The sequence below is a fragment of the Ziziphus jujuba genome, chromosome 3 (genome assembly GCF_031755915.1).
Source record: "Ziziphus jujuba cultivar Dongzao chromosome 3, ASM3175591v1".
Taxonomy (NCBI): Eukaryota; Viridiplantae; Streptophyta; class Magnoliopsida; order Rosales; family Rhamnaceae; genus Ziziphus; species Ziziphus jujuba.
In genome coordinates this window covers 32,342,386-32,474,007 of record NC_083381.1, presented here as the reverse complement: position 1 = coordinate 32,474,007, position 131,622 = coordinate 32,342,386, and the positions used below count along the sequence as shown (strand labels likewise).

General features: G+C 32.0%; 11 protein-coding genes, 1 long non-coding RNA gene and 1 pseudogene across 16 annotated transcripts; 7 read left to right on the top strand and 6 right to left on the bottom strand.

The window, feature by feature from the left end:
- The first annotated feature begins 11,857 nt into the window (after nt 1-11,857).
- On the top strand, nt 11,858-16,529 carry LOC107433411 (cytochrome P450 87A3-like). Its single transcript, XM_060815914.1, has 9 exons — nt 11,858-12,097; nt 12,817-13,144; nt 13,371-13,520; nt 13,641-13,889; nt 14,888-14,977; nt 15,094-15,172; nt 15,428-15,534; nt 15,662-15,789; nt 16,183-16,529. The coding sequence occupies exons 1-9, from the start codon at nt 11,889-11,891 to the stop codon at nt 16,277-16,279; spliced, it is 1,437 nt and encodes a 478-aa protein (XP_060671897.1). The 5' UTR covers nt 11,858-11,888; the 3' UTR covers nt 16,280-16,529.
- Nucleotides 16,530-17,423: 894 nt separating this feature from the next.
- Nucleotides 17,424-21,779, top strand: LOC107433442 (COP9 signalosome complex subunit 1). Its single transcript, XM_048477660.2, has 6 exons — nt 17,424-17,921; nt 18,538-18,858; nt 19,904-20,020; nt 20,155-20,240; nt 20,504-20,738; nt 21,333-21,779. The coding sequence occupies exons 1-6, from the start codon at nt 17,523-17,525 to the stop codon at nt 21,507-21,509; spliced, it is 1,335 nt and encodes a 444-aa protein (XP_048333617.1). The 5' UTR covers nt 17,424-17,522; the 3' UTR covers nt 21,510-21,779.
- Nucleotides 21,780-23,538: 1,759 nt separating this feature from the next.
- On the top strand, nt 23,539-28,604 carry LOC107433443 (probable pectin methyltransferase QUA3). The gene is made up of 7 exons (XM_016044731.4): nt 23,539-24,288; nt 25,310-25,522; nt 25,603-25,813; nt 25,904-26,165; nt 26,347-26,718; nt 27,482-27,577; nt 28,085-28,604. Exons 1-7 carry the CDS (start codon nt 23,863-23,865, stop codon nt 28,305-28,307), a joined length of 1,803 nt encoding a protein of 600 aa, XP_015900217.1. The 5' UTR covers nt 23,539-23,862; the 3' UTR covers nt 28,308-28,604.
- Nucleotides 28,605-29,252: 648 nt separating this feature from the next.
- LOC107433425 (uncharacterized) lies at nt 29,253-30,837 on the bottom strand. Its single transcript, XM_016044712.4, has one exon. The coding sequence runs from the start codon at nt 30,508-30,510 to the stop codon at nt 29,437-29,439; it is 1,074 nt and encodes a 357-aa protein (XP_015900198.2). The 5' UTR covers nt 30,511-30,837; the 3' UTR covers nt 29,253-29,436.
- Nucleotides 30,838-39,690: 8,853 nt separating this feature from the next.
- Nucleotides 39,691-45,890, bottom strand: LOC112489069 (uncharacterized). Of its 2 annotated transcripts, XR_009638255.1 has the most exons (7): nt 45,103-45,890; nt 44,929-44,989; nt 42,864-42,943; nt 42,227-42,335; nt 41,411-41,486; nt 40,216-40,344; nt 39,691-39,871 (listed from the first exon to the last, which is right to left on the bottom strand). It is a non-coding gene; the product is annotated as an uncharacterized LOC112489069 (long non-coding RNA). The 2 variants fall into 2 exon arrangements; XR_009638254.1 differs by lacking the exon at nt 41,411-41,486 and having other exon boundaries at nt 45,103-45,889.
- Nucleotides 45,891-51,456: 5,566 nt separating this feature from the next.
- Nucleotides 51,457-57,202, bottom strand: LOC107433441 (serine/threonine-protein kinase BSK3). The gene is made up of 11 exons (XM_048477880.2): nt 56,723-57,202; nt 56,064-56,368; nt 55,750-55,970; nt 54,807-54,942; nt 54,366-54,499; nt 54,171-54,276; nt 53,519-53,604; nt 53,159-53,347; nt 52,381-52,533; nt 52,014-52,127; nt 51,457-51,780 (listed from the first exon to the last, which is right to left on the bottom strand). The coding sequence occupies exons 2-11, from the start codon at nt 56,143-56,145 to the stop codon at nt 51,526-51,528; spliced, it is 1,476 nt and encodes a 491-aa protein (XP_048333837.2). The 5' UTR covers nt 56,146-56,368; nt 56,723-57,202; the 3' UTR covers nt 51,457-51,525.
- Nucleotides 57,203-58,960: 1,758 nt separating this feature from the next.
- LOC125423144 (uncharacterized) lies at nt 58,961-61,161 on the top strand. The gene is made up of 3 exons (XM_048476720.2): nt 58,961-59,118; nt 59,248-59,309; nt 60,748-61,161. Exons 1-3 carry the CDS (start codon nt 59,061-59,063, stop codon nt 60,874-60,876), a joined length of 249 nt encoding a protein of 82 aa, XP_048332677.2. The 5' UTR covers nt 58,961-59,060; the 3' UTR covers nt 60,877-61,161.
- Nucleotides 61,162-70,635: 9,474 nt separating this feature from the next.
- Nucleotides 70,636-76,037, top strand: LOC107433418 (AT-hook motif nuclear-localized protein 9). 4 transcript variants are annotated; one of them, XM_048477910.2, is made up of 7 exons: nt 70,636-71,251; nt 71,601-71,668; nt 72,368-72,807; nt 73,956-74,023; nt 74,803-74,934; nt 75,152-75,313; nt 75,548-76,037. In XM_048477910.2, the coding sequence occupies exons 3-7, from the start codon at nt 72,378-72,380 to the stop codon at nt 75,776-75,778; spliced, it is 1,023 nt and encodes a 340-aa protein (XP_048333867.1). In that variant the 5' UTR covers nt 70,636-71,251; nt 71,601-71,668; nt 72,368-72,377; the 3' UTR covers nt 75,779-76,037. The 4 variants fall into 4 exon arrangements, with proteins under 4 accessions (XP_048333867.1, XP_060671827.1, XP_048333865.1 ...); XM_048477908.2 differs by having other exon boundaries at nt 70,637-71,251; nt 72,275-72,807; XM_060815844.1 differs by lacking the exon at nt 71,601-71,668.
- Nucleotides 76,038-79,041: 3,004 nt separating this feature from the next.
- LOC107433432 (FT-interacting protein 3) lies at nt 79,042-84,005 on the bottom strand. The gene is made up of 2 exons (XM_048477905.2): nt 83,691-84,005; nt 79,042-82,340 (listed from the first exon to the last, which is right to left on the bottom strand). Exon 2 carries the CDS (start codon nt 82,278-82,280, stop codon nt 79,257-79,259), a length of 3,024 nt encoding a protein of 1,007 aa, XP_048333862.1. The 5' UTR covers nt 82,281-82,340; nt 83,691-84,005; the 3' UTR covers nt 79,042-79,256.
- Nucleotides 84,006-93,342: 9,337 nt separating this feature from the next.
- On the bottom strand, nt 93,343-96,758 carry LOC107423555 (uncharacterized; annotated as a pseudogene).
- Nucleotides 96,759-101,346: 4,588 nt separating this feature from the next.
- LOC107423554 (protein pleiotropic regulatory locus 1) lies at nt 101,347-106,584 on the top strand. Its single transcript, XM_048478214.2, has 17 exons — nt 101,347-101,479; nt 102,151-102,400; nt 102,622-102,758; nt 102,839-102,917; nt 103,060-103,119; nt 103,274-103,358; nt 103,857-103,949; nt 104,164-104,227; nt 104,334-104,419; nt 104,506-104,607; nt 104,745-104,828; nt 105,367-105,427; nt 105,512-105,578; nt 105,702-105,779; nt 105,911-105,975; nt 106,091-106,168; nt 106,307-106,584. The coding sequence occupies exons 2-17, from the start codon at nt 102,267-102,269 to the stop codon at nt 106,477-106,479; spliced, it is 1,446 nt and encodes a 481-aa protein (XP_048334171.2). The 5' UTR covers nt 101,347-101,479; nt 102,151-102,266; the 3' UTR covers nt 106,480-106,584.
- A 5,448-nt stretch (nt 106,585-112,032) lies between these two features.
- Nucleotides 112,033-115,245, top strand: LOC107423577 ((+)-neomenthol dehydrogenase-like). The gene is made up of 5 exons (XM_016033158.4): nt 112,033-112,189; nt 112,352-112,598; nt 113,276-113,350; nt 113,834-114,001; nt 114,600-115,245. The coding sequence occupies exons 1-5, from the start codon at nt 112,167-112,169 to the stop codon at nt 114,975-114,977; spliced, it is 891 nt and encodes a 296-aa protein (XP_015888644.1). The 5' UTR covers nt 112,033-112,166; the 3' UTR covers nt 114,978-115,245.
- An 8,550-nt stretch (nt 115,246-123,795) lies between these two features.
- LOC107423570 (uncharacterized) lies at nt 123,796-129,933 on the bottom strand. The gene is made up of 6 exons (XM_048478033.2): nt 129,587-129,933; nt 128,875-129,434; nt 128,331-128,523; nt 128,155-128,219; nt 127,826-128,036; nt 123,796-127,306 (listed from the first exon to the last, which is right to left on the bottom strand). Exons 1-6 carry the CDS (start codon nt 129,755-129,757, stop codon nt 126,941-126,943), a joined length of 1,566 nt encoding a protein of 521 aa, XP_048333990.2. The 5' UTR covers nt 129,758-129,933; the 3' UTR covers nt 123,796-126,940.
- Between the last annotated feature and the right edge of the window lie 1,689 nt (nt 129,934-131,622).

Below are 131,622 nucleotides of genomic sequence, written 5' to 3'. Positions count from 1 at the left end.
AAATCAAGTACATACCAATGGAAGATCAAGTAGCTAATATCTTTACCAAACCTTTTTTTACTAATAGATTTCTTGCCCTTCATAGTAAGCTCAATATTTCAGATACTACAGCGTAACTCTTTAGCAGGATAATAATTTCATGGAAATTGAAGTAGTTTTCTAGAAGAGGTTTGCTTTTGTAGGGGTGTATCGGTTTGGTCTATGAGTGAGTAATTGAAGAAAAGGTTAAGGTAGTTTTCTGGAAGAACTTTGCATGGGCGTATTGGCTTGGTCTTTACTATTACATGCATTTGTTTAAATGACATGGCCTTTTTACTATTATCTTATAGTCTTCTAACATTCTGTTAGTTAGAGATTAGTTTAATATTGTACAGGTGTTTATCTTGGATTTATAACTTCTATTGGTTATTATTTTATTTGTACTAAGGATCAGACTACAGCACCATTATCGCACATACATTGATTATAGTGAAGCAACAAGTCTTTAGATCTTGTATGGTTCAAAATTGTTTAGTTGCAGTTTACAAATATAGTATAAGGAATTTTATGGTATGGAGGTTGGTTTTCACTGTAGTCAGCTAAAATCTTGACTGGATAATGTAAGAAATTAAGGGGAAACGTTGGTTTCTATACAGTGTTCCATATCAAGATGAAGTTGCAAAGGCCTTTTGTAACACCCCGTCCCAAATCACATCGAAAATCGTGCATGTTGACCGAGGTTGACCGTTGACTGAGCGGGTCAAAAATTAACTTTTTGTTCCAGTTGAAATTTCGAGTTGACCAGGGTACCGTGGTGAAGTGCATGATGCCCCGAGTTCGTAGACTAGTAGCACGTCAAAAATGGAGCTACGGTTTGAAAGTTATGGGCAAAACAAGTTGAGGTGCAAACCGTCCAAAAGGTGCCGGGAGTTGACTTTTTCTCGTTGTATAATTTTGTTTTGACTCTTGTATGGTTGTAAAGTACTCGTCAATACGAGTTCATAGACTAGCGGCACGCTTAAATCGGACATTTGGTTGAAAAGTTATGGACGTTTGAAGTTCGCCGGATACCGCAATATTTTATTATATCTGGCTTAAGTGCACAGTGATGCCACGTGTCATCACCTGATTGGTCCACGTGGAATGAATAGTGTCACACGGTGGTTTTTATTTGACAAAAATCTCGGGGAAGAGAGAGAAAGAGAGAGAGGAGAGAGACCGACCGGCCGCCTGAATTTTTAAATTTTCCAGCCGATTCACCTTACACGCGCCGGCCAGACAGATGCCTCTCCCCATTTCCGGCAAGACCAGAAAATTTCACGCCCGTTGGCCCCCGAACGCGCCCGGATCGAGGCGGCGAATATCGGCGACGATTTTTCCCTCCATCGCCGTTTGACCCCTTTCCGGCCATTTTCAGGCCACACGCGCCAGCCACCCCTCACCACCTCCTCAAGTTCGGCCTACCCACCAAATTTCACGGCCACGGGACCTCCGACGCGCCGGGATCGGAGCTTTTTCCGGCGAGGGGCCGAAATTCTTCAAACCCCGATTTCTCCTCCGTCCGGCCTCCGTTTGCCTCACCGCCGGTCCCGTTGGATTCCTCTCCCCTTGATCTACAAATCTGCAAAAAATATCAGCCAACGGCCACCGCACGCGCCGCCGTCGGCGACGGTTGCCGGTGATCGCGGCGGCTCGCCGGAAGTTACTGTTCCGGCAAGTACCCAGTTGCACCGCCGATCCCTCCCGACTGTGTTCGACCTCCTGAACCCGAATCCGGCATCCGTTTCCACCAATTCGCGACGGTTTGGGAGAATTGCGAAGTCGAAACCCGAAAGCTTTCCGGCGAGATTCCGACCAACTCACGTCCGATCACCGGAAAGTAAGATCGAATCCGTGATCCTCATCACTCGAGCTTCGATTCGGTATATAACTCGTAAATTTTAGATATCGTTTGGTGTTCGCTCCCCGGGTACCCATTTGGGAGTTACCCGATTAAAATATTAATATTGTGGTTTGGTGTATTGTGGATGTTTTAGGTGCACGTGCGAGTAGCGGAGTCGATCCTACGGAGGATCTTGATTGAGATACGTGCTTAAGGTGAGTGACCCACCTTCAAATTAATTTCGAGAATTAAATTGGTGAATATTATGTGTGATTTGAATATTCGGAATTTAAATTCTATATGCCAAATATTTAATTGATTTATTGTGGAATTATTGGTGAATTTATTTTGATTAAAGAAAATATGCATTATATAAATTTATGCAAATGTGAAAATTATTTTATGGTATTGAGGATTGCAAAATTCTTGTGGTTTTAACATTAATTTGGGCATGATTTGATTTTCAAATATTTCAAGGAAAATATTTGTTTATGTTGGTGACTTCAATTTTTATAAAGTATGCCCATGGAATATTATGTGATTTAATTATTATATTTCAAGAATTATTTATGCTATTGGGAAAATGTGAATATTTAAATTGGTGGATTTGGGAGTTGGTGGATTTGAAAATCATGGAATTTATTGTCAGGACCCGTCCAAAATTCCTACTCGGAACCCTAGACAAGCCCTGATCCCAGGGAAATATCACCGAACCTTCCAACGGAAAATCCGGCAACACCTCCCCTAAGGGTAGGACTAACCAAAAATTACCTGCACTGAAAACACACTTCTATAAATATCCCCTTATTCTTCCCACAATATTACAAATGGTTCCACAAATTACAGCACTTCAAGATATAACAGCAACTCAGTGCATAAATAATCACAACACGTCCAATACAGTATACAGAGCATTAAGCATCTACATGTGGAATTTATACAATAACAGATAAGAAGTAATATAAGTTCGAGAGGAAAAAGGGAAGAAAAACTTCTTAAACCTTCGGCAACGAACTGAGATGTTGGGCTCGCCCCGGACAATCAACGTTTCCAACCTGGACCTAGGGGAACAGAATTTAAGAGTGTGAGATGCTAATCATCTCAGTGAGTGACCCTATCTACTGAACACCTTTAATATTAATAATATAAAAATAAAGAAATTTAATTAAGCAATACCGAACAATTAAATAAATAAATAAATAAATATTTGAAGTAATAATTTCTCTCAAAACCCTCACTATTCACTCCGTTGGAAATGTTCCCCTTTTAAAACATTTTTCACAAAACCCGATATTCGTACTTCCCGAAAACCAAGGGACCAAATAATTTAATAAACAACAAATAAATAAATAAATACCCCAAATATTAATAAACTGCAATAAATTATAATAAATAATTTTGTACTCTTTGGGGTTTGAAATTTTATCTGAAATTTATACTTGACAATTACACTTGACGCACCACACCATAGACCGGTGATGCCCTCCGATGCCCAGTGTCCCGAGCACCGACTGGCGGAGAGATTAAAGAGAGAAACTTGCAAACGGCACTTCGGCGTCCCGACAGTACCGCTGCTGAAACCATCATCCTGGCCAAGGGAGGGACGGCTGTGGCCAATATCAAACTTGCCTGCCCAGTCCAATGGCAACCACGGGAGAAATAATACCTGTGCGCTAAACCACATAATACTTGCGCGCTACCACATGTCCATACACCAGAACACCAATACTGTATGAGTGCATCTAAAATAATTATTATTAACCAACCATACCGTTTTCCAAAATTACCGTGGGAAATATATTAAAATTTCACACTTACCATCCCCCATATTTTTATTTAACACATCGGTACGAACCATCGATAACAAACAAACCACAATTTTCTCGAAGTACGAGATGCAACCATAAAATACCGCTGCATAATTTATAAAATTAAACCACCAACTTAAACAAATATTTTCATAAAATATTTAACCCAATTATGCCCGAAAATAATGCTTAAAATCACGTACGATTATTACCGAAATATACTTTGCTCATGCATAATAAATAAATTAAACCACAATAAAATCATTACCAAATTGTACCACATGAACATAATTTAAATACCAATTAAACATAATTAATTGCCCAAAAATGATATAAAATCCAGACACAATCAATTACTGAAAATACTTGCTCATGTGTAATAAATACCATTTAATCACAATAAAATAATAATCGGGAATTTCTTAATGACCCCAAAATTTCCGTTTAGCACCAATGGGTAAATATATATATAAAATAATATTTTTCCCGATTATATTTAAAATACGCCACATGAGCACCAATTACAGATATCAATTTAATACCACATAAATACAATTAATTACCCCAAAAACGTTTTCAAAGGTGGGTCACTCACCTGGAGCACGCAATTAAACCATGATCCACTATGGGATCAATTTCACGACTCACCGATGCTCCTAGAACAAAATTCACAGACAGTCAATTAAATTAATATTTTATTCGGGTAAATAATATCCGGTACCCGGGGGGTCAAACACAAACGTTATCCAAAATAGGCGAATAATATACCGAATCGAAGCTTGAGCGACGAGGATTACAAATCCGGTCTCCATCGACCCCAATTCCGCCGGAGGTGGCCGGAATTTGGCCGGAAAGATTCGGCCGGTTTTCAATTCCTCGTATCTCGCAAACCGCTTCGACTTTTTGAGATTGGAGGCCATATTTGGACTCAGAGGGGTCGAAAATGGTGGGATAGAGGTATAGGTCGGGCTGGGTTGGTCGGAAACGGCGAGAATCGCCGGAAAAACGTAACCGGCCGCTGCCGGCTTCACCGGCCCGATCTGGGTGCGTCCGACGGCGACTGGCAGGGAAATTTGGTGGCTGAGGTCGCGAGGAGACGGGCTACACCGGTGGCCAGCGCGTGTGGCTTTCCGGCGACTGGAATCCAGCCAAACGGTCGGTCAAACAGAGAGAGGGAGAGAGTCAAAGGAGAGAGAGAGAGAGAAAAATTTCTGCGTGATTTTCTTTGTATCTGTTGGGCTCGGGGAAGAAGAAGGGAAGGAAAGGAAAAGAAAAGAGGTGTTTTCCCACGTGGGGAAAAGAAAAGAAAAAGAAAAAGGAAAAGAAAATAAAATAAAATAAAAATAAAAATAATTAAATAATATTATTACACAAAATAATAATAAATAGTATGAAATTATACATGGTCGACATGTGGCACCTCACTATGGTGACACATGGTCACACTTATTTGGTCACACATGGCACATCGTTACGCGTTTTAAAAAAAATAATATTAAAATAATACGGTGTTTGAAAAACTCTACAGGTCCATAACTTCCAAACCACATGTCCAAATCGGACGTGCCGCTAGTCTACTGACTCGTATCGACGAACACTTTACAACCATGTATGAGTCAAAGCTCAACCTTGCATGAATAAAAAGTCAACTCCGGCACCCCTTGGACAATTTGGACCTTAACTTGTTTTGTTCATAACTTTCAAACCGTAGCTCCGTTTTCAACGTGCTACTAGTCTACGAACTCGTGCCAACGTGTACTTCGTAACGGTACCTCAGTCAACCTAGAATTCCAATTGGATCAAAAAGTCAACTTTTGACCCCTTGGTCAACGGTCAACAGTCAACCTCGGTCAACGTGCAAAAATTCCGACATGGTTCGGGACGGGGTGTTACATTTATGATGTTGATTATAAAGAAATTGTGGAGAATTTTTGAGTTCAATTGGATGGAATAAACCAGTTATGTTTATGGAAAATTTGAGATTTTGATATATAAATTAAATATGTAGATTTTATGATTTTTAGATGCACCGTACACGTACTGGTGTTCTGTTTATATGTGATATGATTAGTGTGCACACGGATGTGATTAGCGCGCAGGTGGGTGTGAGTAGCGCGCAGGTGATTTTATGAGGTTGTCCTGTGGTTGCCATCGGATGAGGGTAGGCCACCCCTCCATGGTTGGGACACCAGTTAGCAGCGGTGCAGTGGGACGCCACGCGACCGTATGCCGGTTTCTTTCTATAACCTCCTGTCTGGCGGTACCTTAGGACGCTGGGTACTGTTGGCGCCACTGATATATAATGGGTGCATCAAGTGATTTTCAGAACTAGGATTTTAAAATAAATATTTTGAAACTGTATTGGAATTAAAAATATAATTATTACTGTTTCTGGTATTTATTTGATGTCTTGGTTTTCGGGGAATACGAACAAAGGGTTTTGTGAAAAGGTTTTAAAAATGGGAACTTTTCCAACCGAGAGAATTGTAAGGGTTTTGAGAGAAATTATTATTTCCAATTTATTATTATTTATCTACTTTATTACCGTGGTATTATATTGTATAGTAGATAGAGTCACTCACTGAGATGATTAGCATCTCATATTTTTCAAATTCCGTTCCTCTAGGTACCAGGTTGTCGGTGTTCATCCGGAGCGGACTTGATCTTCATCGCTGTCTTAGTTCATGAAGTACCTTGATCTTCTTTTATTGCAGTTGTAATACTTCTTTCACTCTTGTTGTATTCTATACTTAGTAGTACTTCATGAAGCTCTGTATACTGTATGGGACACTTATGTATTTGTTATGCATTGAATTACTGTATTTATTTTGGAGTGCTGAAATTTGTGGAGTCAACTTGTAGTATCGTGGGAGGAATAAGGGGATGTTTATAGAAGTGTGTTTTCAGTGCAGGAATTTGTGATAAGTCCATCCCTTAGGGGAGGTTCTGCCGGATTTTCCATAGGAGGGTCCGATAGGGTTTCCCTGGGATCAGGGCTTGTCTAGGGTTCCGATGAGGAATTTTGGACGGGTCCTGACACTTTTGCTGTCATCGGCTAAAATCTTGATTGGTTAAGGTAAGAAATTGAGGGGAAAGATTGGTTTCTATACAGGGTTCCATACCATTATGAAGTAGCAACTAAGAAATTTTTTGATGTTTGGTTTTTGATACTGTAGGGGATTGAACACAGAGTAGAATGGGAGTTTTGTGTGTTTGAAAATGGGGTGTTTAAAAAAGGGGAAAAAAAAGTTATAAAATGTATACGGAAAAAAAAAAAAAGCTTTTAGTAATTTTACATGAAAATGGAAGTGTAAGCAGTGAGGAAAATATCGATGTCGATGAAAATATCGAAGGTATGAATTTACAGAAATATCGATGGAAATGTCGATATCGATGGAAATATCGATAAATTTACGGAAACTGTAAATTTTTAATTTAGAATACAAATTTTGAGATATAAAATAATTAATATAATAAAATAATATAAAAATTCAATAATTAGAATACAATAATAATAAAATACTCATCCAATTAAGCATATATATTAAAATTTTATATAATATATAACAAAAAAACTAACAATGTTATTTATTTATTTTTAAATAGATAAAATCAAATTTATTAAAAAAATAAATAAAATTAAATTAAACACTAAGATAAAAAAATAAAAAGATGCATATTAAAATACTACATATAAAAAAAATCATGTATTATCCCTTATATAATATAATATTATTATTTTATTATTTTATATTATTTTATTATAAAATATTATCATATTTTATTTATTTATTTATTTTTTTCTTTCTCTTTCCTCCCCCCCTACGTGGAAAAGAAATCCTTTCTTCTGCTTCCTCTCTTCCCTTCGTCTTCTTCCTCCCTCTCTTCTCTGCCAGTTCACAGCCAGCCACCGATATCTTCCCAAAAAATCCACCGAAATCCGGCGATTTCTTGCTGACTTCTCCACCGGAATTTCCACCATATCCACCCAAAAAACGAAATCCCAACCGACTCCTGCATTTCCAGGCGAAATCCATCGAATCCGGCGATATTCCGGCGACACCCATGACAGAAACTTCCCCCCCCCCCCTTTCGGTGTCGGAGGTGGTCGACAACCGACAGAATCGGCGATTTTTCGCCGGTATCGTCGACATTTGCTTCACTGAGTGTAAGTAAACATTTTTGTCCGGTAAAAAATAAGACCCTTAGTTTTTATTCTTTATTTATCTTCGTTTGTAATAATAAACTTGAAGCCTTTAAATGGTGTACTCACCTCGGTCTAAAAATGTCATCGGTGGCAAGAAAACTTGTCGCAATACTTTGTCAAAGTCCACATTGATGTATCTCTCAAACAGTGAGGAATCTTGGCAAATGAATCATGGAAATAAGTTCAGAGGATCCAAAAATAGGGAGACGAGTGTATGGGTTGGCCTAAAACGACCGAAAAACAGCCAAATGGCCGGAATATGCAAAACCTCTGCAGCCGGCTTCAAACGGCAGATCCCGACGCATCGGCCAGTGGTTTGGCTTGAAATTTGGCCGGCAAGGTTATCTCGAGGTGGTTAACAAGGGTGGTTAGCGCATGCATCAAGGTGGTGGTTAGATTTGGACAAAACAGCAATGACTCGATTGAGCGTAAAATGGGTTCGAAACGACCCAGTTCGGATCCTTGGGTCTGGAGAGAAATTTCTCGGGTTTGGGGGACAAAATGAGTATTTTAGAACTTGTTTCCCACTAGGTATGCTTTCCATTATTTATATAGAGCATTGGGTTATTAACAGGCAAAAATTTGGGACTGCTTTGGATACTGATATAAAACTAATATTTGAAACTTTACAGAACCATAATTTTTTAACTGTAACTTAGAATCTGGCGTGCTGCCAGTCTATAAACTTGTATCGACGAACTCTACACAATGGTACATCAGTCAAATCAAAATCCTAACAAAAGAGAAAGTCAACCTGGAACCCACATACAGTCCACTTCGTCAAACCTGATCAAACTTGTTCAATAAAGATATTTTATTACGGGTTGTTACAGTTAACTTATTAAATTCAAAATTGACACAAATTGATACAAGTAACTGAAATTTATAAATAAAAAAAAAATAACGATAACAAATTCATGTTACAATAATATAAAATAATAATATTTTATTAAAATAGGCCAAATATGTCGTCATGTTTGATATAAATATTAAATAGGTACAGGGTTTAGGTTGAGAAATCTCAACATAATTAATAGCATTAAAAAATGTGTTGACATCAAATATGGACCAAAAATACACAAATTGTCACCCGTAAGTTTCAAGCTTTTCTTATCTCCTCTAACACACTAATGGGATCCATATTCCTACTTAAAAAACAGCAATGAACAATTCATAAAGATCATCACATAAAAAGTAAATAGATAAAATAATAATAATAATAATAATATAAAATAATGATAATAATAATATATAATTTATTAAATATAAATTAATCAAATAACGCCATATATACTCTTAATAGATATATTGATAGATTAGATGTTGCTTGTAATATTATTTTTATTGATGAACCCAATACTAATTTGAGTGTTTTCATTAAGCAAAACATGGGTTTCGTTAGGGTGGCAATTGGGTTTAAAACGAAAATTCAATTCAAAAACACAACTTGCTAATTAACCTATTAATTTCAATATGATTACTATAATCATATTAAAGTCAAAATTGACACAAATTGATACAAGTAAGATAAATTTATAAATAAAAATAAAAAATAACGATAACAAATTCGTAATACAATAATATAAAATAATAATATTTTATTAAAATAGGCCAAATATGTCAACATGTTTGATATAAATATTAAATATGTGTAGACAAAGGTTGAGAAATCTCAACACAATTAATAGCATTAAAAAAATGAGTTGACATCAAATATGGACCAGAAACACAATTGTCACCCTTAAGTTTCAAGCTTTTCTTATCATAGAAAAAATCTACCTAACTTCCAAGAATAGTACTACTCTCTCCTCTAACACACTAATGGGATCCATAATCCTACTTAAAAAACAGCAATGAACAATTCATAAAGATCATCACATCAAAAGTAAATAGATAAAATAATAATAATAATAATAATAATAATAATTTTTTGGGATAAATAATGTGCTTTATTAGTTGCATGAAATTGAAAATTATTAATTATCTTCTATTGGACTATCTCCCAAAAGACAGTGTGCATCAAAGCGATTATTTTTATTTTTATTTTTTGCATAGTTATTATTATTATTATTATGATTATTATTAGTATTATTGGAGAGGAGGATTTCATCACCAAATCTTAAATACAAGATTTGAAAGTTGTCATTATTACTGGTTATTGTCAACTATATTATCTTAAAAGGATTAAGTTTTTTTTGCCTAAAGAGAGAAAGAGAGAACGTTTTCTTATATGACATGTGCAAACCATAATTTCCACAATAGACAACAAACTAAACTTTCTAAGCTAAGTACTCATGCAATAGAGCAGGAAGAGCCGTTATCCTATAGTTTAAAATTAGCTTTGAATCAAAGAACCTAGCATATGGTAGTGTAGTATAGCATAGCCATGGCATACTAAATGTTAGAGAAAATATATAAAAGAAATAATAATACACCTAGTATTAACTTAAATTTTTAGGAGAAGTAATAATTTAATTTGGTATTAGAGCACATCATACAAGATTTCTAGCTTCAAAACTCAACACATCCATTCAAAAATTAAAAAAATACATGTAAAGACCTAAATAAATCTAAAATATGTGGACCGACATATGAGTGGAAATATTAGAGAAAATATGTAAAAGAAATAATAATACACTTTGCATTAACTTAAATTTTTAGGAGAAATAATAATTTAATTTGGTATTAGAGCAAGCGATACAAGAGTTTTTGGCTTCAAAACTCAATACCTCCATTCAAAAATTAAAAAATACATATAAAAACTAAATAAATCTAAAATATGTGAACCGACATATGAGTGGAAATATCAAAGAAAATATATAAAATAAATAGTAGTCCATTTCCCATTAACTTGAGTTTTTGGAAAAGATGATAATTCAATGATGAATATAATTTTTCCCTCTTTTTTTTATATATATCCCACCAACATTGACAATACGAATAATCAATTCATCACCTATCATATGGCTAATTAATTTCCAATGCATAACTTTATAGGGGCCAAGAGTTGGAATTGTCTCTCTTGATAGGACGTATATCTAAAAGTATTATATAGGGCACATTTCATACGCTAAGATATTTGACAAATATCATCTTATTTATTAAATTTATAGATCCAAAGATAAGAATTTTATGTGAATAGAAATTATAATGTTTAATTAATTATTTGGTTGCCAATTTAATTGATTTTTTTATTTAAAGTGGGAAATATTATTTTTGTGAAAAAAGACGAGCTTAGGATGGAACAGGTTCTTCATGTTTATAACACATAAAGCGTTGTACTTCTTCACCAATAAGAGCAAACTTTATCTATGCATATGATTTGCTAATTAAAAAATAATAGAAAAAATAATTAGTTTCATTCACATTCATTCATATGCATAAAGAGAGAGCGTAGAAAAGTTGTTCGCTTTTTATGGGGATTTAAAGTGCCAATGTTCTCATAAAAAATTGTTGCTATTTTTAGATTTCTAGAACCATTTGGCATCCGTATGGGCGAAAATTATTGTAAGGCTAAAAAATTAAATTTTTACCTCAAATTATACTGGGGTTTTTTTTTCCCCTATAATCTCTACTTTATAGTTATGATTATTATTTTTATAATGTTGCTTTATGTGTTTCTAATGTTTATATGATTTTACTGAAATAAGAATAAGAATTATGCTTTATGTGTTTCTAATGTTTATATGATTTTACTGAAATAAGAATAAGAATTAATATACAGTAAAAACCTTATTTTTCTAGCACTAAAGGTGTACGAAATGATGGAGATAAATAGTCAAAAATTTCAAATGTTTGTCCACCATTGAATGTACCAAATCAAAGGCTAAGATAATTTGTTAAAAGGTCTTTGTCAAATATCTTTTTTTTTTTTTGCTTAAACTTTGTCAAATATCTTAGTACATTGAAACACTCCCCCTTTATATATATATATATATATATATATAGTGCTGCCATGTACTGTGATGGTCCACTCAAAATCTGAAGGTTGCAGAGAGCTAGCAAGGCAAAGATGATTATCTGGGAGGTATTACTGTGCCTAGTTGCTTTACTGGCTTTTTGGGTGAGCCATTGTGTTTATAGTTGGAAGAATCCACATTGTCATGGCAAACTACCTCCTGGTTCAATGGGTTTTCCCTTAATCGGGGAAACCGTCCAATTCTTCACCCCTAATCATTCACTCTATGATATTCCTCCTTTTATTAGAAGTAGAATGGTTAGGTATGTATATGTATATATTTATATATATATATATATATGTTTGTATATTTATATATGTAGAATCGCTATATTAAAAATTGTTACTTATAATATGGCATTTAACGGTGTTTGATTATATATAATTTATGAGATATACTGTCTCAATTATATACAATTCACAGGATGTATATCTGAAATATTGTAGGCAACTACGCATCCACATTATAGTATAGTTTATATATATATATATATAATATTCAAGAATTTTTTAGTGCGGACATTCATATTTTATTGAATGCATAGGTTATTTTAAACCGTAATTTTTATTACTTTAAATAATAATTTTTAAAGAAACAACCATTTAAAATATTATAATTAATTAAGATTTTTGCAAAAACTATTCTCTAAAACAATGTCTCTGCATTGGAAATGGACCCTATAGATATATATATATATATATATTTATATATATATTTATTTATTTTACATATAAAATTTACATGTTTAGGCAAAAACTCTCTTGGTCGGCGTCCTCGTCCTCTTGGATATAGAAGAGAGAATATCTGGATGTTCCTTTTTTTTTTTTTTTTTAATATATTTTGAATCTTTGTATGTTTAGATATAGCTAAAATTATGCATATATCTATGAGTTAAAGATCTCATCAAACGGACTACTAATTTTTTTGAATCTTAGAAACTCTTTATATATTTTTTTAGACAATTTTTATGTTTGTTTTCAGATATGGATCGTTGTTTCGAACGAGTTTGGTTGGGAGGAAAGTGGTAGTCTCAGTGGATCCCGAAATCAATCACCAGATCTTCCAACAAGAAGGAAAGTCTTTTCTAATTTGTTACACGGAGAGTTTTAGTGAAATTATTGGACGAAAAAGCTTGCTTGTTTACCATGAAATGGCTCATAAATACCTAAAAAACCTCATTCTACACCTTGTTGGTCCTGCAAACTTGAAGGCAAAATTGATTCATGAAATGGATGAATCAACACGTACACGTTTACATTCATGGGCTTCTCATGGCAATATTGTAGATATCAAAGAAGCTACCTCAAATGTAAAATTACTCAACTCTCTTGAATTTGAAACAAACAAAATATTTCATATTTTTCTCTTAAAAATGACCAAACATGGCATTATGGTTTATAAGAAGTTACTAATATATATATATATATATATATAATATTGTTAATGATGCTTTTTTTGCAATTTGTTTATTGACAATGAAAAGTGTTATATATATATATATATATATATATATATAATTGGTCTTAATTTGGCAGATGGTTTTTGAATATTTTGCTAAGAAGCTCATTAGCTATGATGAATGCAAGACCTCCAAGAAACTGAAGGATAATTATAACGCATTTATATCTGGCCTTATCTCGTTTCCTATAAACATCCCAGGAACTGCTTACCATGCATGCTTAGAGGTACGTAATTATAATTTTATATTTAATTAATGGCAGCATAAATTTTAAATTTTTTTTCATATGTTATTAAAACTTACATATGTTTAATGAATTAATAGAAGTACGTAAAAATTTTGACAGGGTCGAAAAAATGCACTGAAAGTGATTAAGGATACCATGGAAGGGAGGAAAAATTGCAATATTAACCATGGAGATTTCTTGGATTATTTAGTGGAGGAAGTGAGGAAAGAAGATACAATTTTGAGTGAAGAAATTGCAGTGAACATGATATTTCTACTTCTTTTTGCTGCTTATGAGACGACTTCTACAGCCATTACTTTAGCCATCAAGTTTATTTCTGATCATCCTCAAGTTCTAATACAATTAACGGTTTGTACTCTTATATAATTTTTATAAAGGGCAAGCGTCAATTAAATCCTTTCAATTTTGCTATAACGACATTTAAACTCCATATTTTTAGAAAATTATTATTAACTTTCTTTTAATTTTCTATATTTATCGAAAAAAATATTGTCAGTTCTTTTATTTGTTGTAGGCCCAAAAAAAAAATTATGATTGAATAATATTTTAAAAATATAATTAATACGTTTAATTGTTAAAAATTAACTACTAAAAAACAATAAATAAGTTTAAGCAATGATTTGTAAAAAACGTGAGGTTTACGTGTAATTAGAACAGTCGAAATTTTCTCCTTTTTATAAATTCATTTAATAGTAATACTTATATAATTATATACAGTTTAGATATGAAAATTAAAGACTGCTATGAGAACTTATGAAGATGAACTTCAATCAAACTTATGGAAATGTAGATATATAGGGAAAAAAAATTATACTTTTAATCAACCACTAATAAATATTATTAGTGGATCACAAAGAAATTTTATGGGTTGTTTTTTTTTTTTCATTTAAATTATATATTAAGAAATTAAAACATATTTAAATGATATGTTATTATTTCGGCGACGTGGATGCAGTCACAGTCTGTTATCTTTCTTCATTAGTAATTGTTCATGGAGTTGTTACCTTCTTCATCAGTACTTGTTCATGGAGTTGTTACCTTATCGAAAACCGTTTATGTGTGCACATTATTAAATCTACAAGGGCAAAAATGTCAAAAATTGTAGAAAACCAATCAGGAAAATTTTACACAAAATGAGGGAATTTGTATGTTTTCATGGTAGGCAGTAGATTCAAACAATTAATTAATTATATTTATTGCTTGTTTTAATTTTTTTTCTTGTTTATATATTGTATGTTTCACCATGAAAAGAAAAAAAAAATATATATATATAATGAAATAAAACGAAAAGGGCAAAAAAAAAAAAAAAAAAAGTGAAAAGACTAAGTTACTAATTCATTTTGCAGAGAGAGCACGAGGGAATTCTTAAAAGCCGTGAGAACAAGAACTCAGAGATTACATGGCAGGAATACAAATCCATGACTTTTACCCATATGGTGAGTTAGGTTTGCTTTAAAAACTTTAGGGTTTTTGTAAATATTTGAAATTTTAATTTCTTATTTTTTTTTTTTGACTAATTAATTTGTTCCTTTTACTTATTTCAATCGTGCAGGTAATCAATGAAACACTCAGGCTTGCAAATATCGTGCCCGGAATTTTCAGAAAAGCTGTGAAAGATGTTGAGATGAATGGCAAGTTCATAATTGTAGAGATAAAGGCTGAAAAACTTTTTATATAATATGCACATTTTTTTATAGAAAAAATTTCATAATTGTTAAAAACCTAAAGATTTTAGATAGCAAAATTAAAATCAGTTGTTGTCCTTAAGATGAGTTGCTTGCTTTGACATTTAATTATTATTTAATTTTTTAAAGCTCCAAATTATATGATCGAATTAAATTTCATAATGGTAAGGTTCATTAAAAAATAACTTGCGGATTTTGCAGGATTTACAATTCCAGCAGGTTGGCTGGTTATGGTAGTTCCTGCAATTACTCATTTGGATCCTGATAAATATGATGATCCTCTTTCGTTTAATCCATGGCGATGGGAGGTAATTAATTTAATTTCCTTGTCAATTACATCTTTTTCTTATATAATTTATATTAGAGATAAACTTAATATTTAATTTCAAAACTTTGTTTATTTTGAAAAAAAAAATTATATATATATATATATAGGGAAAGGAATTGCATGCAGGATCAAAGACTTTCATGGCCTTTGGTGGGGGTGTGAGACTTTGTGTGGGGGCTGACTTTGCAAAGCTCAAAATGGCCATCTTTCTTCACTACTTGGTTTTAAATTACAGGTCTCAATAAATTATTATCTTTTAGCATATGCTTGTAGTTATATTTTAAATCTTTTCATGAAAATATCAATTAATTTTCCAAAACATATCTAATTTTGTTAAAAAAAAATTATTTTTAATAATTTATTTCATAAAATAACATTTATTTCATTGATTCCAAAATCTACCACAATCTAAATAAATAAATCAAATAAAGTTGACATTAATTGTGCAGAAAAGATAAACCAATCATATATATATATACATATATATATATATTAATACGCCATTGAGATTTTCAAAATTATAATTAATCTTAGTTTCTAATTTTTCATTTTAATATTGTTTGAAACAATTCTTAAAATTATAATCCTAGTTTCTAATTTTTATTCACATGTTTCAAAACTTTGTTAGGTGGACAGTGACCAAAGGAGGGGACACCATCCGAATGCCTGGTGTGATATTTCCTAATGGATTACACATCAAGATTTCAGAGAAGCAGAATGGATGAAAAATATAAAAGATTATTTATTTATAAACCCTAAGGGGTTCGATGTATTAGCAAAACCAATAGTACATAGCGCTACCTTGAAGAAATAATGGAACAGAAATATATCTATTATCTTAAATTTATAAAAATAGAAAGGACAATTTCAATTTCTCTCCCATGTAATGTAATCTCAATATAAATATAAGCATTACTTTAAACATTAATCTATAATAAAAAGAAAATTTTAAAATATATGTCTGCATTTTTAAAAGTTATGTTTTGTCCTCTTACATTCAATTTTATTTCAATTTCAACATATCAAAGTTTTACTATGCAACATCATTAAATATTAACTAATAATCATAAAATATATTTTTTTTAATAAGGACAATCTAACAGCAATACCACTACAGATGCCAAAGTAAAAAAGGTTAAAGGTATGAAAGTCTAATAAAGTTTGCAAGGTGTCCTTGTAGAAAGCAACCAAAAAAATAAAAAAATAAAAAAAAATGATGTAGTATGCATATCACTATATGACAATATGTTTATTCACCAAAAACTCTATGACAGTATATTTGTTATATAAATAGTTATTGTCTATAAAATAAATATACAAAATACACTTTAGTTTTGATTAGAATAAAATACTTATTATCTTTTTGTGCATTTAAGATACTAAAATAAGGTGAAATTATTATAAATCATTAAAAAAAAAATATTTTGAACCCAAGAATGAACAAATACATAAGACATTGCGAAGTGAATTTATCAAATTTGAAAAGAAAAACGATAGATCCAAGATGATTTATATACTTTTTAAGTAAAATATATTATAATTAGAGTTTTATATGAGTTTTTTTTTTTTCTTTAAGAAACAGAGTTTTAAATGAGTTATATTTTTCTTTTTAGGTTATTGCAAATAATCCAATTTTTTTTTAAAAACAAAATAAATCTAATATATGATATAGATATATTTTGCAGGCATTTCGAAATATTAAAAAACGTTTTAAAAATGTTAGGACGTTATTAATTTTAGTCATATGAAACGGCACCGTTTATTATATCTCCCTCAACTTACGAGGTACAAAAGGGCTTCACTATTACCGCCAGCGGAGACAAATAGACGCTAATCCTGTTCTACTTCACAGAGCTTAACCAGCCCCCCCCCCCCCCCCCAAAAAAAAAAAAAAAAAAAAAAAAAGAGAAGCTGCAAAACCCTAACCCTAGCCCTAGCTCTCGTGCTCGAATTCGATTTTCGTTGGCCATGGAAGGTGAGGACGAGCCATCGGGGCGAATGATCGACGACGAGATCTACACGAACGGCGTTGGTGAGGAGGAGAAACGAACCAGACCGATCATCAGCGGCGAGCAGCTCGACGTCGAGGCCTATGCCGGACTCTACACGGGGCGAACAAAGATCACGCGCCTCCTATTCATCGCGGACCACTGCGAGAACAACCAGACTATGCAATTGGAAGCCCTGCGGATGGCTTACGATGAGATTAAGAAGGGAGAGAACACGCAGCGTTTCAGGGACGTCGTGCAGAAGATCGACGGCCGTTTGGGACCCAGTTACGGGATGGATGCGGCTTGGTGTGATACGGTCGATCGGAGAGCTGAGCAGAAGAAGGAAAAGCTTGAGAACGAGCTCAATGCCTATAGGGTAAACTTCTATTACTTTATATGTATATATATATATATATATATATATATATGCATTTTTTTTTTCTTTTAATCTCTATGTGCGTATAATGGTTTTAACAGAGGCTTAATTTGTGGTTTATGTTGTTTTGGGTTTTCCTTTTCTGGTTGAGTTTTTCTCTGTTGCTTCGCACACGCAAACACAATTGATGTGGAGTACAACTCTTCATGTGGAGTACAACTCTAGTATTTGACACTTGTTCAATGGTTCTCTAATTTTCGAAGTAATTTTTAGTTATTTGCATTAGATTTGTGTTTGTGTGCCTATGTATGCATATTGGATACAAAACTGTACCATGTTTTCACTCATGCTCATGCACACTTTTTGAGTTGGGATTCTTTGAATTGGGATTTATGCTGTATTTGTCATTGTTTTGGGTACTTATTTTGGGTATTGGTTTGGCTGGATTTTTCATTTTATAGTTTATTATTATTGTTATTTTTTACTTTTTGTTTATGTTACATTATTCATAATCATTGATAAGCTAAGAGAATAATTGTTGTATGTTGTTAAATCTATTTTAGTTCCCGTTATCTCTGTTCAAATTCTGATTTTACTTTCAAATGCTCGTTTGTAGACAAATCTCATCAAAGAAAGCATACGGATGGGGTACAATGATTTTGGAGACTTTTATTATGCTCATGGTCATCTAGGGGATGCTTTCAAAAGTTATGTTCGTACTCGTGACTATTGTACCACATCGAAGCACATAATTCATATGTGTATGAATGCAATACTCGTCAGCATTGAGATGGGTCAATTTACTCATGTCACAAGCTATGTTAGCAAGGCTGAACAATCCCCAGACTCCCTTGACCCAGTTACTGTTGCAAAACTTCGTTGTGCTGCTGGGTTGGCTCACTTGGAGGCTAAGAAGTACAAGCTTGCAGCTCGTAAGGTTTGTTGATATCTGTTTTACTTCATAGATTAAATATAAAATAATTTAAGAAAGTTAAACCCATTTTTTTCAACGGTACTATGATTTGCATGTTCAAAGCCCTAATAAACGTTGTGAAGGTCTATCATAAAAATTGGGGATGATAATATCTGTTTTAAACAGCATAATTGAAGTTTGGAGCTTTTACTTCATTCCAAACTGAATCTTGAAACTCAATGTACATAATAATGTAGGAACAGATTCTACTTTTCAAAAGTTTTTGTTTCAGGACCTTTGAAACTTTCAAAAAGAAGAGTAGTCTTTTTCTTTTGAGCTTTGGAGGTTGGAATAAAAGCAATTGCTTCACTTTATAGTTATGATAACATGCTTGAGTGTGGTGGTTCAAAAATATTTGTTGTATGCATTGGAGTGGCACTTGGAGAGTGTCTTGTGGAACTGGGAGGACTTATCAAATGGATGCTAGCTGGGAGACATGGATGGATAGGTGGTCTTATGATGGAAGTAAGGAGTGGTTGAGTGCGAATTTGAAGATGTCTTGATATTGTGAAGACTAACTTTATGTAATGTTATTCTTTGTGATGTTCTAAAGGCCATGTTATAGATTGTCAATGGTTAGTGCAAGTATATTTTTCTGTAAGGACCTTCCTTGGTGTGTTTTTGGTTAAAGTGGTTTTGATTATAGATGATTTCTCCATACTGATTTTTGATAGAAATGGCTTACATTTCTGCTTGCATGTATTTGTATCCATCTCTGGAATATCTGCTTTTGCATGGATGTTATGGGTTAGTGTTACTATGTGACAATATCTGTTTGATTTTTCATTTTATGGCCATGTCTTGCAGTTTTAGTTGGCTTTAGTTATGTTATATGTTTTCCATGTCCATTGTCCTAGCTAAAGAGTGTTTTATGTTACTGAAATCAGTTGATGTTTCATTTTGATGAAATGTGATTTTGCTCTTTGAATTTCTGTATAAGACTTGGATGAGAACAATCTGGAGGTAATGTCTTATTTATAATTTTTACCCTTCCACTGACATTATGCAGTTCTTGGAAACCGGTCCAGAATTGGGAAATCACTACAATGAAGTAATTGCACCTCAAGATGTCGCAACATATGGTGGGCTTTGTGCTCTTGCAAGTTTTGACCGATCCGAGCTGAAGGTATCTTTTTATTTTTCTTTTTCTTGATGGTCATTTTTATATATCACTTTTCCTTGCCCCCTTTTTTGTTTTTTTTTTGTTTTTTTAAGTTCGAGGGCTTTCATTTTATTAATTAAATGATTTTCATCTGGCAGCACAAAGTTATAGACAATCTTAACTTCAGAAATTTCTTAGAGTTGGTGCCTGAAGTGAGGGAGCTTATCAATGATTTCTACTCTAGGTAAGTGTCTTGGTGCATGATCTCTTAGTTGATGACTTGAATTTTGTATGTATTGATTTGAAGGCGGTACTCATAACTGAAAAATATAAGATATTATCAAGAGTCAGATACATTTTTGCAGTGATGTGCTAAATATAATATTTGTTGTATTGACTTGATGTACATGTTGAGGGGTCACTTGGAAATTTCTTCTATTTCACAAATACAACAGTATCTACAGAATTTATTTCTTTAAAGTTGAAGTTTTTTCCCTCCTGTTGCAGTCGTTATGCGTCATGTTTGGATTACCTTGGGAATCTCAAGGCAAACTTGTTGCTTGATATCCATTTGCATGATCATGTTGAGACACTGTATGATCAAATCCGACACAAGGCACTCATCCAATACACACACCCTTTTGTCTCTGTTGATTTACGCATGATGGCCAATGCCTTCAAGACAAGTGTTTCAGGGCTGGAGAAAGAACTTGAAGCTTTGATCGCTGACAACCAAATCCAGGTATATACCTGGATTGCTACCCCCATATATCATATATGCTTCTTGATTAGATGTTTAAAGCTCATAGTTCTAACTAATGTTGAAAATCTAGAATGTCCTAGTGGACCTGCATGTATAAATAATATGTTTATCATTTACTTGGAACATTTATTAAAATATATACTTTTATTTGATTAGTTTTATAATTGTAAACATGAAATAATTTTCTGCTGGTTTAACAATGGATGATGTACAAAATAATAAGATAAGAAACTAAATATAGTAAAGAGCATTGATGGAGTTGTTTAAAAAACTCTTGAGCATTTTTTTTTTTAATAATAATAATAATAATTGTTGAATATGCTCTTTACATTAAGAAATATGCTCAATAAAATAAAGGACACTTTGAAGATGTCTCATGGTATTGAGATCATTGGTATGAAGTTTTGGGATATCTTACACTAATTTTGTGGTTCTAAAAGCAATTTCTTGTGGCAGGGATTCAAGTCTGGTATCTGTATAATTGAACATAAAATTAACCCTTACTATTCGTTTCTATATCATTGCTGTATTGACCTTAACCCCAAATGCCTCGAAATGCTGTGCGCTTTGCAGGCTCGGATTGACTCCCACAACAAAATTTTATATGCAAGACATGCTGATCAGCGTAATGCAACTTTCCAGCGGGTTCTACAAACAGGCACTGAATTTGATCGCGATGTTAGATCGATGCTGCTTAGAGCAAATCTCATCAAGCATGACTTCAACCTTAGGGCATCAAGGAAACAATGATTTTATTTGTAATTCACCCAGGATTGATGTATTATGAATTTATGACCAAGATTTTCTTGATTAATTTTTTTCGTTATGAGAAAAATATATGATAGGTCAATGCTGGATGGTCAAGATTGGCCACCTAGGGTGGGTGAGGGTGGTGGATATTGCATATTTTGGGAATTCCTGGATACCAATTTGATGCACAATTACCGCTTCCCAATAGTTACTGTTTGTATATACTCCGTTTTTAATCTTTAATCCATTGCAGCAATCTTTGTTCTAGAATTTCTGTTAGCTTGTTTTAGTATGTTTTCCGAGTATGCTGGTAAGTTAAAGCTCTCTATATCATATTATGCCAATGAGGGACAAGAAAAATTATTAAAAAAAAAAAAAAATGAAGGGGAGGTAAAAGCTAGAAGTCTGCTTAACCTTTTCAATCAAAAATTTATTTATATTTTTGTTTTCTGAAACAAGAAGTTGTTAAGGAAATTACAAAAGATCTCGAAATCGATTTTATTGATGATTTATGGTTTTAGGAGTCCTAAACGTTTTATCTGGAAAAATATCATTTAATTGGTTATAGAACAAGTTTTAGTTGGTTAGATTTTGGATTTAGATTTGTTTTCGGATGACCGAGTATAAGATTGTTGGTTAAAGTGGACAATTTCTTATACATCAACTCGAATTTCAAAGCATTTTAACAAGATCTAGAGAGTAACAGCGATAGATTTCATTTCAGATGTGGATTAAAATATACCCATTAAGGAATATTCGGTACCCTTAAAATTTGGTGATTTTAAAATTTATAGTCAGTTTGTCAATTAGGCTGAATATGTTTAATAATGGTGGAAATGAAACTTATTTATAGAAAGCAGAATTTTTTAATTAATTATATGGTCAGTCTCACATGAATAACAGAGCATGTCAATTAATGCTGTGCATGGAAACTAAGAAACATTACTTCTATCTTTTAGAGTAACCAAAACAAGGAAGAAATATTCTATTTGGTAAAGTCTTTTTAACACTCTGGAAGAAATATTATATTTGGTAGAGTCTTTTTCACACCCTGAATATTTAATAGAGAAAGAGCCAAAAAAAAAGAGAGAGAGAATATTTAATAGAGGCTTTCTGTTTTTTGTTTTTGTTTTTAATTTATTTTTTTTGTTTTTTTAAATTAAATGCTAAATGCTTTCGAATGGCTCCCAAAAATCAAAATGAGAGGGGATAAATAAAAAAACAGAACAAGAATTTATTATGGTTATGTTCGAATCTTTAAATTTGTTAAGGAAAAATAAAAAGGTTAAAACATGATATATTTAAAGAAACATGTGATAATACAAAAGTGTAAGTAAGTCATACACGTTCTACATATTTTTTATTATTTATTTATTTAATGAAAACGAGTTAGGAGTTATTCTTTTTTTTTTTTAATAAATTAGGAGTTATTCTTGTTCTTTTCTGTATAATCTGAATAATTGAATATAAACTCCAAACTTAGAAATGACATTTTTCATTAACTTTTTACATGCACAACAATATATAATATATTTTTTTCCAATTAATCAAATGATGGAAATTAAATTATTTATAACTTTTTTTTCCCTACTAGTTGATTCCCTAGCTCATAGCAAAATCTAAATTTAAAGCTTTCCAAAACTATATATATATAATATAAAATTTAAATTTAAAAAATAATTGAGGAAAAAAAAAAAAAAAACTCCTAGCGTTTCACTTTCTGCACCATAAAAATCCTTTCCATGTAATTCAAGCAATCAACGACAGAAATCCTCACAAACATGTGAATGCAGTTTCCCACCCCCTACAATATTATGCATTAATAATCTTAATTGGATCATTCAATTTTGTTATTTTTATAATCAGTAATAATAAATATCATGTTTCAATAAAAATAATAATTAAATCTATAATATATATATATATATATATATATATTTTATAGGATTAGGACCAAACACCACCTTCATTTAATGAAGAATTAAATTATTATATTATAATTTATTTTAATTATTATCTTATTATGAGAAGAACGACCACTGTCTTTGAAGCACCTCATCTTCAACCAAACCACTCAAAAACCAAACACTCTCTCTGTCTCTTTCTCAACACTCCGTTCTCATCCCACTAACACCACAGAAAATTTGAGCAATAATCCATGAACCCTAACAACCCACTATCCAAATTCTCTCCCTAAATTGACCTGCACAAACTTCATATTAACATCAAATTTTACATATACAACAATTTTTTCCATACAATCCCCATCAAAGTTCTGCACTTTATTTATTTATTTGTTTATTTTCTTACACTTTCTGGATGTGGATTTGATCGGATCCGAACCTTTGGAGAAATGGGTCACCTCAATCTCCCTGCTTCAAAGCGAAGCTACCGGCAATGGCGGCTCTTGGACCTGGTTACGGCTGCGTTCTTTGGGATAGTGATAATCTTCTTCCTCATGGTGTTTACGCCTCTGGGTGATTCTCTCGCCGCGTCCGGCCGCCAGTCGCTTCTCTTGTCGACCGCAGATCCGAAGCAGCGATACCGGCTCGTGTCTCAGGTGGAGCTGGGCAACCACCCTCAGCCCATCGACGCTTGTCCTGCGGACTCTGTGGACCACATGCCTTGTGAAGATCCCAGGAGGAATAGTCAGCTTAGCAGGGAAATGAACTTCTATAGGGAACGCCATTGCCCTTTGCCGGAGGAGACACCACTCTGCTTGATCCCACCGCCTAATAGGTATAAGATTCCGGTGCAGTGGCCGGAGAGCTTGCATAAGGTGCGTTGCTTTTGGAAAGTTTGGATCTTTATGGTTTTTGTTGTTGTTGTTGTTGTGGTTTGTGTGTGTGTGTGTGTGTGTGTGGTTTTTTTTTTTTTTTTCCTCCCCCCCTTGACTTTTGGATTAGGTGGTGATTGGAGAGTGGTGGGTGTGGGTTGGATTTTGGGCTAGGGGTGTGATATCGTGATTTGGTTGTTTGGGAGGCCTTTATCTTGGTATTATGGAGGTGGGTTTGAAGATACAATGAATGAATATGCTTAGCAGTGAGTTAGTTGTTTGATTTTGGTTTGTATATCCAGGACTTAGTTATGAGTTTTGGGAAGTCGGCATCTTATTGAGCTTGGTGAGAGACTTATTTCATTTCAGGTTTCTTAGGAACAAAGTGAACATTCAAGATTCGATGCATGATAAGAGACGGGGTAGGAGTCATATGTTTTTTTCATTATTTATTTACTTTTTTTTTTCCCTTGCAACCTCAAATTATATCAGTGAGCAGTGAGCTGTATTGGACTGTAAAATATGGATCTTATTGCCTTTGGCTTCGTGAACTGAAAAAATATAGTTATGTAGATGAGTCCAAAATGTTTTCAAGAACTTGGGCTGAATGAGAGACAAGAAGAAGAAGAGTGGTCCTTATTCTTGGCTTGGGTGGTGATGGGTGTGATATTAGAGATCCTGCCTCCTATTGCTGGCATAATGACAAGATTCCTAAACAGAAAGAATTCAGGAGAGCCTAACAAATATGACTTTGTTACCAGCAATTTTGAATTTTATTAGCTGAAATTTCCTGCAGCCAACTATGTTCAAATAGTTGGAAAGAGGAGGCAGGGACAAACTCAAAAAAGTATCTTTTTAGATAACAAATAAGGCTGGTCAAACATGATAGCACCACTGAGTTTGTTGAGTTAATCATATATGTGTCCCAATTACACTTAGAAACAGAAAGTGTCATCAATTTATTAGCTTAATACTTATCGCTGAATCTATCTATCTATGTTGATTTATTGCTATTTATTTGCAGATATGGCACAACAACATGCCACACAATAAAATTGCAGACAGAAAAGGTCATCAAGGATGGATGAAACTGGAAGGTCCATACTTCATTTTCCCTGGTGGTGGCACCATGTTCCCTGATGGTGCAGAACAGTATATTGAAAAACTTGGACAGTATATCCCTATTACTGGGGATGGGGCCGGCACTCTACGAACTGCTCTTGATATGGGTTGTGGGGTAGGATATTTATTCAAATTTATGTTGGAGATGTTAATAGTTCTGCTTTTTGAAGATCTTAGGATTTAATTTTCTTATAGGTTGCCAGTTTTGGGGGTTATCTTTTAGCTGAAGGCATTTTGACCATGTCATTTGCTCCAAGAGATTCACACAAATCACAGATACAATTTGCATTAGAAAGAGGAATTCCAGCATTTGTTGCCATGCTTGGTACTCGCAGACTACCTTTTCCTGCTTTCTCATTTGATTTGGTGCATTGCTCACGATGTTTGATCCCATTTACGAACTATAGTGAGTTCCTCTTCGCCCATAATCTCTCACTCATAACATGTGTATTACCTCCTTTTACTTGCTCTTATCATGACTTAATCTGGTTTGTAGATGCAACATATTTCATTGAAGTAGATAGGTTACTTCGCCCAGGGGGATATCTTGTAATATCTGGTCCCCCTGTAGAGTGGGCAAATCAAGATAAAGAATGGGCAGATCTCCAGGGTGTGGCAAGAGCATTGTGTTATGAGTTGATTGCGGTAGATGGCAACACAGCCGTCTGGAAAAAGCCTGCTGGAGATTCATGTCTTCCCAATCAAAATGAATATGGTCTTGAATTATGTGAGGATTCAGATGATCCAAATTATGCATGGTAACTGACCTGACAATGCTTTCTTCTTTCTTTCTTTTTTTTTTTTTTTTTTTTAATTCAATTTTATTTTTCGTTTTTCCTTTTTGTTGGTTGAGGGAGTCATTGCTGATTGTACAGTAGAAATATTACCACTACAAAATTTATATTTCGAACTGGAGAAATGAACAATATTACTATGCAGGTACTTCAAGTTAAAGAAATGTGTGACAAGGACATCTAGCAATGGAGAATATGCTGTTGGGACAATTCCAAAGTGGCCAGATAGATTGAGAAAAGCCCCTTCAAGAGCCATAGTCATGAAAAATGGCTTTGATCTGTTTGAGGCTGATACTCGGCGATGGGCAAGGAGAGTTGCTTACTATAAAAATTCTTTAAGCCTGAGGCTGGGAACTCCAGCTGTACGCAACGTCATGGACATGAATGCATTTTTTGGAGGTTTTGCAGCTGCCCTGAAATCTGATCCTGTGTGGGTAATGAATGTTGTTCCTGGCCGAAGGCCCTTAACTCTCCCTGTAATTTATGACCGAGGCCTTATTGGGCTCTATCATGATTGGTGCGTACTTTTAGTATTTTTTATTTTCATCTTGATTAGTTTTTTGGGTGATCTACTGATGTTAATTGCATGTAACAAACACTGAAGTCACCTTTAGTCTAATTAAAGATGCGTTTTAGGTTAATAGTTTGCATAAATCCTTGGTTTGTCCTAAACCTTGAATAAGAGCAGTAGTCTTAGGTATGTCTGCATCAAAAAACTGTGTCATTGGTCCCAATAAAAGTACAGTATATAACCTGTCAATTTTTAAAAAATGGTTACCTTGCAATCTGTAGGGTAGACTGCACTTACGATCTTTTTCTTTTTCTCTTTTTTTCTTTTTTTTTCTTCTTTTGTTTTGGTTTTTGTTTATTTATTTATTTATTTTTAAATGAGTTTTTGATTGAAGACCCTTTTAACCACGGCTTTCCCAATGTCATTCTAATTTCCAACATTGTTTTCCTCTGAGAAAAATCTAAATCTTCTGTTATCATATTTCAAATGGTATCAGTTTCCATGGTGTATTTTACAAATTGAGGACCAGGGTGTTGATGATTTCCTAGAGAGATTAATCCTCTATAGAGTAAACTTTCCATTGATTTCTTATAACCCCTTTTTTTTTTCCTGGTGGTTGTCTTAATCACTCTCCTGTATGTTATTTTTCCGTACCAGATAATTCTCTTTTGATCTGAGAATGGAATTCAGTCCTCATAAATTCTGTGAAATCATAGGAATTTTATGTGGACTTATATGGATGATCTAATATGTATGCTTGATGATCCAGGTGCGAGCCTTTCTCAACATATCCCCGTTCATATGATTTTATTCATGTAAACGGCATTGAATCACTCATAAAACATCCAGGTTCAGGCAAAACCAGGTATTTTAGCTCTATAACCTTATTTCCTGGTCATAGGTCCTGTGTTATACTATGTTAATTTGTTAGAACCTACATGTTACATGTTAGTATAGCTTCTGTCTCACTATATCATTTATGGTTCATTGTTCCTTGTTAGCCATATAATCTTGTCAATTGGGTTCCTGTATCATTAGAAGTTCTGATATAATCCAAGTAACACCAGGCATGTTCATATTAAAATATTAACACTGTTTGGTTAGGAGTACATTATGATATGTCTCTGTTCCAAAATAAGTCCTTTGTTTTAGGACATATTCCACAATAAGTCGTTGAATTGTCCAATTCACACTTATAGTTGTTCGTTGAATTGTCCAATTCACGCTTATAGTTGTTCTTTTCACACAAATTGCATGTAGTTTCTGTAATCATGAAAATACATCTAAAATATACATTCTGCTGTAAAGTTGGAACACTTTGAGATGAGTTTCTGATATGCCTATGTCTCATTTCACTTGACTTTGTTAACAGGTGTAACCTTGTGGATTTAATGGTGGAGATGGACCGAATATTGCGTCCAGAAGGAACAGTCGTGGTTAGAGATTCTCCTGAGGTTATTGACAAGGTAGGTCGCATAGCTCGTGCTATAAGGTGGGCATATACAGTACATGAGAAAGAACCTGAATCACATGGGAGGGAAAAAATTCTCGTTGCCACCAAAACATTTTGGACACTGCCTTCAGCATCCCACTGATATAGGCATTTGATCTTATGTAATGTGGGTATAGTTTTCTAGTCTTGTTATGTATCCCATTTTCATGTCTAAAGGTTTCATCTGCATTCCATCAAATGGAAGCAGATTTCTTTCTTGTTTTATGAATTGAGTAGGGTTAGAATGGAAGAAAATGTGCAAATATAGAAACAAGTCTTCATGTTTTATGTTTTGATTACACAAAACTAGTGGCGATCATATTTAATTTAGCACCAAGGATAATGTAACTTAATTCTTTTTCCATCAGTAATTTAATGATGTTATATATTGTTTTCTTCATCTTTTGTAGTGGTCAATTAATAGATCTTCACGGGTGTTCCTTTGTAGTTTTTTTTTTTTTTCCAAAGAGCTTCAAGGTGTTCATACTATTATTGCATTTTGCACAGACTCTCATAGACTCTCTATAAAACCACTCGAAGCAAAAGTCGAGGTGACTCTCTGCTTCATTGAACTTCAACAACAAAACATGTAGAGTCTTACAATTTGCCCTAGAGGCCGTTACTTTCCAATTTTTTGAATTTAACCTAATCTCATATTTGGAAACCTTGCAGTCAGAGAAAGAAATTAAACCTCGAGTGTTCCAGTGTGGTTTGCTCTTAATGACCAAAGCTTTTTAAAAGCCCATGTCTTACAAAACGTGTTTATTAATTTTTCATCACAAAATGCTAGATCTTCCATTCATTTATTTTTAGTCCCCGAATAAACAGGGGATTAAGGCTATTATTATTATTCTAATCGACTTGCTAAGTTTGGCTTAATGGAGACAAAGTGCATGTCAGGGTCAGATGGAAAATTTTATGGTGCACGACCCGTAGCCACAACAAAAATTGAGAGATTAAAAGTGTAAACCAGTATAATTTCACACAGAAGCAAAGACTATGAAGAATATGAGTAACTAAGAATGAAAAATTACTGAAAAAGAAGAGAGAAAAATGAATTTGTTAATCGATATATAAACAGTGAAAATGAATGATAACAGACAGACATTCATTATCCGGTAAAGAACTCTATACAGTAAGCACTTCCGAAGAAAAAGAATTATCTACAATTAGAAGAAGAAGGAAAACAAATTTGATGTCAAAGAAAAGATCATAATATAGCTGGTCTCTCTTTATGAGAGGTTAACAAGGGCCAAGCAGAGAGCATTCTCAACTCTGAATGACCAAATCTGCACCACCATTCCAGGCTGAAGTCCGTTGTTGACAACAAGATTATACCAGTTCTTGATAAGGACATAAGAAAAGCTGGAGGATCTGTAGTCCCACTTCTTCAAACAAAGAGAGGATTGGTCAAGGCAAGGCTCTATCACCATGACTTCCATTCCTTGATAATGTTTTCCATCATCCTCTTTTCTGCTCAGAAACATCCTCTCTTGTGGAGTGAGAAAGTCACTGTGAATCTGACTGAAGGGCATTGAGAGCCTATTTTGGTCCTTTTTCACATCAGTGACAGAAAGTGTTTTCTGGATCAAAAACTTCACCTCCGACCCACCCAATTGCTGAATGCGATCCATGAAACGTCTAGGAGGGTTTGGGTTAGTTTCAGTTTGAAAACTTGCAGCACTAGTCTCCTCTTTGTGTTTTGATCTGTGATCGACCACACCATTACTGGTGGAAAAAATATCAGAACCACCCATGATGATGGTTTGCTTCATCTTCATCTTCTTCCTACCCTTGAGATCATCCCCATCAAGATCATCATCATCCACTATAAAGTGGCACCTTTTGCCAAGAAGAGAAGTTCGGGAAACCTTGATGGTTTGCTTCATCTTCATCTTCATCTTCATCTTCATCTTCTTCTTCCCCTTGAGATCATCCCCATCAAGATCATCATCATCCACTATAAAGCGGCACCTTTTGCCAAGAAAAGAAGTTCGGGAAACCTTGAAGATGAGAGGCTTTCTTCTTGTTGTTGTTGTTTTTGAGTAAGAAGAAATCGGAGACCTCTTTCTCTTTGGGAAATTGAAAGGAATCAGAGGAGTAAGTTGTTGATCACAAACGTCTGCAAGCAAGTAAAGATTACTCCAATCTGGTTGTTGATCACAAATCTCAGCCAGCAAGTAAAGATTTCTCCAATCTGCAAAACCCACAGACATCTTCTTCTCGGGGAAATCCAGAGGAATCAGAGGAGCTGACGAAACCCATTGTTGATGGGCCAGCGAGTAAACGCCACCCCAATCCGCCATCACAGAACTCAATATCAACAACAACACCAACACCAAAACAGTACAACACACGGACTGACAAAGATGATCAACTTTTCAGAGAGCAAAGAAAACAACAGAGAGAAAAAGAGAAGAGCTTTTAGGGAGAAAAGAAGAAAATAGAAACAATGGCAACGGCAAATATCTCGTCTTGAACACCAAGGAAGTAAAGAGAAAAGTTCTTGTAGGCTTCCTTCACATGCCCGTTGACCACACATTGACCAGTTCCTCCCAACGGCTCTTTTCTCAATTTTTGAATTTTAACCTAATTTCTTGCAAAACTACTTTCCTATTTCCTTCCTTCCTAAACCCACCTTTTTTTTTTTTTTTTTTTCGGGCTTCTCAGCGATATATTGACCTACCTTGTTTTATTATTATTATTATTATTTATGAAACTTGCCAGGACCCTAATTGGAAACTAGTAAGGTAAGTTCAAAAATATATATATATATATATATAATTAAATAAAAACCATACTTATAAGTTAAACTACAAAATTATAACAACATTCTAGCAAAAGAGTTAATTATTTAAAACAATATATAATTTGTTTGTTATTTAAAATTTTAATTTCATATATATATATATATATATATAGATATTATGAATTACCTATGTCATATAATTTATCAATGATTTTTAAATGAGATATTCACTGCAAATATATATATATATATATATTATTTTTTTTGAGATCAATGATTTTTTTTTTGTTCGAAATAATTAGTAAATAATATCTTAACTATTCGTAACAGAAAATTATTGAAGAATATTGACTAATTGATAAATTGGAACACTTTATATGGTTAAATTATGAAAGTACTCCTTTTTGGTTTAAAAAAAAAAAAAAAGAACAAAAACAAAACAAAAAACAAAAAACAAAAACAAAAACAAACAAAACAAAATTACTTATTACAATTTCCCAGGAATAAACAATGGTGATTGGTTTCCATGACTTCCTATCTTCCACTTCTTGCCGATCTTTCTTCCTTCATCGAACACTACTACTTCAGTATCATCTCTAACTTCTTTTCCTTTTCCCTCTAATAAAACTACTAGTGCTACCCCCATTATGCCACTTTGATGAGAGCTCTGCTTTGCTTCTCTTCCATCATCTATGATTGTGAGCATGGACATAATTCTTGGGAGAATGGAACTGATTGTTATGGTTGGAGGGGAGTTACATGTGGTGAGACAATAGGAGTTACGTGATTGGCCTCAATCTCCGTTATTGAGGCAAAGTACTAATGGGTACTTTTCATTCTAATAGCACCCTTTTCCTCCTTGGCCATCTATAGAGCCTAGTCCTCATCCACAATGATTTCAAAGGCTCCACAATGCCCTCTGCATTTTGTAAGTTACCAAAAATTTTGTGCTCCTCCAAATTTCATGTCCTAAATATTGAGGGCATGTACCTCCACATATCTCTTATCTATCCAAAATGTCACACTTTATATCTCTCCAGTTATCAACAACAGCGACTGGAGACTTGTACCATAAAAAAGAATCTTTACAAACTTAACCAACCTCCAACAGCTTTCTCTATTCCATGTTGACATGCCATCCATTGAACATGTTCCCTCGATGAATTTGTCTTCTTCTTTGATATCTCTTCAGCTCATTGATTGCAGATTGAGAAGGGACTTTCCAAATGCCATTCTTCACCAACCAAGGCTCCAAAAAGTTTATTTACAATCAAACAATAATCTTCTTACCCGTTTCTTGCCTAAATCTAATTTAAGCAGTTCACTCAAGACACTGATTCTTATGTTGACTAAAATCTCAATATACTCAAAACTCATTCTTTGCAAAAACTTGATTTAAGTAGCCACAAACTGCATAGATCTGTTCCAACATCAATCTTTCAGCAAGAGAATCTTGGAATTATTATATCTTTCGTCAAATTACTTAAGTGGTGCCGTACAGTTAGATAGGCTTTGAAGCTTGACCATATATAATACGGGATTGACTTTTCATTGAATTCAATCTTCCTGAGTTATAGCCATTCCAACATTCACTCTTTGCCTAACCTGCAACATCTTGATCTTAGATCCAACTTCTTTCAAGGACTAATTCCAATTCCACCACCTTGTATAGTTGTCTTTTCGATGTCACACTATCAACTGACTGGACAGATACCTTCACTGATTGGTAACCTTGTTCCCTTGAACACCTCAATTTGGCACATCATAGTTTGAATGGTAAGATTCCTCCATGCTTTGAAAATTTGAGTGACAATATATCAATGTTGGATATGGGGATGAACAAATTTTATCATTGCACCGCTTGATTCCCATATTGTTATTTGCAAAGAAAAACTCATGAAGGAGGGAATCTGAACTTGAATGGAATCAACCGGATGGCTTATTGTCATGATCATTCCTCAATGGTATGAAGTTGGAACTTTTGGACCATGGGACCAACAAATTGAATGGTACCTTCCCCAGTTTGCTGGAATCTCTTCCAATGTTGCAGGATCTCATCTTGAGATCTAACAAATTTCATGGCTCTGTGGTTATATTTAGTTTCACAAAGTTGGGGATCTTGGATCTATCTGACAATGAACTCAGCGGTAATTTGCCAGTGAGATATTTTGAGAATTTCAAGGCTATGAGAGCGTAAAATGGTAAAAAGATTGAAGGATGACGCTTCCCTGAGCGGTAGGAAAGGAAGTTAGTTGAGAAACCATACCACGTGGAATTTCTGCCATACGTATGACTGTCTGTCTGTCTGTCTCTCTCTCTCTCTCTCTCTCTCACGTAACAACATTGTTTCAATAAGGTTATCAAAGGCACTTTTTTTCTCTATTAGAATGAGTTTTATGTGGTACTAGTTTCCAATAAGTTTTTTCCCTGTTAAGTCTCCAAAACTTGATTGGGTTCACAATGTGCTTTGTGGCATTTTTTTTTGCAGCACAGCATGGTGCTGCTTTATTTGGGGCAAACATGACTTGTCTTTTTGTCTTATTGCTTCTGTGGTGAAGTAAGATTGTTCCGTTTCTTATAGATGACCCCAACATTATAATATCAACAGCGCAAATGCGTAAAGTTTAAGAAATGAGTTATTTTCTTTTTCTTTTTCTTTTTTTGCCTTAATCCGCTGTATGATAAAAGTTAATTTGACAAAACGTATACTTCATTTAAAATGAGATTTGACGATAATCTGCTTTTTGAAATTATGGTCATCATCCAGTCAAATTAGTTAAGATTTCTTCTGTACTGCTCAGCTGCAGAATGGATTGTTCAAGGCTGCTTTCTAGCAAATTAGTTTTAAATTGTTGGTTTTAAATTAAGCTTATTGCATGAGAAAACATTTCAACTGCCTTTTTATTCTCATCTAGAATGATATTATTGGCTCTTTTACTTGTTGAATGACGATGAAGCAGAAAGTACTTTATTCGATTTGTCCTAAAAGTTTATTTGGATCAGTCAACAACCAACTGATCCATATGAATTTGCAAAATAATAGAGTTTGTCGTAGATATTTTAATGACTGCCATCAAGATGTTTATTGTGTATTCTTAACAATATTATTAAATTATTTCTCAGTTAAAATAAAAAAAAAAGGAAGGATGTTGCAATTAATTTCTAAAAGAGAAATTAAAAATAAATAAATACTTTTCTACAATTACTTAGGTGGCAAGTAAAGCATGAAAATTGATTAAGATATTTTGTGTAGGTATTCAAGTTTAACTTGACTTCCTAGGATATTTATGTGTATAAGTGTTTAAGTTTGACTTGACTTCCTCATGTGTATAAGTGTTTAAGTTTGACTTGACTTCCTCATGTGTGTAAGTGTTTAAGTTAAACTTGACTTCTTAGAACCTAGAACATTCATGAATGGTTTAGCTGCCCAAAGATCCCACCTTGTACAAATAAGAAGTTATTGCTTCCACAACATATATAACAATTACATGAAAAAAAAAAAAAAAGAAGCTATATTTTATTTTCCTTTCTCCACCGAGAGTATCCCACAATATCTTTCAATAAATTCCATCAGTGGTAACAGAGCTAAGTTGTGTCATATTTCTCTACACCAATGGTTCCTTTTCCAGTAGTCTCTATAAATTCTCCATTTCCAATTTCTACTTTTGTTTGTATTTTATTTCCAATTTCTACTTTTGTTTGTATTTTATTTAGGCTACAGAAAATACTTTTATCTTTTGTCATATGGTTACTACAACTACTATTTAAATACTAGGTGTCCTTTTTATCTTTACCTTATGAGATATAGAATAGATGGTTTTCTATGTTCTTAGGTGACAAATAAGGTATGGAGATTGATTAAGATATTTTGTGTAAATGTTTAAGTTTGACTTGACTTCCTCATGTGTGTAAGTGTTTAAGTTAAACTTAAACCCTTACACACATAAATGTACTAGGAAGTCAAGTTAAACTTGAACACTTGTATAAAATATCTTAATCAATCTCCATACCTTATTTGCCACCAAAGGACATAGAAAATTATCTGGACATAGAAAATTATCTATTCTATGCCTCATAAGGTAAAGATAAAAAGGACACCTGGTATTTAGATAGTGATTGTAGTAACCATATGACAAAAGATGAAAGTATTTTCTATAACCTAAATAAAATACAAACAAAAGTAGAAATTGAAAATGAGGAATTTATAGAGGTTATAGGAAAAGGAACCATTGGGTTAGAGAAATGATAGAGAAAGGATATACTCTCTGCGCTTTGAAGGGGATTCATGTACAATATATGACACAACTTAGCTCTACTACCACTGATGGAATTTATTGAAAGATATTGTGGGATACTTTTGGTGGAAAAGTAAAGGAGAAAGGAAAATAAAATATAGCTATTTTTTGTTTTTAATGTAATTGTTATATATGCTGTGGACGCAATAGCTTCCGATTTATACAAGTACAAGGTGGGTTCTTTGGCCAATTAAACTATTCATGAATGTCTTAGGTTCAATAAATTCAGGACTAGAAAAATTAGATGGTTTCAAATATTACAATCTGTGTCTGGTTTTATACAAAATGAAAAAAAATAAAAGGGAGAAGTGAATTCCCGAAATCCCTCTTATGTTGCTATCCCTTAAATACTGTCAAAAACACTGATTGAAGAATCCTTGAACTGGAACTATTTGACTTTTCCGTGTTCTTGTATGGTTTAAATAGTTATTGCTTACAATTAAGAAGCTTTTAGTATTTCCATGGCTTTGTTGTTTTGTCTGATGAATATTATCGGCAAGGTGGTTGTCTAAGCAATGAGTTTTAAGTATTGCAATTTTTCCAGCAATATGCAATTTGATTCGAAATTAACATAACTAGTTTTACCATTTAAATAAACCCCCAGCAGCAGGTCAGCGGCAGCCACATTTTGCAGCAAAGGTCATCAACTAAAGCCTTTTATGATCATTAAATTTCTTGGTCTAAAAACTGTAATCTTTTAATAATCTGACAGTACTAGAGAGGATGGCTAACGTATTTCGCTTTTCAAAACATTATTCAATATAAAGAGACTGATATTCACTTGTACAAGATGAAGAAGAATTGGTCATTGTTGGTCTCCTACTGCCCTGTGGGCTTAACCATGTATGATGTAGTGTAGACTTTGAAAGACCAAATCATGTTTGATTCTTTGTTACAAAATTATAACAGGTTTTGATCAACAAGTGAGAGCAAGTCTTCAATTCTAACAAGCAATTTTGGCTTTGAAACACACTGTAAACGAGTGTGACATACTCAAGTTGAGACAAAATAGACTCCATAAGCTAGTTTTGACATACTCAAGTTGAGAGAAAATGGACTCCATAAGCTAGTTTGACCTACTCAAGTTTGAGCCAAAATGGAGTCCATAAGCTAGTTTAACATACTCAAGTTGTATCATAATGCATGAAAAAGGATGCTTAAGTCAGCCTTAGTTTTTAATCATACTCAAGTTGTATCATAATGAATGAAAAAGGATGCTTAAATCAACCTTAGTTTTTAATCGGTTAGATTTATTTTTATGAGTACAAAAACTGAAACTGAAATGGGAAATTTGCATCAAAAGAAAAAAACACTCATGAGCTGCTTTGACATACTCAAGTTGTATCGCAATGAATGAAAAAGGATGCTTAACTCAACCTTAGTTTTTAATCGGTTAGATTTATTTTTATGAGTACAAAAACTGAAACTGAAATGGGAAATTTGCATCGAAAGAAAAACACACTCATGAGCTACTTTGACATACTCAAGTTGTTTGGCAATTATTGAAAAGTAACTCTTAACCATACTTGTCTTTTTACTCTGGAATTGCCATCATTAGATGAAAGTACCATTTTCATGATGTTGGAAAGTGCAGCACCAACATTAAAGATTAGTAGATAACATTCAAAAGTCACACCAGTTTATTATTTTGGCAAAAGAGAGGGAGTGATCCAAAAACACAACAAGAAATAAAATATCTATGTCCAAAGTTGCACGCTTAAATACAGAACCACTCCCAAAAGGCAGAGAAATGAGTAATTAAGAAGAGAGGTTTTGTTGGCAAGAATAGAAGAATGATTTGCATTGCTGGGTATCTATAATATTTAAAATGTACAAAGAATTCTATGCATTAAAAAAAACCCATGATTCTTCCCACCTATACGTATAGTTAAACAGTCCAACACAAGAAATTGAACCACAGAATGTCAGAATTCATATACATCTACACTCCTGTGAGGAGAGGTTAACAGGGGAGAAGCAGAGAGCATTGATGACTCTGAATGACCAAATCTGCACCGCATCATTTACAGACAGGCTCAAGTATTGAGTCTTGAAGACCAAGTATGTTTAGGATACCATATACACATAACTGGAAAAGCCCCAAAAACTTCTATGGTCTATGCTAATATAGCACCAGGAATTGGAGCATTAATGCGAGGCTTGGTTTTTGCAGTAGTGCCATGTTGAGCTGCTCTTGAAAGTTGCATCTTTTTTTGGTCATCATAGGCCGTTTTTGTTTGTCGAAATCAAGAAGACCAAGCTGTTGCTGTGACTTGGAGATGACGTCCATAAATCGAGACTTTAACATGGAAAACCTATCAGCCTTTTGCCTTTCTTGGTGACAACGTCAGTACCGAAAATGATGATGTGTGATCATAGCAGCAGCCATAGCTGACGATTTGGCCGCCATTATTTTTAAAAAACATTTTCAGTGCAAATAAAATAATTTTTTAACAAAATGTGTTTTTTCTTGCAAATTGTTAATAAATTGTATCTTAACTATCTATAACAGAAAATTAAATTATGAAAGTTCACCCTTTTAGTAAAAACCAAAATTAAACTCATTTTAGTTGCTCCAAAAATGTATATATCTCAGTCCATCTATTTTTAACCCTTTTTTTATTACTATTAAACTCTTGTTTTTAATTAGAAAATTTTAAAATTACAATTATTCCATGCTTCACCATTTGAACAAATATATGATAATTAATTTGTAGCGAGAGTTATAAATAACTTTGTGTAAGGAAATATTTATGAGATATTGGTTATATCAGTTAAATTCGGCTGACAAGCCTAGTAATAACAATTCGTGTAATAAATATTCCAAAAACTTCACTATATATAGAAACACTCTGAGAATTTTGATAGCACCTATTCCAAACAATTAAGAATGCTACCAATTTACCAAAAAAACAAAAATAAAATAAAAAATGCTAGTACTAGTTAAAATTGGTGACACATAAACCTAAAGAAAGATAATGTATCTTTTGCTGTAACTTATGGTACATAAGTTTTAAAATTTCGATATTGATGGAAATATCAAATGTTTAAAATATAAATATTTTCATGAATATATTGAAAAATATCGAATATCGATAAAAATTCACAAAAAATTATGGAAATTTATTTTTAAAAATGAAATTTTTTATTGAAATTTTGAGAATTAACTTATTTAAACAATCAAATATCAAATTAATTATAAAAATTACAAAAATATTGAATAGATATTATATTTTTCTTAATCAATTTAATTTATAGTAAACGTTAACGATTATAAATAAACTATTATTGATAAAAATATGCAAAAAAAAGTATATATTTGATAAAATTATTTATTAATTAAAACAAAATAATTATTACAATTACATTATATTTTATAAATATCATCTCAATACTCATAGAACTTTTAGTTAATTGAAAATTATTGATCTCTTCCTCATTCTCATTTTGAGATGTGAAATGTGAAATGTGAAATTTGAAAAATAATTATTAAAAGATGTATCTTCTTAATAATTTTTCATGTAATTATTAATATACCAACCACAAGAATTTTATGTTAAATATAATTGTCTTTAATATTTAGTATAATATATATTTTTTTTATTTGATTAATGGTATTAATTTAAATGCTATCAATACCAATTCTATATAATAATGTATTTCCATATTATTATTTATGTTATTATTTTTTATTTTAGATAATTAATTATTAACTTGTAATTATGGGATTCTAATTAATTCATCTTAAAAAAATTTATATAACAAAGATATATATATATATATTATCAATTAATAGGGTTATGGAATTCAATTTATTCTGTTTTATTTATATTATTAAATACTTAAAAGATAATTAAAATTTTAAAAAAATATCAAATTAATTGCGTAAAATAATTTACTGAATATCAATAATATTTTTGAATTTTTTTATAATAAATTTTAAAAAAATTCATGGATATTTTTTAAATTTTCATAAAAATTTTGAAAATTTATATGAAAATTTTTGAAATTTCGATAGATATTATAGAATTTTTAACTAAATTTTTAAGGATTTAATGTGGAGATTTTGACGGAAAATTCCATAAAAATTTTGACGAAATTTTAAAATTTTCAATGGATATTATGGAAATCCTATCTGTTTCCATTTGAAATCTAAATTTATTTTTAACCTCTTAGAAAAACAAAAATTACAAAAAAATTTTGAAAAAAGTTTTGATATTTTAAACATTACTTATGGATAAATACAAATTGCAAATATCCATATCTTATTTATACAATATGTATATATAGATATATAGAATTATATAAATTAAAGTAACACCTCAAGTATCTAAACAAAATAAGTTCAGCCACCAAAAAAAAAAAAAAAAAATATCAAAATAAAATTAAATCTCACACTATTGCATTAACAGTTAAAATAAATTGTTTTTACAATAGTGAATAAAATAAAAATATAAAATACTGACACTTCTTGAACAACTATCCTAAAATAATTTTTCCATCGAAAAATCCTAAAAAAAATCTTACATTACACCCATATATCAAGCTTAACTATAATGTCTTCATGAAACCTTAATTAGTATGCATTTTAAATTTCGGTGACACTTCCCATGATTTCTATATCTGCCATATGGAAAACAAAAATAAGTGAATAAGGATATTTTACATGGCTCTTAAACAAGACCATGTTCAAAGAACATATAGACAATGAAAGCAAAAGGCCAAAAAAAAAAAAAAAAAAGCTAGTTGATAAGTATTCAAATGGTCATACAAATTGACTAGCTAGGATCAATTTTTGATTGTATTATTATTGCACTACCCCATTATTATATGTTCAGAATTCCACGGATCTGTAAGCTGGGTCTCAACCAAACATCAGCTTCATCATTTGCAATATGAACCAATGAAATAATACCATTTTTATTTCTTTAAAAGATGCCATGACAATGAAAACAAGAAAGGCTAACCTGGAGAACTCCAGCAGCAGGTGAGGAAGGTACATCGCCGAAGATGTGAATTGAAACAGTTGAAATAACCATAGATAGTGACCTCCTACTAGGTTCAACAAAATGGAGACAAATGAAATTTACAGGACCCTGCAATGGAATAAACATGTATCCAATAATTCTTGCTCAACAAGATGCCTTAAGCAAACTAAAGACAAACTGATTGTAACATGAGCAATACAGTGTTCCATTTTGTTTGACAAAAAGCTACATAAAGTATGATATTATATATAACAAATCAACAAGGTTTCAGCACAATGTTGCACCCAAAGAATAATTTCCGAGAAGATTATAAAGTTACCAATTGCATCTTGCTGTGCCCCCCCCCCCCCCCCCCCAAAAAAAAAAAAAAGGCTTTAGCAGGTAATTGCATCTAGAGCTGCCTTTAAGTTGGAAGTCATTGAAAATTAGAAAAAACCATGCAACCATTCTATTTTAGTGTCCATCATTGAAATAAGGAGGCAACTACAGGTCAAAAAGTACATAGATTACATTTAATATTTAGAGAAGAAAAAAAAGGGAAAACGTACACTTATGCATTATATGATGCATGTCTATGTACACAAGCAGTATTTATTACCTTATGTATTATATTATATACACATGATCAGGAAACAACAGCTAAGGACCGATTGGGAATATTGAGGGCTCCCTCTATGTGTGTAACCTCTATTTGGTTGCTCTGGTTCGCATTTTGGTTTACCAAGCGCCAAATCTAATACATGATTAACTAATTTCTCCACTCAATTTGTTATCGTCCTCACTCTGACAAAATTTCACAATTATACCTTCCAAACTCCAATCCTAGATAATTCTCTAATATTTCACTCAGGACTTCATCTCACACACTTTGACCACCACATTGAGTTAAAATACTAGTTGTTTGGACTGTTTTCAATTGTACAAGGTGAAAACTGATCATTCACTCTCACGTACACAAAAGTGGTCTTATAATAGACAATACAAATGAGGTCTGTAACTGTGCATAAATTTTACAATGGTTGTTTTTTCGAAAGGGAAGCTTTCATTTTTACTTCAATTAAGTTACAATGTGCTAAAATCCATATATATGCATTAAAGCCATTTAATTTCTTTGGAGTGTATAATGAACAGTGAAACATAACAGATACTATGAATTTAGGGTAAGTGACCTCACTTGGAAGGTTTATCTGTGATTTTATCTTTAAGTTCTTCATCCGCAGGCAATGCATCATTGTTATCATTTGAAACATCTAAAACAGCCAGCATCTAAACCAAATTATAATGGAAACAAAGAGACCAATGTATAAGAACTAATCAACAATTTCTGGGGTATAAATAAGTAAATTAATTGCTGACTACTTTGATATTTGATTGAAATTAAATAAATTGCTAACTATGATATTTGATTGACATTAAATTACTAACTTTAAAAGAGAACGGTAAGGTAATCAAACTTTCAATACTTTACACAAATATGTTCTACATTTGAACATTCAAGTTTATACTGTCAGTATTCCAGCACATCTACAGGAACAGCCATGAATTGAAATCCAGTTCATGGTTTATTCAGTGACATGTGCTTTAAGTTAAACTTTATAAAATTAATTACTTTTAACAATATTTTCTTCTCTACTACAAAGTTGGGAAGTGATTTTCTTAGCAAAATTGAAATTTAGACAAGAAATTCAGCTACAGTATTCATGAAATGGGACTGCTACTCTAAACTTAAGGTGTGATGCAAACGTGTCTCAATTTAATTTATCTAAGCAAGCTGTCATGTGAACCCAATAAATCAAACAAATACAGTTAACCAAATCGTGCGTAGCATATAAAACCATAAAATATCTATTATCTATATGTTCACAAGTGGTTTATATCTATTGGCCCATGTTTATCCAGTAAAAGCCATTTTGAATTTTGTCCGCACAAATAATGGAATCTTAACACAAAGGCTCAAGATATTCATAAATATGAATCATAAAATCAGCACCTTGAATTTCTGAGGCAGCCGTGTCTATCGCTGTCAGTGCCTTTTATGAGTCAGCAGGAGCAAAGCCCGAAGTCACAAGTTGTTTTACTACAGCTAGCAAAATCTAGCACTGACCAAAACAAAATTCATGTGAAACAAAATTACACCTTTCAGCTGCAAATGCTTCATAATAAAACCTAAAACAGAAAATGGAAACAGTACAATGGCCTCCCTCCAGAAGTAGAATTTAACAATTGACAGAAAATAACCTCTTTGTCTATCAATAAAGTACAAAAGCTTATCACTCCATTATAAATATATCCAATTGCATATCCTGTCGGTATACATATGTAGAATATTGCAAAACCATGCTGTTTTCTGGTATAACATCATGAAGCCAAGCGTACCAACTCAGTACCAACATCATCAAAAAACAGACCTTCCAAGCAAGAATCTGTCAGCATCTGAAGATTTCTGTCCCTTACGAGGTCAAGAGTTCCTCATACCTTAGATCAACATTTTTACAAGTCTTATACATGACTCAAAAGGAAAAAGCTTGACACGGAATCCAAATCAATTCAACAAAAAGAAACTTAATATACTTAACATCAACAGGTATCTAAATATGAGTGTGTTTGTATATATAAATAAAACTTACATGACTAGGAGGAATATGTTTTCCACTCAGAAGATCAAGCAGAAGAGTTCCAAAGTTGTATATTACACTTTCGGATGCTACTATTCTCCCAGCAGCACAAGATGATGCAGGAAACCAAGTCACAGTGTATATTAGGTTTAAACTGGTGATGATCATGACTAGTAAGATTTTCATATACAATTCACATTTCAACAAACAGGGAAAATGATAATAATAATAATAAAATGAAAATAAAAATAAAAATTATTGGAAGATAAAAGCAGCATCATGACATGATATCGTAGAGAAACAAATAATCAACTAAAACTTTCAAGGATAGTGCAACCATAATCAGCTCCCTATAGTTTTAACGCATTGCCCATTTTATAGGCTGTGTTTCCCCTGATTCAAAGGAGCAATCAAGTTAGCATTTAAACATACTAGATTAGCATTCATCAGAATATGTCTAAATTTAGAATCCATATCAACTGCCATCTAAAAATAATACCAGAACTATAAATTTTTGAAGTGAAATTGTGAAAAAATTTTAAACAAAAAGACAACGGGTGTCAGGACCCGTCCAGAATTCCTTCCCCGGAACCCTAGACAGCCCTGATCCCAGGGAAACCCTACCGAACCCTCCAACGGAAAATCCGGCAGAGCCTCCCCTAAGGGATTTACTTACCACACATTACCTGCACTGAAAACACACTTCTAACAACATCCCCTTATTCCTCCCATAGACTACAAATTGTTTCCACAAATTTCAGCACTTCAATACAAAAATACAGTAATCCAGTGCAAGATAAATACAACAAGAGTGAAAGAAATAGTACAACTGCAATAAAGAAAAACAGGGTACAGTAAGAACTAAAACAGCGAGGAAGATCAAGTCCGCTCCGAGTGAACGCCGACAACCTGGTACCTAGAGGAACGGAATTTAAGAGTGTGAGATGCTAATCATCTCAGTGAGCGACCCTACTACTATACCATATAATATCACAGTAATAAGTATAAATAATAATTATTTGGAAATAATATTTTCTCTCAAAACCCTTACAATTCTCTCAGTTGGAAAGGTTCCCCTTTGAAAACAATTTCACAAAACCCTTTATCCATATTCCCCGAAAACCAAGACATCAATTAAATACCAGAAGCGGTAACAATCATATTTTTAATTCCAATTCAGTTTCCAAACTTTTTATTTTTAAAACACAGTTCTGAAAATCATTTGATGCACCCACTATATACCAGTGGCGCCAACAGTACCCAGCGTCCCAAGGTACCGCCAGACAGGAGGTTATAGAGAGAAACCGGCATACGGTCGCGTGGCGTCCCACAGCGCCGCTGCTAACCTGGTGTCCCGGCCAAAGGGGGGTGGCCGCCCTCTCCGATGGCATCCACAGGACACCCTCATAATATCAACCGCGCGCTACTCACACCCACCTGCGCGCTAATCACAACCGTGTGCACACTAACCATATCACATATACCATATCACATAATCAGAACACCAGTACGTGCACGGTGCATCTAAAAATTATAAAATCCATAAATTTAAATCATAAAACAAATTTCACATTTTTCATAAGCATAGCGGGCATAATCCATCCGCTTGAACCGGGAAATTCTCCACAATTTCCTTATAATCCATACCATAAATTCCATGATTTTCAAATCCACCAACTCCCAAATCCATCAATTCAAATATCCACATTTTTTTTCCAAGCATAAATAATATCTCGAAATATCATAATCAAATCCCATAATATTTTATGGGCATATTTCATAAAAATTGAAATCACCAACATAACCAAATATTTTCCTTGAAATATTTGAAAATCAAATCGTGCCCAATTTACCATTAAAACCACACCAATTTCAAAATCCTCAAAACCATAAAATAATTCCACATGGCATAAATTGGTGAAATACACATTTTCTTAAATCCGATAAATTCACAAATAATTCCACAATAATTCAAATAAATATTTGGCACATAGAAATTAAATTCCAAATATTTAAATCACACATTATATATTCACCAATTAAATTCCCAAAATTAATTTGAAGGTGGGTCACTCACCTGGAGCACGCAATTAACCCATGATCCACTACGGGATCAATTCTACGACTCACCGGTGCTCCTAGAACAAAATTCACAGACAGTCAAATAAATTAATATTTTATTCGGGTAAATAATACCCGGTACCCGGGGGGTCAAAACACAAACGATAACTAAAATTTACGAATCATATACCGAATCGAAGCTCGAGTGATGCTAATCACAGATCCGGTCTTAATTTCCGATGATCGTACCCGATGGGGTTTGAATTTCGTCGGGAAGCTTTTCGGGTTTCGGCTCCGCAATTCTCCCAAACCGTCGCGAATTGGTGGAAACGGAAGTCGGATTTGGGTTCAGGAGGTCGAACACTGCGGACTGGAGCTGGCCGGAATTTTCGGGGTACTCGCCGGAACAGTAATTTCCGGCGGGCCGCCACGTCACCGGCAACCGTCGCCGGAACAGTAATTTCCGACGGTGGCCGTTTGCTGTGAAATTTTGCAGATTTGTAGATCGTGAGGAGAGCAATCCAACGGGACCGACGGTGAGCAAAACGGAGGTCGGACGGCGGAGATATCACCGTTTGAAGATTTTCGACCCCTCGCCGGAAAACGCTCCGATCCCGGCGCGTCGGTGGTCCGATGGCCGTGATTTTTGGTGGGTAGGCCGGACTTGAGGAGAGGATGCTGGGTGTATGGCGCGTGCACTGTATATCGGCCGGAATAGTGCCGATTCGCGGTGGCCGGCGGTGGAGGGGAAAAATCGCCGCCAAACTTCGGACGTCCGATCCGGGCGCGTCCGGCGGCCGTTCGCCGTGAAATTTGGAGGTTTTGCCGGAAATGAGGTGGGCAAGCTTTCTGTCCGGCGCGTGTACAGTAACTCGGCCGGAACAGTGGCAAAATCCGGTGGCCGGCGGTGGCTCTCTCTCTCTCTCTTTCTCTCTCCTCTCTCTCTTTCTCTCTCTTCTCTCTCTTTCTCTCTCTTCCCCGAGAGTTTTTCAAAATTAAAACCCTGCGTGACACTGTTCATGCCACGTGGACCAATCAGAAACTGACACGTGGCGTTTCACTGTTCACGACCCAAAAACATTAAAATAATACGGTATCCGGTAAACTTCAAACGTCCATAACTTTTTAACCGGATGTCCGATTTAAGCGTGCCGCTAGTCTATGAACTCGTATCGACGAGTACTTTACAACCATACAAGAGTCAACTCACAATTACATCACAAGAAAAAGTCAACTCCCGGCACCTTTTAGACAGTTTACACTTCAACTTGGTTTGCCCATAACTTTCAAACCGTAGCTCCGTTTTCGACGTGCTACTAGTCTACGAACTCAGGGCGTCATGCACTTCGCCACGGTACCCTGGTCAACTCGAAATTCCCACCGAGTCAAAAAGTCAACTTTTGACCCCTTCGGTCAACGGTCAACGGTCAACCTCGGTCAACGTGCACGAATTCCGGTGCGATTCGGGACGGGGTGTTACAACGGGACAATTTGACTGTGGACGTAAAAGTGATGCATTGCCTACAGAAATAAACTATCATGTAGACAAAAGCATAACAAAATTATCATTTTTCAAACAAGTGGAGAACATATTCTTTAGCCAAATTTCCAACAAGCAATAGCCTTAAATTGAAAAAAATGCTTGGCAAGTGTTTCATTGGGCAAAAACTCTGCCACCAGCAATCTTTCTTCATCTTCACAACGACAACCAAGCGTTCTTACATTCTCCTGTAGAAAGAAAGCTTAAGAAACTGAGTGCACCACAGAAAATAGTTTTTAGATGTAACAAGAAAAAGGGGAAATTTTCATCATATGCCATTGAGAGATCAAGGTGATGCTTATTCAAAAGAGACAGGCTTTTTGTTGATAAATAAAGAACGCATGAAGGAGCAGTTCCAATCACTTCCACCAAAAGAAAGAGAGTTCATCAAGACTATGAAGTAAATGGAGAAATAGATATCAATGACATTGCACTAGCTTTGGCTAACAGTAAAGAGTCAAAAATTCAGGGGGGACAGAGAGAGAAGAAAAAAGAAACAGTGGGGGAAGGAGGAAACATGAGAAAGAGTTTACTAATATTTAAGTTATAAAATGCTTACAAGAAATTGCGGGGTATCAGGCCAAGCCATTCCATTAAAGGGCTTAGCAGCGATTCTCCTTTGATTCTCCAGTTTTCCTTTATAAACAACACTGGGAGCCTTCTCACCATGCTGAGACACTATATTCTCCACTGCTAAACCAGATGTGGAATTTTTAAGTTGCTCGAGTGTGAATTCCCAAAATGGAGGTAAGTATTCAACCTCAGACTTCTCCTCATTTTCTGCCACGAATTTGAACAATCCACAAACATCAATTATGACATGCTTTTCCTTAAAACAATAACCAGCACAGCAAACGATTAAATTTAACCCACTGACATCAGGAGCTTCAAGAACCGCTGCTTTGAATTGTGAGTCCCAGCAACATGGTGCAAGTTTGGTGCGTTGACACCCATGATTTTATAACGCAAAAAATGAAGGCCTTTATTATCAAAACCCTTTTTCCAACTCAGGGCCACTCTTAAACTAAACCCACATCAATACAAAGTCCAGATCTTTACTCTTCATACAGTCCAACTGAATTTCATTCAATGATCAATAACTATCACAAATCTCTGATTTCCAGGTTTACTTGATTGATTAAGATGCTTGAGGAGGCTAATTCAAAGCTCAATTATCTGCTGAATATCCTTTCCTCAGTCAGAAATCAGAATCATATTTGCAAGGAATAAATTAACTATTATATTCAACTTTTGCGCAATCAAGTTACTCTTATTGAGGCTAATTTCCTTGCAAATCACATTTCTTACTAAATTTATTTGGATTAATAATTAAAAAAATGAAAAAGAAAAAAAGAATCAACCAATAAAAACAAAAGTGGCTTCCATTTTCCCTTTTTTTAAGCAATATTTTGGATAATCTTCATTGTATACCAGCAATTCCTTTGTATATGCTATTGATTAGTATTAACCAAACCATTACTGAAATTAAAGCAACAATAACCATTAATGCAAAAAGTTGATAACCAGCCTTTTCTTTTTCTTCTTTTAAGCCTTCTGAGTCAATCTGGTGAAGCTGAAATAACAAAAACACTAAGACCCAGATTCCCAAACAAAAAACCCAGAAAGAAAAAAGCTTCCCAAGTGGCCAAAAGCTATGAAAACCTTTATGCTCCTTTTTCAATAGCAAAAAATCGTTATCCGTATTTCTTTCTTGCTAAAGCATGAGAAAGTCAAATATAACTTCTTTTTTATTTTTTTCCTCGATACAAAAGAAGTTTTAAGCAGTGCTCTCTCAAACTATTTATGGTAAAGAAAAAAAGGAAAAATAATAATAAATAAATAAATTAGACCAACCCAAATCGAAATTCCATAGAACGAAGCTAAACTAACCAAATCTTCAATTGAATCTCAAAAACCCACATGACCAAAATAAATCTAAACCACTAACGAATCAAATAAGCTAAACTACTTCACTACCCTTGAGAGGACTCACAATTCCAGACCCAGATTACAAAACGTACGAAAAAAAGCCAAAACCAAAAACACCCATATTTGACGTGTTTCCTTCAGTTTCTCTGTAGTCGGAGCAGAAAATATAAAAGCAAGAACCTTTTGGGCGTATTGGCATATTCCAGTTTGCATCGATTAAAAAATGAGAAAGTTGCATGCTTAAATACATAAACACTTCCAGAAGGTAGAAAAATAAGTAATTAAGCAGAGATGAATATTGGGAAGGATAGAAGAACGATTTGTATTGCTGGGTATTTATAATATTTAAAATATACAAGTTAGGCTAAGTAATATTAATATATATATATATATATATATATATTAAAGAAAAGAAAGAAAAGAAAAGAAAAAGAAAAGAGAGAGAGAGTATATGGCATAAAATTAAACCACCATCATCATGCATACAAAATTGGGTTTACATATATATGATATTTTAATTAAGTATCTAACTAGTTAATTACAAATCTCCTTCTTTGTCTTCCATAAGAAAATATAATAAATCAGATCCCAAATCTGAATCGGTGTCCACAGCAGCTCCTCTCAAAAGATTATTCCAAAACTGGTCGCTAGTGTCATCGTCAAAACTAATGGTATTTCCAACATCATCTGTGAAATAATCCCAGCTAGCATCATCGATGATAGTATTGTAATTATTGGAAAGGGAACTTGACTCTGAGCCTGAGGCAGCCATTGTTGCCCTGTCTCTGTCTGAGAAATCCACAGGAGCGAGAGGAAGAGACGGGTGGAATTGATCAAATTGGTCCACCATTGCTATATCGCATCTGTTTGTAATATGATCATCAGGATTGATCACATCAAACTCATCAAAGCAACAACTGGGTATATTTTCAAACTCACCATAAATGCCATCATCAATGGGTCCAATACAAGTAATTTGATAATCATCATCATCATCATCATCAATGTCATTATTGTAATTATTGGAAACTGACTCTGACTCTGAGCCTGAGGAGGCCGCCATTGTTGCCCTGTCTCTGTCTGAGAAGTCCATTGTAGTAGCCAAAGGGAAAGACGGTTGGAATTGGTCAAACTGGTCGACAATTCCCATATTGCAATTGTTGTTTGGGATAAGATCAGGATTATTCATATCAAAGCAACAACTGGGTATAATTTCAAACCCTGCTGCTCTGCTTGATCTAGTAGTTTTGGGTTTCTTGGCAGGTTGAGATTGAGTAATATTGTTGTACTTGATGAATGTGGCATAGGCTTTGTCAGCATCCTCAGGCCACACTTCCAAATTGCCATTAGCATTCATAAAAACCATACAAACCTCTGCACCGCATAATGTGGAAAGTTCTGAAGCCTTCTTCTTCAATGTCCTTTTCCTGTTTTTCAGCACCAAACTTTCTTTACCACTAGTACAACCCATTGACGGCATGCAAAGTTTCAAGAATAGAAAAACAACAGCAAGTGGAAGAGAAGAGAGAAAGAAAGAGAGAGCTTTTTGGTGGAAGAAAATCGAAACAACGGTAGGGCAAATATTGAGTCTTGATCACCAAGTAAATATATATATATATATATATAACTAGCTAGGTGGATGGATTTTGTGACCGTTACCCGTTGACCACATTTTGACTAATTCTGTTTTGGATTCTATTTCTAATTTCTTGGAAACCATCCTAATTCCTTAACGATGTTGTCTTAATACCTATTATTATTATTGTGCATCCTCTCCGACCACTTTTTTTCAATGTTTCAATTCCCATTGCCAGGACCTTACTTGGATAGTCAAATAAATTATAATCACATAAAAACCATACTCCATAAATTAAACTACAAAATTAGTACAACAATTTAATTAGCAGACTGTTAATTACTTCATATGTATATATATTATGAATTACCTATATCATGTATTTTATCAATTATTTTTTAAATATGATTTCAGTGCAAATAAATTAATTTTTTAACATAAATGAATGAAATGTTTTTGTTTCAAATAATTAATACATTATATCTTAACTATTTATAACAGAAAATTGATGGGGAAAAATATAAGCTAGTTGCTTAATTCAAACACTTTATATAGTTAAATTATGAAAGTAACCCCTTTTGTCAAAAATTAAAATTAAACTCATTTTAGTTGCTCCAAAAATGTATCCTTGTCCGTCTCTTTTAAACTCCTTGTTTTTTTTTTTTTTTTTTTTTTAATCATTATTAGACTCCATCTGATTTCAATACAAGAAGGTTCGTTTTATTTGTTTTTCTATATTTTATTTCATCTAAGTATTTTCATTTTATTTGATGGAAAATAGAACTAGGAAGACTATCATATAGGTGTTACTATTATGTTATCTTCCTTTTACCTTAATTTGGTATTTAGAGGCTGTTTTACTGCAGAGTAGGATTTACATTAACAACCAAACCAGTTTTATTATGGAGTTTGTATTGATCAAAGGGTTTGTATTGATCAAAGTTGTGGCATATGCTACGTTCTTTTCATTTTGTGGAATAATGGATTTCAAACTCCATTGACAAGTCTTTTTTCTTTTTCCTCTTTTCTTTTGTTTTGTTTTTCTTTGTTTTTTTGTTATCAAATTCTTGTTTTTAATTCGAAAATGTTGAACTTATGCTTCACCATTTGAATAAACGTATCTTAATTAATTTCTAGCAAGAGTTACGGAGAACTTTGTGTCATGAAAAAAAGCCAACATCTCATTAACAAGAACGAAACAAACCAGACATAGTATCTGTACACAAATTACAAGCTTGTGTTGAACTCAAAAGTTCTCTACACTTTTTTTTTTTTTGAAAAAATTGCATATCATGGGATCATTCCATGCACTAGAAATCAAAATCATAGGAAGAATAAACAATGAAAAAACATTAAAACCCAAGTGGAAAAATGGCCAAAATCCACACATTCCACTATTGCTCCTCTCAAATGTTCTTTTATCCCAATCACACCCTCCTAGTATTCATTTTTGGAGTAAAAAAATTTGCTTTTGTATGGCCATGGAAGCAATCTCTCAGTTTTTCCTTTTTTTTTTTCAATCGCCTGGCATGGAAACTTTAAGCACCTGAACAGGAACTTCGTATATATCACTTCTGTCCAGAACCAGAATTCCTCTTTGCTTCAAGACCTGTACCGTCCTTCAGTGCTGCTTGTGCTTCATTCTCCATTCCAAGTTCAGAAAGTGCAGCGGCCTGGAGATAAGGAGCAACATGCCATACAGGGGAAACGATCTGAGCTTGCATTGCATCGTTCAGAGCTTCCTGAGGCATGTCACTCATGAGATAACACAAGCTACGCCGTGCAAAAACTGTTGGGGAAACCATGGTTCCAACATCGATGAACTGCAAGTGATATAATAAACTGTCAGCAGGAGTATAGATTTGTACAGGCAACTGAAGGTGTATGAAAGAGAAGGTTGTGATGAAAATGGTCTGATCGAAAGAGATATTAAAACAAATGGAGATAGATTTCCATGCTACTTCTTGGTTAAACTTAGGATAACGTGCATCAATCAATGAAGTAACTGCTATTTAATTTCTAGTAAATTTAATCTAAAATCTCATAAGAACTTGACCTGTGAATAACACTCTATTGCAATTCCAAAATCTTTCTGTTTAAATGCGGCATCACCCTTTTTCTTTGAAGTTAAAGTTTCCTGCATTTGGTCCGTCCACATCTGGAATGAGAGCTGCAGTGGAACAGAAGTGAAAAAAACTATTTCAGTTATAGATACACCTGGATTGTTTGCATAAAAGGCAGAAATTGCAGTGAAACAAGGATTCAGGAGATATCACGATAGAAAGATAGCAAATTCAGCAACAACCAATTGCAACATGAGCATAACTTGGGACTGCTAAGTGAGCTACATATTAAAAAGTGAATCAAAGAAGCAGATATCATGTATAGACCATTGAGTAAACCATATGAAACAAATACAGAACCTCATTTGTTACTCCTTCATCATCTTTGTAGCCAATGTTCTCTAAGATCTCATGTATAGCTGTCAAGTCCCTTCTTGAGCAAGCCTCACCAAGAGGTGTTAGAGGGGAGCACGAGGCACTGTGTTGGATACTCATCAAGACATGGGAAGGAACCTAAAACAGACAGAAAATGAAATCCATAAAAACTACAGCTACAAAAAATATATGAGATTAAAACGTCCTAACATTAATGAACCTGTAAGTTGGTATGATAAAAGGTCTATAGACAGCAGACTGAAATCATAATTTAATTTATGAACAAATGTATATTTTAAAATTACGAATGCATGCAGTCTTCCAAGAAAACAAAGAGTTCTCTCTACCTTCATACCTGGTGCTAAATTACTTGTATCATACTTATTTGCTCCTTCAACTATATTTGTTTTTGTTTTTTTCCCCCAGCTCAAGGCTCTTAAACTAAAGCCAAAGACAATTTTTCAGAATAGTTTTAAATCAGGTAATATTACATGTCAAGAGGCGGAAAGACAAATCAGCAAAGGCCAAACCAGGACAGTACAGATAAAGCAACTTAATAGCAGTAGCCGGAATAAAATCAAGTTACAAGAAAATTTCAATACCAATATACTATTCAAATTTCAATACCAAAATACCACTCATGTGACTAACCCAGCATGTAGTTGTCGAACCACAAGAAGATTTTGAAACAGGCGGATGATTACTCACCAACTTGGAAGTTAGTTGAAATTAAGATGCTTTACTAGAGGGGAAAAGAAATTACCTCAGTTTCCTTCTGCAGAGCAGACAATGCGGAAACTAATGACTTTGGATTTGGACGCTCTCTAGGTTCATATTGTAAACATCGTGAAGCCAAGCGTACCAACTCAGTACCATCATCATCCGAAAACTGACCTTCCAAGCAAGAATCTGTCAGCATCTGAAGATTTCTGTCCCTTATGAGGTCAAGGGCCTGCAACAATTACTCAGACCTTAGATCAACATTTTTACAAGTCTTATATATGACTCAAAATAAAAAGCTTGAAGCAGAATCCAAATCAATTCAACAAAAAGAAACTTAACATTCATAACATGTACAGGTATCTAACTTTGAGTATCTGTTTGTACATATATATGAACTTACATGACTTGGAGGAATATGTTTTCCACTCAGGAGATCAAGCAGAAGAGTTCCAAAGCTATATATTACACTTTCTGGGGTTACTCTCCCTGCAGAACAAGATGAAACAGGAAGCCAAGTAACAGTATATATTAGGTTTCAACTGGTGATAATCATGACTAGTAGATTTTCATATACAATTCACATTTCAACAAACAGAAAAAAATATACATATATTTATATATAATTTTTTGGAAAAGAAAAGAGGTATTATTACATGATGTCATAGAGAAACAAATGATCAACAAAAACTTTCAAGGATAGCAAACATAATCAACTTCCTATAGTTTTAAACATATACCCCAAAAGAAGCACATTTATCCGGTAGAATCAGCAAGCTAGTACATTTAGTAAGGCACTTCAAACAGAAAAGAGTATGTCAAGAGTAATTAATTGAGCACACCCACCAGCATAGGCATTTGGAATTGTTTTTCAACAACTCAGAAGAAAGTAGTATAATTATACTTCAAAGTTGGAACTAGAAGGTCGGTAAATTTGAATTGCACCATGAAGATTTAGATGCAGCTAATTAATTAGTAAATAGATACCACCCAGTCCTACCTAATTAGTTATAAACCTTAGATAAAAGTTGTTCTAAAATGGTCGATAATATTACCAGTTCTCAAGTATTCAGGTGGAGTAAAGGCCAGATTTGTGCTGTAACTTTTCCCGTCCCTACTATTTTTCATCAGGCCAAAGCTTGAAAGTCTAGGATTTCCATCCTGCAAAATTCTAATACATAGTCTGAGAAGTGCAAGAAAAATCTACATAGGGAAATAGATTCAGATAAAGGTAAAAACAAAATATTTACCTCATCAAACAAAATTCTATAAGCATTTAGGTCATGATAAAGAGCACGTCCTTTGCTTGTGCAGTATTCTAAAGCTTGTGCAAGATGTAGAACAACCCTTAAACGCATTGCCCATTTCATAGGTTGTGTTTCCCCTAATTCAAAGAGCAATCAAGTTAGCATTTAAATATACTAGATTGGCACTCATCAGAATATGTCTAAATTTAGAATCCATATTAACTGCAATCTAAAAATAACACTGGCACTCTAAATTTTTGGAGTGAAAAATTCTGGAATTTTTTTAAACAAACAGACAACATGCCAATTTGATTGAAGAAGTAAAAGTGATGCCTTGCCCACAGAAATAAACTACCAATTAGGCAACAGCATAAAAAAATTATCATTTTCAAACAAGTGGGGAACAAAATCTTTAGCCAAGATTCCAACAAGAAATAGCCTTACAATGAAAAAGATGCTTGGCAAGTGTTTCATTGGGCATAAATTCTGCCACCAGCAATCTTTCATCATCTTCACAACAACAACCAAGCAAATTTACCAGTCTTTGGTTACGGAGCTGACCAACTGATCTTGCTTCCTCCTGTGCTTGTGCAAAAGAAATTCGTCAGGATAATGGTCAAAAATTGGACTAAAAGCCGAACAAGGAAATCATTAAAAGAAAATTATATTTATGTACTGAATGTTGAAGCAATGAAAACAGACAAAAGGGGATTCTTCATTATTGCCTCGGTGGAACATGTTTAGCTATTTAGCAAGATCGTGACAGAAAGAGATGGAAACTCTGATTACAAAATCAAAACTTACTGCTACATTATACAAATGCTTTAATATTCCCTGAATTAGCTAAGGAAGAAAACCAAATCATGTATGAATATAAACCAACCAAAAAAAAAAAAGCTCAAATGAAACCATTTAGCAGCAAAATGTAATAAATTCTAGTCAATGATTCTTAGAATATTTCGTAGAAAGAAAGCTTAAGAAACTGAGCGTTCGTAGAAAGAAAGCTTAAGAAACTGAGCGCATCACAGCAAATTGTTTTAGATGTAACAAGAAAAAGGGAAAATTTGGATCGTAGCCACTCAGAGATCAAGGTGATGCATATTCAAACGAGACAGGCTTTTTGTTGATAAGCACAGAACGCATAAAGGACAGGTTCCAATCACTTGCTCCAAAAGAAACAGAATCATCTAGGCTATGAACCACGGTAGTCTATGTAAATGCAGAAATAGATATAGATGAAATTGCACTAGCATTAGTTAACAATAAGAGAAAAGTTCATTTAAGATACAGAAAAGAGACAGTAGGGGAAGGAGGAGATATGAGAAAGAGTTTACTGAACTGAGAACAAATACAAAACATACTAATATTAAAATTATAGAATGCTTACAAGAAATTGCCGAGCATCAGGCCAAGCCATTCTATTAAAACGTTTAACAGCAATTCTCCTTTGATTCTCCAGTTTTCCTTTATAAACAACATTGGGAGCTTTCTCACCATGCTCAGACACAATATTCTCCACTGCAAAACCAGATGTGGCATTTCTAAGTTGCTCGAGTGTGAATTCCCGAAATGCAGGTAAGTAGTCAACCTCACTCTTCTCCTCATTTTCTGCCACAAATTTTAACAATCCACAAACATCAATTATGATATACTTTTCCATTAAACAATAACCAACACAGCAAATGATTAAATTTAACCCACCGACATCAGGAGCTTCAAGAACCGCTGCTTTGAATTGTGAGTCCCAGCAACATGGCGCAAGTTTGGTGCATTGACACCCCATGTTTTTAAATCACAAAAGATGGAGGCCTTTATTATCAAAACACCTTTTCCAACACAGGGCCACTCTTAAACTAAGCCCTCATTGACACAAAGTCCAGGTCTTTATGCTTCAAACAGTCCAATTGAAACTCATTCAATGATCGACAACTACCACAAATATCTGATTTCCAGGTTTTACTTCATTGATTTGGAAGCTTGAGAAAACTAATTCAAATCTCAATTGTCTGTTGAATATCCTTTCCTCAGTCAGAAATCAGAATCATATTTGCAAGGAATAAATTAACTATTATATTCAACTGATGCACAATCAAGTTACTCTTATTGAGGCTAATTTACTCACGAATCACATTTCTTACTAAATTTATACGGATTAATAATTAAAGAAAAAGAATCAACCAATAAAAATAAAAGCGGTTTCCTTTGTCCCTTTTTTAAGCAACATTTTGGATAATCTTCGTGGGTACTAGCAATTTCTTTGTATATGCTATTAATTAGTACTAACCAAACTATTACTGAAATTAAAGCAACAAGAACCATAAATACTAAAAGTTGATGACATTAACTCCACAGCTCAGTACCTTTAAAAGCCTTTTTCTTTTTTCTTCTTTTAAGCTTTCTGAGTCAATCTGGTGAAGCTGAAATCAAAAAAACACTAAGACCCAGATTCCCAAACAAAAAACCCCGTAAGAAAAAAGCTTTCCAACTGGCCAGAAAGCAATGAAAAGCTTTAAGCTCCTTCTTCGATGGCAAAAAACCCCTTATCAGAGTTCCTTTCTTACTAAAGCATGAGAAAGTCAAATATAATTTCTTCTTTTTTTTTTTTTTTTTTTCCTCTCGATCCAATTACTACCTTAGAGGATCCAAGTGTTCCTCTCACAAACAATATATAGTATAAAAAAAGATAAAAGAAAAAGAACAAGAAACTAAAAATAAGAAATCACACCAACCCAAATCGAAAATCCATAGAACTTGAAGAATTGAAAGCTCAAGATCTGTATAGAATAATGAACAAAATGAGCTGGGAGCAAGTATCCCATGCTAGTTGCTATTGGGTCATTATTTATATATATATATATATATATATTTGTGATATTAAATATAAAATAAAATAAACCCAATTATTTCCGACATGTCACGAATATTTATTCAAAGCCAAAGAATCTACAGATTATTTAAATATATTGGGGGAAAAAAAATTTGTTGGCATGATTACATGAAAAAAAAAATTACTTTTTTTTATTTTATATGTATTTTTGAATAAATTGATAAATTTATTTGTACAAGAAAAAATGAAATATAATTTAAAATTAGCACCGCCAATGACTTTGGAGTTTTATAAAAAGTGAGTTGGCGTTTTTGGCATCGCAAAGTCGGAGGGCTCTTCTTCCCATCATTCTTGTGCCCCATCACTCCCGCCGTAATCATTATCATTTTCCTACTTTAATTATTCTTAAATTGGACCCAATACGTTGTCGTTTTTATTTTTTAATATTTTTTTTTAAAATATTACTTCTGCATAATTTATGCAAATGATATAAAAAAAAATGTGTTTTCTTTATTAATTGAAAAAATATGTATATAATTCCCATTAGTATTTCCTAATTAGATTTATTAGATTGAACTGAAATATATTTTAAATTTAGTCTACTTATATTAGTTTGAACTTAAAATATTTAATTCTAATCTTTCTGTTTTGGTCATAAATATTTCATTCTAATTCAATTCAATTTTATATTTACCAAAAAAGAAAAACATGCATGATTTATGAATAAAATCTACCAATTAGTTTTCACTTTTAAAGTGATTCAGTAGAGGTTTTAAAAAGTCAAAAATAATTTTTAAATTAAAAAGAAACTTAAAATGCTTTTCCTATTTGTTTTTGATAAACAAAATGCATTTCCAACTTAAAAATCCTTTTGATAGAAGCTAGTCCAATGTAGCTTCCTTGGAAAGCTATTCTACAAAAACATGGGAAGTCATGTTTATCTAAACATTTGATGAATGTTTTAAAACTCATCTTTTATCTTTTATATTTGTACATATTAAAATTAAAATTTCATCCATATCTCAAATAAACAAGAAGATATTTCTCTTTTTTTATTTTTTCTTATTTGTATTGTTCTCTATGCCCCCATCCAATGATTCGAACCCGGAACATTCTTAGCACAGATAGTTATACTCGCCAATCAAGCTAGACCACTTTATCGATATTTCTCTCATTCTATTTCAAAATATAGTTTTCAGACAACTATTTAAAATCTCTTAACTTTTACTTCTCTTCTTCTACTGCTAGCAGAAGTAAAAGTCCTGCCAAATAAATTTTAATAAGTTTAATAAAATTTATGAGTTACATGAATATGCATCATTGATTAGTTTGTTTTTCTTTTTTGCAATAATCATGAATTAGGTATTTAACCATTTGAATTTATAGAATTTTGATATTTATAAAGTAAAAATCATATTAGGAATTAATCACTCTGTCACATTCACTCTGTCACATTTTCTTTTAGTTAATTTTTATGTATACCACCAAATTTTGACCCATGAACAACTTTGAAGTTGTCCCTTATAAAAGTCATTATACAAGGAATAGTCCAATGACAAAAACAAAACAAAACCAAAAAAAAAAAAATATATATATATATATATATATATATAGGAACTCATTAATTCCATTAAACCCTAATGGGGAGACTGTTGCAATTTAAATTTCAGGGGCAAATTGAAATAAATATTTAAGCTTGGGGGGAATTTTGTAATTTCGCAAAACAAATCATGTAATAAAAGAGACTAATTACAAAAATATTAAACAAATGAGCATTAAGTAAATAAAATAGAAAAATAGTACTAAAACATTCATAAGCTTCTACAGTTTAGGGTTTAGAGGCAAAACCATTTCTTTGGGGCAGAGAAAAAATGTCGAAGAAGAACAATCTCGCTCGTAGGAAAAAACAGCATGAATTCGATCTCCGAAGTAAAACCCTAACTCTCTCTCTCTCTCTCTCTCTCTCTCTCTCTCTCTCTCTCTCTCTCTGTATATGTAATTTTTTTGAGTAAATTTTATAGTCAATTTTGATTTTTTACTTTGTGGGTAATGAACTAGGGGAGAAACAAGAAAGAGAAACGCAGAAAAAGAAGCTTCAAGCAAAGAAGAATAAGATGAAAGTAAGTCTAAGTCATTTTTATGGTTTCGTTTACATTTTGGTTGAATTACTCCCAGGTTAGGGGTGTTGGGGTTCATGAAGTTTGAATTTTTGTTTTCCTTTTTTCTTTTTCCTTTCGAATTCATGTTGATTTTGTTTGAATTAATTCAAATTGATGAAGAATAAGATGAAAAATATGTCTCTGTCTCTTTATTGGTTGTGTTTAGCTGCATATGAGCTATATTTGGTAGTGTTTGGGACGCTGAGGTTTATGAAGATTGGGGGTTCTTTGTGTAATTCATATTATTAAGCTACGTTTTGGGTCTTGGGTTTATAATGATCGGATCCTTTTTCTTTTTATTCATTTTCTTCTGCTTGAATTATTTCCAGTTTTTTAGTTAATTGGTTTTTATGAAGAATAAGATGAAAGTGGTCTCTGTGTCTTTCTTGATTCGTTTATTCTTTGTTTCTTGGTTGAGTTTTTTTTTTTTTTTTTTTAAGCTAGTTTTTGGGTTACTGGAATTTATGAAGATTAGGATCTAAAAAAAAAAAAAAAAATCAGTTTTTATTGATTCTGGTTTTTTGGGGTGTTGGGGAATGTGAAGAATAATATAAAAGCAATCAGTCTCTCTCTAGTTCTATTCCTTGGTGGAGTCATTTCTACTTTTTGGGGTTTGGGGCTCATGACGATTGGGAGTTTTAAAATTTTTTCTTGACAATATTTATTTGATTTTAGGGAAGTAAACAGGTTTAGCTCTGTTAAGTGAAATGGTTTTCTTCGGTTCAAGTGTATTGCTTTTGTTAGTTAGCAATTGTATCCCTTATAATGGGAAATCTTATATATAAATTCTATCGGTTTTTATTTGTTTCTTATGTCTTTGAATGACCTGATGCAACATTAGAATTTAACTACAATTGATTGGTTCAAATATACGGGGATCTATTATCATATGTTCATAGTACTTCATACTAATTAGGTATGAAAATAAATTGAGGAAACAGAAGAAGAGGGTAACAATGGATCAATAATTTTGAGCTTTAAAATTAAAAAAACTTAGTAACCTTAAGAAAAGTATTCAAGTAAAGAAGTGAGAAAAAAAGAAATTATTATCTTCCCTTGTTTTATAATTTGGGCTGTGCTGTGAATTAAGATAATCTAATCTCAAGCTCTTAATAACTTTCTATTGTTTATTTCTGGCCCTTGAAATTACTGTGAATTAAGATAATCTAATCTTAAGCTCTTAATAACTTTCTATTGTCTATTTCTGGCTCTGGAAATTATGTACCATATAAATCTATCATGGCATAATCTTGGTTGTTAGAAGTTAAATTTTTCAATCTCAAATTCTCTGAGAAAATTGATTGATAAATTGTCAACAGAAAAAGATTGATGTGCATCTTTTGGAAAAATAAAATAAATAGATGATTGAGAGGAGTTTGATTTGTGAATGATGGAACAGGTTGATGGAGGTGTTGACAAGCAAAAGAAGGGTGGACGTCGGTTCCAAGTAGGTAAGAGGAAAGTAAAGACCAAGTTGACAGCATTGGCAAAAGCTAAGGCTGTACAGGCCATGGAGGTTGATAATTGAGGTTTTTCGAATACTTTATGTGTATGATGCAGCATTGTTAGGAAATGAAGAAGAAACGATTGGAAATTTCCTATATGAGTAGTAACATGTATGAGATATCTTTAATATGTTAATCACCAAACCATTTTGTTATGGTCAATTCTTGTCAGAACTGATTCTAATTACCGACCTTTTTTTTTTTTTAGGAACTCTTACCATACTGTAGTTTAATGGTTAATCTGTTTTATTTTTCATTGTTCTATCTTCCAAAGCATGTTCTGAGTAATAATAGACTTTATTAGCGAATTCACTTTCTTGCTATGCTTGGATACTTGATTGTTTGTAATGAGAAATCGTGATCATGCAACAGAAAATATATATATATATATATATATATATGATAAAAGGGAAAAAGCCTGAAAATAATAGGACATATATGAAGAATAAGTGTGAAGAATAGGTATCTGTTTATTCACATTGTGCTCTACATTCAGATAATCCAAGCTGTTGATTTCCCCTAATATAATTCTGTACGCTTATCTTAGCATACAATTCTACGTCCAAGATCTTCCATTTACTTGTCACTTCTTGTTCTACCAAGCAACTTTTGGATTCAAATGGCTTTTGAGTAAGTCCTGAAATACCTAAATTAGATGCCAGAAATGGGCATGTCAGCCCCATTCCTCTTCCTATGACATCAGAAAATTTTAGCTTCTAAACCAGTTTGCTTTAAAGATATTCTTGTGATAGGCGCATTTCTGTTATGTTAGTACCTTAATAGGCAGAAGAAAGTATAAATGATCTGAACAAAGTCAACTTATGACTTTTTCTAAGAAACCAACCTTTTTTCTGGATTTATATATTCTTAGAAGGAAATGATAAAGCATGTTTGTATGGTGGAGTGATCCTCCCGATCAGATTTCACATAAAGTGCAGATGATTCTACATGCAAGACCCGTCTTTCTTCATATGACCCTTTTTTTTTTTTTTTTTTTCCTCATTTTATATGTTTAGTATTTTACAACTGAACACTGTAAACATGTTCTGTAGTTTATAAGTTTACATCCAACGTAACATGTTTGGTAGTGTATTACTGAATATATATAAATTCTTCGATAATATGTTTTAACTGACCAGGAACAAATAAATTCACAGTTTAAAGAGAAATTTTGGTTATGCAAAAATAACAACTCATGCAATTGTGCTTATCTTTCAGGCGCTTGTCTTATTTTTTGATACGTATACTGCATCTGCTGTTGTCAATTCATCACTGGGGCTCTGTCATGCTTTGACAGGCCTTCCACTGGTGAAGCAACATTAGCTAGGGAGTGTGAGGACTCAATATTAGCTAGGGACTGTAAGGGCTCATACTTTGATGATTCCCTACCGGCCAGGGAAGCGTTAGCTTCACCCCTGGAATGTATCATCTACTCTCTGTAGCCCTCTACTTGACTAGAACATTTCTTCAAGACCCGAAACTGACAAAACTATGCTACTTTTCGTTTACTAGATCATTGGGCAATTTGGCATCTTTAAAGTGGGCCTTTTAAACCCTACCAGATGGAATTTTCCCAATGCTAATTCGGGGTATTGCTAACGAATTGACAAACAAGTTGTTGGTATTTACATCAATTAGTTGGAAACTTAAACTGTGCAGCTATTTTTGTTCTTAATTAATTTCCCTATTTATAAGTTTTGGATATTGGTCCACTTTGTTTTAGTAAAGCATGAATATCTTTACTTCGGTTGCTGTAAAATAGCTGGAGAAAGCAGAGTTCAAATGGCCCTATTACTGTTAGACAAAGGACATAGACAGGCTCTGTATATTTCAAGTTATGTACATCAAAATATTGATTTTCTATCTTTTTCTCCTACTTTAATTTATCTATTTAACTTTACCCTAAAAAAAAAAAAAAAAAAGGCTGACTTTATTTGATTCTTATTCAATTTCAATCTGTAGAAGTAAAAAGTAAAAGGAGTCGTGTATTTTGAAATTTGATGTGATGGAACTGCTTATTCTAAACTAATTTCTAGGTTCCAAAGTTGGTAGGGATGGAAGGTATATGAGAAGGAGACACTTTCTTCATTACAATTATAACATCTAGGTGTCCTTTGAATGCTTAATATGAGATTTACCCTCTTTTTTTCTTTTCTTTTCTTTTTTTCTTTCTTTTTCTTTTTTGGCTTTCATTTGTTGGAATTAACAAGATTAGGTGGTATGCCATTTGTCTATGTATGGGCATTGAGTCAAATTTTAGATAAATAGTCTCTGCATCTAAATTAAAATAACAAAAAAAAGAAAGGAAAATTGAGATGATGAATTTCTCAATATATAACAAGTAGGATTTCCCAGTCAAAACAATCACTTAAGTCTTTCATAATTTTCACCAAGTAGCTACCAGTTATATATATTCCTCAACAACTATAGGTTGAGGGTTGCTCTACCAACCAACATAATCTTTGCTTCTCAACTCCTAGGTCATTTTCTTTCTCCAATATTCCTTTCACATACTCTGAGGATGGAAAAAATTCAAGATTCTGACCATTTCAGTAAGTTATTGGACCATTATCAAATTTTATTTTATTTTAATGTTTTATTTTTATTTTGTTCAATGTATCAAAACTTTAGTCATGAATTGTGTGCGTTTGTCTTTAAAGTGTTTTTTTTTTTTTTTCCAAGAGGAAAAAATATATATTTTTCCTTTTTTTTTTTTTTTTTTTGGTGAAAAGTGTTTTTTTAACTTTGCATGGATATGGTTGGTTAAATAATTTATAAATACTGTGGGAATATTTTATTGAATATTTTAACCATTGTCAATCTAAACAACTTTGTACCAAGTGGGACAAAGTTAATTTATAAACATTGATGGTAATATTTTATTGAATATTTTAACCCTTGTCAATTTAAAAAACTTTATACCAAGTCAAAAACTCATCATAATAATAATAATAAAAAATTTAAGCAAAATAATATAATAATAATAATAATAACAATAGCAAGGATAATAGTTTTATATATTTATTTATTTTAAGGCAAAGTAAATTTCTTTGTGGGATCAATAAGAACCACCTTATATAAGGCTAAACACTTGGTGAGTGGTAGTGAAATTGTATCATAGAAAGTCAATCCAAATCACATTGGCCAAATACTAGCTAGGATATATAGATCTTTCGAGAGCCATGAACAAATCATCAAACCTGGTCTGGCAGGGATTCTTTTAAATTCATAGCAAGCTTCTATTACTTATATATACATACATATATATACATGACAATTCAACTAATATGGTCTATGAATATGTTGTATGAGAAGGCATTATATGTAACCATTACAATATCTCATCTCGTACAATTGAAAATTATTATGTGCAATGTAAATCAAATGATTTATAATTATGTGAAATGTTAAAATAAAGCATATAAATTTTATAAGATAATTTTTTAAATGTCATGTATAGTACTATACAATTTATCTTGGACCAGTTAGATAAAACAAAACAAAACAAAATTTCATATTGTAAATGGTGATTATTTGGAATCATATGGGGGATGTTATGAGTTATTAGAATGTGGACCATGAGTAGTTGATGGTTTTGAATAAGTTGCTGAAACAAAAGTCATTGTTTGGGCAACTAGCTTTGGATTTTGGATGGAAATTGTATTAACTAATTCAAAGACAACGAATCTGGGGAATGATGGGCTGTATCAATTGCTTCTTTTAGAGTGCGTATTTTTTTGACTTTGCCTCTTCAGTTTTCTTTTGGGACTTCTTATTGGTAGTTTTTATTTTGTACGAAAATAGAAATGGTACTATATAATTAACAAATTAAGGCTATATGATTTTAAGAGACACTTAGTTTCACCCATCATTAGACTTGCTTTAAACTTACTGCCTGTTTGGTAACGGAAAAGTTACCAAAGAAAAATATTGTAGAAAATTGATTTTGAGATTCAGTTTTTTTGAAATTTATTTTTTTTTAGAATAAGTTTTTTTGTGATTTTTTTTATAATATTTTGTTAATAATAGAATAATATTAGACTTATAAGTAATTAAATAAAATAAGTTTGTCAATTAAAAAGAATAATATTGTAATTAATTTTCTAGAGAATTTTCGAATAATATTTATTTGAATGGATCAATTTTACATATTAGTTGTCCATAATGTGAGATTTATTTTTTACTGGATTTTATAAATTTTTCCTTCTAAAAATCATCCAAATAAGAAAATATTTTACTTTATCAAAAAATTTTATATTTTTACTAACTTTTACATTACTCAAATACTTTGTTATAAAAATTAATTGAATGTAAGTATATTGAAGAACTTCGTACTTAATTTTATTATAAGAGTTTTATTTATTTATTTATTTATTTATTTATTTATTTTCTGTTATCAATGTTGACACCTTTAATAACATGATAATTATTAACCAATAACATTTAATCATTTATGATTTTTTAAAAATATAATTTGAAAATTAAATTTTTTTGAACAATTAACTTGAATTACCAAATACCAATATAAGTTAGGTTTCACTGATGAATATATTTACAAGTGATAAATAATTTTTTTTTATTAGAATTAGGCCACAAAACAGTAACAAAAAGATCAAATAATACATTTTGGAGTTAGAATTACTTTTTAGATCTCAAAATTATTAAAGACACTCTCTTTTTTTTTCTTTTTCGTTTTTTTCGTGAGTTAGTTATAAATACACTTAAGATTTCGTAAAACGTGCAAACAATTATATATGCAACTAGTTTTTTTTTTTTCTCAATTATTATAATTGTTTGACCAAAAAAAATTATTATAAGGTGTCTTTTCTAAAAAAATATTATCAAGTTTTTTTTATTAGTATTATCAACTCTATCTTTTGAAATTTATCCCCCAAAAAAAAAAAGTCTATCGTTTGAAAGCTACATTATAATTTTAATATTAATAATATACAATCGGGTGCACTGCCAACAGTAATAAATGTTTAGTTGAATATATATATACGGAAATTCTATAATAAGGTCGATTCGCATAAAAACCGCAGTATTAGTGACGGTTTTTTATAGTATTAACAACGGTTTTTTAGAAAATCATCACCAATACTATGAAAAATTATCACCAATACTGTGATCCGAATAAGAACCGTCCGCATCATAAACGGACTATATATATATTTGTGAAAATATTTTTTCATCATTTCATATTCAAAGAAAACATAATATTTATATCATATGTATTGCGAAATCCTATGTATGAATCGTTCTACTACATCATTTGTCTCCACCGAGTTTTCAAATGTCGACTGGTGTTAAACAAATATTCAAATAAGCCAATCTATTTATTTTCCCCCTAATAAAAATTCTTTAAATCTTTAGCTTTATTAACAAAATTCCAATATACTTGGAACCAATCATATATGTATTTTATATTACATTGGCATTGTCTTAGGAACAAAAACAACAACATTGTATCAAATAAAAAACGTAGCAACTTCAAATTATATACATATATATATATTTGAAATTGACCATTGATAATGAAAAGGACTTTGGTACCCCACTTTAATTTATGGGGGAAGAAAAAATCTTAATCTGTGGACAGGATTTTATGTTGGCTATTTGGGTGTGTGGACAAAAAGCATCATAATAAATAAAAAAAAAAAAATCTTTTTGAGTTAAAAAATTTGGATAAACTTGTGTTAAAACAGAGTTCAAAGGTACTTCCATTTTTGGAGTTGATGATCCCAAGTAGGACCCAAACAAAGAGACTTCCATAATTTCATGCAACAATCCAAAGATGTAGTATTATAATAAGAATAATGAATAAAATAATATAAGATAATCCCAAACCCACTATTTTATACCATCTATCTTTTTTCCAACATTCTTTATGACATTATTCTATTAAGTATTGGCCAAGGAAAGTGAATGCCACCCACCTCGAAATGAAACTCAGCCTTCATTCCACGGATTTGGATAAAGAAAAACTCAAAAAATAATAAATAAATAAAAATGCTATTTGGATACATTTAATAGATATTTAATAGATTTTTTGGCCCCCTTCATTTTGTAATCACGAAGGACTATTATTTGGGGTTTGCTTGAGAGTGCGCATATAGGTTCCTAAACATCATTAAGCTCCCCTTAATTCCTTCCCCCATTTTATTGAAATTTTATTGAACCTTCCACTGTCAATAAAATATGAGATTTTATCTTCTTCTTGTTATTTTGGTTGTATGATGACCCAAAAATGTTACCAATAGATTATGCCTATGGAGCTTATAATGTAATATTGAGAGGGGAAGAGGCTTTTTCAAACTAATTAACACTGACTACATAATAATAGATAAAATCTTAGACTTAGTAGTTTGGTACTGCAGTAGCTTTTAAAAAAATCAATTTTAGTTGTGCTGCAGAAATAATCTGTTGCTAATTCATAATTATTGTATAATTTAAAATCAATGTTTAAGTGTTTGGTAAATAATAGTGTTTAATTATTGTTACGGTATATAATAATTTAAAAATATATTTTTTATTATATTTTTTATTTGTAGTATTATAGTTTTATTATTATAACATATATTGTTAAATATTTAACACAATTTTTCATTACAGTTATAGTAAATAATGATAAAAAAATATATATAGTAAATGGAAAAAAGTAAAGAATGAAAAATGTTGATCATAAGGTTATCTAGTAGAATATCAATATATCTAGAAAAAAATGTGATATTAGCTTTTAATTGATATTTTAATTATGGACAGCTAGAGAAGCTAAAATCAAAATCTCAAAAGCTAATATTTTTTACTGCTTTTTAAAAATAGCTGTTAAAAATATATATATTCTCATAAAATCAAAAAATTTATATTTTATCAAAGACTTAAAATAGTTTTAGATTTTTCTTATAATCAGTTTTTGAGTTTCAAAACCATTCACAAATAGAATCTTAATCATTAAAGTGTACAATTAAAAAAACAAAAATTAAACTCATAATTAACTCATTTGGTAACATTTTTGTTTTTAATTCTCTAGTAGTATTTTCATTATTTTTATTCTTTGCTAAGAATAACGAGTAAATTTACTAATTGTGATTAGCATTTCTATAAGAAAATTAGGGAAATGAAAACTATTTACTTTACTCTCTATCCTCTCCTTAAAAAAAATAAAATTAATAAATACAAAAAAACAAACAAATTTTACGATGAATAACTTTTCTTTAGCATCAAAATTATTTCCTTCTCTAAGAATTTAAATCTAAATTCTTAAAAAATAATAATAAGAGGAAACTACTTAACTATTCATTTCAACATTTTACTATTTGATACCTCATTTTACTTATCTATGCACTTCAACATTTTACTATTTGATACCTCATTTTACTTATCTATTCACTACAACATTTTACTATTTGATATCTCATTTTAGTCAGACAATTTTTAATAACGTGTTTACACATGGTAGCTAAAGTTGTTTATATCTTTTTCAAAAACTTAAAATGTTTAATGCGTATCAAAATATTATCAAGCATACAATGATTTTAAATGGTAAATTGAAGCTAAAAATTTGAATGATTTGGGGCCAATTTGGTTTCCTTATTGGATGGCAAAGGATATCTATCTTATAACAAGCACAAATTATGTCAACCTTGAAAAAAAGAACATTCTCATGGCTAAAAATATCCCATGGGATAAGGACCAAACCCTAACCCTAAAGTTGTCCATCATAGTTGAGTTTGGATTGGTGCTCATGCGGGTAAGAATAGCAATGCTCTTCAAGATATTTATTTTGAGGCTCATGGTCCATCATAAAGGCATGGAAATTTTCTTTGCCCAAAAAAAAATAATAATAAAAATAAAGCATTGAAATTTAAAAATAATAATAAAATAAAAGTGGAAATGAAAGTCACATACTCACATGCAAACAAAGTCATCCTCTCTCGGGGCAGGGCCCAAACCCGGTTTTCAGTGGTCATATTTTGAATGACAATTTGACAACTTGTATTGCTTTTCTTCACGCGCTTTCAAAGAGATGTGCATTTCATACAAAAGCACTCTATTTTTTTTAAAAAAAAAAAAAAAAAAAAGGTTCTTATGAAATTTGTTGTTGTTGTTGTTGTCGTCGTTGTTAACAAAGTAATTTTCTTAATAAAAGCAAGTTTGTTTTTGGAATTAACAAAAACTCTTTCTTTTTTTGTACTGCTTTTTATTCGATGCCAAAATTTTCTACACAATTTTAAAAAAAAATTAACAACTTAGCATCATTTTCATGTAATTATAATCAATTGAATGTGTAATTGACATTTGTATATTTTCAAGAATTAAATTAAAGCACTCAAGTACATGAGTTATTAATTCATTACATTTATTAGTGCATGATGTTTGTTCTGTTATAGACTAAAACCTAAAAGAGTTTATTTAAATATATAATAATTATAAATACTATAATTTAATAATTATTAATTGAAGTTTGAATGAAAGAGGCCGATATTTTGGCACCATTCAGTGTTACATTCCTAAGGTTGAATTTGGAGGAACCATAGAAATATATGCGTTGAACTTAGAGGTGAATTTAAAAGTGAAAATTTATTATTATTATTATTATTATTATTGTTATCTAGGTAAAGAAGAATGGAACACTTTTTAGCAAAGAGATAATGATTTTGTTATTAGTTGTCCTATGAGATTATATGGAGAAAACAATATTATTTTATAATAATATTAATTTTTTATTAAACATTGTGTTTAATTTCATTGCTACAGCACAATGGAAACCGTTATTCCTATATTTGGAGTTTGGAATATAGAAAGGAAACACAAGAGAAATTAGAATGATTTGTTTTGATGGGAATATAAAAAACTAAATTGATTAATTAGATACTAAAATTTAATATCATATTTAGGTCTTGGCTTTTTTTCTTAATGGAAAAACTAAAGTTTAAATAAAAAATGGTAAAAAATAATGAAAAATGAAAATGCCTAATTTTTTTTTTCCCCTATCTTCTAGTTTCCAAATTCGTCCCAAATATACCTTAATTAATTATATTTTATTTTCGTTTCACTGTTTGACACTTTTCTTTTAAAAGGATACACAATTACACATATTGGATGCTTAAAAGATTGGCCAACCTCAATTTAATAATAGATAATTATTATCTAAATTTCGAGGTAAAATTTTATCAAAAAAATAAATGCAACGTAAAATTTTGAAATTGTCTTCCATTAGAATTAATAATTATCAAAATATAAGAAACTATAAAAATCCACTATGTAATAATTTAAATATTCACATTAAATTTCACACATACATATATATATATATATATATATTATATTCTGTAACACTTTTATTTTAAAACCACTATTTATTTACAACATTTAAATTAATAGAAAAAAAAAATGGAAACGAGTGAGGATAAGTCCAAAAGACCCAAAAAAAAAAAAAAAAATGACACGCGCTTATAAATACGCGTGGAACAGGATTCCCTGGCATAACCAAACCTAGCAGAGTCACACATCTGGAAATTAAATACTCGAAATTCAGAAAAAACAAGAAAAAAAATACCCATTAAATAAAAATAATAAATAAATAAATAAAATTCAGTATTATCCAAAGAAGAAGTGCTTTATTCATTTATTGTTATTGTTATTATTATTATTATTTTCTGTTCAGGTTTTTGTTTGTTTATGAAGACTCAAAAAATAAAAATAAAAATAAAAAAGCAATAAGCCATGTACACCAAAAGCAAAGCAAAACCCAAGAAGCATCATCAGCCACTTGGGTCACAATTCACAAACAGCTTTTAGGAAAACAGAGAGGAAGAAGAGAGAGACTCAAAAACCCTTTTTAGGGAGAGAAAGATAAACAGCTTTATTTATTTATTTATATTTATATTTATATATATTTATTTTTTTTCTGTTTATCTACTTATTTTATTATTGTTTTAGATTTATTGGAGAGGAGAGAGAACTCTGCCCCTAGAAAAATGCATTCAGATAAGGACTTGTGCTAGTACTAGTAGTAAATACCAACTCTCTCTTTCCCACACACATACAATGCCCTCTTCTTCTTTCTCTTTCTTTCTCTGTGCATTTTCACAGAGTCTTTAATTTCCCAGAAAAAAAACTGTTCGACCTTTAGTGCCTTCTTCTTTGGACTGGACCTCTCTCTTTTTTTTGAGTTCCATTTTGCTTTCCCATAACCAAATGCTTCAACCTTTCGTTGTTTTGAGAGAGACCCAGTGAGAAAAGGTTCGACCTTTAAACTTAAAACCCCCATAGTAGAAACCAAAGATTGTCTCTCTGTGTGTGGAAAGTCTTTTTCTTCCCACATTTCTCCTTTCTTGTTTGTCTTGTTTGATAAGAGGGAGAGAAGATGTTCGAGGGTTAACTCTGCACAAAAATGTCAGTTCTGTCTCTCTTTAATATCCATTATTGAGGTGTCCTTTTCTTTTCTTTGCATTTTTTCACATTCTGTGGGGTAATACAAGAACTGGGTTCTTTTTTTTCTGGTTGAAATATAAGAACTGGGTTCGAGTTCTTGAATGGCATTGACTTGAACTTTTTCTTTTTTATTTTTATTTATTTTTTTTTGTGGGGTTTTTTTTTTTTCCTTCAATTTTTTTTAAATCATTTTATTGTTGTTGGGGGGAGGGTTTGGAGGGTTTCAAGGCTGTTGAGCTTTGTTTCTATGCTTATGGGGTTGGCTTAGAAGATGCTTGGTATTAAAGGCTTTATAATGGGTTGGTGACAGTGGACCTGTTTCAGTGTCTCTTCTTTTATCTTCAACACCAAGCCTTTTGGTTGCCTCTTATTCGTTTGGTAAGCTGTAAAAATAGCTTCCATGTTTGTCTCTCATTAATTCATTGGCTTTTGAACTTTGAACATTTTTATCTCTTTGTTTTATTTTATTGTTCTTAAAAAGTTGTTTGATTTTTTCTCCACTGCTGTTGCTTTTCCTAAAATTTATATTTAATAAATATACATGTATACATATATATCTATATATATATGTATTTTATTTTCACCTTTTCACTTGCTAGTTGTTTCTTTAGAATCTGAGGGTCGATTATATCTTGGAAGTTGTTTCATTTTCTTTTTGTTTTTCTTGCCCCTTTCATATCACGTCTAGGTTTAAAGATCTCCATAAATGAATTTGTTGCATTTTCTAGGCGTCATTCTTCAAACAATGTAGTTTCTCAGAGTTTTTCTAAATTCAAAACTGATGTACAGTAGTTGTTGGGAAAAGGAAAGATATGAAGTAGTAAATGAACTTGTTTTCCAAATGCATAGCTGTATTTCATAAGGCAAATTTCTTTTTGATTCTACAATCTATAAGAAAAAGCTTCTTTATTCAATACCCTGATGGAACCCTGTCAAGTACTCACAAATTGGGTTCACATTTTTTTGAATTTACTCTTTGTGTAGAGTTTGTCACTGTATCAAACATTCAGAGTTTCTTCCTTGGGTTGAAAGTTTGGAGTAGAAATTTCTTCTGATAATTAATTCCTCGGTTAGTAGAAGTAAATGCATGGATCGGCGGGACCCTATGGCTTTGTCTGGGTCTGCATCTTATTATACACAAAGAGGGATAGCTGTCTCTGGCTCAGGAACACAATCTGGGTTACATGCATCACCAGGCATGCATCCCATGTCTAATCCGAATGTATCATTTCAATCAAATATGGGGGGCAATACTATTGGATCCACATTACCGGTAGAGCCTTCATCAGCAATGTCACCTCATGCTGGTGTTAATATGGGTGCACCATCTATGGTGCCATCAGGTGAGCCTGCGAAAAGGAAAAGAGGAAGGCCTAGGAAATATGGTCCAGATGGGACTGTGTCACTGGCATTGTCACCTTCACCTACTAGTAATCCTGGAATGGTAACACCAACCCCAAAACGAGGTAGAGGACGGCCACCAGGGACCGGGAAGAAGCAACAATTAGCTTCTCTTGGTAAGTTTCTTTTGGAAAATTTAATTTCTGTTTTGAGATTGACTGCAATAAGTGCATTCAATCAATATAAGTAAGCTCTTGGTTGGATTAATACATGTAGGATTTTCAAGTTTAGAGGAAATTTTATCTGTGCATTCTTTTCTTAAATTAATCAAGCCTAAAATTTTGTCTTTGTTCATATTTGCCATCTCATATGTTACCCTATGATCTGTTTTCATTTGTAACTATCTTAACTGTAAATTAATTGTTTATTCAAATATGCCTATATATGAATTGCGTATGTTTAACGTAAAACCTATTACCTGTGTACACTACCTCGATCTACCTTTTTGTTCTGTTGGTATTTTTAGAGACCTTATCAATCCAAGTACCATTTGATCGTCAATTTTATAAGGAAATATTTACAAGAATTGATTTATATCAATACTTGAAGTCTAAGTTTCATTTAAGGAAAAAAAAAAAAAAATGTGAGAGTGAAAGGACTGTCTGTGTGGGGGCTTCTGATATTAATTTGCACTATCGATTATACGTGGTAGGTTATTGCTGAGAAAAATAAGATGTTTTGATATTAGAGGTTAGAATAGACAGTAGCAAAGATGGCTTGTAGTTCCGGATGGAGATTGATTAATTAGACCAAACATGTTCAGTAAATTTTTATTTGATTAAGCAGACCAAATATGTTCCGTAAACTATGGGGTTTATGTAAGTTGCATAAACATTGGAACGCTTTATCTAGATTTTTGTAATCAGAGGAGTTTGTAGGGTGGAAAAGAGAATTTTGGTGGAATTCACTGTATACATAGATTTAAGGTTGGAACCTCTTTTTTGCCTGATTGGTTGGCAGTTGTTTTGTTCTGGCCTTTTAAACCACTTAAAGGAACTGAAGAATGCAAAATGAAACCAATGGCACAGAAAGCAATGACAGAAAATATTCTCATGAAAATTTTATGGATACATATGCATGCTATTCCCTCTGTGATTCTATGCTGTTAAAACAACTATTAGTGAACTATTTGATTTGTATTCAAGGCTTCATATGAACTTATTATGGGTTGATTCATATCAAAATATGGTTTATGTATGTTGTAATCCTGCAATATTTCTTTTTAGTATGTGACTGAGTTTGCAATGGTTAATAATATTTCCAGGTGAATGGCTGTCTGGTTCGGCTGGGATGGGATTTACTCCACACATTATCACCGTTGCAGTTGGAGAAGTATGCCATATTTTTCTCAAAAATATGTATCGATGTCTCTATCTTATAGCTCAATTAAGCATGGCTTTATTGTTTATTTATTTTTGTTCATGGAGGGTAAAATCTTTCTTTTTTTCTTTAGCCAAATCTTGAGCTTTAGGTCATATAAAGATGGATCCCATGTGTTTCTTTTAGTCACTATATTACATGGCTTTTTCTTTTCCAATTAAATTAGGACCAGAACTAAATTTTTTGAAAGCAATGCTATTTGCATAGAAAATGTTAAGTTTGGGAGACAAATCCTAGATGCAATGTTGATAAGGATGTCTAATTAATCAAATTCACAAGAAACTGATGGGGAAATATTGAAAATTAGAGTTTTAGCCAACCTCTTTTAATTTTATCATTTTATTTGGGCTCTGTAGAGTTAAGAGATGAATAAAGTATAATCAATGTGGAAATAACGGAGAAAAGCTGATATGTTTATTGTAGATTCTTGAATGTTACCTAGAAACTATCTATTTATGTTATCTTGTATGAATAAAAATGCTACTGAATGGGGAACTTCCCATAGGAAATCTGATTGAAGCTTATTATGAATTTTGGTTCATGGCCCTCATGTCCCAAGTAAATATTGAAGTGTCATAGTTAATATTGATATTATCTCTTTAGTGAGCTTCTTGATATCTTCTTGAAGTTTCTGTTGTTTTCATCTTAGAAAAGTACTCTTATCTTTTGGTATGATTTTTCAGATAATAAGGAGTTTCTTGTGTTTTGAATGTTACTCTCTTTTTCTGTAGGACATCGCAACAAAAATTATGTCATTTTCACAGCAGGGACCAAGGGCTGTATGTATTTTGTCAGCGAATGGTGCAGTCTCTACTGTGACACTTCGTCAGCCTTCAACATCCGGTGGTACTGTCACATACGAGGTAAGAGCGCTTTTGTATATTTCGTTAGTCATTTATTTGTTTGAATCTTTCATAGAGCGAGAGGTTGCCTATCCTTTGTGGAATTTATTTGATTATGTATAGTTCTGGCCCATGTTTTGGATAGATTTTGGGACTTTCCAAAGCAAGTTTATTTTTTCTTAAAAATTATATAATGTAATCCAATGTGGCTGACAAGGAAAGAGCTCTTTGTATGTAGGGGAGATTCGAGATAATTTGTCTATCAGGGTCTTATTTGCACACTGATAGTGGTGGTGCTCGTAATCGAAGTGGTGGTCTGAGTGTCTCCCTTGCCAGTCCTGATGGTCGTGTTATCGGTGGAGGAGTAGGTGGAATCCTCATTGCAGCAAGCCCTGTCCAGGTAGCTTCTTGTTGTTATGGTTTGAGCAACCATTATGATGTTGTAGTATTGCAACCAGAAACATTTTCCTAAACATGTTTTGTGACATGGGCGAATTCTACCAAACTACTTAGATCAAGCACAAACGCACACAGTCTCTCTCTCTCTCTCTCTCTCTCTATATATATATATATATATATGGATGTATATATTCCGAAAATATTGTTGAGAAGTGAATGATGGCAATGACTCCAGGTGATTGTGGGGAGCTTCTTGTGGGGCGGTTCAAAGACGAAGAACAAGAAAAGGGAAGCTCTTGAAGGTGCTACAGATTCTGATCACCAAACAGTTGACAATCAAGCTGCTTTGAATAGCCTGGCACCGAACCAAAACCTGACTCCGACGTCTTCAGTGGGTGTTTGGCCGGCATCACGAGCATTGGATATGCGTAACACCCATGTCGACATTGATTTGATGCGTGGGTAACAGTTAATTTTCTGCTGAGCAGTGTATATATATTTCAGTTAATCGGCTAGCCGAATCTTTATTATTTTTCTTCCTGAGAATTGAGAATTTACCTGATGACAAGAATGATGGAAAGCCAAGCTGATGATTCTGGCCTTTTGATTTAAAATTCTAACTCCAAATTGCCCATGTTAGACAAATGGGATGTACTCATATTTTTTTCTCTCTAGTTTACTGGAATTTTTTTAGTTTAAAAATGTAGGTGAAATTATTTTTATTATCTTCTTTTTATTTCTTTTTTTCGTTTTTTAACAAAATGCAGAAAAAAAAAAAAAAAAAAGATCCAAGTCTATTTTCTTTGCAGGTGTGTTTATGGTTGTAGAAACAATCTTTAATTGCTTTGATAAGGGGTAAGTTATTTTTTTGTTTTTGTTTTTGGTTATCTTTTCTGTTTGGCTTTTATGTTCAAATTGGAAGTTCTCAGCAAGGATAGAAATCTCATTTTAATGGCTCTTTATGAAAGAGTGAATCCAATAAAATGGTAGTAATATAAAAAAGATAACAAAAGTGGTCATTATGGCCTCAATAATATATTCTTTTCTCTCTATTTTTTCAATCATGTTGGGATGCTATAGTTAATAGTTTGATTAAAATCTTAAACAACTTGTTCTGGCCAAGAATCCAGTGTCCAGATTATTAAATAATCAAATCCAAAGGATAAGAAATATTCATAAAATATATTATTGGTGCTTTTTAAATTATTTAAAAAGATATATACCGTAGGCTATGTTGGGCGTGGTTGCGCACATTAGCAAAGTGTCACCTGTAAAATTGCATAATTTTTTTTTTTTTTTGTTTTTTAATAAACCACCATTATTTAGGCTTTACAATGGACAAATATACAGGATAAAATCACCCATTATATTACTGGTACTACTCATTTATAGCTATTAGATTTGTATAATATAGGTGATTTAATAATTATAAATGATTGTTTTTTATTTTATTTTGATGGATAGTAACCATTTATAGTTATTAGATTTGTATAATATCGGGGATTTGATAATTATAAATGATTATCCTTTTTCATCGGATAACTTTCCCTCCCTCCTGTAATATTATCATATATATTGTATTAACACATAGTTATAAACATATAATGTAATATTATCATATATATTGTATTAACATATAACTATAAACATATAACATATAATGAGTAGATGGATACGACAGAAATGATTGGTGTACTACAAAGCATGAGATGAGAGCATGTAATAATAAAGGTACCCCATCGGCCAGGAGCCATGAGCCATGAGACATGAGACACACCCAGCCCAAGGCTTTTCAAACAGACATTGAAGTTGAAGTGCATATGAAGGTTGATAACCACATTCCCCTGGTGGAGTCACATTCATCCCACCTCCACCACCATGCCCACCAAACTACACCCATTAGCCCTTAAGTTGAATAGTTGGTGATGTTAAAAATGTTATGCCCACTGGTTGAAGTTACGGTCCAAAACTTTAGCATTTGTCATATTAATATATTAGTTTAGTTGGTAATGATTAAAACTGTCAAAATTTAAAATTTAAAATTCAAAATTCAAACCCTATTCTATATTTCCTCTTTTTTCTTTCTCTTTCTAAAGAGAAGCTATCTGTAGTACATGATAAGGGTCAAATATTGACCAATGATTTTTTGGGTTTGATTGAAATGAAAGATCTTTGTCTAATATTTTTCCTGCAACAATATTTATGATCACATGCGCTTGTTCCTCAATCAATGCATGTACATCATTTTTGCTTCCCATGACCATGCACCATTCTATGAACCATATAGATGTCATTTTTGTAGGCGCTGTCCTTTATTTGGATTTTTATAATTGTTTAAAATAGTTTTGAAAAAGTTGTGAATGGGTTTGATTGTTTTTTTTTTTTTAAAAAAAAATTTATTTATTATAATATATTCTAAATCAAATAAGAAAAGGGAATTTCCTCTAAATCTAGTCTAACTTAGGACCTGAGTAGGTTTGAAGTTAAAACACTGCCTAAGTACATCTATTAATTAACCTATGGTATCTTGACAAGTGGTTTTTGACAATATTCAGGAGACATTAACTAGTTAATTAATTAATATTATTGGAAAGATATTATATTAGATAGATACAGTTTTCAAAGTTGCTGCCATTAATTTTCTTATGTTTGTTTCAATTAATAAAGAAAATATTGGCCGACTTTAATCTCTTTATACATTGCTTATAGTCATCAGCATCAGCACAAAGGAATTGTCGTCTTGCTGTCTGGTTGATTAATAAATTAATAAATTAACCTAAGAAAATAAATAAATTAATAATAAAAAAAGAGAATTAATTTCAGCTTACTTGAAAAGAAAATGAAAGGCTGCTAGAGCGTGAAAAACAATGGTTAAATAGTAGAGCAGGATCCATAAACCTTGGTAATGAGAACGATACATTGGAAAAAGCTAAGACCATTATTTTTATTTTTCTTTTGCAATTTAATTAAAAAAAAACATATTTTTAAGATGCCTATACTTAGTCTTCTATACATAGATTTTCAAAATAATAATAAAAAAAAAGAAAAAAGAAAAAAGAAAAAGAGACTGATTATTGTAGAGTTTCATTGAAATCTTTTCCTTTTAATTGAATAGTTTGGAGGGCCAAAAGCCCAAAGCAACATCATTGAAGTAAAATAGTTTGGGCTTCGGATACCTGGAACCATTTTTGTTTAGTTTGTTGTTTTGGTCTTTGGCCTTTCACATTACTCAAACCAAAAAATTAAAAAGGTAAGAAATAAAATATATTACACACATAATTCTGATCCAGTTAGGATATTTTGAATTTATAAAGTTAAAATACAATTTAAATTTTTTATATCGTATCTTAGACATAATAATATCTTAGACATAATAAAATCAAGAATAGTTATATATAAATATATATATATATATATATATATTGAATGAAATGGGGTTAATCTCATCTGAGGTTTCCGAGGAGACCTATATGTGTCCTTAAGAAAGAGTAAATCAGAAAATATATTTGGAACATAGTTTGGCCTTTACAATACCAAAGTACCAATATTACCTTTAGCAATGAGAAAACCATTTTTGATGCATAATTGCATATCAACTCTCCACCAACATGAGATGATACTGAACAGCCATTCCTGTTTCGAAATATTTTGATCATTCTCAGCCTGATCTTTTAGAATACTTATAAGGTTTGCTGCACAAGACTTTTCACATAAATTTAACCTTTGATAGAAACAGAATTCATACATATATATATATATATATATATTTTTTTTTTTCTTTTTTTCTTTTTCCTTTGTTTCCAACTAACATCACACATAGAAAATAAACACAACAGAAGGAGATGCAGCAAAGATTTTTCTTTTTTACAAGCCTGCCAAAGATAATGCCGAAATCAAAATACTGACATGCCAAAAATACAAATAACAACTTGACAATCTACATTCTACAGCATGCTATCTGTCCTTGCTGGCAGCCGCCGGAAGAAGTTAATAGGGGCCGAGGGCATCCTGCGCCTGAACCTGGGGTGCCTCAGGAAGTAAAACCCGGCGATAAGAGCTAGAACCTGGAATGGTGTCACATACAACACAATGGCAGCAATAAGACAGAATGTCACAAACAAAACAGTGGCACGGGGATCACGCCAGCTGAGCAGCGCCTGCACACGCTCACCTTGCGTGGCAATGTCTCCCACCACAGTTTGAATCCTCCCTGCAACACTCCTCAATCTGTCATACCTCATCCTGACTAATTCTGTACCCCTTGATGTTGGAAATGTGTCGAATTCTTCGTCCAGTTCATCAGGGTGTGCAGCATCAGCATATGAGATCCTTGTGTTCATGTGAGGTGGGTATCTTGGGCGGTAACGGAAATTCCATAGCCCTATTAGGAACATGTATAAAAATACAGTAGGCAAAATGAGCTCTGGAAAGCACACCAGCATCACAAAGAGGATGTGTACTAGCACAGTTGTAATGGGGTTTTTCCACAAGCAAACTTCCCCAAACCACTTTCCAACGGAAAGCAACCCGGAAAAAACTGACATCAAACGGAAAAAGTTAGCCTTGCTACGCCTCATGCTCCACAGATGAGAGTCTGCATCAGACATATATTCAACCACTTCCTTCCTAAGAGGTGGTTCTGCCCTGCCAAGACGAGCTGCCACTATGTTGACAGCCTGATGACGAAGCATGTCTTGCTGCATCACTGTCAATGGCCTTATGTAGTGCATCTTTGGTAAAAGTGGCCGAGAATATATGAACATCATGTTGGCCAATGATGTGCATGAAAATCTGATTGCAAGATGCAGCTCACCCATTTTCTTAACACCTGAAGGATGAAGGACTAGCAATGGATAAGCATGAGTATAAACACGGCCAGTCTCAAGTGTCGAGATTCGTATCCGGACCTTGCCAATTTTTACGTCTTTGCTGCCTTCCGAACCATCTAACTGTTTGTTATCGAAAACCCCAACAGTCAGAACCGTGGCTGGATCAAAAACCTCCCAAGTGTACTGCTCATTGTATTTCGGATTCAGGCTGTTATTTATGGTACGAGTACGCACCCATTTATGACCATACTTTGCTACACAGTATGTATCTGATGTTCCCCTCCCATCCTTTGTTTTCATTGGGTGCAGCCCATCAGCATTTAGAATGCCAAGCTCTAAGACACCTATAGACGGTTTCCATAGCTGCTTAGCTGTGGGACGAAGATCACTGCTATAGTGAGTTGACTCATCAAGAACATGGTATCCTCCATCAAGGCAAACACGGAGATGGAGTCTACTGGCGAACTTATCTTTCTTCTCTTTTTTTTCATCCATAGCAGCTGACAATGACTTCTCAAGGTTGTACCACTTGCCTCGGATGATCCTATCATCAGCACGCCTCTCTACAGAGTTTAAGGGTATCACAGCCCTCCCAATTGTCTCATCTTTGTTTGGACCAACTCGATCTTCAACTGTGACGATCAGATGCTCATCAAAAGGTTCAGCAGCAACAAACATGAAATCCTCATTCCATATTGGGTTATGAGTTTGTGTTTGAACTGTTTTGGTCCTTAAAGCCTGATTACCAATCTGAATCTTCACATATGCATCAGGGGATCGGGATTTCTCAGATACAATTAAGTCCTGTGCCTCAATCACATTTACGCGGACATACCATAATCTGGGCGAATGATAAACCTTTGACCGGAAATGTGCAAAGGCACCTGAACTGTCGGCACCAATTGCATCAGAATGCCAGGCATCAGGAAAAGCCTCGTCAGCTTGTGTTCCATACCATACAGCAAGCATCAATTCCCCTTTCTTCTTTTCACCATCCTTGTTTGCAAGGCGATACCATTCAGGAGCCAATGGACTATCAGGTGGAACACGTGTAGGAACTTCATTGAGATCGAACCGCACAATACCAGCAAAGTCGTCTTTCAATAGATCCTTGTCTTTAACTACAACTTCTAGAACAGATGACTGCACATTATCCCTTGCAAAGGCAAAAACCTCATTCCATTCAGGGTTTTGTCTCTTCTCAAAGTGCCTTGTCGTTCCTTTGTAGTTCCCAACTCTTACTTCCACATAAGGATCAAGACTCCCTGTAACATCCTTGGATGGAAGATCACGGGCTTTCACAACTCGCACGAACAGGTATTGCATCTTTTCAACAAGGTCATAGGTGCTGGCAGGTCTGTCTATAGGTATGACTCGCCCTCCAACAATTTGCCCTCCTCCAAGGTGAGGACTAGTCTCTCTGAGCACATAATCAAGTGGTTGAGAAGATGAACCTGAGTACATCCGAACAATTTTAGAAGCATTTGGTTCCGATTTCATCTCATTCATCCCGTAGTTAACTGCAGGCTGGACTGCTGCTTGAGGCACGCTCTGTTTTGGTGCTTGGCTTTGGTTTGGCAGGTGATGAAATGTGTGTCTTGTCTCAGCTTTCTCATTGGAGAATGGCTTCAGGAGAGAACTTGCAAAGTGTCGCGATTGTGGTTGTGCTGGACCATAGGTTGCGTGTGCATTATCCATAGAGGAATCCATTGCAGGAAGTGGATTCGAGGATTTTATACTAGGATTGTCGGTAACAAAGACTTTTAGTCCAAGCTCTCCTTTAACACGTGAGAAAATCCCCCGTTTTTCAAGAGGGTAGTGAAGAACGACAGCATCGGAGTATGGCACAAATGACGTCGAAGTGAGACGAATCTTTCCAAGGAAAGATTTGGAATTGTTTGCTTTATTATGCTGGTAAACATAAGCCTCAAGTGTGAGGCCATGGAGGCTGTTTGGATCAGAGATGTTGAAGTAGAAACTTTCATTCCAAACGGGATTCAGATCTTTCTCTTTGGTTGTGGTTCGGAATTTCTGATTATCAAAATGGAGCTCCACAAAAGCACTGGATGAGCCCTGCCCATCTTTGGGCATAAGGTCATGAGCACCCACAACCTCCACCCCCAACTTTAGGTTACTCATTGGACTCCTCCGAACAAAATGAAGCAATTGCTTGCAGGAGGCAAAGAAGAAAAGTAGAACCTGAGATAAAAAAACAAACATACAGCTCAACAAATGATGGATAAGAAAAATGACAACATAGAAAATACTGGCATATAAAAAGTTGAATGGTCAGCCAATATGCGTTAACAAATATTAACAACCCAAAATCCTGCATAAAACTTACAGGTTACAGCCTAGAGGCTGCATCTTTAAGACTGGAGATAGTTGTTGTTTTACCAAGTTGGCTTTGATAGTATAAATCATTTAAGTTAAAAATTAAATTGTCGAAAGGAACAGCAAACAATAAAAATTTCATTAATTCATCTTAACTTTTTGCACTTTTCCCTCCCTAGGTATATGAAATTAGTTTACAAAGATTTTTTTTCTATTACTAAGACTTAAATAAAATGAGCACCAAACAACTAGTAAATACCTATAATGTGGAGTAATTTTTAATTTTTTTTTTAATCAATATACTTTTAACTTTTTATCACAAAGATAATAACATAAAAATGACTCCCCCCTCCGTTTAGATCTCTCACCAAACTAAAAACCGGAAAAATAGCAACAAAACCCCCAATTCAACAAGAAAGAAAATGAGGATAGGAATATATAGCTCTATCAATTCATCAAAAGGCAGATTCTTATAAAAGCTACATACCTTAGCATATTATTTGAGTTATTAAAATCGAATCCAATAAAAGATATATCAAAGGAGGAAGATAAAAAAAACAAAGAAAAAAAAGTCCTCGACTTTTTGAGATTCTAAAGGCGAAAAGGAGAACAAGAACATTCAGAATCTTTCAAAGTTCTTTCATTTTCTTTTTTCTTTTCTTTTTTCTCTTTTTTTCCATTAAAGAAGCTAAAAGGAATATGCAAAGGGAAAAGGTCCGGAAGGATGGATTACTCATTGTTTCTCCATATTGACCTGTGTTTGTAAGTGAAAAGGTAAGCCAAATTTTTGAACATGCAAAAATTTCAAAATTATTCAAAAGCCTATATATATATATATATATATATATATATATATATACTTACAAAGCATACTCTGGCAAAAAGTATTAAAAATTAACCAAAAATGAAAAAAGAAAGATAGTCATGAAAATTTCGGATGCAGGCAAGCTCTCTTCTAGCCAAGCTTCACTTCCAAAAGACAATCTTTTAGATTAAAAAATAATAATAAAAATAATAAAAATAAAAAGAGACCATTTCATCCCTCCATCTACAGAAAAAACACAAGCACACACACACACACACACACACACAAAAATCAAAACCAAAAATAATAATAATAATAAAAAAAAAAACTCTGCAGAAGAACATCAACAAAACACATATAAACAACAAAAAAGAAAACCCAGAAAGGGAATAAAAAAACGAAAAAGCCACCTGGATTTGAGGTTTGTTGAGAAGCTAAGTTCAGAAGCTGATGAATGATCTTTGAGATGAAACCCAGTAACAGAGGGTCACAGACCAAAAGACAGATGCTTATAAAAGATGAGAAAACAAACCCCAAAAAAATAAAATAAAATATAAAGCTGAAAAGGAATGTTTCTGGGATGATTCTTGGAGAGAGAAAGGAAGTTAAGAGAGAGAGAGAGAGAGAGAGAGAGTCTTGCAAAACGAGTTAAAGGGTTCACATAGAAAGAGAAAGAGAGAGAGAAAGGTCTAAGTCCACTCTTGCTTTCTCGCTGAATCGTGTTGTCTTCTGTTTGTTTTTTAGTACAAACACGCTTTATACCATACTATTTTTTTTTTTTTTTTTCAACTCCATTGTTGTTCTGCACGAATAATAACGTGTAAATTAGACTGACCATGCCACCTGGCAATTCATGATTGGTGGCATCCCAACCGAGGATTTTTATGTTGGAGGCCGAACACCAGTTGCTGGTTTCGAAATCAGATTGGAAATATCAGATTGGTCCTCGAGTACACATGCACTCGCTGTCTCATTGGACCACGTATCAGAATAAAAGTGGAGTTAGTATTATATTTACATTTTTTTTTTTCCCCAAAACACAATGCTTTCTTTATCTAAGGTTGTTTCTTAATTTTGAAGTCTCATAGAAAAATCTTGCGTGTTTTTTTAATGATGCTATCTACGTAACTTTCTCGGAAACTGTGGGTTTTTAATTGTCTCAATGTGGATAAACTTCATACTCTTTTTCATTTTTTATTTTTTAATTTGAGAAAATTTTATTTTTACTGTATTTTTTTTTTCTTTTTTCTCTTTTGCTGGTTTATGCGTTAAACTCTAACTATATATTATTTTGTAGTTTAGTTGGTGATTACAAACAAATTTGAAAAAAACTAATTAGCACCTAATCTTTTTTAAGTTTACTTAATCAATTTGGCACTTTAATTAGTTTCTAGGATAAAACTTAAATAATTTTCTCTCCCATCCTAGTGTCCTATATTGGCCTCCCAAAGAATAAAATAATAATAATAATTCTTAGGCTAACAGAGTTTAATTGGTATAGGAGTCATTTAGTTATGAATTGAGTAAATATTGTCGTATAAAAAAATAAATTGTATTTTTATTTTTGGGTGAAAAAGTTATAGCCTTTATTGAAAAAGTTATAGCCTTTAAACTTAAATTATACAAAAATGAAATACATTACTTTTAGAAAAGAATCTTTAATTTTCACCCCAAAAAAACAAAAACAAAAAAGAAAAGAAAAGAAAAGAAATTTTAATTGATTAATAATTGTGTGATGGACAGAAATGGAAATGCCACTCTGAGGCCCAGGTGCTTCATCAATTACTTGAAAAACTCATTTTCTATTTTCTTTTAGTAGAAAAACTTTATATATTTTACATCATCATCTTTTTTTTTTTTTTTAATTTTAAGAAAAAAGATACTTTCGGTAAGTAGCATAAGCATTAAATTGTAGTTCTATACTATATATTATTATGGTATTGGATTATTAAAGACAGAACTTGTCAAAGATTCGAATCTCAACAATCAAACCTGTAAATATAAAAACTGAGTGATTTATAAACTACCACCCTTTATAATATATTTTACACCATCTTAATGATTCTTTTTATACGTTGTTTTATCATCTTTTAGTTGTTAATGATCCCATAAGATTTGGTATTTATTGTTAAAATATTTAAATGCAGATCCTCTTTGATTTTTAAACTATAGAGACAAAAAAATATTTTCAATTTTCAATTCCTTAAAGAAATAATGATTAATCAAAATATTTCATTCAACAATTGACCCATTAAAGTTAAAAAAAAAAAAAAACCTCTATAATTAAAGAGCTTTATAGGAAATGTTATGAAAAGTTCGTTCTTTAATTTGTAACATTGTCATTTTTTTGACAGTGTGTTTTTAACTTTGCAAATATAAATATATATATATATATATATAGTGTCTTTACATAAAAACTATATTATTTGAATGGTTTTACAGATAAGATTAAATTTACATTGATATATATATATATATATATAGAGCATTTATGACTTTGGAAATATGTACATTTCTAGAAAACAATAATGGAAGAAAACTGGAAATACTGTTCTCATGAAAGTTGCGTTTCACATGTTTTCATTCACTTATTTTAAACAAGGTGCAAATTCATGACCCCATATGGTATGATACTTTAGATAGGGGTACCTTTATGATAATAAAAAGAAAAAAGAAAAGAATAAAAAGATACCTTACCTAAAAATACAATCGAAATGACGAATTTCCCCCAAGCTTTTGAGAAACAGACAACACAAGTAGGGATACTTTGGGAAATTAATGGTTGTCTGATGGTCCAATCAATGCACTGATGAGTGTGGGTCCCACGACAGCAGATGTACAGTGCTATGAGGTACTAATGTGTCCTTTGTGGCAGTCATTTTTTATTGGATTCTTTGGACCCATCCCTCTTTTTTTTTTTTTTTCCTTGTCCAATTCTAGATATAAAAAAAGAAAAAAATCCGATATAAAATAATAATAATGGTAACAAGATTTTTATAATTAAAATATATAATATAGTTTTACAATGAAATTTCAACAAGAATATCTTTAATGTTTTAAATTAAAATAAAATAGTTAAATTATTTTGAGTGTTTTGAAAAGTGATTATATATTATATCAAATTTAAAAATTTTAAATGATTTGAGTTTATCTATTTTAAATTTAAAAAGTTTAAAATGTTGTAATGGAAGTGTAATTGTATAGTTCTACTCTATGGATGCAATATGATTTAATGGTATTTGTACGGTAATGATTTTATATGTTCATTTGAGAAAGTTAAAATAACAATGACCAAAAATGTTAATTGCCTGATTTTGGGTTGGATCATGCTCGCAATTAAAAGACCTCGTTTCCAGAATTTATCATATATCCACAAAAATATAATATTATACAAAATTCCATAAAAATTCATAATAAATTATTAAGAGACAACATTTCTAATTTTTTTTTTTTAAGATGATTAGAAAAAAGAACCACAAAGTTGTAATTTTTGTTTGAAGCTTAAGCTAATGTAAAAATGGATTTCGGAGTGTTTTTTATTTTATTTTTTAGGTAAATGGGCTATTTTTATAGTGTTTGTTTTAGAAATATGCCAAATATTGAGAAATTGTAAATTGCAATGGAATTATTGGGAAACCAAGCAAGAAAGAAGACGATATTTGAAAGGAAGATTCTTTTATTGGGTGTTTCTTCTAAAAGCATATTCATCACTCCAACAGGATCTTGTCCCACATGCATGCTTCTAATTTTTTATTATTTTTTTTCTTTTTTATAGGTAAAAGTGGATCCTGTGCCACCAAAAAATTGGCTCTTGACCAACAAAATCTAACCAATTTCTCGATACGTTTTTTCTCACGCAAAAAGTACTCAGAGCTCTTTAATTTTTCTTTGCAGAATAAAAAATAATAATAATGCATATAATTTTCTTTTTATATAAAGTAATAAATGATGACTTTTCAAAAGACAATTTTGATGATAAGGATTGTTCTATCTAATATTGTCTTTTTCTCTTTTTTTTTTTTTGGTTGGTCAAATTTAGATTACTTATACTTTAATTTTGTACAAAATTTTAAGTCCAGTCCAAAAATAAGTGATGTCTGCTTATAAAATATTTATTTATTTGGCAATATATGAAAATTGAACCAGTTTTAAAGTCCTTTCCTTTTTAATTAATTCACTAAACTGATATTCCTTTATATTAATTAGTTAATTAGTTAACTTCTTTTTTTTTTCTGAATATATTAATTAATTTATCTTCTTCATTCTTAATGACCCATATTATGCAATTTTGAGATCATAATTTATATCCTTAAAAGACATTGAATATATGATATATCAAAAAATCTTTTACATATATTATATCAACCGGGTTTACATCTTCTTCAAAAGTGATGAATAAAGAATTTATTAGTCCAAAAAAATATTTTTTTAAATATAAAAAAGAAGAATTATAACATTTTAAATGTGTAGGATTGCAAGGTCGGTTTATTTTAATAAAGTTTTTAAAAGCTGACTTCAATTATATATATAGTTCTAAGTCAGCATGAAAGTGCAGAGTAGTTTTTGTTTTGATAGGCTAAATATTTATAATAGGTAGCTAGCTTAGCTTTACTTTTTAATTACTAAAAAAAAATCACTAAATATTCTATTTAAGATAAAATTTAATAAAGTTTTTCACCGAGATATTCATAAAGCTTTTATTTTTTCTTTTCTAAGAAATTAGTATAGATTTATTTGTTATGAATTAATTATGCAGTTTTGATATTTCAATTGTTAAATTCAAAATATCAATTAATTGGTCAGAGTATGATTCCCGTTTGAGGTTTTTGCTATATATACAATTAAATAATAATTATTAATTAGCCTCCTCCAAACAGTACAAAACAGAAGTGGGAAGCATGAGGAACACCAAGGTTTGAAAAAAAATCTTAAAATGCGAAGAAGTTAAGCTAGTCGCCAAATATATGTAGCCCAAGCCCCAAGTATATAATTAAACACAGAAATAAATAAATAGCATAATCAAACTCCTTTTAATCATAAACATATAGCCATGCATATGGTATTTCAACATTTTTGCACTTTACCCTTGTAAAATTGAATTAGCATTTTAATCATAATCATAAAATTGAATTGGTGCAGTATCTATATAGACTTGGTTTAATATTCCGGTGACTTTTAAAAAAACCTTAACTTTAACAGTGTTGAAAAAAGAATCAGTTGCAAAATAATTGGTTAAATATTTGATAAGTTATTATTTCGTAATTATTGTGTAATTCAAAATCAATATTTGAGTACTAGTAAATAATAGAGTTTAATTGTTATTATGGTTTATAATGACTAAAAAATATATTATTTATTATCATCTATTTACTTTTAGTATTATATATTTATTAATTACATGTAACATATATATTAAAAAAAATTAACTTTTTTATTTCATCAAAACTATAGTAAATATTAATGTAGAAAAAATAAAGAATAAAAATGTTAACCAAAACATTTTTAGTAGAATACTTATAGATTTAAGACAAAAATTATGTTAACTTTTTTAATAAAGGTTAAAATTGATATTTTAATTGTGATTATTAGATTAACTTTTTTAATAAAGGTTAACATTGATATTTTAATTATGGATTATTAGAGAGTGTAAAAATCAGAATCTAAAAACCAATTTTTGATGCTTTTCAAAAACAGCTATCAAAGAATATAGATTCTTCTAAAATTAAAATTTTTAAATTTTACCAAACAATTAAAACAGTTTTAGATTATTTAATAATCAGTTTTGAAATTTCAAAATCCCAATCCAAAACTAAAAATATTTGCATTGCAACTTTTTAATTGTACTTTATGCGCATTGTACCTGGAAAAAGGTACTTTAAAGCAAAGCATTTAACCAAATCATGATATATACTATACACCAAAAAAAAAAAAAATCATGATATATACTGAATTATCGTTATTTATCCATAATTGACAAAACCATTTACAGCTCATGAAATCCATAAAAATGATTTATAGCTTCCTTCAATTTGATTTGTCCATTTATCATATAATAATTGAAAGTGACACCCCTTCAATATATATATATATATATATGCATGTGATATAAGATACTATCTCATATACCTGAGGAGACTCTGTTTGAGCAGGAGTATAATTAATTTGAAAATTTTATTCCGGTTGATATAATTTAACAGTTAAAAAGCCATGTGAAGGATTTGAACTTATATTATGCCATTTACTAACTTAAAAGGGGTTTAGATACTAATTTGATATTACAGGGATAAACATTGAAACTTGAAAAACAATTGGTGGCGAAATCCTAATCTTTTTATTTGTCCAATTTGGGGAAACAACAATTAAAGGTATCAAAGTATTGGATCCCCCAGACGTGGCAACATGGAAGTTTTTGGTGGACATGATCAGCCTATTTGTCTACCTAAGAAATGCCAAAGAAAATAAATAAATAAATAAATAAAATACGAGCCCTCTCATTGTCTATTCCTCCACAAAAATCCTAACAATTCTCACAAAAAAAGAGAAAAATAAATAAATAATAACCATTTTTTTCATGCCTCGAACAAAATAAAAAAATTCTATTTCTCATCTTTTTATTTTTATTTTTATTTTTATTTTTTAAATATCTCTGATCATTTCCCTCTTTTTATTTTCCTTTCTTCATTTCTCAGTAAGCTAAGGGTTTCATTTCAAATTGCGGGAAAACATGGCATGCCACCCCATTTAAACTTTCAAGCTTCACGTTTTTTAAATTTATGCATGCAAGGAATAAAATTTTTGTTAGATTAAAATATGAATACTTATAAAAAGGAAAATATTTTCCTTGTATACCATAATTTTTTTTAATTAATGAAGAAAACCCCTACTCTAGATTAATTAGTTTGTATATATAATAAATTTTTTTGTTAATTATCCTCAAATAGGCAAATTCATAATCTGGAATGGCAGTCCATGATGATTGCAAGTTAAAAGTTTCAAGAGCTAAAAGCTAAAAGAACCACAGCTTTATTGTGTTAAAGATAGAAGAAAAGATTCATCGAGTGGTAGTAGATAAGCTTGGGAATCCACAAGAGACATACAATGATTAATGCCAATATGCTGTTTTTGATTTCGATTTCACTACTGCTGATGACTTTAAGAAAAAGCAAAGTCTTCTTTTATTGTTTGGTTAGTACATCTATACGTTATAAAATATTCGTCTGAAATAAATGCATATAGGTCGCTTTTTTATATCATTTTTCATCCACTATTAAACTAAATTAAATTATTTCAATGGTAATGATGGTTTGTCATAAACATTTATCAAAAACTTTAATACAAGGAACTCTACCCTATATATAAGTTATTTTGTCATTTAAATATACATCATGACTTTATAGTGTGCAAATGACCAATCCCTTACCCCCCAAAAATTGATCACTTGCAATTTAATTTGCACTGCAACCACATGTCATTATATATATATATATATATATATATATGATTAATTAGAATTCCCCTTTCGATAACTTGATCATTTTACGCAAGCTTTTAATAATATTTTGATAATTAACAAAATAATCTTTTTGTTAATTTGTATTACTGCCTTTGAATTTTTCTTGATTTTTCCACAGCTAAAAATTTGATAAATTATTTCTCAAATCAATTGACATTTTCTTGGTGTACACTTCAAATTGATCAAAACTTTGAGTTAAATAAGAGCCTAATTAAATGCATATATGTTGAATTTTTCTTTTTGGGGTGGGAGGGGGACAATGATTTATAAAATTAATTTTAAAAATGAAACTTATTATGTGGAATCTAATTCTAAGAAAACAGTTTCATTCCAAAATTTATGGTATGGGCCAACAGTTATATATATATATATATATACATATAAGAAAATTCTACGGTGCAGACGGTTTGTATGCGAACTTCAATATTAATGATAGATTTTGAAGAGATCGTTGTCAATACTTGTTTATACGTGATAGTATTGATAATTGTTTTTTAAAAAACCATACTGGAGATCAATATTTAAAATTTGTATATGGACCATCCATAACATAGACAAACATAGTATGTGAAAAGGGCACTAATTATAACTTGTATGAGAGGATGTTAATTTGTTATAAATATCTCAAATAATTTTTTATTATTAGTATTAATTTTCATTGTATATAATTTGTTTTTTATGCAAATATATATATATATATATATATATATATATTTATAGCCTACCGGATATATCAACAATAAAGAGTAAGATGTTACATGTTAGTACAAAAGACAGATTTCAGAGAGTTAGATGGGATTCAAGTTGAGTTACAGGCAACCGGTCCTAGTGAGATGGGTTTTGACATCTTCAAAGCTCGAGATCTCTGGTTAAGATCATCTCTAAACTCTCCCCATATCACCAAAATCTTATCCAAGGATATAATATTCCCTGCTTACTTTTTGGGAAGTTATTTCAATTTGGGACCATTAGTTGGCGAGATTTAATTTTGCATAGACAGTTTGCATTTATCCACTTAAAGGACAATTATAATTTGTAGGGTTAATTGCACTTTAGTGTTTTGGACTTATAAAATTTTGTAACTTGGATATTTAACTATCAGAAATATTGATTTAAATATTTAATTTAATAATTTGTTGTAGATTGATCTAATCTTTAATTTGGTCAAACAATTTGATAATTATCTCATTATGTGGCTGCTTTTTTCTTTTTCTTCACGGATTCTACTGCTTTCAATTTCATTTAGTAAAAGCGAGTTTCTAAATGAACAAATTTCTACAAATTAAAAAATTAAAAGTTTAAATTGTAAACTTTTACTAATCAAGAGTATTAAAATGACATCAATCCTAATTTGTATTTGAGATTTGAAAAAATATTGTTACAATTAATTGCATCTAAGATTTTTTTGGGGTTATTCATGAAACAATATTTCTCACTAATTTCGTTTAAACTTTTAGTTGGTAATTCAATATATATTAATTTTTTATTTCATTAATCTCGCCTATGTATAGTACTTGAGTAGGCCTACCTAATGCTTAATAACTTTCCTTTGCTTTAAAATTGGTCCCCAAACTTATATGCTAATAATTGATCCAACTGTCTATTACCAAAAAAATAAAAAATAAAACGTAATTGAACCGTCTCTCCAACTTCGTGGTTTTCTGCACCTAGGATCTTCAATGAACTAATTAAAAAGTTTTGGCTCATTTAACCTTCATTACTCTCCAACTTTAAAAATAAATGAATAACGTGCAGAGAGGGCAGAGTGGTTTATTTTTTGTTTTGTTTTTCAGATGATCCACTGAGGCGAGAGTTGCTAGAACAATTATAACATATGGAGAGCATTCAAGTGACCAAGGAAATTTAATAAATTTTGTTTTCAAAACATCCAACAACATTAAACCTGTCAACATATCATGCTAAATTGTGTTTATATTATGTCATATTTTTATTGAATTTAATAAACTTGAACACGACCAGTTAAGCTTTTATATGGAAATAGGTTAATTAATTTGAATTCATTTGTTAAATTATGATATAACTTGTTATCTAACTTGTTAACTTGTTTAAAAAATATACAAATTAAAAAAAAATTAAATTTGACTTAGATTTTAAATGATAAAAAATTTTTATTCATTAAATCTTGTAAATATACTTGTTTATTTTTATATTTTTAAAAAATAAATTAAAAAAATAACAAATCAATACATGTTTAAATAATATTATTAAGAAATTTTAATATTATTAAACTTGCATAATTATAAAAATACTCCTCCTTAATGGTTTATCGTGTATTATCGTATTTTATCGTTTAACTTATTGGGTGACACTCGTACAGACCGAATACGATATCGACAATCCAAAACAGCAAATTATCGTGCTGGTTTGTATCGTGTTACCTTATTGTATGGAATTTTATCAGGTCTAATCAATCTTGTATAAGATTAGCAGCAAAAAGTAAATCAAGGATAAATTTTACAAACCAAGTTATATCTATCAATTTTATTCATACTAATTAGATTTATGCCAATGCTCATCTTAATCAATTTCTACCTGCCTGTTAAATTGGCCTTTCTCTCAAAAAAATCAGCAAGAAAATGAGGATCATATGGAGGAGGAAGAGTGCAGGGAAGTGAATGACTTGGATTTCACCATTGAGTCCCTCATGAATCTATTCCATATCCCATTTGAAGAGCATGCCACTTTTGCAGAACAAACCTCCATTAATGTTCCTCCTACTCCAAGATGTTTTTATACTTGGCTTGAATTTCAGTTGCTTTGCATATTCATCTAACACATGAAACAGGTAATCATACGCATACTTCATTTTCACATTCTCTTGTATGAACTTGCTTCCTGCCTTCCCTATGCCTCTGCTGGCATATATATATATATATGTGTGTGTGCCATTTTTATTAATTTAAGAATATGGATTATAAACTACTTTATTATTATTATTATTATTGTTGTTGTTATTATTATTATTTAAAGTTTGGAAAATATTCTAGCCAGTAATGTCAAAAAATACTAGTGAATTTTAACATTTGGGTTTAAGGCGTTATCTATGATCACAATCTTTTTTTTTTTATCAATTTGTTGTTCTTTAATGAAAAGCATAAAATAGTTATTTTATTTTATTTTATTCATTTATTATTATTATTATGTTTTTTTGTGGGAGTGGGGTTGTAAATGTTGGCCATATTAGGGATCAAATTTCTTAGACTTACACATGGAAGAATTTATTGAAAAGGGAAGAAAATATAGAGCGAAAGTTTTATATACCAGATTAGTGTGGTTGTTGGTTGGTCCAAATCCACAACAAACTTAAAAAGAGGTACATTTGGAGTTGTCCCTAATGGGCCAGTAGTGCTGCAATGATAGCATGCCTCCTATGAAGAAATCATGGAAATGAGACTTTATGTACAAGGTCATAGTGTCCCAAGCCAGGATACATTTTTCACTCACAGGCCATGCCCATCCTTCTACGTGTATATTGTACCTGTATATAATATATTATATAAACAAATATAAAATTAATTAACAATCATAGACCTTATTACCCAACATGAAATTGAAAACAACATATTCCATGGAGACACTAAAAATAAATGAAAAGGAATTACCTGTGGGTGCATTGGTCTCCTACATTGAAGTCTTTGAATGCTTGTTTAGCTTGTTCCACCTATTGGGAATGCTTCTGCATAGAATATATTTTGTGACTTCTTACCATATATATACATTGTTGTACTTGTATAATTATCAGTTGTTATCAATGAGAAATAATTATCAATTGCATTGCACTCTATTACCACTCAGTCCTGAAATGAAGCTATTATACACTTACTAAATGAGAGGCTTAATTTGTAAGAAATTGGAGTTTCGTGATAAAATGAAAATGATTTTCAATTAATGAAGATGAAATTAATTTACCAGAATATAGAGGCGAGTAATTTACCCAAAAAAAAAAAAAAAAAAGGAATTTAGAGGTGAGTATTCCAATCAAATTTTTTAGAATAATTGCAATGGAGAAGGTTTTTTGGGGTTGGAGCCACATGTGGGTTACCTCTCCAACAAGCATAGCGAATTTGGTCCTTCCAGTTTGTTTTCTTATTGCCTTGTTTTATGTCCTTCAACACAATACTTCATGGTCTTATATTTATCTTTGCCCTATATCATAATTCCAATTTATTTACATTTTAAAAATAAATTTTACTATTTATTATAATTGATGATGATATCAGTTTATATGTCAAATTTTAATTGAAATATTTAATTATATTATTTTTTTATACTAAAATTAAAAAAAAAACCTTTTGATAATAATTATTTAAATTGCCATTTGATATGTAAGTTCTAATTGGTCATTTTTCATCAATAATGACAAATAGTATTTTCTTTAAAATAAAATTACATATTAATTGAACCTTTTACTTCTTCACTTCACTTCCATATCTATTGTGATCCTTTGATCACCAAAAACACACAAAACTAATACAAAAAAATAAAGAGAGACAAAAACATGAAAAATTGAGAAGAAAAAGATGTATTATAACTATAAAATTTATACACAAAAAAACTTCTCTCAGCCTTTCTCAAAACCTGTATTGTCTATATTGTGTGTGTTGTATTATGTGATACAAGATAGAAAATGAGCATCTATTTATAATACTCTCTCTAGGGTTTCTAGGGTTGAAACCCTAATGGCTTGGATTTTAGGAGATAAAAGGCTGGACTCCTACAATTCTCCTCCTCCAGTCGCATTTCAAAACCTTGATGGTCACTCACCATCTAGACCAGCTATGTTTCTACACAGCTTCAACTTTTCTGATGTGACAACCTTTATAAACATATCTGCTGGATTCTCCTTTGTGTGAATCTTCACCAGCCTAAACAATTTATATTCAGTCACATCGCGTATCCAATGATAGCGGATATCAATATACTTTGTTCGAGAATGATATATTGAGTTCTTGCTTTAATCCATAACACTCTGGTTGTCACAATGTATCTTGTAGTCGTTCTACTTGATGCTCAGTTCATAGAGTAAACGTTTTAACCACATTATCTCCTTATCGGCTTCTATTGCGGCAATGTACTCTTACTATCAAGATCTCTAGCTATATTTGCATCTGAATAGCCATGTAGAATTGGAGCACCTCCCCTGGAACATAAACATACTTTGGATGTACCCTTAAGATACCTGAGAATCCACTTGAGTGCTTGCCAGTGCTCCTTTCTAGGATTTGAAAGAAATCTGCTCACGATACCAATTGCATGAGCAATATCCATCTAGTACACACCATTGCATACATCAGACTTCCCATCGCTGAAAAATAAGGCTCTGAAGCCATCTCCTGTATCTTTACTTTGTATAAGGGGCACGATCTCTTGCTCAACTTGAAATGGTTTGCTAATGGAATGCTGACTGGTTTGGCCTTCTCCATGCCAAATCTCTTTATCATTTGTTCAATATATTTCTCTTGAGATAGCCATAACTTGTGATTTTTCTTATCTCAAGTTATTTGCATTTCTAAAATCTGTTAAGCTGGTCCCAAGTCTTTCATATCAAATGACTTGGAAAGTTTCTTTTTCAGTTGACTAATTTCTATTGCATCTTACCCAACGATCAATATGTCGTCGACTACAGTAAAAGTGCAATAAATTTTTCATTTGGATATCTCTGAATATAAACACACTGATATGTGTCCGTCTTCTTGTATCCTTAACTCATCATAAAAGAGTCAAACTTCTTGTACCACTGCCTAGGTGCTTGCTTTAGGCCATATAAGCTATTCTTTAGCTTGCAAACGAGGTTCTTCTTCCCTGAAACCTCAAAATCTTCTGGCTGCTCCATATAAATCTTTTCATGTAGATCACCATGAAGAAATGTTGTTTTCTCATCTATCTGTTCAAGCTCTAGGTCTAGATAGGCTACTAAACCGAGAATAACTTGTATCGAAGTCATCTTTAGCACTAGTGAGAAAATCTCATCAAAGTCAATTCCTTTCTTCTGAAGGAAACCTTTGACGACCAATCGGGCTTTATGCTTCACCACCCGTCCGTTGTCATCTTTCTTGAGCTTGAATACCCATTTGTTCTTCAGTGCCTTCTTTTCCTATGGAAGCTCAACCGACTCGTAAGTATGGTTCTTTTGCAAAGACTTCATCTCATCTTGCATTGCATGCAGCCAATTTTCTTTGTCTTGATGAGAATTAGCTTCCTAAAAATTCTCTGGCTCCCCCTCTTTAGTAAGCAGAATATATTGAGATTCTGGATATCTCTTTAACGGAACACGGCCTCATTCAGATCTTCAGAGAGGTGTACCATCGTTTGACTGTTGTGCTGGTCCTGCAACTTCTGGTTTTTGAGTATCTCCCTGCTCAATATCCTCTTCTCTCTCCTGTTCTGCTTCTAATAATTCTCTATGTACCTTGTCATCATCTGTGGCGGATTGTGCTGGTGGTGGATCAGGAACAAAATCATGGGCACTGGTACTAGAGGACTTCATTGGCTTCTCAATGTCTTCTATAGTCTGGTTTTCTTCGAATACTACATTCCTGCTTCTGATAACTTTCTTTGCTTTTGGATCCCATAATTTATATCCGAATTCTTGATCTCCATATCCAATAAAGATGCATGAAGTAGTCTTTGCATCGAGCTTCTGTCTAAGCTCCTTAGATACACGTGCAAGGGCTAACCATCCAAATACTCTTAAATAAGAGTATTAGGGATTCTTACCAGACCACATTTTCTCCGGAATTTCCAAATTTAATGGTACTGATGGCGATCTGTTAATTAAATAATAGGTGGCACGAACAACTTCTCCCCAAAATGACTTAGTCAGCTTAGCCATACTGATCATACTTCTGACCTTCTCCATAATCGTCCGATGCATTCTCTAGGCTGCACCATTATGTTGTAAGGTGCGAGAGACCGTCTTCTCATGTCGAATACCATGTCCTTTACAGCAAGCATCGAACTCTCAGGAAGTATATTCACCCCCATTGTCTGAACAAAGACACTTCAGCTTCTTTCCTGTCTCACGCACTACTATGGCATGAAGCTCTTTGAAGTGATCTAAAACTTGATCATTCATCTTCAGGAAATAAAGCCACACCTTTCGAGAAACACCATCTATAAAAGTCAGAAAATATTTGTTACCACCTAAAGATTCCTCTTCCAAAGGTCCACAAATATTAGAATGCACTAGACTAAGCAATTCTAATCTTCTCGTTGAAGAGGATTTAAATGAGACTTTGTGTTACTTACCATACAAACAATGATTACAAGGATCCAATACGGCATCTTTAGAAATAGTAATAAGCTTCTTATTTGTCAAGATAGACAATCCTTTCTCACTCATGTGACTGAGCCTCTAGTGCCATAGGTTTTGAGAAACCTCTCCTTCTATAATATTGAGGCTATCTGCACAAATCTTCACATGAGTCTTGTAAAGTGTTCTACAAATATGTCCTCAAGCGACAACCATAGCACACTTTGTCATTTTTCATGTGCCGTTATAAAAGTGGTTGCCGAAGCCTTCATTATCAAAGGCTATTCCTGAGAGCAGATTGAACCAAAGGTCCGGAACATGTCGGATATCCTTGAAAGTAATTATATGTCAAACGTTGGTCTTTTTTTGAATATTACCAGTTCCAACGATCTTAGCAAAGCTGTTATTTTCCATCTTCACTGTGCCAAAGTCTCCAGTATTATATGTTTTGAAAAACTCTACGTGCAGAGTAACGTGATAGGATGCTGCAGTATCAACTACCCACTCGACTTCTTAGCTTGAAATGTGAAGGCATGATTCTTTATGTGTGGAACAATATGCCACTTCTCCTCTGATAATGACTAAAGTTTCACCATCCTTCTTTGGTTGATTGCTTTTTTACCCCTGCTCTCGTAACATCTTCCTGTAGTACTTCTTCAAATGTCCTTCTTGGCCACAATAATGGCACTTATATGTTGCTCTCCTTCCATTTGTGGATTTGCCTCTGCTCTGGTTCCTGTTTCTCCCCCTGTCATGAGTACCTTATTGCTGCCTCACCCGTTTCTTTGTGACAAGGGAATGTGTTTGATCATTACCGATGTCCTTTCTCCTAGCTTCCATTAAATAAGGCATTCGTTACCATAGCCATGGTAAGTTTTCCATTCGGGGCCGAATTGTTGAGAGAGACAACTAGTGTCTCCCAGCTATCTGGAATAGAGCTAAGAAGTAAAAGTGCATGTTCCTCATCTCCTAGTTGTAACTCCATCATAGACAATTGGTTTACAAAGTTCTAAAACATGTTAGTATGCTCGGCTACAGAAGTTCCATTCTTCAACTTCAAATTTACTAAACGCCTTATCAATAAGGTTTTATTCTGAGCAGTCTTGGCTTGGTACATGTCCTTCAGCTTCTTCTAGAGAGTGTATGTGTCTGTCTCCTATGCAACATGATGGAAGACACTATGGTCGATCCATTGTCGGATTTGACCGATCATTTTCCTGTTCATCTTCTTCCATTCCGCTTCTTTGGTGGTATCAGGATTCCTTCCTTCGGCATCCAAGAGGTCAAACAAGTCCTTGCAATTTAGAAGATCTTTCATCCGAGGTCTCCAAAGTGCATAGTTGGTGGTAGCAAGCTTGATCATCGCTCCCGAATATGACTCGTCCATTGACATCTTAAAAATTGAAGCTGAATTTGGAAAAATAGAGTCCACCAATGCATCTAGAATGGTAAAAAACATTAGGTTTGACTCTTCTAGGATCAAATTTTGGATATTCAAAATTTAGGATTAAAGTGCAATTTCTAAAAGTTTTGGATCAAACTACAAATATCAAAACTTCTGAAAAAACTTGCAAATACCAAAAATATAAGGGTATTTTTGTAATTTTAGAAAAAATATGAATCCGGTGCTGAAGTGGCTGATGATGTGGCAGATCAGATGACGTGGCGTGGCTCAGCTCGGATCGGCTCAACGGCTTGTCTCTCGGATTGGTGCTGCTCGGCTCGACTCGACGGCTCGGCTTTCGGCTCTCAGCTCGCGGCTTGGCTCCGCAGGGGTGCATGGATGGCTCGTATTCGTTGATCGGCACATGAAAACCTATGCAAAAACTTTGACCGGCCCCTGGGGGCTCATGCAGCGGCCGATGGAGGTTTGGTTGGGGTCTTTCTCTTCGTCTCAACGAGATCTATCTCCTAGTATGCTCAAATATTTTGTTTGAGCTTTTCAACGGCGAACCCTATACCTGGATCTTGGCTTTGATACCACTTGTTGTGATCATTTGATCACTAAAAACACATAAAACTAATACAGAAAAATAAAGAGAGACAAAAGCACAAAAAATTGAGAAGAAAAAGATGTATTATAAGTATAAAATTTATACACAAAAAAAATTCTCTCAGCCTATCTTAAAACCTGTATTGTCTATACTGTATGTGTTGTGTTATATGATACAAGACAGAAAATCAGCATTTATTTATAATGCTCTCTCTAGGGTTTTTAGAGTTGAAACCCTAATGTGCTTGGGCTTTAGAAGATAAAAAGCTGGACCCCCACAATATATGGGTTCTCAAATTTAATTTTGTCTTCTTTGATTTCCCTTTTTTATTTTTTATTTTTTGTTAGGAAAATCATTCTTATTATATATGCACCTAATTTAATATGACTATTGCCTATTGCCATTGAGCAGTTTTTAAAGGACCAGTGTGTAATGTATGAGCTGTGACATATAGTGGAGACTATGTGGTGCTTTTATGTGAAAAGAAAAAGTGGTACACAATAACTAAGTAAAGAGTTTAATAGCGAAGCAATTACCAGCCCCAAACAAACCAATATGGGAACACAATAATATCCAAGCTTGAATCACCCCCACAATACTGAAACAACAACAGTGGTCCAGCATTTAGATGGTGGACATCATCCGATCGGACAACCAGACAATCATTCGCAGTCAAACATAAGCTCAAAATCAAGCAATCAACTAGGATAAAACCTTAGAAGTTTAGGAGTTGGAGGGTACCCCCCACTGTAAGTATGTCTAGTAGTCTATTTTGTATTGACTGCCTATATTATAAACATGTCTCTATTTTGTATTAACTTTAGGCTTGATTAATGGCTAATATTCTCTTCTTTTTTTTCCCTCCTAAAAGTGATATTAATTTATGCAGTACATGAAAATAATTTATATATTAACAATGAAGATCTCTCGAGTGCAGATAATAAGTATTAAAATAAACTTACAAAAACATATCTAAAAAAATAGGACTAGAAATTTAAAATATATATATTATATTTTTCTTAAATAAGTAGGATTTGATATATTATATTTTTCTTAAATAAGTAGGATTTGAAATATTAATTATATATATATAAATATTAATTATATATATATATATATATGTATTTTGTTTTTTTTGCCAAGGTTCATTTGAATTTATTTAATCGCAACAGAGTGGGTTAGCCAGGCCCAAGATTGGGCGTCTGCCACATCCACACCCGGGTCTAAACCGAACCTTCAAGCCTCAACCCAAAACCCAAACTCTGTGGACTTCATATTAATTAAATATAAACTTACATAAGTGCCCAAGCCAGATGCCCAAATCACAATATTACCCACTGACTGTTCTCTCACAAAAGGAAACATTGAAAAACCTCTCGCTCCTCGCCGTCGCGGGCTCGCCAGAAGAGAACAAACCAGGTCCGTTTTACAGCTTTCCGTCACTTTTATCTTTCTTGTTTTTCCAATCCAACTTTGTGTTTGTTTTTTTTTTCTTTTTCAAATAATTAAGAGCTGTTAATTTATTTCTTTTTTATTGTTGAAATTGATTTGCTTTTGGGTCTTTTAATCGAGCAGTCACCGGAATTGTTTCTCAAGTAGCTGACTGGGGTTTTGGCATCTGCTTTTTCTTTGCACTGTTTTGTTTGGTTACTCTTGAACAAGTTATATGCTTGCTCATGTTGAGTCTCTTTGTTTTGTTTTTTTTTTTTTCTTCCACTGTAAAGTGATAAATTTTAATTTTAATTTTTTTCTCCAAAATAAATTGTTTGGGCATGGAAAGGCCAGTGAAGGGTATTTTTTTCTTCTTCTTATTTGTAGAATTAAACTCGAAGTAGGTTTGGTATTGAGAATCTGTTTTTGAAGGCTTTACTTAGGATTCTTGGGGACTCTATCCTACAAATTATCTTGTTTCTGTCAGATTTTGATCTAATTATGAAGATTAGTTACACTAAAAATGAAAAAAACTAGTAATGCATATTTGCATAAGAAGGTTACATCAAATTACCATATGCTGAGGCTTTTTGGCTTTGCCAAATTGTTATATTAACTACGGACATAGTTAAGTAATGTAGTACAACTTTTTGGTTTAGGGTTGTACACAATCAAACTGGCTAAGAACTTTTGGAGCTTCATCTTCAACTAAGTGAAAGAAGTTGTCTGAAACCCCAAGGGGGGCATTGTGAGGAGGTGAAGTATAAATTTGGAGATGCCAGGGCCCACCTTGGATATGGAGCCCGTTGAGCCACAGTCACTGAAGAAGCTCAGCTTCAAATCTCTGAAACGAGCTCTCGATCTCTTCTCTCCCATTCAAGGCCTCCTCGCTCTTCCTGATCCTGAAAGGTAAGGTTAACCAACACCTCTCCCCCCTCCTGTGCTTTTCTTTTATTATTATTATTATTATTATTATTATCTTTTTTGGTACTCTGTTTTGTTGATTTTAGTTTCTCTGGAACTGAAACCATTATTTTTGTCCATGGACTCTGTATTAGCTTTAGTTACAGATATGTTTAATTTTTTTATTAGTTATTTATTTATTTTTTTTGGGTTTTGGTTTGGCTCAGTAAAAGAATTCGTATGAGCCACAAGGTTAGCGTTGAGTATGGAGGACTCAAAAGCACCACTAGCCAACCTCCTCGTCAAGTTAGTAATAGTAAAATGGAAACTCAGCCTTCTCCTTCAAATGCCCTTGCCTTACCAGGTCTTGCTGTGTGCTTTTCCATTTGGATTATAAAATTTTGACATATACACGATGGTTATAAAGTTTCAAATGGAATGCAGGTCCTGAAGGTTTGAGGGATCCACAAAAGGGAGGAGCTCAAAATGCTTTGGTTGTTGGTCCATCTGTGCCAAAAGCACCGTAAATACTCTCACTCACTACCTTTCTATTTCTTTAGTCCTTCCAGTAACATACGCTTGCAGTAACTTCCATGCTAGTCATTGTTGGAATCGTTTTTTGCTTGGAGTGAAATTTCTGCTAATTATTTTGTTCTTGTCTTCAGGAATGATGGGATTTCCAGCAAAGGCACTGCAATTATATCTGCTTCAGGGTCATCTGATAGGTGCTTTATTTATTTATTATTATTATTATTATTATTATTTTCATATAATGCTGAATGCTGTTTTGTTTTGTCATCATGCATATCCTTTAATCTTGAATATTGTTGTTATACTGGCACCATTTTTGCTTTAACTGATTTAGCTTATCTCTTGTAGAAATTTTTCAACATCTGCTATAATGGAAAGAATTCCTAGCAGATGGCCACGTCCTGTATGGCATGCTCCTTGGAAGAACTATAGGGTAAGAACTAGTTGCTTGTTTATTGTTGACATTTTGCTCTGGCATGTTGGCAACTGGCAAAGATGCAAGTTGTAAAAATTAAAATTTTCCCTGTTCGTCCAATTAAATAGGTAGTACTTGTTTTGAGGAAGTTTTTGTATATTTTTCAGGAGTAATAATTACCACAGCAGTTGACGTTAAAAATTACAATCAACAGCTTGCCATTCATTTTTCATATATCCTAGTTATGTAAATTTCTGTGTCATGAATTTATATGTATAAAAAATCTTTATTTAAGGTTGGCTGTTCCTACTTAAAATCGATAATTATTTTGTAATTTAGGGGAATATTGGCTTCAAAATTTACTTGTTTGTAAACCAATGTTGTTCCGACTCTCACTTGCTTGACCATTAGACTAGACGGGCTTATACTGTTTTGGTTTATGAGTCTGAACCATGTCTATTCATTCAGAATTCATTATTGCTTTTATCTGTTCTGAAATTGTTGAATATTGTGTAGGTAATTAGTGGTCATTTGGGATGGGTGAGATCCATTGCATTTGATCCAAGTAACACATGGTTTTGTACTGGCTCTGCTGATCGTACTATCAAGGTACAAATTCATATGAGTTGGTTTAGTTGTTTTCTAGTGAATTGTGATTATTTTGATGTCTTTAAATACATCCTCAAGACTTGATCTTCTTTAAGTATACTCTTTTAAATGGATTTATCACCATATAGTTCTTGAAGTCACTAGCCAACAATTGCATTTTTGGTCTTTCCATGCACATGTGTAATCTTATTAATTTTGGATTCTCTGTGACAAGATATGGGATGTAGGAAGTGGAAGGTTAAAGCTTACGCTGACGGGACATATTGAACAAGTACGGGGTTAGTTCTTTTACAATTAGTTTCTGGTTGCATTGCCTGCAATTAGCGTGTGGATAATCACTGAATCAAGGATTAAAATGGTAGCAATATGTGTTTTAATTGGCAGGTCTTGCTGTCAGCGGCAAACATACATATATGTTCTCTGCTGGGGATGACAAACAAGTAAAATGCTGGGACCTTGAGCAGAACAAGGTGAGATCTAATTATCCGAGAACTTTATTCAAGCTGTTTTGTGAAGGTAAGTAACTGTTGGTTTTAACATATGGTCTGCCTTGTAGGTTATTCGTTCATATCATGGACATTTAAGTGGTGTTTATTGCTTGGCCCTTCATCCCACTATTGACATTTTGCTTACTGGGGGGCGTGATTCTGTCTGCCGGGTAAGAGATTTGTGATGATAAATAAATTACTTCCAGTGATGTTATCACAGATGTAGTATTTTTAGGTTGCCAGTCAGCTAAGCTTTTTGTTTGCTGAATTTGGATTGCGAGTTGTTTTTTTCGATGGCTATTTTCAGGTGTGGGATGTTCGTAGTAAGATGCAGATCCATGCATTATCCGGGCATGACAATACAGTTTGCTCAGTTTTTACTCGACCAACGGTATTAAGATCCCTCTCCATTCTGAACTGTGCTTTTTATTTATTTATTTAATTATAGTCATTTATCACTTGATGATGTCATATTTAGACAATTATTGGTTTTTGTTGATCAGTGATATGAATTTATACCATCCATAGTTCTTGAAATTGTAGGTTACTTTTATATTACTAGCTACCTCTGTTGACTTTCTCAGATGTTCCTTTTATTAGGATTCTTTCGAGTGATGATGGTTCATCAAAATCCTGCACATTTAGTTCTCGTTAGCTGTTAGGCAGAATTTATGAAGGTTGTAATGAAAATACATATGCATTATATGATAATTATGAACACAGAAGAAGTGTGTTAAGGAGTTAGCAGCCAATTAATTCCAAGTTTTTAAGATAAAAGTATAGCATAGGGATGTCTCGTCATAAAATTTACGCAAGTTTTGAAAAAACTTAATTGGGAAATTCTTATCCTTATTTGTTTGTTAGATTTTATTATTTGTCATTACAAGACTTGTTTAACTCTTAAGCTGGTGATTTTTTTTATTCTTCAGGATCCACAAGTTGTTACGGGTTCTCATGACTCAACAATTAAGTTTTGGGACCTTAGATATGGTAATTTAATGTTCATATGAACTAATTTGTTTTTTATTTTGGTTTTGGCTGTTCCTTTTAACAACATTGCTGCCAACCTTGCAGGAAAAGCAATGGCAACTCTCACACACCATAAGAAATCTGTTCGAGCAATGGCACTGCACCCTAAAGAGTATGCGCCTGAAGATATGACTTGTTATTTCTTGCATGATAAAAGAATAAGCTTTACATAACTTGAATGACATGCTTTTGGTTTGAATTATTTTCTGATTTTTTTTGTTTGTTACACCATTAGGCATTGCTTTGCATCTGCATCAGCTGACAACATTAAAAAATTCAATCTTCCAAGAGGGGAATTTTTACACAACATGCTGTGAGTATTTTAGTACACCGTCTTCAAGTGTGCTGTTTCTGAGATACAAACAAGTATTTTATATAATTTTTGTTTCATTCGACTGTTACTTGTAATGATTATGTTCGAATATTCTTGGTGTTTATGAGCAGATCTCAACAGAAAACTATAATTAATGCCATGGCTGTCAATGAAGACGGAGTAATGGCTACAGGAGGTAAATTTACAGATTGATCCTTTGATCAAATGTGCTGAGAAGAGAGTCTTAGGGAGGTTAAAAAAAAAAAAAAAAAAGCAGATTGTTCTAACTTTTATTCCCCATTTTACTGAAGGTGACAACGGGAGTCTGTGGTTCTGGGATTGGAAGAGTGGTCACAATTTTCAGCAAGCCCAAACGATTGTGCAGCCTGGTATGTTTAAACTGCTTACTTCCTCTTTTATTTAGTTATTTATTTTTATTAATTTTTTCTTTTTAAGTTCATGATTTTGTTGTTGGTTCAAATAATGGGAATTTGACTGTAGCTGATTTGTTGTATGTTACATTGCAGGTTCGCTGGATAGTGAGGCTGGAATATATGCAATTTCTTATGATATCACAGGTTCAAGGCTTGTGACTTGTGAAGCAGACAAGACTATCAAAATGTGGAAAGAAGATGATGCTGCCACTCCAGAAACTCATCCCCTCAACTTTAAGCCACCTAAAGATATCCGCCGCTTCTAGCCTTCGTCTGGTGATGTATTATTGTTGTTATTGTTTTGCTTGTAGTTAGAAGTTTTGACTGTGTATTCCGGCAATATATATAAAGTCTTTCATTTTCTTTTTTTCTTTTTTTGTGGGTGGTATCCAAACAAAGAATCTGGTTTTTATACTGTCAAGATTTTTCATTTGACAGTGCAAGTGGTTGGATGTTTTAGTGCTAAATCGTAATTTGGAACACTATGTATATGTTTGCTATACCATTGAAAGAGACTCGTCAGAAGCTTGTTTCAACCAAATTAACTCTTCTAGCAGTGCTAATAAAGATTGATAAAAATATATGAATTCTGAACTCATAAGGGGGTGGAGATTGAAGATTTGCAAAACTAATCCTGCTTCGATTTTTCATATTAATAAAATGTGTTTAATTTTTTTCTCCCCTAAAAGTGATATTAATCCATGCAATACGTTAAACTAATTTATATATATGATAATCAAGATCTCCCAAATGCGTATAAAAACATACCCAAAAATAGTAGGACTTGAAATATATATACAAAAATAATATATAAGGGACTTTATAAAAGGGAATATGATCATGTATGATATGATGTTGTAGATGAAGGATACAGTGAGGGATTTATATAGGAAGGAAATATGATCATGCATGATTTGATATTGTAAATAACTGTCTTTTCCAGTTGTTTCAAATAAGTGCCTCACCATATCAATATATATATATATATATATATATATATTTTATTAATTTTGATACAGCAAAGAATTTATGGGGATGGATTTGTAAAGGAATTTCTCTATAATCATCAAATCATAAAAATTTGATAACTGTGATGCTATTCTTCAAAATTTCTCTCCATAAATTCTTTACTATATCATTGTTATATATATTATATTCTTTTAACAAAGTAGACTTGAAATATTAATATATATAAATATTTGCCCAGGTTTATTTCATCTTATTTATTTGGCGAAGGGATAGCCAGGCCTAAAAATGGGCCTATGCCATCAACCCAAACCATGATTAAAAAAATAGAAAGCCCCACCCAAATCCAATCCCAGTGGGGGGTTTGACATATTTATGTAAAATTACAAGAAGTGCCCAAGCTAGATGCCCAAATCACAATATTACCCACCACCTCTAGAAAGAAAGGAAACCCAGAGGTTCACAATGACAAGTGGGTGTACATGTGTCCACAATGCCAAGTAGACGTACAGGGGTTATGAGGCATTCATGAGGTTCACGAGTAATGAATATTTTCTTTTATATAAAGTAATAAATTATGAGTTTTTTACTAGACAACTTTGATAATAAGAATTGTCTTATTTAATATTTTTTTTTGGGGTCAAATTTAGATTATTTAAAAAGACAGGTGGTTTATGCTTATAACATATGTATTTATTTGACAGTATATGAAAATTAAATCCATTTATTGAAAGTCCTTTTAAAAAAAAATAAATAAAATAATTAACTTCCTAAATTGAAATGCCTTTATATTAACTAGTTAACTTCTTCATCCTTAAGATATTCATAAATTAAAGCCTTGATCCCTTAACCACAACTAGTGAAGGATGAGAATTAAGATGCACCTTTTACTTATTTAATTAATTGTTTGTTTTTATAAATTATATAAATACGCAAGGCAGGATAATGATTGATACCCTTATAATAAATATAATTATTATCAAAAGTGGTCAACAAAACACCCTGTTTATGCAATTAATTATACGCATTGTCCTAACTCAGAAAAATTGTTTAATCTAATATCACATGAATAAACTGAAGTTTATACACTTAAAAAAAAAGGTTTAGATTAATCAACCAATATAGCATGACTCATATTACGCAATTTTAATATCATAATTTGTATCCTCCAAAAACATTGAATATTTATATATCAAAACCTTTTTTATATATTACATATATGATCTGGGATTCATATATGTGGAGGTTAACGATGAATAAAAAATTGATTAGCCAAAAAAAAAAAAAAGAAAAGAAAAGAAAAATTGATGAATAAAAAAGTCATTTTTATTATAAAAAGAAGAAGTATAACTTTTAAATGTGTAGGATTGCAAGGTCGGTTTATTTTAGTAAAGCTTTTGAAAGCTGACTTCAATTTATATATTTCTAAGTCAGCATGAAACTGCAGAATAATTTTTGTTTTGATAAGCTAAATATAGGTAGCTTTTCCTTTTATTAAGAGAAATTTTAGTTGTATTATCAAATAAAATTATTCTATTATAAATTTATATTTTTACTCATTTTTAAAATTATTATTAAGGATATTTATTAATTAAATATATTTGCGATCAGTTATATTGGAATGAATATTTCAAATAAGTTCGAAAATGTATTATTGAATATTTTGAATATATTTATAAGTATACAATCAAACATTTTTAAATGTGAATATTTCATATGTGTTTAGAAGTATGCAATTTAATATTTTAAATATATTTAAAAGTATGCGACTGAGTATTTTCAAAGACAAATATATCCAATATATTCAGAAATATATGATTGAAAATCTCAATTGTGTTCAAAAGTATATGATGAAATATTTTTAGAGATATTCATAATTTTGAGATCGAACATTTCAACATATACATCTTTGCATTGCTCAAAAGTGTTCTATTGAAAAGTAAATTTTTTAAAATTTTTATAACTATTAGTTTCGTTCAAAAGTATTATAAAAAGTTTTTGTAAAGTAGTTTTAGATCTTTAAGCGATTTATTGGGGAAAAAAAGTTTTTTTTTTTTTTTAGCTTAATTAAGACTTTATGAATTGTGGGTATTTTAGGTATTAGAATTATTATATAAAATTATTTAATATTTCTAATATATTTAAATAATAATGTATAAAGACAATACTAAGTAGAGTTTTTGTAGAATTGTAAAAAAAACATCTCTTTCAATTACTAAATATTCTATTTAAGATAAAAATAAATAAAGTTTTTCACCTAGACATTCATAAAGCTTTTTTTTTTCCTAAGAAATTAGCATATATTAATTTGTTTGATTAGTATATATTAATTTGTTATGAATCAATCATCCTGTTTTAGTATTTCAATTTTGCTATATATACAATTAATAATAATTACTAATTTTTTGTTTCATAAATCTAATTTGCATGTATATGCAAGTAAACTCTTAATTAATTTTAAATATATTGCATATGCATATATACATTTTACATGTGTATAAACCATATGTTAATTTTGATTCCATAAAGTAAAGTAATACAATTTACTTATAATTACATTTGGCCCACGTTCACCCAAAAAAAAAAAAAAATAAATAAATAAAATTACATTTGCCCCTCTAAAATCCAGCAGATTTTCTTCCAGAAACAAAATAAAATAAAAAATCCAGCAGATAGTTAGCCTCCTTCAAACAGTACAAAACAGAAGTACGTTGTATGAGGAACACCAAAATTTTGAAAAAACAAACAAATGAAAAAAAGTGGTTATCTCTCTATAACCATTTACTGTTAATTGGGTTGAGCTCTGGTTTGTAAAGCTCAATGGCAACATGACAATACCAAAAAAATAGAGAAATTATATAAAGAGAGCTTTAATAGTTCTTGCACCAAGTATTCTTACATCAAGTATTCTTACATCGGATGTTGAGTACTTACACATAAGGATTAAAAAATCAAAATTTTTACTGAAATTTTCATATTTTTAAAAGGTTGATAGGAATTGGTTTCAAATGGAAATAAATGAAATTTTCATAATTTTTACTGAAATTTTTGATATTTTTATAAAATATCTACAAAAATTTCTATCAAATATCTATATCAATTTAACTATGATTTTCTCAAAAATTTCATAATTTTCATAAAAATTTATGTGAAAATTTATATTAAATTTATTTTTTTAAAAATATTTATCAAAAAATTAATAAATATTTTTTATATTTAACTATCTACCTACTTATAATTATTATAAAGTAGATATAGATTTTAATATAAATAAAAATACAAATATGCCTGTAATATAAATAATAAATATTATATTATAAATATTATGAAGTAGATTAATATTATAAATATATGCAAAGAATATATTATCTATAAATGTACCTAAATGAATTAATAAAAATTTATACAATATCATCATGTAGTAACTAGTGGATACTGTTTCCAATTCAATTATCTGATAATAATTTTTATATAGTCAACCAGTATTATATAATGATTATCAACATGTATAGAGACAATTTAATATGAAATCCATATAATTAACATATTAATAATTGTATGTAAAATTATCAAGCATATGCAACTTTTAATAATTTTCAGCTATCGAAAAATTTTATATGGTATTGAAATAGCATTTTATGATACATAATATATTCGTAGTAATTATTTTATATATCTTAACTAATAAATATTTCAATCAAATATATATTTTTTGCTTTGTTTTTTTATAAATAATAATATATTTATAATCATTAACACTTACTATATATTATTGATTAAGAGAAATATAAATTTTATTCAATATTTTTGAAATTTTTATAGTATATTTGATAATTAATTAATTGAATAAATTAATCTTAAGATTTCAATAAAAATATCCATTTTAAAATAAATTTCCATTAATTTCTATCATTTTTATGAGTTTTTTTATTTATTGATATTCGATGATTTTTTATATTTCCATGAATATTTTCATATTTTGAACTTTCAATATTTTTATCACTACCGATTTTTTGAAACTTGCTTACACATAGTATCATAATAGTTGATAAATTAGCATAATTCAAATATTATATAGTATATGATCAAACTTCAATGAGGATGCTAATTTAAAGATATCATGTAGATGTATATTATATAACATTTTATGTGATATACTTCTACACCATATCTTTAAATTAGTGTTCTCATTAGAGCTTAGTTATATATATATATATATATATATATAGTGAAAAAGAGAGAGAGAGAGAGAGAGGGAAAGAGATAACATTTTATGTGATATACATATGCACAATATCTTTAAATTAGTGTTCTTACTATAGTTTAGTTATATATATATATATATAGAGAGAGAGAGAGAGAGAACATTTTATGTGATATATATCTATACGATATTTTAAATATAATTTAAATATGAATAAAAAAATTAATTAAATACTGCTATATTCTTGGTCATATCACTTGTTAAGTTTAATATATGAAATACAAGTAGGAATATAATAGCTATTCCATAAGTTTTAACTTTTTTCTTTTGTATACCAAACATGTACTAAGTTTTTTTCGTTTTTGATTTAGTTTTCACTATTATTTTTGAAATTAAGAAATTTATGTTGATATTAAGCAATGTATTCAATTAAAATTTTTAAAGATTTTTATGGATTTAAAAGTTAAATATAACCTTTTAAAAACTCTAAAAAATTTTAAAATATTCAATGCAAATTTTTAAAACTTTTAAAAAAATCTATAAAAGTAGGAAAACGATATTTGAGTGTCATAATCGAAGAGTACTGCAAACGTGTGGTTTGGTTTGCACTTACGGAGACTCTTAACAAACCAGAAAAAAATAAAAATTATTATTAGTTTCTCTTAATTATGTCAACATCAACAACAAAATAAAACTTCTTTTGGTTGAGCCAAGGAAAGGAAACCACAAACTCTCTCTGGACATTCTTTTGTTTCCTCAAACAATTCAAACAACCAATCATCAATGTCGGAAGCTTCAAAACAGAGGTTCTACTTTTTTACTCCAATGCTTCATGTTGTTTGCTTTTAACATTTCATCAATTCCTTTAGCCATATTTGTAATACCCATCTTTCATTTTCCCCTATTAGATTTTCCTGCTTTTCTTTTTGTTGTTAATTTGTTATTGTATACTTATGGCTGGTCTTCAGGTATGCAGTAGTAACAGGGGCAAATAAGGGGATTGGATTGGAAACTGTGAAGCAGTTGGCCTCCAATGGAATCACTGTGGTTTTAACTGCCAGAGATGAAAAAAGGGGTCTTGAAGCTGTTGAGAAATTGAAAGAGTTTGACCTCTCTGGTCAAGTGCTTTTTCATCAACTTGATGTTACTGACCCCGCTAGTACTGCTTCATTGGCGCATTTCATCAAGACCCAGTTTGGGAAACTTGATATCTTGGTATATATGATTTCTGAGTTTTTTTTTTTTTGTTTATTTATTTTTTTTCAGTTGAACTTTTCTGTTTCATCGATTTTATCTATTTTCTCACCCTACCATTACAGTTAATATCTATGACAAAAAAAAAAAAAAAAGAAAAAAAGAAAAAAAAATCAGATTTGATTGGTTTGTAATGGGTAACAAACCCCAAAACTGGTAATTTAGAGTCCACTATTGGGTATGTAAAGGCTACTTGTTCAATTATGCGACATTCTGGTTTGAGAGTTTTAATCTTAGGGCTAACAATTTTGTACTGGGTTCCCTCTTTTCTGATATAATCCCATTTAATGCAACTTTAGAACCCCAAGAATCTGATATAATAAAACTAGCATCTTTTGGAGTTTTGAGAACTGTAGGCTTGCTCTTTTACATGTCGTTTATGTCACAAAATTGTTTTTAGTCTGTGTATAGTTCTGAAATATTAAAAGTTGGAAGCACGATGATGCATTGAACTTGTTTAGTTTACCTATTTTGTTTCCGTACAGTGATAGTGATTGCTACAAATGCGACAGCGGTTTGAAACATAACTATGGTTGTCTTATTGTCACGTTATGGTTATAAAGGATATCTTCTGAGTTTCTATGTTATTGTTAATATGATAAAACAAAATGATGAAATGTTGTTGGAACTCTGAACAGGTGAACAATGCAGGGGTTGGTGGAGTGGAAATAGATGTTGATGCGTTTTTAGCATCATCCAAAGAAAATGCTGGAGTAAGTTCTTGACGAGTGATTTATGCTTTAAACTTGTGATTAACACCATATCCCTTTTTTTTTTTTTTTTTTTTTTTTTTTTTTTTTTGTGGTGTGCTTTAGCTTAGTTGGAAATCATAATTAACGTTACTCATATCAAGAACAAGTAAATTGAAGGCTGCAAATTAAGTGCAAATGTTCTGAATTTTTCTGTTCAGTTCTGTTTTTCTATTTTGGGCCAAGAGAATGGTTTCTTGGAAATTGAATATCATGCTAGGCATTTCAGGTTTTGGGCTTAGAACTAATGGCCTTGCCTTTAAATGAGATTCATCCGATGATTTATATCTGTTTTACTTCAAAATGGATTAGAACTCCCTAAAACTGTTTTTGATATACGTTTAATCAAGTATAAGAAAATTGAAAGGCTATGATAGTATTTCAAATTCCATTGTACATGGGTATATTCTCCATACTGTAATAACATATGATCCTCTTGCTGTCCAGGAAGCTCAATGGAGTAAAACAATGACTCAAACTTACGAGTTGGCGGAAGAATGCTTGCAAATAAACTATTATGGTGCTAAAAGGACAGCTGAAGCACTTATTCCTCTCCTCCAGTTTTCTGATTCTCCAAGAATTGTTAATGTTTCCTCTTCCATGGGCCAGTTGCAGGTATATATAAAAGTTACTTAGCAATTATTAAATAAATTATCAGTATGCCATTTACTACTTATGCTTGAAGGAATTGGATTTGAACTTTGGACCTTGAGTTGGGAATAGAGCAGATAATCTATTAAGATGTTATTGTTTCCCAGTCCTTTCAATGGTTTCCCAATTTAGATGTTATTGTACTATTATTGATTTTTTAAATGTATGCATCACTTTAATCCCCTAGACTTTTAGTACATTTTGCTCTTTGCATTCCAAACTATAGAAACGGTTATATTGCTCCCATGAACCCTTGTTTATTTGTCACATTAGTCCCTAGTATGCAATTTTGTCTTATGAAGTTCACAAAATTTTCTATTAGGCAGCACTGCTTTATATCTGTGTGATTAATTTTATCAAATTCATCTGTTAAAATGTATGGTTGGTAATGGTTCAACAGGGTAATGCCATAGTTTTCGTAGTTTTGAGAGCAAAATATGTAAAAATGCATGGGGACAAAGTGTTGTACTAAATCCTCTATAAAATTTAAGATATATTTGGAATAATAAGTAGGAGCTGATTTAGTTTTATTTTCCTCTCATTTTTTTGTTGTTTTGGTCAGCACATAAAAAATGATGAGTTAAAAGGAGTATTTAGTGATGTTGAAAGCCTTACAGAGGAGAGATTAGATGAAATTTTAGCAGAGTTTCTAAAAGATTTCAAGGAGGGTTCACTAGAAGGCAAAAAATGGCCGGCTTTTATGTCTGCCTATAGACTCTCAAAAGCAGCCATGAATGCCTATACACGGATTTTGGCAAAGAAGTATCTCAGCTTCCGAATCAACTGTGTCTGCCCAGGCTATGTTAAGACTGACATAAACTTCAATTCCGGAATCTTGCCCGTGGAAGAAGGCGCTGCGAGTCCAGTGAAGCTAGCCTTGCTGCCAAATGATGGTCCTTCTGGCCTCTTCTTTCTTCAGAAGGAAGTGGCATCATTTTGATCTTTGGAGTCCATTCTTAAACACATGATCTTGTTTGTGGAAGAGGGATTTTATGATGTTGTTTTAGGCAGTGCTCTGAATTCACTATGTTACAAAGCATTTACAAAACTTATTGTTACTACAGCACTACTGTCACCCAACGACAAGTCGTCTGTCTTCGGGGAACTACAAAGCATTAATCATGGACTTTTTGTAATTTAATAAAACCTTTTAGAGGTTGTATTTTCATGAAATTGAAATTGAAATTCATTAGCCAAAATTAATGGTATGTGAATATGTGATTGATTATCGTCTATAAAAAAATAAAAAACATAACAAAACAAAAAGCAAAAGAAAATGGTTCTCTTTGTAACCATTATTTTTAATTGGGCCGAGCTCTGGTTTTTGAAGATCAACAGTAACATGAGACAGACAATCAAAAAAGAGTGAAATTGTAGAAAAAGAAGGTTTTTATAGTTTTTGTACCAAGTACTCTTGTATATGGGATTTTGAAGACGTACACGTTGTAGTATTTTATTTTTTATTTTTATTTTTTGGGTGTACACATACTAGTATCTTAATAGTTGATAAATTAACATAATCTAAAATATGTATGAATAAAAATATTTATTAAAACAGTGTCGCAAAATTGGTATCTAAACTTTAACAAATAAATTGGATGAATCTAGTAATTTCCTGGCTGATATAATCAAGCTAGGAAAGCAAAAAAAAAAAAAAAAAGAAAAAAGAAAAGAATAAGAACAAGAAAAAAAGACCAAAAAAAAAAAAAAGGGGGGGGGGGGGGGGGGCGTAATACATTTAACATCATCAATAATTTCATATTGCCTGTTTCTTTTGTTTACTTTTCAATTATTATTTTTCAAATAAAAAAAATTATTTTTGACCCAAAAAAAAAAAAGAAAATTGGAAAATTTATTGATCTATTATAATTCCTATTAATGCGTTTAGCTGCAACATAGATTCTTTTAGTTTAGCCGAGGAAAAGAAAACATCAAAACACAAACAGCCACATCATCAATGGAAGCTACACAAAGGTTGGTACTTTTTTGTTACTCCAATTGCCCATTTTAGTTTGCTTTTAACATCTCAATCACTCTCTTAGGACATGTCAATTAACATCCATCTTTCATTTCCCCTGTTTGATTTTCCTACTCCATTTTATTTTATTTTATTTTAAATTTTTATTATTTTGGTTGGTCTGTCAGGTATGCAGCAGTAACAGGGGCAAACAAGGGGATTGGATTAGAAGCTGTGAAGCAGTAGTCACTTTGGTTTTAACAGCTAGACATGAAAAAAAGGGCCTTGAAGCTGTTGACAAGTTGAAAGAATCTGAGCTTTCTGGCCAAGTTCTTTTCCATCAGCTCGATGTTGCTGACCCTGCCAGTGTTGCTTCTTTGGCAGATTTCATCAAAACCCCGTTTGGGAAGTTTTTTGTTTTTCTTTTGTTTGTTTTTTATCTTTATTTTTTACTATTACAAAAGAAATTAAGTGGCCAAAAATATATAGCCCAATCCCAAACACACAAAAGAAGAAGAAGAAGAAGAAAGTATATAATTAAACACCTTCTAATCATATAAATTTTACAGATCACATGAAATTTCAATACTTTGCATTTTACTTCTTGCAATATTGAATTAGCACCAATGTTTCTAAATGGTACAACTTCGATTTAAAACACTTATGTCGTGACTTTTTAACTGTTTAAGTGTACGTGCATTCTGCGTAGAAAAAAATATCTTATCAGTATACCTTCAAAGTTACCTCTAATTATTATTAGACAACTCAATTTTAAAATCAAATTGTAAATTATTTTTTATTTTATAAGTTTTAATTTAATCAAACCATGATATATATTGAATTATTGGTGTCATTTATCTGTAATTGCCAAAATCATCTATAAATAACAAAAATTGCAAAATGATTTAGAGCTTCGCTTCAAATTAGTTGATTTGTCATACAATAATCGAATCTCGACATATATACATATGACATAAGATACTTTCTCAGGTATTTGAGGAGATTCTCTCAAAACAAAAATATAATCTATTTGAAAATTCTCTTCCAGTTAATACAATTCAACAAGTTAAAAAGTCATTTGAAGGATTTGGATTCCTATTATACTATTATAAATTGAAAAGGGTGTTGTTACTAATTTGATATTATAAAAGATAAATGTCGAAATTTTAAAGGGCATTGGTATCAAAATTTTAAATTTTTTTATTGGTCCAAATTGGGAAAACAAAAAATTAAAGGTATCAAAGAATTGGATCACCCAAACGCGGCAACATGAAAGTTTCTTGTGGACATGATCAGCCTATTAGTCTGCCTAAGAAATGCCAAAGAGCCAAAAAAATTTTTACTTTCCGCAAAAATATCTCTTTAAATCCCTAACCATTCTCAAAAAAAAAAAAAAAAGAAAAAAAGAAAAAAAAAAGAAAAAAAAAAGGAGAAAATTAAATAAATAAAAACATTTTTTTCATGTCTTGAACAAAATAATAAAGAATTAAATAAAAACATTTTTTTCATGCCTTGACAAAATAATAAAGAATTTCTATTTCTCATTTTTTTTCTCTTTCTTTTCTTTTCTTTCTTTCTTTTTTTTTTTTTTTTTTTTTTTTTTTTTTTTTTCCTTTATCGCTAAATAAACTAGGATTTCATCTCCAATTGTAGGAAAACATGGTATGCTACCTCATTGACATTTTCAAGCTTCACTTTTTCTTGATTTTATGCATGTATGGAGTACATTTATGTTGGATTAAAATATGAATACTTATATAAAGAAAAATATGTGACAACTAGTATGGGTGAGTATAAGAAGCATGGCAGACTATCTAGTATTTAGTCCCACATCGTTTAGGTATAAAATGGGGGATGGTTTTAAGGTAACAATAGTCACTTTTATAACGGTGAGATATTTTCAAAATGACTGGTTTCAAGATTTGAAAAAAACTTTGCAGTTAAGCTTACTTTAGTAGGAGGATGGGTGACCTCCTGGGAATTTGAATAAAAAATAATTTAATATCGAATATAGTAGCTAAATTAGAAATTTACTCGTGGAGAAAGGATGTTACAAATGGTATCAGAGTCTATGCTCGGCCAGAAATGTGTCAGGAAGGATGTTGGAACCAGTGTGGATGGGTGCAAGAGGTACTTTAACAGGCTACCTGGTGTCCAATCTCATATCTTCCGTGTGTGAAATAGGGGATGATTCAAATGTACTAAACTAGGGACAATATCAGTAGAAAACTGGTGACAATATTGATAAAGAACGACAAATTTGCAAGTAAAGACTGGGTGTTACAAATAGTATCAGAGCCTGTATCTAGTTAAAAGTGTGTCAGTAAGGATGTTGAACCCTATAAGTATTAAGTGTGTTAGAAAAATGTTGAACCCAAGGTTGGATTGTGATAATCAATTTTGTCATTGTGATAATCAATTTTGTCAATGTTGGGTACAATAGGCACTGACATGCTACTAGAATATTGAACCCCAAGGGGGATTGTGATAATCAATGTAGGTGAGTGTAAGAGGTACTATCAGGTTATTTTGTATCCAATTTCATATCGTACGCATATAAAATAGGAGATGATTTAAATATAATGATGAATTGAGATTTTTTCAGGGCAATTAACTTTAAAGTTCAAAATAACTCTGCAGTTAAGTATATGTTTCAGTGAGGGGATGTGTATCTTTTTGGGAAGTGATCTCATGGAATCATACCGAATGCAGTGGTTAAATTAAGAACAATGATAGGGAGTGACAAGTTTATCAATGAGGATGAGGTGTTATACAATATATATATATATATATATATATATCGTTTTATGAATGTGACTCTAGAATATATATTTCAATCCTGTCACTAAGTTGTATTAGCTTTGTCATCTAAATTGTCTTTTTTTTTAATTTATTTTTTAAATACCAGACATTTTTAGAAACCAAATGCCGTAGTTTTTTTAATTAATGAAGAACAACTCTAATCGAGATTAATTAGTTTGTATATATACTTTTTTTTTTTCTTTTTTGGTTAGTTATAAAGGAACCATAGGTTCATTGTGTTCGAGATAGAAGAAAAGATTCATCAAGTGGTAGTTGAAAAGCTTGGAAATCCGCAAGAAACATACAATGATTTCACTGATTCTTTGCCTGCTGACGAATGCTGATATGCTGTTTTTGATTTCGATGTCACTACTGATAAGAACTGCCAGAAAACCAAAATCTTCTTTATTGCTTGGTTTGTATATCTATACATTTTACAGCATACATCTCAAATAAATAAATTGGGGCCTCTACTTTTATCCCTTCTTTTATCTACAATTGGAATATTAGAAAATCGCAATGGCTATGATGATCTGTTATAAACAACAATTAATAACTTCGGTACAAGGAAATCTACCGTTTTATATTAGTTATTATCTTAAAAGAATATTATGACTTTATACGCCTTGCAAATGACTAATTTCTTCCAGATAAGAAATTGCTTCTCACAAAAAAAAAAAAAAAAAAAAAAAGAAGAAGAAGAAAAAAAAGTAGAAGAAAAGAATGGTCATTTGTACTGCATCTGAATGTGAAAAAATTTATATATACATATATATTGATTAATTACAATTATCTCTTGTGATAAATTTGATCATTTTGCACAAGCTTTTAGTAGTATTTTGATAATTAACAGAATAATTTTTTGTAATTTGTACGTTATACTTTGAATTTTTCTTTATTTTTCTAGAGATAAAAGTTTGATAAATTTATTTCTTAAATTAAATGATATTATTCTTGTTGTACACTTCAAAATTTTTTTTATTTTTTTGGTGGGTACACTTCAAATATAATGAATCAAAATTTTGAGTTATATAGTATATAACCATATTTGGAAACTAATTTTCTGAAAACAGATTCCAAATATCACGAGCTATATGGTATGGGCTTCTTGATTAACTTATAAGAGAGGATGCTAATGTGTTATAAATATCTTAAATAATTATATATAAATATTTTATTATTATTATTATTATCTATAATATGTTTGATATATATATATATATATATATATAGGTCACCGGATATATCAAGGATAAGATGTAAGATGGTATATGCGAGTACAAAGAACAGATTTAAAAAAGAATTAGATGGGATTTCGAGTTGAGTTACAAGCTACCGATCCTGGTGAGATGAGTTTTGATATCATCAAAACTCGAACTCACTAGTGATGATCATCCCTAAACTCTCTCTGTATCATCAAGTTACAGTGTACAAGTACAACTACATTTATATTACCAAAAAAAGTACAACTACATTTAATTCATTCTTCTATTTCTATTTCAAAATTCCAAATTCATTATTTAGATTGCTATCCTTTTTTCATAAAAAAAAAAGAAAAAGAAAAAAATTCCCTTTTTATTTTTTTCACAGTTAATTTCAATTTTGGACCATTAATTAGTGAGGTGTAATTTTATATGCATTTTTCATCTGCCGTTTGTATTCATCCACCTCTTAACTGAGAACTTGGTTGTCTTCATAATTTGTCTTTAGGAACTTGAAGAAATGTTGTTACAATTAATTGCATTTAGGATTTTTTTGAGGTTATCAATTAAACAATATTTCTCACTAATTTCATTTTAAACTTTTAATTGGTATGTCAATAGATATTAAATTATTAATTCATTAATATCGCCTATATATAGCACTTGAGTGGGCCTCCTAATACTTAGTAATTTTTCTTCGCTTCAAAATTGGTCCCCAAACTTATATGCTAATAATTGACACAACTGTCACTCCTACTTTATGGTTTTCTGCACTTAGAATCGTCAACGAACTAATTAATAAGTTTAGGCTCATTTAACCTTCATTACTCTCCAAATCTATATATAATATATAAAAGAATGCCATCTCTTAGTATATATATATTTTTAAATTTCTTCCAAAATCATATTTTTTATTTTAATTTTATTTATTTATTTAACGTCTTATCTTTTATAATTGTATCCAATTATATATAAAATTATTTTTTATTTTGAAATAAATTTTAAATAAACAAAATAGTTTATTTACCAAAAAAAATCAAATACGTAAAATGCATTTATATATATAGTTTTCTCAATTAAATATATTTTAAATATTTTTATATGTACAAATATAATCATATGGAAATTAATAAAATATTTTTTATTCACATTTTGTATTGGTATAAAATATGTTCTTTATTGTGAACCTTCTAGGGCACTGCATGAGAAAGAAAAATGGTCAAGGGACGACGTACTAGGCTACAATTTTTCTTCTTAGTCTTCATAAGGAGCTGTGCTTACTATATCATTCCAGCCTATCTTTTCCCTTCAATTACTGTCATTTTTGTTATTTGTTTGATATGGAAGAAATCCATCATTGCCCAACTGACTGGTTTTGGTCTTCATGGTCTAGGAATCTTTTCTTCTGGCTTTGACTGGTCTGCTATTGCTGACTTTCTTGGCTTTGGCTACATTGGGCTTTGCCATCGTTAACATTTAAGATGGCCAAATCTATAACATTTAAGATTTATATCCTAAACCCTAAATTCTAAACTTAGAATCTATAATCAAAATCATATTTTCCATCATATATTCTAATTGAAACATTTTAATAAATCAATAAAATAATATTCAAATTAATATAAAAATCCTCAGCATTTGTCAGCAGATGAGATATAAAATGCTTAAAATAATTCACAAACACATATATATGTAAATAGATGCAATACATACATAGTTAAATATATATACACACACGCACAAGCACACATGCAGAGTATTTCATGATGCGTAATGTTATAATATATACATAATATGGAAGATATTTTATATTATATATATATATATATATATATACATATACGAAAATTCTATGGTGAGGACGGTCCGCATGAGGACCGCAGTATTAGTGACGGTTTTTCATAATATTAATGACGGTTTCTTAGAAAATCATCACCAATAGTATGAAAAATCATCATTAATATTGTGGTCCATATAAGGACCGTCCGCACTATAGACGAACTGTACACATATATATGTAAGTATATATTACTCCATATGTTAGTAGGAATAAGATAGAGAGCAGAGCCAAGTATATCCAATGGTGTGGAGCACATATTTGGGACGTTAGACCTAGCAAAATATTTAAACGTGAAAACCACCATCCCCATTGTCATGGGCAATGATATTAGATAAGACACCCACATTTCTATTTCTTTTATTTTGCCAATATTATATTATTCAACAAATATTAAGAAAATGAAAAAGAGAATGTGGTAAGATGCGGTGGTTGTTTGTTTTTATCCAAGATGAATGGAGATGTGATAAATGAAATTTTATTATAAAATAATAATGTTAAAATATGATAATTAATAATGTGATTGATAACTTTATCAACAAAATTTAAGATGAATATAATGTTTTTTCAATATTTTTCAAAAAATGTTTAAAATTTATATATATATAAATATAACGCTTAAAGGATTTTGATATGTATATATATATATATATATATATATATTTTAAAGTTGCTTTTAAAATGTAATCTTAAAATTATGATAATATATATATATATTCATACCATCTTCTCTGCAAAAAATAAAAGTAAAAAAATACAAAATCAATGATAAAAAATATTGTATGTATATATTCAAATTTATGAGTAAATAAATTTTATATACTTATAAGAAAGCATTAGAAAAAAGATTTTATTATCTATATATAAATATATTTATTAGTTTATTAACTTTATTTTGTTTTAAAATATAAAGATTTTATACATAGTATTTAATAATGAAATTAATCTTCTTCTTTTATTATATAATAAAATATATTCTTTTTATTTTATAATAAAAAGAATAGATATGATATGTATATATATAACTTTTTTAAATCCAAATTATTTTTAATTAATTAATTACAATAATAAATATAATTAAATTATATTATAAGGATTTAACATAGAAAAATCAATTATTTGCAAAAAATTAAAAAATATATTTGAGTTTGAATTTGTATTCCATATAGGAAAAATATTATATAAATACATTTGAATTTAAACTAAATTATATAAATACATTTGAACTTAAATTTTATAGATAGAAAAAATTAAATAGGTAAATATTTTATAATTTGATTTCCATAAATAATTTATCTTATAAGGTAAAAATGTAGGATAAATAATAATAATAATAATAATAATAATAATAAAATAATTAAATTATATTATGAATATTTAATACATGAAAATTAATTATTTGTAAGGAATCAAAAAATACATTTGAATTTGAATTTGAATTTAAATTTTATAGATGGAAAATATTTGAATTTAAATTAAATTATATAAATACATTTGAATTATAATTTAAATTCCACAGATGAAAAAAATTGGATAGAAAAATTACATAGATGGAAAAAATTAAATAGATAAACATTTTTAAATTTGAATTTTATAATTGAATTGTATAATTTATAGACGTCAAATTTATAATTACTAACAAACTTTTATAGTATATATTGAAAAAAAATGATTCAAATATACATTAACAATAAACTTTTAAATAGATTTTCAAATATAATTAATTATTATAGATTATTTTTAAAATTTATCTATTATGGTTACACATGCCGTATATCATACGAGAATGAATGCTAGTTTAAAAATGAATGAATAAAGTGTAGAGAAGTTAGAATGTAACACCCCGTCCCGAATCGCACCGGAATCCGTGCACGTTGACCGAGGTTGACCGTTGACCGTTGACCGAAGGGGTCAAAAGTTGACTTTTTGACTCGGTGGGAATTTCGAGTTGACCAGGGTACCGTGGCGAAGTGCATGACGCCCTGAGTTCGTAGACTAGTAGCACGTCGAAAACGGAGCTACGGTTTGAAAGTTATGGGCAAAACAAGTTGAAGTGTAAACTGTCTAAAAGGTGCCGGGAGTTGACTTTTTCTTGTGATGTAATTGTGAGTTGACTCTTGTATGGTTGTAAAGTACTCGTCGATACGAGTTCATAGACTAGCGGCACGCTCAAAACGGACATCCGGTTAAAAAGTTATGGACGTTTGAAGTTTACCGGATACCGTATTATTTTAATATTTTTTTTTTGGGTCGGTGAACAGTGAAACGCCACGTGTCAGTTTCTGATTGGTCCACGTGGCATGAACAGTGTCATGCAGGGGTTTTATTTGTTAAAACACTCGGGGAAGAGAGAGAAAGAGAGAGAAGAGAGAGAAAGAGAGAGAGGAGAGAGAAAGAGCCACCGCCGGCCACCGGATTTTGTCACTGTTCCGGCCGAGTTACTGTACACGCGCCGGACAGAAAGCTTGCCCACCTCATTTCCGGCAAAACCTCCAAATTTCACGGCGAACGGCCGCCGGACGCGCCCGGATCGGACGTCCGAAGTTTGGCGGCGATTTTTCCCCTCCACCGCCGGCCACCGCGAACCGGCACTATTCCGGCCGATAAACAGTACACGCGCCATACACCCAGCATCCTCTCCTCAAGTCCGGCCTACCCACCAAAAATCACGGCCATCGGACCACCGACGCGCCGGGGTCGGAGCGTTTTCCGGCGAGGGGTCGAAAATCTTCAAACGGTGATTTCTCCGCCGTCCGACCTCCGTTTTGCTCACCGTCGGTCCCGTTGGATTGCTCTCCTCACGATCTACAAATCTGCAAAATTTCACAGCAAACGGCCACCGTCGGAAATTACTGTTCCGGCGACGGTTGCCGGTGACGTGGCGGCCGCCGGAAAGTACTGTTCCGGCGAGTACCCTGAAAATTCCGGCCAGCTCCAGTCCGCAGTGTTCGACCTCCTGAACCCAAATCCGACTTCCGTTTCCACCAATTCGCGACGGTTTGGGAGAATTGCGAAGCCGAAACCCGAAAAGCTTCCCGATAAAATTCAAACCCCGTCGGGTACGATCATCGGAAATTAAGACCGGATCTGTGATTAGCATCACTCGAGCTTCGATTCGGTATATGATTCGTAAATTCTAGATATCGTTTGTGTTTTGACCCCCCGGGTACCGGGTATTATTTACCCGAATAAAATATTAATTTATTTGACTGTCTGTGAATTTTGTTCTAGGAGCACCGGTGAGTCGTAGAATTGATCCCGTAGTGGATCATGGGTTAATTGCGTGCTCCAGGTGAGTGACCCACCTTCAAATTAATTTTGGGGAATTTAATTGATGAATATATTATGTGTGAATTAAATATTTGGAATTTAATTTCTATGTGCCAAATATTTATTGGATTTATTGTAGAATTATTTATGAATTTATTGGATTTAAGAAAATGCGAATTCTACAAATTTATGCCGTGTGGAATTATTTTATGGTTTTGAGGATTTTGAAATTGGTGTGGTTTTAATGGTAAATTGGGCACGATTTGATTTTCAAATATTTCAAGGAAAATATTTGGTTATGTTGGTGATTTCAATTTTTATGAAATATGCCCATAAAATAATATGGGATTTGATTATGATATTTCGAGAAATTAATTATGCTTGGAAAAAATGTGGATATTTGAATTGATGGATTTGGGAGTTGGTGGATTTGAAAATCATGGAATTTATGGCATTGATTATAAGGAAATTGTGGAGAATTTCCCGGTTCAAGCGGATGGATTATGCCCGCTATGCTTATGAAAAATGTGAAATTTGTTTTATAATTTAAATTTGCGGATTTTATAATTTTTAGATGCACCGTGCACGTACTGGTGTTCTGATTATGTGATATGGTATATGTGATATGGTTAGTGTGCACACGGTTGTGATTAGCGCGCAGGTGGGTGTGATTAGCGCGCAGGTGATGTGATTAGCGCGCAGGTGGGTGTGAGTAGCGCGCGGTTGATATTATGAGGGTGTCCTGTGGATGCCATCGGAGAGGGCGGCCACCCCCCTTTGGCCGGGACACCAGGTTAGCAGCGGCGCAGTGGGACGCCACGCGACCGTATGCCGGTTTCTTTCTATAACCTCCTGTCTGGCGGTACCTTGGGACGCTGGGTACTGTTGGCGCCACTGGTATATAGTGGGTGCATCAAATGATTTTCAGAACTGTGTTTTAAAAATAAAATGTTTGGAAACTGAATTGGAATTAAAACATAGAATTGTTACCGCTTCTGGTATTTAATTGATGTCTTGGTTTTCGGGGAATATGAATAAAGGGTTTTGTGAAATTGTTTTAAAAGGGGAACCTTTCCAACTGAGAGAATTGTAAGGGTTTTGAGAGAAAATATATTTCCAAATAATTATTATTTATACTTATTACTGTGATATTATATGGTATAGTAGTAGGGTCGCTCACTGAGATGATTAGCATCTCACACTCTTAAATTCCGTTCCTCTAGGTACCAGGTTGTCGGTGTTCACTCGGAGCGGACTTGATCTTCCTCGCTGTTTTAGTTCGGCAGTACCCTGTTATTCTTTTATTGCAGTTGTAATATTTCTTTCACTCTTGTTGTATTTATTTTGCACTGGATTACTGTATTTATTTTTTTAAGTACTGCAATTTGTGGAACCAATTTGTAGTTTGTGGGAGGAATAAGGGGATATTTTTGAAGTGTGTTTTCAGTGCAGGTAAATTTGTGGTAAGTAAATCCCTTAGGGGAGGTGCTGCCGGATTTTCCGTTGGAAGGTTCGGTGGTATTTCCCTGGGATCAGGGCTGTCTAGGGTTCCGGAGGAGGAATTCTGGACGGGTCCTGACAAGAACCTTTTATTTTTTTTTTATTTTGTTTTGTTTTTCAGATGATCTACGGAGAGGAGAGCTGCAAGAATAATTATAATATATGAAGAGCATTCAAGTGACCAAGGAAATTTGGTAAATTTGATTTCAAATCATCTATCAACCTTGTATAAGTTTAACACCAAAAGGGTAAATCAAGGATAAATTTTACAAATCAAGATATATCTTATATCTATCAATAAAAGAAATAACTTACATCTATCAATTTTATTCATACTAATTAGATTTATGCCAATACTCATCTTCCCAAATTTCTACCTGCCTGGTTAAATTGGCCTTTTTCTCAAAAAAATCAGCAAGAACATGAGGATCATATGGAGGAAGAGTGCAGGGAAGTGAATGACTTGGATATTTCACCATTGACTCCCTCATGAACCTATTCGATATTCCATTTGAAGAGCATGCCATTGTTTCTGAACAAACCTCCATTAATGTTCCTTCAGCTCCAAGAGGTTTTATACTTGGCTTAAATTTCAATAGCTTTGCATATTCATTTAACAGATGAAACATGTAATCATACACATACTCCATTTTCACATCCTCTTGTATGAACTTGCTCCCTGCCTTCCCTATGGCCTCTGCCTGCATACATACATATATATGCCATATGTATTTAATTTAAGAATATGGATTATAGACTATTATTATTATAATTATCATCATCATCATCATCATTTATTTTGTTTTATTTTATTTTATTTTATTTTTATCCATTGATATTGGCTTAATTAGCAAATTACTTACATTTACATTTGAGAGGTCATGAGTCTGAGAAATCAAAACGAAAAAGGGAATCTCTGTAATTTTTTGTGTGTGGAAAATTAATAAATTAATAATAATAATAATAATAATTATTTTTAGATTTGGAAACAATATTCGTGATAATCAAAGCTAGTACAAGTGGATTGTAAACATTTGGGTTTAAGGCGTTATGTATGATCAAAATCTTTCTTATCAAGTAATTTGTTATTCTTTAATTAAAAGCATAAAATAGTGTTTTTTGGGGGGTTAATGTTTGCCAAATTAGGGCTTGAATTTCTTAGGCTTGCTAATGGATAAATTTAAATTAAAAAGGAAGAAAGTATAATGAAAAAGTTTTACCAGATTTGTGTGGTTGTTGGCCCAATCTACGGCAAACTTAAGAGAGGTGCATTTGGAGTTGTCCCTAATCGGCCAGTAGTGGTGCAACGGTAGCATTCCCCTTATGAAGAAATCATAGAATTGAGACTTTATGTACAAGTTCATGGAGTCACAAGCCAAAATATATTTTTCACTCACAGACCATGCCCATCCTTCTATATATATTTTGTACCTGTATATAGGAAAAAAATATGAAATTAATTAACAACCATAAACCATATTATTGCTCAACATGATATTGAAAACAAAATATTTCATGGAGACACTTGAAATTAATCAAAAAGAGTTACCTGTGGGTGCATTGGTCTCCTACATTGGAGTCTTTGAATCCTTGTTTAATTTGTTCGTCCCAGTCCTGAAATGAAGCAATTATAAACATATGAAATGAGAGGCTTAATTTGGAATATCTTGAAATAATAATAAAGTAGAAATGATTTTTCAATTAATTAAGATGAAGTTAATCTACCTGAATATAGAGGCGAGTATTCCAGTCAGATTCTTGAGAAGAATTGCAACTGAGAAGGTCTTTTCTAGTTGGAGTCACATGTGGGTTACCTCTCCAATAAGCATAGGGAATTCTATCCTTCCACTTTGTTTTCTTATTTCCTTCTTTTATGTCCTCCAACACAATACTCCATGGTCTTATATTTGTCTCCGCCCTATACCATAATTCAGTAAACTTTTACCTTATATAATAATTTTGAAATCAATTTAACCTCTTACTTCTTCCCTTTCCCTATTTGGGTTATCAAATTTAATTTTTTCTTCTTTGATCCCAAATATTTTTGCTTCAAGTTTAATGTTAACTCAATTTTGTTCAACTTATTTAATTTTCCATTGTCGGTTTGAGCTGTTTCTGAAGGACTAGTGGATAGTGGGTGGGCTGTGACAAGTAGTGGAAATTGTAATTTATGATACTATGTATGGTACCATAATGTAAATATCATAAATGGTACATAATAACTCCAAGTCAAAGACTTAAAAAAGAGTGTAAAGAAGGAAGCAATTACCAGCCCCAAAAAGACCAATCTGGGAACACAATATCCAAGCTTGAATCATCCCCACAATACCGAAACAATGGCGGTGGTCCATCATTTGGGCCGTGGAAGTCCTCCGATCGGACGACCGGCCTATCATCGCAGTCGAACATAAGCTCAAAATCCGGCAATCTACCAGGGTAAAGCCTTAGAAGTTGCAGAATACCCCATATTGTGAAAATGTCTCTAGTTTGTATTGCCTGCCTATATTTCTCAATGTAGGCCTTGCCATTCACAACCACTAGCCTAAAGTGGGCGGTCCTTCGGGCCCGGTCCACCATATCTCTGGTGATTCCGGTCTCTTGCCATGGCCGGAGATCTTCGTGGATCCATCGGAAGTATGATGGACACTTTGGGCTTGATGAATGGCTAGGATTAATTATGGGGTTGTGGTGGGAAATGGGATAGGTTGTTGGACAAACTTGTGTTTCATTTCCTTTAGCACAGATGAGTTGAAATTCGGCCCTTTTTGGTGCTTTTTTTGTTGTTATTGTTAGAGTTGAATTATGAGAGTAAACACCTGGAAAATAAAACTTAGAAAACAAAAAAAATATATACAAAATCTCAGTTGTTATTTGAAAACAAAAAAACTGTTGTGAAATATTGTTTTTAAAAATATTAAAAATAATAAATTTTAAAAAAAATATTCCTAAAAGCTTTTCTTTGCACAAGCATATAGACTTACATTATCAATCCCGCCTGCAAAAACTAAGACAGCAAGAATGAGGAAGATGGAGAAGAAGATGAAAGCAGTCGTCCTGGCGGCATTCGTCTTAGATTGTCGCCAATAATGTCTTGTAAACTGCCCAAGCGTTGACACATTGAAATGAAATTTATTCTCATATTTCCTTTTCATAATTAACTATATTGCAAATGTTCTCTCTCTCTCTCTCTCTTTTTTTTTTTTTTTTTTTTTTTTTTTTTTTTGGGTTATAATCTCTGAGGACTTTATGGTATTTGGAAAACTCTCTTGGTTTTGATAACCATGTTTATGCTCTTAATATATAAGAGAAAACAAACAGAAAGAAGATGAAAGAAAAGAAAGGTAATATGTTGTAATGGTAAAATTCGTGAAAGGAGTACTCTTATAAAGGGAGTTTTCACAAGAGAATTTCCTTTTTTATTTATTTTTGGGTTTAATTCTCACAAATAGATGATATTTCACGTTTTCTTTCCACATTAATTTTGCTTCTAAAATGCGTCCTGAATTCACATTATACAACAAATAACTCTCTTGGTGAACAACTGGACTTTGAAAAACTTACCAGATTAATTAATGAGTTGCCAAACTTGCTAAAGTCTAGGAAAACCTAGCTAATCTTGATAACTATCTATTTTAATTTAATTAAGTGTTGATATTTTAATTTGAGCTCTATACAGTCCTCTCCAATGGATATTATTTCTTAATATGTGTGTTAGAAGAAAAGTATATATAGCTTGTTTGTTCCCACCCCCACCCCAAAATTTAGCTTCTTCTATACAAGAAAAGCTTGAAATGTATTCATTATTTATATATTTAATCATTTCGATTAACTTTTTATAATTTTATTATTTAAAAATGATTTCTACATTTTAATGACATTGAATAAATAAAAACTCTTAAAAAAGTGCAGCCTTTTATTTTGGTGAATTAAAAAAAGAAAAAGAAAAAATGCAGCTTATTAATATATAGTTCACCTAAAAAAGTGCACCTTGAAAAAATGTAGGTGCACTGAAAAGAGTGTGGCTTATTGGTGTATAATGTATGTATTTGATATCTGTGTTTCCATAGAAATATTGGAGACAATGCAAATCTCATAGATATAGGATGATATACCGAAAATCTATCTAGCTTACCAGAAAAAAACAACAAATTTTTTTTTGGGTGTAAATTTGGGCTCGTTTGTTAATGTTTATTGATTTATTTTTGGCTTATATACATATATATACATTTTTGAAATTAATTCAGTGTATATGGATGATAAATAACGAAAACCATATACATAAACCGATTGGGTAAGAAAAACTTGTCCTACCTGTTGTACATAGAAAAATAGTGAAAAAAGAGTCCGATTAAAAATTTTTTTTAAGAAAAAGGACAAAAAACCGATGGTTGTAAATCAGGTGTAAAAGAGAACAACAGCAAATGAAAGGAAAATAAAAAATAACCAAAAAAAAAAAAAATCCTTAATTGCAATATAACTGAGGCATGAAAAATGTTGACATTCTTACAGAGATAATCTCGTAAAAACATGCTATGCTTATGACGTGAACTAGTTAATTACGGGGATTTTTGGTAAGAGAACCTTAGTCTAATTAATACAAAACGGCCAAAAAACAACCTTATTTTCTCATTTTGTTACAATCTTTTTTCAATACCTTAATTGCTGCAAGTAATTTTTTACAATCCAAATTAATTATTATGTTCTAGCACGAATATGTAGCAGAAGTTCTGCCAACTAATAATAATACTACTCGAGAATAGTATAAATAATTTGTCACGAAAGAATAAAGTTAAGTACATACATTTAATTATTCTGAATGAAGGACAAGGACCAAGAAGAAGCACTTGCCTTGCTTCGAAAAATGATCCAAGTGGGAGTGGCCGCATATGTAGGATAAGGACAAAGTATAAGCAAATGGCACATCATTCATCCGAAGAAATGTAAGACTTCCATTTCTCAATTGAACATGTCCAAACAGAGTTTTTAATTAGATTCATTCGAACTTAATAATAAATTC

Bases quoted from the DNA above. Each gene is read 5' to 3' on its own strand.
- LOC107433411 (XM_060815914.1), top strand. From the start codon at position 11,889: ATGATTATCTGGGAGGTATTACTGTGCCTAGTTGCTTTACTGGCTTTT. The intron at 13,521-13,640 runs GTACGTAATTAT...AAATTTTGACAG, and splicing joins CTTACCATGCATGCTTAGAG to GGTCGAAAAAATGCACTGAA. The intron at 15,173-15,427 runs GCAAGTTCATAA...CGGATTTTGCAG, and splicing joins GAAAGATGTTGAGATGAATG to GATTTACAATTCCAGCAGGT.
- LOC107433442 (XM_048477660.2), top strand. From the start codon at position 17,523: ATGGAAGGTGAGGACGAGCCATCGGGGCGAATGATCGACGACGAGATC. The intron at 20,021-20,154 runs GTATCTTTTTAT...TTCATCTGGCAG, and splicing joins TTGACCGATCCGAGCTGAAG to CACAAAGTTATAGACAATCT. The intron at 20,241-20,503 runs GTAAGTGTCTTG...CTCCTGTTGCAG, and splicing joins ATCAATGATTTCTACTCTAG to TCGTTATGCGTCATGTTTGG.
- LOC107433443 (XM_016044731.4), top strand. From the start codon at position 23,863: ATGGGTCACCTCAATCTCCCTGCTTCAAAGCGAAGCTACCGGCAATGG. The intron at 25,523-25,602 runs GTAGGATATTTA...ATTTTCTTATAG, and splicing joins CTCTTGATATGGGTTGTGGG to GTTGCCAGTTTTGGGGGTTA. The intron at 25,814-25,903 runs GTGAGTTCCTCT...TCTGGTTTGTAG, and splicing joins GATCCCATTTACGAACTATA to ATGCAACATATTTCATTGAA.
- LOC107433425 (XM_016044712.4), bottom strand. From the start codon at position 30,510: ATGGCGGATTGGGGTGGCGTTTACTCGCTGGCCCATCAACAATGGGTT.
- LOC107433441 (XM_048477880.2), bottom strand. From the start codon at position 56,145: ATGGGGTGTCAATGCACCAAACTTGCGCCATGTTGCTGGGACTCACAA. The intron at 53,605-54,170 runs GTAATATTATCG...CTTGTTCTGCAG, and splicing joins ACCTGAATACTTGAGAACTG to GGAGAGTAACCCCAGAAAGT. The intron at 51,781-52,013 runs GTCAAGTTCTTA...TATCACTTGCAG, and splicing joins CAATAGAGTGTTATTCACAG to TTCATCGATGTTGGAACCAT.
- LOC125423144 (XM_048476720.2), top strand. From the start codon at position 59,061: ATGTCGAAGAAGAACAATCTCGCTCGTAGGAAAAAACAGCATGAATTC. The intron at 59,119-59,247 runs GTAAAACCCTAA...GTAATGAACTAG, and splicing joins GCATGAATTCGATCTCCGAA to GGGAGAAACAAGAAAGAGAA. The intron at 59,310-60,747 runs GTAAGTCTAAGT...ATGATGGAACAG, and splicing joins CAAAGAAGAATAAGATGAAA to GTTGATGGAGGTGTTGACAA.
- LOC107433418 (XM_060815844.1), top strand. From the start codon at position 72,378: ATGGATCGGCGGGACCCTATGGCTTTGTCTGGGTCTGCATCTTATTAT. The intron at 74,024-74,802 runs GTATGCCATATT...CTTTTTCTGTAG, and splicing joins TCACCGTTGCAGTTGGAGAA to GACATCGCAACAAAAATTAT. The intron at 74,935-75,151 runs GTAAGAGCGCTT...CTTTGTATGTAG, and splicing joins GTGGTACTGTCACATACGAG to GGGAGATTCGAGATAATTTG.
- LOC107433432 (XM_048477905.2), bottom strand. From the start codon at position 82,280: ATGAGTAACCTAAAGTTGGGGGTGGAGGTTGTGGGTGCTCATGACCTT.
- LOC107423554 (XM_048478214.2), top strand. From the start codon at position 102,267: ATGCCAGGGCCCACCTTGGATATGGAGCCCGTTGAGCCACAGTCACTG. The intron at 102,401-102,621 runs GTAAGGTTAACC...GGTTTGGCTCAG, and splicing joins GCTCTTCCTGATCCTGAAAG to TAAAAGAATTCGTATGAGCC. The intron at 103,359-103,856 runs GTAAGAACTAGT...AATATTGTGTAG, and splicing joins CTCCTTGGAAGAACTATAGG to GTAATTAGTGGTCATTTGGG.
- LOC107423577 (XM_016033158.4), top strand. From the start codon at position 112,167: ATGTCGGAAGCTTCAAAACAGAG. The intron at 112,190-112,351 runs GTTCTACTTTTT...GCTGGTCTTCAG, and splicing joins TCGGAAGCTTCAAAACAGAG to GTATGCAGTAGTAACAGGGG. The intron at 113,351-113,833 runs GTAAGTTCTTGA...CTTGCTGTCCAG, and splicing joins CATCCAAAGAAAATGCTGGA to GAAGCTCAATGGAGTAAAAC.
- LOC107423570 (XM_048478033.2), bottom strand. From the start codon at position 129,757: ATGAAAAGGAAATATGAGAATAAATTTCATTTCAATGTGTCAACGCTT. The intron at 128,220-128,330 runs GTAGATTAACTT...GCTTCATTTCAG, and splicing joins ATACTCGCCTCTATATTCAG to GACTGGGACGAACAAATTAA. The intron at 127,307-127,825 runs GTAAAACTTTTT...GTATGTATGCAG, and splicing joins CCAACAACCACACAAATCTG to GCAGAGGCCATAGGGAAGGC.